Genomic DNA, 144179 nt, shown 5'->3' with positions numbered 1-144179 from the left:
CGTTTTGCCATTTAGGGGAGCTGAAGAAAGAGTGGTTGAAAATCAGCACTATCTAAAAGGTGACTGAGTTTCTTCTGCCACTTCTTTTCAGCACCAGCCTATTTTTTATCCTGAAGTGGTGGTAGGGCAAACTTTATTTGGGACATGTAAGTGCCTGAAACTAAAGGGCCTATGTACTGAATAAACTATTTGATTTGATTAGGTAGGTAGTCCTGTCCTGTCGGCCTGAAGTCCTGGTCAGCATCAGCTGAGCCACTTCCAATTGCATTACCTGTTTTGTTAAGTTCTTATTCAAATTGTAATTTTAAAGCATTAATTAAATGGCTATTATTATTTTGACCGCTTTCGAGCTCACGGATTCTAACAATGCCATTTATTCACAACCGTGACTCGGAAGTTATTGTTTTGAATCCATGTCTGACCACCATCTTGTGACTGAACTGGGACATTTCCTGTATTCCGTTCCAACTGGGGTCATCTACTGAGGAAGCAGGAACAATTGAGGGTGACTACGCACGTACAAACAACAGGTAAGTAGGTGGGTAGGACAACAGTCAGCGACAAATAAGGATACGGCGACGGAATAAGGGTGTTGTCAACTTCTTGGCCACTTTGGGTGTCACGAACTACTTGATGCTGACTGTAGGTGAAATCATAAAATTATAATGAGAAATGTTGAAAGATTGTTTACTTTTGCTTTGTGTCCATGATTTTAGTACCTAGGTATTTTTTGAAAAAACGGTGGCTATTTTGAGGATTTTCTACAAAGTCTGGATCAAAATGACTATAGACACTCAAGTCACTAGTTTAATAGAATAACATTGAATTTAAAGTAGAATAATAGAAATACTGTCTAACACTGCTGAATTCAGAGGAATACTAAAATATAAAAGAACTGATTTCACAAAAATCCGATCCGATCCGATTATCGATATTTATTAAACGACTAAAAATAAAAATATTATTTTTGGAAATCTTGTCTGAAACATTGTCCAGCAGTGGACGTTTTTCGGTTGAAACGAGCGATAGTCGTATTCCTATTGCAATAAAATAAATATTTTACATAATAAACACTCGTCTGCCCTAAAATTATTACCAGAATTTCCGAAAACACTAAAACTTGGAACCAATTTAACAACAAAAATTCACACGACACCAAAATAAAAAAGTTACTTACTCACCCGTTCAAAATCATGATCCAAGTGCACTAAAAGACAGCAAAACGCAACTTGCAAAAATCACTGCGGTCAAAATTCACGGTGCAGTCACAAAACGCGGCGCGGAATTAAAAATTCGATGCTATTTTTAAAATGGCGGCCGCGTGCTACCCGCGCTCCGACCGAATAACGTCTGGATAATAATACATCCTGGGTTTTGGTCTGTATGTAATTTGGGATATGGGAAATATAAAATTACGTGTAGTGTTGGCTCGACGGTCGATACGTCACGCGGGTGCCGGACTGCCGGCCAAAGCCGAAAGTTACAGAGGTCATTGCGATTTGGCGGTAGTTTGACAATTTCACTCGTTTCTACAGTGACGTGGAGCGTCTTTCACCCAATTAANTAATAGAGTTTTTGTAGTAATGAAGAATTTTTACAAATAATATTCCATTTGCTTATTATTTGTGCTAGAAAAAAAACTTACGAACTTACGTGCTATCACGAACTTGTAGCCGTTTACCTTAAACGGTGTAAATCACGTGCTAAATGTGAGTGCTCTTAAAACATTGGCATACACAGAATGTAATTAGTAGGTATACAAAGATTCACGTCCGTATTCACAAACATCTATGAGGTCTCACAGTGCGCGTGGACGCACATAGTGACACCCGAACCAATCACAGAGCTCTATTCAACGCTGTCTGTGCGTTCGATCGTTTGTGAATACGGGAATCAGTATCAAAGCATAGATTTATGGCTTTTGATCGTTAGAATTTCAATATTAGACAAATCATAGGACAAAATCTATGACTGAGATTGTATAGAGTTTTAATAGTTCTTCTGCGACATATCTTCCGCCACTTCTTCTCAGCAACAGCCGATATGTTGTCCCGAAGTGGTTGTAAGGCAAGCATATTATAATCATGTATACCTACCTAGAAAGTGATCTGAAAAGGCTATGAAAAGGACTACATATTTCATAGCCTTTTCAGAGCACTTTCTGGACAGAATCTATGACTAAATCCTTTCAGTGACCTCAGTGGTTCAGCAGTGATAGAATCTGACATGATGGGTCTAACTAATTTTTCATTTAATGCTTGAAACTAAATCAAATTTTGAGCCTTCGTTCTGTAGAAGTTTTAACTTTATCGATGTTTGATCACCCCATCACTAGTGCAACAAACAACTGGACATCACATCACCTGCGGATTCTGCGAACGATTTGTTTATTTTCGCACCACACCGCCGCATCGACTCAGTCCATTGGGAGGTGGTTGACTTATATCTACAATGGGGACAGCAAGGAACCATACTGGGTCTGACGCCTAATCTGTCTGATACTTTTTAAAAATTGACTTAGTCTTCGTAGACTTATATGGTACGTCACTTGAAGGGTACACCTGTATTCACAAACGATGCTTGCTCAAGTGAAGCAGCAACGCTATGCAAATTCGAACGCACAGTGTTGAATAGAGTTCTGTGATTGGTTCGTATATGTCACTCCTCCACTCAAGTATTGTCTATGAATAGGTTTTTGGGATCCTGTTCGTCCGTTCTTCCGTGTGAGACTTCATAGTAATGTGTGTGTGTTTTTTTTTATGTGATAGGAGGCAAACGAGCAGACGGATCACCTGATGGTAAGTGATTACCGTCGCCCATAGACACCCGCAGACCCAGGGGCGTTACAGGTGCGTTGCCGGCTTTTAAGGTAAAGATACGCTCTCCTCTTGAAAGCTTGCAGGTCGTATCCGTCCGGAAACACCGCAGACGACAGTCCATACCACAGTTTGGTTGTACGTGTAAATACGTTGTTGTATACTAAATCCTCATAAAGGTAGCAGGAAAGCGCTAGATACAGGCCGCTACCAACCGTGCGATGTGGAAATCATTGTGGGAGGCCTATGTTCAGCAGTGGACGTCCTGTGGCTGAAATGATGATGATGTTTGCTAAAATATGGCCGTGTGGATCCGGCAGAGTAGAATATGATTACCCCGCTCTTCTGGTGGATGTCGTAAAAGGTGACTAAGGGACAAACATGTGAGCATCAGACCTCCCCAACCCGTCTGGCCAGCGTGGGGAGTGTAGAACGAATCCTCTTATTTCTCTGGTCAATTAGAGACGGTCGTGCTGCAGTGGAGACTGAATGACCTGATGAAGATGATGATAATTACCACCTTATTCTCTACCATTCTCGTGCGTCTTCCTTTTTTTATTTTCAAGCAAGATCTGTAAATCAGTGTTCTGCTCACTTTAGAGCAGTGTCTACACTGAGCTCTCTGCTTTTTGCATCGTTGCGTCACACTTATACCTTAGCGCAGGATTTTCTTTTTTACTTTTTGTAATGTACCTACTATATCTTTCCTGCTACTCCTGTGTTTTTTAATTACTTTTTGCTTCTTGTGTGTCAATGTGTTTTGCAAATAAACCATATATCTATCTATCATATATCATAATAACCGTAAANAACATACGGGTAAAATTGAGAACCTCCTCCTTTTTTGAAGTCGGTTGATAAGTAATTACTTTTTGATTCTTGTGTGTCAATGTGTTTTGCAAATAAACCATATAATCTATCTATCTGCGTAACTGCCTAGCTCGCATAAATATTTATAACTATGAATTTTGAAAACCTGTAAACCTTTGAAAAAGAGGCTGACAATAGTGTCTGAGTTTTTTGCGCTGCTTCTTCTCAGCACTGGCCCATTTATTGTCCTGAAGCAGTGGTAGGGTTAATACTGGGACGTGTAAAAGTGCTTTTTTTAAAGCCTACTTACAGAAATAAATGAGTTTTACTGAGTTTTATATCATAATAACCGTTAANACCGTAAAGATTATTGACACAGATATCTTAGTTAATAATGATGAATTATTATCAATAAATAACATTTTTGTCATAGTAGGTACCGGTTACAATGGCCTTGATGATATCCGTAAATAAGTAGTGCTAAAGATAAGTGAGATATCAAATGATAAGTTCGTTGTCACTGACAAACTTTTCGCAAATCGATTTGAGATTAGACCCAAGGATTAAACAGATTGTAACTAGGCGGGCCCAACAATCATACCTAGAAATTATTTACATCGAAAACGTTTTAGGTCTACCTATTTGCAAAAATGCGATTGTAAATAAGCACCTAAGTAGACACCCGGTGGACCGACGATCTAGTGAAGTTCGCGGGAAACACTTGGATGCTATTCACCCTAGCAAACAAACAAACTCTTCAACTTTACAATATTAGTAAGTAGGTACAGATTTATAAATGGAAAAAATGCAAATCTATCATCGCTGTACAATTGCTACCTCATTGCAATCATTAGTAATAGGCAATGTCAAGACAATTGACATCCGATGCAGCGCAACGATTTGATTGGTCTAAAATTAGCGAGCATAATTTATTTGAAGCATTGAACAAAGTATGCGCCCATAGAAACTGACAAATGTACCATCCTAGAAATCTTCCTACCATCCTAGAAAACCTCAATACTCAATTCTTTATTGCATCCATAATGTTACAGAGGTGGTACATATTTATAAGATACAATTATAGACCCTGTCGGGCACAGCATTTCAACTTAAACCTCCGTAGGAGAATCAGAGTGACTGACATAGCCCGCAGAATCGCTAAAATCAAGTGGCAGTGGGCGGGGCACATAGCTCGTAGAGACGATGGCCGTTGGGGCAGAAAAGTTCTCGAGTGGCGACCACGGGACGTAAGACGTATCGTGGGCAAGCCTCCAACTAGGTGGACTGACGATCGCGGCTGGTGAAGGTCGCGGGAAGAACCTGGATGCGGTCAGCGCAGGACCGGTCGATGGAAATCCTTGGGGGAGGCCTTTGTTCAGCAGTGGACGTTCATAAGCTGAGACGAACTAACGAAAATATTTCCAAAATTAACATTTACTCGTATATTGGCACGAACCAATAAGTATTCGTAGCTTTATTTCTTAGGCATACTGATACAATGTCCCTGAACTTTTTAATCAAGTAATTCGGGGTATTGAAGTAAGATAACTAAGCCTACTTCTGTTATTTCTCTCATCATTCTCAGAAAAACTTCGGCTGATTTATAAAGCTAGTTTTATATTTCGACAAGTTCTGAAATCTAACCCGGTACGATTAAAGTTTCAGTTCGCAACACTATCTAAGTATAAATATAAGCACTTTTCGTATCTTTTACCGGAAAACAAAATCAAGATCGATAATTTATTTACGCGAATATGTAAGACGTACATACAATACATACAGATTATCTAATTATTATCATACGGATTAGTTTGTATGCGCGCGAGTGGAAGCGAGCCGACCAGTTCGTGACGTCAGAGAATACGTGTTCATTGTCGCACGAGAATTCTATCTTACTTCGTTCCTTTATAAAATCATAAAATAAATACATTAATTTTCTGGAAATAGGCTTTTAAAAAGCGCTTTTACATATTCCAGTATTACTTTACGCCTAACACTGCTCTGAAGATTCACTGATAAGGGTGGAAAAATGGGAAGAAATCGTAGCCAATACATCCCCTCCAAACGGGACTATTCCCACCTCTCGTTCCCACCGCTGCAATTCCAATGTAGCCAGGTCCAGGATCTACAGCTTGACCGCCAATAAAGACCCAACCAGGCCATCCTCAAGCCTACCACTGCACTGAAGATATACCTACACTACTGAGAGCCCATTAACAGCTGTTGTCAGTTGACAACATTGTCACCACCTCCAGTACCTACATCACAATTGGGAATTTGGACCGTCCCTTTCAGCCAAATGACGTCCAATTTGGGGATGTGGGGAATTTGATCTGAGCAATCCTAGCGCCATTATTGTATCGTGCGTGTGCACTCATGAATAATTTGGCGTGTACCGATAACACTGAAACATTAGCGGAAGAATGGTGGGGCGCGTCTTCGTGGAACATATTACGTCTTCCGATCGCTGTCGATTACAAAAACTAATCATCACCATCGTCATCATCTCAGCCATAGGACGTCCACTGCTGAACATAGGCCTCCCCCAATGCTTTCCATGTTACCCGGTTGGTAGCGGCCTGCGTCCAGCGCTTTCCTGCTACCTTTAAGATGTTGTCAGTCCACCTTGTGGGTGGACATCCCACGCTGCGTTTTCCGGCACGCGGCCTCCACTCCAGGACCCATCGGCCATCAGTTCTGCGTACCATGTGCCCTGCATATTGCCACTTCAGCTTGCTAATCCATCGGGCTATGTCAGCGACTTTAGTTTGTTTACGGATCTCCTCATACAAAAAGAAATATCACAATGGAAACGCGCACTAACACACACATGTGCCACTGTTTATACACCACTCCAGCCACATAACCTTCTCTATCACAACTAGTTAAGGTTCATTTTCAATCGACACATCCTTTCATAACAGTTATCATTTGTCAAAGCGATCAGTTTTAGCACGTGCGTCTATCGATACGCAGTTGTTGTTACTGCAATATCGCTAATTTTTATATAAAAATCTGTATAATTCATATAAAAATCAGTCGCTTTTTGCCAGTTGGAGGTTGCAGTGAAGTTTGTAGTGGTAAAAAGTTTTTATGTCAGTGTTATAAGTAGACTACTTCATCAATCAAGGTTAGCAATAGGAAAACGGTAAGTCATTTATTTTGTTTACCTACTTCATTTAACGCGCCCGTATTTAAATGGTGATCTAAACTTGACTCAAACTTAGTAGATTCTACCCTGTGATTGGTCTACTAACTTACCTAAATATTGAAATGGCAATGCCAGATTTTGTATGGAAAGTGGCGTCTTTTTTTTTTCGCGCAGCCATCGACCAAACTTTGTTTTTTGATTACAAAATAGAGTAATAAACCAAACTTACTATGGCATGACCTCTAAACTCAGTCTGAAGAACTGAGTTACGAGCATTAGAAGTTTGATGATTTTCATACTAGATTTGCTTTTTGTGTGCAAGTTTTGTAAGAAATTGCAGCAAAATATTGCGCTATTTTTTTATTGCGCTGATTCTGCTCCATACTGATGTCTGGAGCCTTTAATGGATGGTATTGTTTGTTTACACATACAATCTCACTATTTTGTTGCAATTTCTTACAAAACTTTGCGCGAAAAAAGCAAATCTAGTATGAAAATCATCAAACTTCTAATGCTCGTAACTCAGTTCAGACTGAGTTTAGAGGTATACATGCCATAGTAAGTTTGGTTTATTACACTATTTTGTAATCAAAAAACTAAGTTTGGTCGATGGCCGCGCGAAAAAAAAAAGACGCCAATTTCCGGCATTGTCNCACTTGGATATATGCTATTCACCCTAAAGCCTGGTGGTGGACAGGCTTTAGCAAACAAACAAACTCTTCAACTTTACAATATTAGATATTAGTAAGCCTACAGATTTATAAATGGAAAAAATGCAAATCTATCATCGCTTTACAATTGCTACCTCATTGCAATCATTGCTAATAGACAATGTCAAGACAATTGACATCCGATGCAGCGCAACGATTTGATTGGTCTAAAATTACCGAGCATAATTTATTTGAAGCATTGAACAAAGTATGCGCCCATAGAAACTGACAAATGTACCATCCTAGAAAACCTGAATCAGACATGAGGAGATCCGTAGGAGAACCAGAGTGACTGACTTAGTCTGCAGAATCGCTAAAATCAAGTGGCAGTGGGCGAGGCACATAGCTCGTAGAGAAGATTTCCGTTGGGGCAGAAAAGTTCTCGATTGGCGACCACGGGACGGAAGACGTATCGTGGGCAAGCCTCCCACTAGGTGGACCGACGATCGCGGGAAGAACCTGGATACGGGCAGCGCAGGACCGGTCATTATGGAAATCCTTGGGGGAGGCCTTTGTCCAGCAGTGGACGTCATAAGCTGAAACGAACTAATGAAAATATTTCCAAAATTGACATTTACTTGTATATTGGTACGAACCAATAAGTATTCGTAGCTTTATTTCTTAGGCATACTTACTGATACAATGTCCCTGAACTTTTTAATCAAGTAATTCGGGGTATTGAAGTTAGATAAGCCTACTTCCGTTATTTCTAGCGTAAGCCTCTCAGCATTCTCAGAAAAACTTCAGCTGATTTATAAAGATAGTTTTATATTTCGAAAAGTTCCTAAACAGCTTCGCATCGAGTCGCTGGCGAAATGTTATTCCAGCTAAATAATACTCGCTGAAGAAACTCTTTTCTTTTAGTGTAGACACTAAATGTATAAGTCCACTATTGCATGCCGTGGCAACCTATAATTAAGGCAGCACTTAGATTAAGTTAAATACGTTGTAAATATTGATTGTCTTCCAGTGTATGTCTTGTTGGTTGTCCTATTAAATAAATAAAATAAATAAAAGTTCTGAAATCTAACCTGGAACGATTAAAGTTTCAGTTCGCAACACTATCTAAGTATAAATATAAGTCCCAATCATCATAATTCAGCACTTTTCGTATCTTTTACCAGAAAACAAATCAAGATCGATAATTTATTTACGCGAATATGTAAGACGTACATACAAAACATACAGATTATCTAATATTATCATACGGATTAGTTTGTATGCGAGTGGAAGCGAGCCGACCAGTTTGTGACGTCAGAGAATACGTGTTCATTGTCGCACGAGAATTCTATCTTACTTCGTTCCTTTATAAAATATCATAAAATAAATAAATTTATTTTCTGGAAATTGGCTTTTAAAAAGAGCTTTTACATATTCCAGTATTACTTTACTAACACTGCTCTGAAGATTCACTGATAAGGGTGGAAAAATGGGAAGAAATCGTAGCCAATACATCCCCTCCAAACGGGACTATCCCCACCTCTAGTTCCCACCGCTGCAACTCCTGTGTAGCCAGGATCTACAGCTTGACCGCCAATAAAAACCCAACCAGGCCATCCTCAAGCCTACCACGCTGAAGATATACCTACACCATTGATAGCCCCATTGACAGCTCTTGTCAGCTCAGCTGACAACATTGTCACCACCGCCAAAGTCACAAGTCATATTGGGAATATCCCATCGTTCGTCTCGAAGCCAAATGTTTGTCTCGAAGCGCTGGTAGGGCAAAAAAAGAATGAGACATGTATAGGCTCCTTAAGAGCATTTGACGATTTGTAAGTACTAAATTAATTAGTCTAAACAAATAAAGATAATTTTAATTTTGCTCTCTAAACACTCGACATTGGCAAAACCAGTGTGCTTCAAATTCGCACCATTGAAGCCATTAGACAGAATAATAATAATAATTTTGATTTTGTTCCTTTCAGCCAAATGACGTCCAATTTAGGGGGTGCGGGGAGTTTGATCTGAGCAATCCTAGCGCCATTATTGTATCGTGCGTGTGCACTCAAGAATAATTTAGCGTGTACCGATAACGCTCAAACATTAGCGGAAGAATGGTGGGGCGCGTCTTCGTGGAACATACGTCTTCCGATCGCTGTCGATTACAAAAACAAATCATCACCATCGTCATCATCTCAGCCACAGGACGTCCACTGCTGAACATAGGCCTCCCCCAATGCTTTCCATGTTACCCGGTTGGTAGCGGCCTGCGTCCAGCGCTTTCCTGCTACCTTTAAGATGTTGTCAGTCCACCTTGTGGGTGGACATCCCACGCTGCGTTTTCCGGTACGCGGCCTCCACTCCAGAACCCATCGGCCGTCAGTTAAAATAATAAAAAATAAAAATAAAATAAAAACCTTTATTACCAAAGATTACAATATACAGCTTACTAGTAGTCCCCAAACTACGTTCTATGTGCTAGTACTAGTTCTGCGTACTATGTGCCCTGCATATTGCCACTTCAGCTTGCTAATCCATCGGGCTATGTCAGCGACTTTAGTTTGTTTACGGATCTCTTCATACAAAAAGAAATATCACAATGGAAACGGGCACTAACACACACATGTGCCACTGTTTATACATAACTCCAGCCACACAACCTACTCTATCACAACTAGTTAAGGTTCATTTTCAATCGACACATCCTTTCATAACAGTTATCATTTGTCAAAGCGATCAGTTTTAGCACGTGCGTCTATCGATACGTAGTTGTTGTTACTGCAATATCGCTAATTTTTATATAAAAATCTGTATAATTCATATAAAAATCAGTCGCTTTTTGCCAGTTGGAGGTTGCAGTGAAGTTTGTAGTGGTAAAAAGTTTTTATGTCAGTGTTATAAGTTGACTAGTTACTTCATCAATCAAGGTTAGCAATAGGAAAACGGTAAGTCATTTATTTTGTTTACCTACTTCACTTAACGCGCCCATATTTAAATGGTGATCTAAACTTGACTCAAAGGGTTATGCCCACTTAGTATGGGACCTTTGGCCTGAGGTGGACAGACATTACAGCATGTAATTTGTTATTTATTAAATACTCTATACCAGTAAGAAACAGAATATAAATATCATTTTGTATCCAAGTCCTTAAAAAAAATTTTTTTTTNAAATGTTACTTGGGCTATTAGAGCTCCCGAAAAAAATGTGCTGCGATGCCGTTGACCGTTGATTTCTTTTGTGCCTTCGAAAGGTTCCAAATCCGCGACATGGAAGACGAGAACAAGGAGCAATGCCTGGATCTGATGCAGGAGACTTTCTTGAGGGATGAACCGCTCTGCAGGATATTGGGTAAGTTTTTCAATATTTAATAAACCCTGGAGTTGTCTGGAAGAGTTGTCTTCACAACCCCTAACTGTTCCTTAAGCAATGATGAGTAAAGAGAGGCGAGCAAGAAAAAACCGGCCAAGTGCGTGTCGGACTCACGCACAAAGGGTTCCGTACTATTGATTTATGATTTTTTTTTTAAAGTTATTTGTATGAAAGCTTAAGCGGTAATAAGCGGTTTACGATTTACGAGGTATTAAAAAAAACTACTTAGGTACTAGATCTCGTTCAAAACAATTTTCGTTGGTAGTTTTTATAGTAATGTACATCATAATAATATGTTTTTTTTTAGGTTTTTCATTATCATATTTTGCAACTTTTTTCCACTTTGGAAGCGTCTGTAACGCAAAATATTCGGTTTAGAAAAAACATATTTTAGAAACCTCGATATCATTTTTGAAGACCTATCCATAGATACCCCACACTTATGTTTAATGAAAAAAAATTTTTTGAGTTTCAGTTCTAAGTATGGGGAGCCCCCAATATTTATTATTATTATTTTATTTTTGCATCAAAATCTTAATGCGGTTCACAGAATACATCTACCTAACAAGTTTCAACAGTATAGCTCTTATAGTTTCGGAAAAATGGCTGTGACATACGGACCGACAGACGGATAGACAGACATGACGAAGCTATAGGGGTTCCGTTTTTTGCCATTTGGCTACGGAACCCTAAAAAGGTAATTAGAAAATAGATGCCGTGCGAGAGTGAGAAGAAAGACATTTATTCTTCTTTCAAATAGCGAGATTGAGACCAAAGCGATCGAGAGTAGAGAGAGAGCCAGAAAGATAAGTGAATGGTGAGAGAGACAGAGAGAGAGAGAGAGAGAGCGAGTAAAAATAGAGATCCACCTACTCCTTTTGCAAAATGCCAAGTATTTTAACAGACTCAAAAAAAGGTTTTTGACCCGTATGTTTCAGACATCAACTCGGACCCAACATCGATCCAGACCATCAGAGACAACTGGGAGGCGTACCTCTCTCAAGGAGTCAGCCTGGCGTGCTTCACGGAGGAGGACGGGAAGCCTGGCACTCTTGTGGGATTCAATATTGTGCTGGTGAAGAGTAAGGATGACCCTGAAGAGGATATGGAAAACGTAAGTAACGCAGCTTAAAATATCTTTGCCCGTTTGCCCGAGCCCATTTTTTGGAGGGCCGCTCTCGCTACTTCTCTGACCAGCAGAGCTGACAAAGCAGCGGTATAGAGGGGCCATAACCCGCTGCTGCGGACTGGGGGTCCTGTTTTACCCGGGCCACGAAGAGAAAACCTCCATAATAACTACTGGAGGAGGGAATTGGGGGTCCCCTCGAAGCCCGAGTGGCTCGCTCAAGAGCGGGCCATATCCTGAGACGGAGCTTTAACGAATTATAGCCGTTAGGAATAAAGACTCTTGTAGGTAAAAGGAGAAAATGCTAGATGCAGGCCGCTGCCAAACGGGCAATCTGGAAATCATTGGGGGAGGCCTGTATCCAGCGGTGGACTATTAAAGACTGTTGATGATGATGAAGTCATTATAATACTCTTGCAGGTAAAAGGCGAGTCCTGGAAGAAACTGCTCAAGACGTTAGTGGCTGCTGAGGACCTGGTAGACGTGTTTGATCACTACGGCGTGGACAGGTTTCTGACGTCGAGCGGGCTTACGGTTCTGCCGGAGTTTCGAGGGCAGAACATTGGCGGCAAGATATTTGCTGCTAGGTACGAATATTCCTTAACAGTATGAGAGTATGAGATCCAAGACGTTCGATCATCTGGCCCCTAGACAAAGTGACAATGACAGTTTTAATTCCGTGATCGCTTGCTCCGGTATTTTTTGTATGTAGGGACTTCTAAATCAAAACTTTCACGCATGTCACTTTCTCTACGAGTAGAATTATCCTGAAAACTGATGGACTTGCAACTTGTCGGTCTATGAACTTCATGACCTGATGACGCCATATTTACGTTTTTCATCGAGTTGCATTTTAATAACTCCTGAAATGTATTAACTAGGGATTGTCCTTCGCTACCCACTTCTCAGCACTAGCCGATATGTTGTCCCAAAGGGTGGTAGGGCAAGCTGTAGGTATATGGGACGTGGAAAGTGGCCTAAAAAGTCATAACATACTGATAAAGAATCAAACTTGACCTTCACTGGTTGGGTTTTTATTAGCGGTCAAGCTGTAAATACTGGCTACACAGGAGTTGCAGCGGTAGAAATAGTCCCGTAATAAAGGATTTTAATTTGTTTTCCAGAGAGCCTCTCTGCAAAGCCCTCGGCATCAAGGCTACAGCCACAGTCTTCACAGCCATGACCTCCCAAGTTTTGGCAGCCAAGTGTGGATATGAAGTCCTGGCCGAACTGCCCTACTCCGCCATGATGAAGCAGGGTATAGACCTGACCGACTGCGAGTGCAAGACTGCTAAGCTGATGGGCAGGAAGTTCACGTAGTTTTTATTTATACGGATAAAGGGAGAAGCACACTTATCAACCCGAAAACGGATCATAACCTTATCAGCTCGAGGCGGTCAGCATTCCTTGTATGAAACTCCGTACTGCAACTGCACACTTATACGCACTGTAAAGGCGATACGGTGTTGATCCCTTTCGGGTTGGTAAGTGTGCTATGACCTTTAGACACGCTGCAGATTACAGACTTTGATTAGACCGGTAGTTGGGTAAGCTTCCAATTTGTATTAGGAGTCGGCCGATACCAAATCGGTGTAACGGGACTATTCCCACCTCTCGTTCCCACCACTGCAACTCCTGTGTAGCCAGGATCTACAGCTTGACCGCCATAAAAACTCAACCAACAAAGGTCAAGTTTGTCCCGGGGGAAAGATAAACTGTCATTGGACCCGCAACGAAATTAATCAGAAGAACATAGGAGGAGTTCGAAATTAAGGTACGACTTCCCTCCATTGAAAAGCGGATGACAGGTGACAAACAAAGGTTTAAAACCTACCATACCAAATCGGTGTAGTGTGCGCACTTCCATACATGAACATGTTCATACTGATTAAACAGCCCGACCAAACTATCGGCCGACAAAAAGGCTGCAGGCCTTTGTCCAGCAGTGCAGTGGACGTCATTTGGCTGTAACGAACGATGCGGAGTGTCTAAGTCTACTTTGTACAACAATTAGGTACCAAGAGTATATACCAATAATTTAAACGTAAGACTTAAATAAATTAGACGCTTCCACCTTCGGCCTGATCATAACTATCCATCAGGTGAGATGCAGGCCAAGAGCTTACTTGTTGTGAATAAAAATAATAACAACTTGTCTGGATCATTGAGATATAACGTTCTGTAATATTACTTCAATGGTCTGGATGCGGACAGTGCAGGACCGGTTGTTGTGGAAATCCTTGGGGGAGGCCTTTGTCCAGCAGTGGACGTCAATTGGACGTCAAAACGAAGGAACATGTTTCTAAAAAAATTGAGCTTGCCTTATACTGGTACAATTTAACTTTTTGTTCAATCATGAGTAGAAGAAAGAAACCTTTTTGGAACCGTTATGAAATATTGGTAAACTTGTCGAAAATTTTCAAGTGTATTCGCTGAAAGGACAATGACCAAAAGTGGTCCATATGTCCACCACCAATGAGACCTACATTGGCTTATAGTCCATTAAATAGAGATTAACTTTCAGTATGGGACGAAAAAAAAATGGGACAATATTANGTAAAATATTTTTTTTGCTACAGTTTTTTGTCATAAGTATTTCAAAATTATTCAAAAAGTGTAGTTTTTTAAATTATTTAAATCACTACAGTTAATTATTATTTCTAAATATTACGATTTTCCATTAAAGAAGAATAACAGTGATGTTGGAACAATAAACCTTGATTTAAACGATGATCGACCGAGCGTGTATAGAAATACGCGTGTGCTCACAGGCGCGTCGTGGCGTCACGGCGCGTGGCGGTCCTGACTGATTTGCAACTTGAAGTTGTCGCGCGCTGTAGGTAATTATCTCGGCCGGCATAGGCGAGTGACGGAGGCCTGTCTATACTATCGATGTTTAGACAAATCTACACTTAGGTTTTTTGAGTCAATTCGATGGTCAAACAGATTTTATGAGACCTCTTTGTTTCAACCAAGTGCCGTACACAAAATAAAAATATTTTAGTCAAAGACCACTAGTGGCACTTATGAACGTCAAAAAACAGTAAAAGGTAGCCCTTAAGGGGCACTATACATGTCTCCTGGACAAAGTTCCTCCAAGGATATCCAAAACAATCGGTGCCGCTCTGCCCGCATCCAGGTGTTTCCCGCGACCTTTACCAGATCCCTTACTCAGTAGGTACCAAGATTAAGTACAATCAATTAGATAACAATACAAAGTGCGCTCACCAACAGTGATACCTTATCAAAGTATCAATGATTGATTATAACTTTATTTTTAGATCAATATGCCCTGGAAAAGACCAGACAGCGTCCCCAAAGGGCAAGTTTGGAGCACCTTCAAAGGTCGGGATAGGGATGGAAAACCTGGTCTATCGTAAGTATGTTTTAAGTACCCTCTTATTGCGGGAACTTCTATCATCATCATCATCATCATTTAAGGCTTACCACGATTCACGATAATCCGCTTCTTTCATCCAGTCGCTGGTTCTTCGAAAGGGTTTTGGTCAGTTCTATTTCGCACAGCTGCCTCCCCCTTCCCTGGAAACGGTGTTCCTCATACTTCGTCCCTAGATAATACTAAGTGCCTAAACACGAGGGACCCTGCCTAGAAATTCTAATTTGCTGGCACATTTATAAGATGCCCATGATGTAGGTCCATTATAGAACACACACGACAAAAAATTTCTACGTAAGGTACCTATTAGAGCTCCCGAGAAAAATATGCTGCGATGCCGTTGACCGTTGATTTCTTTTTTGCCCTCGAAAGGTTCCAAATCCGCGACATGGAAGACGAGTACAAGGAGCAATGCCTGGATCTGATGCAGGAGACTTTCTTGAGGGATGAACCACTCTGCAGGATTTTGGGTAAGTTTTTCAATATTTAATAAACCCTGGAGTTGTCTGGAAGAGAACGCTTCACAACCCCTAACTGTTCCTTAAACAATGATGAGTAAAGAGAGGCGAGCAAGAAAAAATCGGCCAAGTGCGTGTCGGACTCACGAAGGTTCCGTACCATTGATTTAAGAAATTATTATTTTTTTAAAGTTATTTGTATGAAAGATTAAGCGGTAATAAGCGGTTTACGATTTACGAGGTATTAAAAAAAACTACTTACTAGATCTCGTTCAAAACAATTTTCGTTTGTAGTTTTAATAGTAATGTAGGTACATCATATGTTTTTTTAGAGTTTTCATTATCTTATTTTGGAAATTAGAGGGGGGGGGGACAACTTTTTTCCACTTTGGAAGCGTCTGTAACGCAAAATATTCGGTTTAGAAAAAACATATTTTAGAAACCTCGATATCATTTTTGAAGACCTATCCATAGATACCCCACACTTATGTTTAATGAAAAAAAATTTTTTGAGTTTCAGTTCTAAGTATGGGGAGCCCCCAATATTTATTATTATTTTTTTATTTTTGCATCAAAATCTTAATGCGGTTCACAGAATACATCTACCTAACAAGTTTCAACAGTATAGCTCTTATAGTTTCGGAAAAATGGCTGTGACATACGGACGGACAGACGGACAGACAGACATGACGAATCTATAAGGGTTCCGTTTTTTGCCATTTAGCTACGGAACCCTAAAAAGATAATTAGAAAATAGATGCCATGCGAGAGTGAGAAGAAAGACATTTATTCTTCTTTCAAAATAGCGAGATTGAGACCAAAGCGATCGAGAGTAGAGAGAGAGAGCCAGAAAGACAAGTGAATGGTGAGAGAGACAGAGAGAGAGAGAGAGTGAGTAAAAATAGAGATCCACCTACTCCTTTTGCAAAATGCCAAGTAGGTATTTTAACAGACTCAAAAAAAGGTTTAAAGTTTGACCCGTATGTTTCAGACATCAACTCGGACCCAACATCGATCCAGACTATCAGAGACAACTGGGAGGCGTACCTCTCTCAAGGAGTCAGCCTGGCGTGCTTCACGGAGGAGGACGGGAAGCCTGGCACTCTGGTGGGATTCAATATTGTGCTGGTGAAGAGCAAGGATGACCCTGAAGAGGATATGGAAAACGTAAGTAACGCAGCTTAAAATATCTTTGCCCGTTTGCCCGAGCCCATTTTTTGGAGGGCCGCTCTCGCTACTTCTCTGACCAGCAGAGCTGACAAAGCAGCGGTATAGAGGGGCCATAACCCGCTGCTGCGGACTGGGGGTCCTGTTTTACCCGGGCCACGAAGAGAAAACCTCCATAATAACTACTGGAGGAGGGAATTGGGGGTCCCCTCGAAGCCAGAGTGGCTCGCTCAAGAGCGGGCCATATCCTGAGACGGAGCTTCAACGAATTATAGCCGTTAGGAATAAAGACTCTTGTAGGTAAAAGGAGAAAATGCTAGATGCAGGCCGCTGCCAAACGGTCAATCAGGAAATCATTGGGGGAGGCCTGTATCCAGCGGTGGACTACTTAAGACTGTTGATGATGATGAAGTCATTATAATACTCTTGCAGGTAAAAGGCGAGTCCTGGAAGAAACTGCTCAAGACGTTAGTGGCTGCTGAGGACCTGGTAGACGTGTTTGATCACTACGGCGTGGACAAGTTTCTGACGTCGAGCGGGCTAACGGTACTGCCGGAGTTTAGAGGGCAGAACATTGGCGGCAAGATATTTGCTGCTAGGTAAGAAAGAATTAAGAATATTCCTTAATACTACGAGACCCATGACGTTCGATCATCGCGGCCCCTAGACAAAGTGACAGTTAGTTGTAATTCCGTAATCGCTTCGCATCGCTCAGGCATTTTTTTTATTGAGCGAGCGACTCACTGCGGCCGCCCGTCGCACAGTCGCGACAGCAATATAATTACGTGCGAGCGATAAGGATGGGTAGCTTGGGGTCATTGGACGAAATTCTACGTGCTCGGCGACCGGACTATAGATTAAAACATCACGACACACTTTGTTACTTTCTCTACGAGTAGATTACACAATGGACTTTTAATAATTTTAAAATCTAGGTATAAATATAGACGGTCTATTCCGTTACCGACCTGATGACGTCATAATTCCTTTTCCATCGAGTCGCATTTTAACAGGTCCTGAAAATATGTTGTAACTACCTATATGTTGCCCCGAAGTGGTGGTAGGGCAAGCTGTAGGTATATGGGACGTGGATATTACCCAGAAAAGGTCCTCCTAACATACAGATAAAGAATTATCTTCTGGATAAATTGGACCTTCACTGGTTGGGTTTTTATTGGGAGTCAAGCTGTAGATCCTGGCTACACAGGAGTTGCAGTGCAGCGGTAGTAATAGTCCCGTAATAAAGGATTTTAATTTGTTTTCCAGAGAGCCTCTCTGCAAAGCCCTCGGCATCAAGGCTACAGCCACTGTCTTCACAGCCATAACCTCTCAAGTTTTGGCAGCCAAGTGCGGGTATGAACTCCTGGCCGAACTGCCCTACTCCGCCATGAAGAAGCAGGGTATAGACCTGACCGACTGCGAGTGCAAGTCTGCCAAGCTGATGGGCAGGAAGTTCACGTAGTTATTTATATCAACTCGAGGCGGTCAGTATTCTTTGAATGAAACTCCGTACTGCAACTGCACACTTCGTTCGTTCGTTCGGTTCAGCCAAATGACGTCCACTGCTGGACAAAGGCCTCCTCCAAGGCTTTCCACAATGCACGGTCCTGCGCTGCCCGCATCCAGGCTCTTCCCGAGCTCTGCTCTCTTCTGGCTCTTCTTCTTCTTGACCCCTTTCGGATTGGTAAGTGTGCTATGACCTTTAGAAACCCCGTAGATTACAGACTTTAAGTAGACCGGTAGTTGGGTAGGCTTTCAATTTGTATGAGGAGTCGGCCGATACCAAATCGGTGTAACGGGACTATTCCCACCTCTCGTTCCCACCGCTGCAACTCCTGTGTAGCCAGGATCTACAGCTTGACCGCCAATAACCCAACCAATGAAGGTCAAGTTTGTCCCGGGGGAAAGTTAAGCTGTCATTGGACCCGCAACGAAATTATTCAGAAAAACATAGGAGTTCGAAATTAAGGTTCGACTTCCCTCCATTTCAAAGCGGATGACAGGTGACAAACAAAGGTTTAAAACCTACCATACCAAATCGGTGGTGTGCGCACTTCCATACATGAACATGTTCATACTGATTAACAGCCCGACTAAACTATCGGCCGACAAAAAGGCTGCAGGCCTTTGTCCAGCAGTGGACGTCATTTGGCTGAAACGAACGATGCGGAGTGTCTAAGTCTACTTGTAAAACAATTACCAAGAGTATATACCAATAATTTAAACGTAAGACTTAAATAAATTAGACGCTTCCACCTTCGGCCTGATCATCACTATCTATCAGGTGAGATGCAGGCCAACGCCAAGAGCTTACTCGTTGTGAATTCAAAAAACTTGTCTGGATGTGGACAGCGCAAGACCGGTCGTTATGGAAATCCTTGGGGGAGGCCTTTGTCCAGCAGTGGACGTCAATTGGCTGAAACGAAGGAACATGTTTCTAAAAAAATTGAGCTTGCCTTATTCTCGTACAATTTAACTTTTTGTTCAATCATGAGTAGAAGAAAGAAACCTTTTTGGAACCGTTATGAAAATAATATTGATAAACTTGTCGAAATTTTCAAGTGTATTCGCTGAAATTCAGCATCGTTGTATCAATGCAAGTAACTTCTAACTGTATTAATGTATGGGCAGTAGCGGCGTCCGCCGGTCCGCCCCGGGTGCCAAGCATCAGGGGGTGACACAAGTCGCGCAGATTAGTACTCACTGGCACATCTGCATGGCAAATCTGCGGTCTATGTCATGATACGCGATTTCAATCTTCGAATCGGTAGGTAACCCCAAAGGGTGGTACCAGGGGGTGCCTTAAGACTTATGACGGGGGGGTGATCGCCCCGGGTGCCAACCCATGCTACGCCGCTTTGTATGGGCAGGTCCCTTTCCCACTGGGAAATTTTATTTTTGCTTTGAGAAAAATGCTCAATAAAACCCGGTCGAGTAACTGCGCAGCTGGTAGCAGTGACGTCACATCGACGCTCTGGTATGGACGCGACTTACCCCACCCAAGTGGAAGGGAGAGTCGCATTCCAGCGAAGTGTGCAGTTAGCTCGGGTTGTACCCCCAGTAGGTAAAAGTTGGCTTTGTGTATAGACATGATGTGTACTTTCCTTAACTTAAACTTAATAAATATAAATTAAATATTAAGATAAATAAATATTTTTTGATACATTTATTTATTAATGTCTTTTATACACTTACAAAGTATAAATGCTATAAAATCACGTTTAGTATAAATAATACATTGTTGTAATAAAAAATATATCGACACCAAAAAATGCACCATTTTCTATCTATACAATAAGACTTTAGTAACTTTTCGGTATATTTTCAAGTTTTGAACATTTTATTTGAAACAAGCATTTTTTAAAAGCCTCATTATCGCTTGTAGACAAACTGACATTCGATTTCGATTAGAAATAGTCTAAAAAAGTTATTTTGCGCATTTAATGGTTAAATAGTGAACTGTTTACACAAATATACAATATTAAACTTAAGTATATTTTTAAATAAACTATATTACTGTTTATATTTTACTAAATAAGAAAAAATAAAGTATTTTTGAGTATACTATGTATTTTGACTAACCCTGTGATAAAAAGAGAGACAAAATATTTCACAAAATAAAACCTACGAACGGCAGCAAATCAAGCCAATATTATCTAGTTGTATAGATCTAAAGCCCGGCTTATACAGGGTGTTAGGTAAATGGGTATATGAGCCGACACTAACCCATGTTAACATGGGCATATAAATGGTATGCTGAAGTCAGAAAATTGATATTTTCATTTTAATTAATTTTAATTTTCATAAAAATCGGTTTTTATAAAATTTATTTTGTATGAAAATTAAAAAAAATACAATGATGCTATCAAATTTCTGACTTCACCATACCATTTATATGCCCACGTTAACATGGGCTAGTGTCGGCTCATATACCCATTTACCTAACACCCTGTATATAGATATGCTATACAATTTTGTTTCAAAATAGTACCCATTAAAGATCTAAAATTAGACCTATAATGGGTACTATTTTGAAACAAAAATGTATAGCATGATGTACTGTCACCTTTACTAGCGTTTTTATGACGTTTGAACGCTGCGTTTAAGTCGCACAAAAATCGCAAATCTTAATTTCTTTTTGAAAAATATAGCCTACCTTCTGTCGCAGTCGGGTAAAAAGGGAATGTATTTACTTTGTCTTTTATACAATAAAGGAAATATTTAAAGAATATGATGATTAATTTCAATATAAATAAATGCTTTGGTCTTATAAAATTCAATATAAAACACATATTTAATCTTATACTTCTACTTTTAGTATTTTTTGTCATTTATTTGTTACAGGCAAGATAGAATTTTGTTTGAAGTTTAGTGCTTTTTAGTAATTTTAAATAATCTCATCTTTTAGAATAAATAAATCTCAATAAATAAAGCCACTAAAGTCCGGTCGCCGAGCACGTAGAATTTCGTCCAATGACCCCAAGCTACGCTCGCACACTCACTACGGTCGCCTGTTGCACAGTCGCGACAGCAATATAATTACGCGCGAGCGATAAGTAAGGGTAGCTTGGGGTCATTGGACGAAATTCTACGTGTTCGGCGATCGGACTTTATCTGCATATCTTTTTAGCTTGCTCCGTATAAACGAATATAAATCTTATTGCATGAACATTAAATGCTATTTTCCATAATTAAACTATCTGCATCTCTCTCTAGTTTGCTTTGTGTAAACGAATATAAACCTTATTACAAAGACATTAAAGGTCATCAAATACTTAAGCGACACTAGCGCTACACGCCTCCAGCGGCGGGAACTAGAATTACTTTAGAAAATTGTTATTATTTTTACACTACGCACTTTCACAAACTACGTTGAACACAGCAGTGTCTACAGGGTGTTTATTTTAAAGATGAATGGTTGGCCAAACGTACTAAATAAATATCATTATTTTCTTTCTTTTAAATTAGCAGAAATTGCGGAAAACGTTGAGAAAAGTCTCTAGCATCAATGGAAAAAGTCGTACATATTTGTATTTTTTGCAACTAGGCTTTTATAAAACGCTTTTACGCAATCAGTAGTTTTGTTTTTAAAAGGAATTTAGGTAGAAATTGCATAATATTTCTACTCTTTAGTTAGAAATTTCATAGTTGGCCAACCTCTTATATTTAAATAAACACCCTGTATATTTAATACTTATATAAATATAAATACCAATTATTATAATCTTTCTACATTTAATAGTTAATACATCTGGCAATATATTATTATAAGGAGGACTTACTCCTGTATTTTTGATATTTTCAATTGATAAACTGAGGTAAATAAACTTTGAAATAACCTCTTACTACTTTAACACAATTAATAAGAAAGAAATACTACTTATCAAATTCAAGGTTTCAAGAACTTACCTTGAAGGACTCTGAAAACTGACAATATTTGACATCATCTCAGGCTCTTAAAACACTCAAAACCCGATTTAAAACGTATGTCTCTTGACTTTAGATTCATATTGGAGTGTCATTCTACACAGGCCTAAATTCTTTATAGTTCGCCCAGCGAGAGTTGAGGCATCGATACAAACAAAGATTCGTATCTGTATACGCTTGCCGCGTTGACGTCTTGCGCAGTCTGACTGACAAGTGCTTTCTATCTCACTTGCACACATATAGCATACCTTTTCTTAAAGGTTATTAAACCTTTATTTGTCACCTGTCATCCGCTGTGCAATGGAGGGAAGTAGAATCTTAACTTCGAACTCCTTCTATGTTCTTCAGATTAATTTCGTTGCGATTCCAGTGACAGTTTAACTTTCCCCCGGGACACACTTGACCTTCACTAGTTGGATTTTTGGCGGTCTGCTGTAGATCCTGGCTACACAGGAGTTGCAGCGGTGGGAACGAGAGGTGGGAATAGTCCCGTTGCACATATAGCAATAGCGATGCGATGTAGCTGGTGTATTCGATATTTGAAATTGAAGTATAATGTCTTGAGTGTTCTGCATTAAAATTTTACATCAATGTTTATGTTTGCCTCAACTTTCACCGCGCGATCTACAATATACACGATATCCAGTTAAAGATAGAAGCACCAAACCTATAGCTGTCCTTGTCTACCTCCTAAGCTTCTCGTTCAGCCATTCGGAGGTGAGCTCGTCTATCTCTCTCACCTCCAACAGACGCGGCGCGCCGACGGCCGCTGCTAGCGCCCTTTGCGTTCCTGCGTACATTACCTGTGACCAAAACAGGAACAATGAGGGCTATCGTTTTTATACTTAACAGTTGGCACCCCTGGCGATTGACAGGACCTTACTCTACAGTGGCGCCATCTTGATGAGTGCAAATGCGATAGTCCTCCTACCACTTTAGCGCTCACCAGTTGGCGCCACTGTCTTCGCTACTAGCAAGTGACAGGACCTTACTGTACAGTGGCGCTAACTGGTGAGCGCTAAAACGATAGCCCTCATTGGTTGACATCACACTACTATTTAAAGCCCGGTCTCCGAGCACGTAGAATTTTGTCCAATGACCCCAAGCTACCCATCCTTATCGCTCGCGCGTAATTATATTGCTGTCGCGACTGTGCGATGGGCGCCCGCAGTGAGTCTGTGAGCAACATAATTACGCGCGAGCGATAAAGATGGGTAGCTTGGGGTAATTGGACGAAATTCTACGTGCTCGGCGACCAGACTATAGAAACTACACTCCATCTAACCAAGATTACTTCTACTTCAACTTAATTAGGTACACCAGGCCATCTTGGAAAGCTATAAATACACAATTTCAGACTGTTTTTAGCAGGATTAGCAAGCTGACGCGGGTGCAATGGGCAGGGCACATAGTTTGTCTTGAAGTGCTGGTAGGACAAATAAATAATGAACATGTAAATAGAAAAACTCCTTATTAATTGATGATTTGCAAGTACTAATTTAATTAATACAAACAGATAAAGATATTTTTAATTTTGGCATAGCATTCAGAGCTAATGGCCAATGGGGCAACAAGGTTCTGGAATTAAGGGAATTAATGTACTGGCATACGCACTGCAGTGTGAAACGTCCACCCACAAGGTGGATGGGTCCTATAAAGGTTACAGGAAGCTGGATAGTAATTATACAAACCTGTAACTCCATGTGTGCATCTCGTGGTGTGTAGAAGATGAAACACATGGGGAATGACGTCCTGCCATCGTTGTGTTCCATTTTGTAACTGGAAAACAAGTGTAATATCCATCAATCAATGTTGTTAACATATGAAAGTGATTGAATTTGATGCTAATATTGCATGATCATATTATATTCTAATTTTGAGAGGTAAATATAAGCAAAAAAAAGTTGTAAGTGAAACATTAGTCGAGCAACAGAATTGTTGATTAGAAAAAAGCTTCACGTACGCGATGTCCCATATTATACAGCATTGACATTTCTACATAATCATCACATCATGATTTCAGCTACAGGACGTCCACTGCTGAACATAGGCCTCCGCCAATGACTTCCACATTGCACGGTTGGTAGCATGGTAGCTACTTAGAATAGAACAGAATAATATGACTTTAATTTTACCTGTACACAATGAACCGAGGCTGGTGTGACGGAAGGATATCCTGGAGCTCTTCCAATTCCACATTCTCCAGCTCTTCATCCACTTCCAAAGCTTGCTTCTCTCTGTTCACCTGAAAGTGCATACAAGTTGGTTAGTTAGTTCTCTTTATCCTTCTGATTGGAAAAAAATCTAAATCTTTATCAGTACATAGATTGACCCATGAATTGACTACCCGTTTCATGAACTGACTGCCAATGGGGCAGCAAGGTGGAGGCCACGTACGGGATAGCACAGCGTAGGGCTTCCACCCACAAGATGGACAGACAACCTTATAAAGGTAGCAGGAAGGGGCTGGATGCAGCCCGCTACCAATTGGCCTTTGTGATAACAGAGTTCTGGTGCTGCTTTTTCTAAGCACTGGCATAAATTATTGTCCTGAATAAATAAAAGCACTTAATTAATAGTCCAATTAGATTTTTGATTCATATGAATTTGCCTTAAGTTTTATATAACTTCTTAGGTTAACTAGAAAACGGTATTAATAGTTGAATTTGCGTTATTTGCATGCATTATGCATGAAGCACCTATTAACGGGAGTTATGAAAAGATGCATGGGTGTGTTNTCATCTCTAGTTCACAGTGATATTACTCATGTAATTGTTTGCCCCGATGATGTTCCAATCCATGACGACCAGTTACACGCATCGCTGGCTTTATCAAAATGACTCATGGCTACAATCATAGAAAATTACTAATGAATTACGGAAAAATACCTTCAGTATCAAAGCGGAGTTGGAACTGTGTTTCTGGAAGCGAAACTTCTTCAACACCTCCTTCACGTCGTCGCCTATATCACAGACGTTTACATTTTGTGCTGACATGGTAAAGTTTAATTCAAAATTTAGAAAAATTTACGTAAATAAAAATAAACAACACGTAGCGCCCACAAAATAATCTGGACGAACAGAGCTCTCTGTGGACGAATGTCAAAATTGATAGGGAAGTACCGAAGCAATTATTTTGAAGTCAAGCAATTGAACAATTGAATGATAAATCGACTAGATAAGCGGGTAGGCGATATATGATACGAAACATTACGATTACAATATAATCGTTTTGCACGCAGCAGAATCGAAACGCAGTACAAGTGTCAATCAACTGTCATGTCTCTGCTGTCTGCTGTCAAAATGACGTAAAGGGAAAAGTGATCAAAAGTTTTTTCTTTGCAATAGAAATAGGATTTTTACGCTAAAACATTGTGTAATTAAATTGTTAAACTCATCCCAATAAACCTGGTAGACTCTAGAAAGCCAGCGTGGCTCATATTATGTACAATTTTGTGAATTTTCGCTTAAAACGGGACTAACCTAACCAGTTTGGTTTTTCGTGGACAGTATATTGTTATTTATCGTTTTTGTTGTAATCGTGCGGTGTTAACAAGTGTTTGAGTGGTTTCTATGTAGGTCATTAGCATATAGAGTTCTTTGTACGAGTGGTGAGTATCAGTTTGATTGTGATTGCACGAGTTATTTAATATTTATATTTATAGCTAACTGTTACATTCGTCTCTTTGTTCTATGTGAGAAAAGTTAGTCATAGCATCTATAGGGCTATAAAAAGTTTCTAAATCAACTTAAATGTTATTTTTTAATGAAAAAAATACCTATTTTTAATGTTTTTCGAGTGAAAGTTGCAATATTCTAGAATAAAACCTAGAATTCATGCTCATTGAAGGTAAAACTTACCTCTCACTGTACATACTTATGTTAACCTTGTTTACCTTCAATGTTTCTAATGTTGACAAGTTTAACTCTTACTGTAGACATTCATGATAAGGAATAACTTAATTTTTGCTTTTTGTTGAACATTATTTGCTGCTAAAAATTATTTATTTGAAAGGAACAATAATTGAATCAAAGGTTTGACTTACCAATAACTAAATATTGGTTTTACCTATAGGATAGATAGGTGATAATTAACTTTCTTTCTATTCACATCTTATTATATGAATCATAAATGAATTTAATTATCTATTGTTAAGCTTTTAGCTGGTATAACCTTATTGAAACTCATTGTAATAAAATATTTAAAATATACACTTGTCAGACATACTTACAATACATAACTGTAAGGCTGGGTTGCCCCATCTTACTTCAACTTTAACAAATGTTAAAAGTTTATCAAACTCCATTAAAAAAACACCGGTTAAGGTTATAGTCATGGTATAAAATAAGGTGGTGCAACTCGCCCATCTGGCAGGGAGAGCCTCACATAACCCACTGGTTCCCCTGGGCCAGTGGTGCAATTTCATACATTTCCTGAAAAAGAAGGTGTTGCCACTCAGCCTAATCATGTTTTGAATTATGTTGTTTTTCTTAGCTGTTAAAACTCATAAAAGTCATAAAACTCGTTTATTTTTGCAAATAGGCTTTTAAAAAGCACTTTAACACGTCCCAATATTAACCCTACCACTGCTTCGGGACAATAAATGGGCCAGTGCTGAGAAGAAGCAGCGCAAGGAACTCAGTCACTATTGTCAGCCTTCTTTTCAAGGGTTTACAGTCTTTAAAAATATACAAATTATAGTCATAAGTATTGATGCGAGCTAGGTAGTTAAACATTCCAAACATGTTACCAACTAAATTGACAAAAACACAAAGTGCATTTTCTTTATCCTAATAATAAATCATTTGTATAATAAAGTCTGAGATTATGTTTCTGCTACTACATAAAAGCCAATTAGGTGTAACTATCTGTTGATAACATTGAAATACATTTTATTACATGTTTCACAATCATGTGTTAAAGTGATAATAATTTTGTTACCATGTGTAACAATTGTTTTGAGNATTTTGAGACACCTGCAACTTTATGTGCATGAAGTTCAAGTTCATTACAAAGTATGTCTATTTATAATTTTTTAAAATCCACCATTTTATTGGCTTAAAATTTAAATATTTGAAATGATTAGTCCTTACAACAATTTTTAGTAAGTCTTACAATAATTTTTAGTAAAATTTAGTTTTTATAGATTTGGAAAAATAGGGTCATTGTGCCATCGGTGGTCACCTACATTTTCTGAGTTTAGTCGGTGTATCTCAAAATAAACTAATTAATAGTAATAAATTATCCACATTTATAAAATTTTGGGGGACATAACATTGACAGTGCCAGCTGATAAGAACTTGCGAATCCTGATAAACATGATCTATTTATCTTTCACAGGTCAACGACACGAGAATGACTTGGAGTGAGGCCTGATTGAAAAAATTGATCTTCAGCAAACAACAAGATGGAGTCAGCTAGTGAGTATAGAAATCCTACTAATATATTATTTAGTTTTTTTTTTTTTTTGTTTTATGGTTTAATCATGCGATCAGTCCTCAAAAACTATAAGCAGATGGGGTGGATTCTTTTCGTCATTTAGAGCGCTGCTCCCAGCGGAAACAGGCCTTTATTTTTCTTAATCTCAGGTTTATTTTCGGACTAATTCATTGTCGAAGATATCCCGCCGCTTCTTAAGCCGCCGTATGGTTTCTGGGATAGTGAGCTGCCCAGCCAACCGGTTCGGGTGCTTTGACAGTCTTAGCTTGTAGCTGTTTCCATGGGTGTCTATCTCTTGCTTCACCATAGGCACGTTCAATAACTCGTGCAGCTCTGTTGTTCTTATAAACCATGGTGCATTCGATATTTGTTTCAGGATGTAGTTTTGCACTCTCTGAATTATCATGATGTTAGAGGCACTTGCAGAGCCCCACAACTGGATGCCGTAGGTCCAAATGGGCTTCAGAATCATTTTGTATATGAGCAGCTTGTTATCCAAACATAGTTTTGAATTGCGCCCCAGCAGCCAATAGAGACCCTTGTATTTTAGATATTATTATTTAGTTACAGAAGAAATAGTGTGGGCAGCCCCCCCACTAGGAGGACTGACGATCTGGTTAAAGTAGCGGGAGGTGCCTGGATCCGGCGGCGCAGGACCGGTCGTTGTGAAAATCCTTGGGGGAGGCCTTTGTCCAGCAGTGGACGTCATTTGGCTTGACAAACTAACGAAATAATATTTAAATGTCAAATTGTATGGATGGATGGATGTTTGTGACAGCCTTACCACACACAAAGTCAAGCAGAAAACTTTGTACCCACTGGGATTCGAACCTGGGACCTCTGACAGACGACCACTAGACTACAGAGGCGATAGAATAAATTCAAATTGATTACACTCTTTCAAGTCTTCTTTAGATTCATTTTACAGATAGGGAAAATACAAAAATATTAATTGATTTATTCTTTTCATTACAGATGAAGCCACTGAGATGCTGGAGAAAAAGAAAGAGTAAGTTATTTCACTTCATTTATTTATACTTTACTTACTAACACTACTTTTTCACTTTGACCCACCTGAGAGCTGAACCCAGGATCTTCGGACCGGTACTACTAACGCCATCTATTGACAATCCAAGTGTACCTCTCTTTAGGTATTGACGTCACAGTATCTAACACTAACGATTTTAATCTCAAATCCTGTTGTCATGACTACCAAAAACTTATAGATCATTAACGATAATCCTGCCATTTGATTTTGTGTCGTATTTGTATGGACATAAAGTTCATGACACTTCGCAGTTGTGTCGCCTGATATGCTCAAGAACGAGATAAGTGATCTACGGCGCGTAATCGGTTTAGTGAAGGGACACGTGTCGATAAAATGAGGTTTGTCGATATCGATGTATGTGACAGATAGGGATCTTTTATTATGACTTGCGAAGTCCTTGTTACTAACCAATTATCCTGCATTGGATAGTTAAAATATTGATATCCTCTCTAAATTAATTAGAAAGTCCGTGAGCGTACGGAATTATTTTTCAACCGCTGCAACTTTTGTGTACTTAGCCAGGATCTACACCTACACCTTGACCTCCAATAAAAACCCAACCAGTGAAGGTCAAGTTTGTCCCGGAGGAATGATAAATTGAAAAAAAAAAAAAAATTGGACCCGCAACGAAATAGATCAGAAGGCCAAGAGGAGTTCGAAGTCCCACCAGATAATGGATATCACGAAAGCAATAAGTGAGAAATGCAAAAGAAAAACTTGATATTTCTGAATGGGTTTTTCCATTTTTATAGATTCCTGACTGCGGCGCTGGGGGTGAAGTATTTTTTATTTTGTAAATAGTTTTTATCATTAGTTAGTAATTTTTAAATTTTAGTTTTTAAGTCATTTTAAGTTAATGTATTATTATAAAATTTATTCTCATTAATATAAAAAAAAAATGGTAACAGAAATAATACGGACATTGACATCAATAATATTAACATTCTGTTAATCCATAAAAATACAGAGGAGAGAGGACTGACATGCGAAGGAGTGAATAGATCTTGTCCTTGACACATAAGGAAAAGTAAAGGAAAACTGTCGATATATCGACCTCGATACACCCACGCGCACATCACCACGCCTCAACTGAATGGGCCCTCAGTTCTCGCGCCATTCCGTTCGCGACGCACGCTTTCCAAGCGAAAGTTTGAACGTTCCATTTTCGAATTTGCCAATCGTGTTCGAGATTTTTTTTCTTTTATTTCGTGTTAAAGGAAGTGAAAAAAGGTTACAAACCAGTGTTTGTGTTCGAATTTGAATTTATGAATTTCAAATTCTTTTTTAAAGCAGTTGCGTTTTGTTTGTGATTTTGTTTACTTTTTTTATTTATGTTGTTCTTCAAGGAGGTTGTATGTCCAATAAGGACGTGACTTTACTAATTTAAAGCTATGTTTGTCCCTTTCTCTCACGTGCTGATCTGATGCAGGATGAATGAAACAACAAGATTATTATTGTAGATTAGTCAAGTGGCAGACACATAATATACCTAAATAATAGCATAAACGATGTTCTCAAGCGTGGAGAACTTTCTAAATGCTGTAAGCAAAAATAATACTTCTTTTGAGCTCACGCACATATTATTATTATACTTAATGAATTGTTTGTATTATAAAAACAGATTGTTTTCTGCTAAATAATTTTGTCTATCATAGAAAGACCTATTTATCGAAATCGGTTCAGCATATTCTGTTCTTTGAGTTCGTTTTACAAAGTTGTTCCTATTTTTATGTTTTCTTAATAAACTCGTGTATTGCAGGTTGCACATACCTACATTAAGTTTTATTTGTCGTTGATCGTACATATTTACTTACACAGTGAAAATAATCGCATAATATGTCGAAGCAGTTAAAGACAGATTAATTTGTTATTTACTACAGTTTAATTATTTAATCGTACCTACAAGGTCTGGCTTAGTGGTAGTCGAAATTTCGTACCACCTGTAGAAAGTCAGATATCAAGTAGAAATAATAATTTACTGAAAATAACTTCTTTTATAGTTATGAATTAAAAGTTAGTCTTAGTTATATCAATACTAGCTTTCCGCCCGCGGCTTCGCCCGCGTCGAATTTTGTCTGTCACAGAAAAACTTTATCGCGGCGTCCCTATTTCAAAAACCGGGATAAAAACTATCCTATGTCCTTTCCCGGGACTCAAACTATATCTATGCCAAATTTCATCAAAATCGATTCAGTGGTTTAGGCGTGAAAGCGAGACAGACAGACAGACAGAGTTACTTTCGCATTTATAATAGAAGTATAGATTAGATGGAACTAATCTTATTTCTCGCCGATGCAACTCCTGTGTAGCCAGGATCTACAGTCTACAGCTTGACCGCCAATAAAAAGTAAAAACCCAACCAGTGAAGGCCAAGTTTATCCTTATAATATCAGTAAATAAGATTGATACCTAGTACAGGTCTGATATTTATACATATAAATTGTAGCATCTTTGAAAAACATCTTTAATTCTTTATGCATTGGCCTTGCAACTAGCAATAAAGATAACAAAACTTGTTCTGGACTGGATAGGCCAATGACTTTTCTCTATTGGTTCATAATACGCACTTTAAGATTAAAGTAACAAATGTAAACATACCCAATGTCATGGGCGAACCCGTCTGACTTTGACATATTTTTGCGGGAGAACGAGACATTACGGCAAATACACAAGACGGGAAGAGACAGAATATATTGTCAACTCGACAGTCGTATCGACCTTTTGTATCGCTGCTAGTTGGCCGTACTTTAGTTTCTGTTTGTGGCTCTCAGCATCAGGTCATTTAGTCTCCACTGCAGGAGCATGCCTCTAATTGACCAGAGGCAAGAGGATTTGTCCTACACTCCCCACGCTGGCCAGACGGGTTGGGGAGGCCTGATGCTCGCATGTTCGTCCCTTAGTCGCCTCTTACGACATCCATGCGTTGATTCAATAAACATCAATTTACCTAGATGGTCAGTTATACCTGCTTAATGACCATATTAAGGAAAACCAATTTGTGAACGTACAGGGAAATACCATAAAATAATTGTTAGCATTTGATTCATCTTAACAAAATAAAGTTAATATGGATTTTTGAGTGCTTATAAAAACGTTGTTGTGGAGAAAATAAGTTACGAAAAAATATATTTTTGTTGATACTCGTATTATAATATCTACATTTTGAAAATTTAAGACGAACAGCTATTAAAGATATGTCAAGAAATCATATCATAATTTATCAAAATAGTTTTGATAAGCTTTTAATTAATATTATCTGTCTATTTTTTATTATTTCAAAGAATAACATTTCTAATTTCAATTAAGTATTAATTTCTTATCATAATTAGACGATAAAAACATACTTTTTTATCTACCCGTTGGATTTTTCAAGCTACCGATAAAGTATTAATTAAACCTTTTGTAATAACTGAAGATAGACCAAAGTCTAAAATGTCCTAAACAGTTTTTTTTTTTCAAGTAAAACATCATGTCTTTTTTACACTTGCCATTTCCCTCGGGTTGACCTGCATGAATTTCGGTATATCACAGAAAGATGTAGCCCATATACTCAGTAATTATGTAGCTTTCAACTGGTGAAAGAATTATCAAAATCTGTTCAATAGTTTTAGAGATTTTTGTCTGCAAATAAAATAGAAAACTTCATCATCATCATCATCATATCAGCCACAGGACGTCCAGTGCTGAACATAGGCCTCCCCCAATGATTTCCACATCGCCCGGTTGGTAGCGGCCTGCATCCAGCGCCTTTCTGCTACCTTTATGAGGTCGTCGGAATAGATAACTTACCTATGTATTTATAATTAGTATACTTTCCTAGATTACAAATGCAATCCAATATGTAGTTAACTTTACTGCATCACAATAGGTGTGCAACGAATAATATTTGTACAGCATTTATTATATAGAGTCCTATAACTGGTTATGTATTATGTTGAGTAAATAATGCATTATATCTTTAGCTCGCTTTACACTATGTAAGAGCGCGGTATTTGTACATTTGTCTATTTATTAATTAATGTCAAATTTAACCGACGTGGTCTGTGATAATACCACCTGCCTTAGACTTACGCCCATATTTACAAACGATGCTTGCTTAAGTGAAGCAGCAAATCGAACGCGCAGCGTTGAATAGAGCTCTGTGATTGGTCCGTGTGTCACCCTGTGCGTCCACGCGCACTGTGAGACCTCATAGTAATGTTTGTGAATACGAGCGTTAGATTTCGCGGGTTACATTTCCAGTAGGGGCAAAATTTATTCTATTGACAATATTGGGATCAATTCATCATTATGTCAATTAGTATTTACTGCAGGAGCACTCTACTCTCTAATACTCTGTAATACATATGAAGTCTCTAATATCATCATCCTCAGCCACAGGACGTCCACTGCTGAACATAGGCCTCCCCCAATGATTTCCTTAATGGCCGGTTGGTAGCGGCCTGCATCCAGCGCCTTCCTGCTACCTTTATAAGGTCGAGAAACTCTAATATACCGGAGACAAATGGAGGAGGCTGGACGCAGGCCGCTACCAATCGATCAACGTGGAAAGCATTGGGGGAGGCCTATGTTCAGCAGTGGACGTCATATGGCTGAAATGATGAAATGGAGGATTTGGCTTGCCAGACAATGTTCGCATATGTTAGCAACGAAAGGATTAACGCTGATTTGGCTATCAAATTACACCTGAGGGAGGAACGCGGGGAGTCGTACGGGATAACAAAAATATATTCTGATGAGGCATTCGAACGTTGGCCGCGGGATAGAACGCCGTGAGCCGAGAGCCTTCTAAAGTATCCGTGTGTGTTGTGTACCGATGATTGATGGCTTGATTTGGCAAATTATGGTATTGGTGAATAAGTTGGTTTCAGACTATTTGTATTTAATACCCAATTTGTGAGTGAGTATGTATATGAATCTAACACATATTTATTTTGTTCCTTAGTCGCCTCTTAAGAAAAACATCCACGGAAAGAGTGGGTTGGTCCTATAAGTTTAGCACTTAACTCAATCAGTGCCTGAGGTATGGCAGCGGCACGGGAGGGGTGACATTGACATATTATGACGTGACAGAGCATATAGTTCCAAAATACTGAACTGCCCTATCCATGACATTGACAGCGGGGCGCCACCGTCAATACCGGATCGCTGGTTCCGATTTTTGCCATGTTGGAAACCATATAGTTGAACGATGGTAGCGCACACCTGTCATTCAGTTTGGTGGGACAGTTCAGCGTGGGTCATCTATACAAGTCTCGCTGACGTTTGATGTCTCATAAACCCTCCCATGCCGCTTCCATACATAAGGCACTGAGTTTTTTTTATCCACAACGAGGAAGCTCTTAGCCTTCACCCGGAATCCTCAACCACGGAGGAACTGGCTATCTTACCTCTAACTGCCGGAACACAACAATGCTGTTAACATTGTTGTTATGGCGACAGACTTAGGTAAGATGGTGGTAGCTAGCCTGGCGGACTTAAAACAAGCCCTACCACCAACCAAACGGAACAGAAAATTCTGCCCCCACTGGGAATCGAACCCGGGACCTCTGCGTCTGAAGCAGGTGGTCTTACCACTAGACCACAGAGGCGGTTAAACGCTAGTTTAGCGCTAGCTCTATCGTACAGTGCACGATCTATAAGTAAGAACCCATAGATTACATAACTCCATGGTTATTTACCAGCTATCACCATAGACCTAGGTGTTTACCAAACAACGCACTCAGTTGCTTATCTGACTGATATCCGTTCCCTTATCAGCCAGATAAAGTTACGCTCAGCAAATAAGTGGTGTTTGATTTGATATGTATTTCCCAATAATATGGGTTCCAAAAACTTTGTATTTGATAAGACAGGGTTACATTTTAAGCAGGAGCCAAATTTTTAAGGCAGTTTTAGACATTTCAGCTCATAATGACAACTTCTCAAAAGTCATTTTGGGTGCAGACAACCGGGACGCAAAATGTCCACTTCTCGGAATAGAGCTCTGTGGTTCGTGTTCACCCTGTGCGTCAACGAGCACTGTGAGACCTCATAGTAATGTTTGTGAATACGGGCGTGTACGTCTCATTTCGCACATATACATAGGGTGAGGCACATAGCTCGTAGAGACGATGGCCGTTGGGGCAGAAAAGTTCTCGAGTGGCGACCATGGGCTGGAAGACGTAGCGTGGGCAGGCCTCCTACTAGGTGGACCGACGATCTGATGAAGGTCGCGGGAAGAGCCTGGATGCGGGCAGCGCAGGACCGTTCATTGTGGAAAACCTTGGAGGAGGCCTTTGTCCAGCAGTGGACGTCATTCGGCTGAAACGAACGAACGAACGTCTCTTTTGCAATATGAACGCTATGCATGTTTACCTATACATACCGCTACTGTAGTATACATAAACAAATTAGACTATATTTAGAAACAATTGTGCAGTTAAAATAAACTCTATTGTTCTTATAGTTACAGTTAAATTAAAACAATGTCGTGTGTTCTTTACAATAATAATTGTTCAATAGACTAGTGATTAGAGGATTGGAATCTTAAGATCATGGGTTCGATTCCCCGTGGAGTCACATTTTAGCTTATAAAACCACCTGGCTGAAATAATGTTGTGGACTAATAACTCTTAAAGTCCTAGGTTTGATTCCCAGTGGAGTCAAATTTTTGGTTTGGTGGTAGATTTTAGGACCACCTGGCTGACTACCACCATCTTGCCTAAGTCTGTGGCCATAACCACAATGTTAACAGAATTGTTATTTCAGCAGTTGGAATAGCCAGTTCCTCTGTGGTTGATTCAATACTCAATACTCAATCGTTTATTGCATAACAACATTAGCATTCACATTAGGTCTTACAATTTAGGCAGTTATATGTGTTAGGGCACAGCAACTTTAGGAAGGAGACAGAACGACGATCTTCATAGTTTCAAAAGAAATTAATTCCTGGTGAAGCTCGCTTCCACCTTCAACCTTCACTTTCCATCAGGCGAGATGCAGGCCAAGAGCCTCCCCGTTCATCATCATCATTTCAGCTGTAGGACGTCCACTGCTGAACATAGGCCTCCCACAATGATTTCCACAAAGGCCGGTTGGTGGCGGCCTGCATCCAGCGCCTTCCTGCTACCTTTATGACGTCGTCGGTCCACCTTATGGGTGGACGTCCTACGTTGCGCTTTCCAGTAAGTGGCCTCCACTTCAGAACATTGCTGCCCCATCAGCTGTCAGTACTGCATACTATGTGCCCTGTCCATTGCCACTTCAGCTTGCTAATTCTTTACGAGATCAAATCAGAAATGAAGAGATCCGTAAATGAACTAAAGAGCTCCCCGTTGTGGTTAAATTAACACTATTATCAAGTAGTAACCAGTGCGTTACGTCACACTTTCGCTGCAGTAACCACGTTAGCAATTACCACTAAGTTACGTGCTTTTTAGCAGTGAAGTAATAGCTGATATAATACCAATCAGTTAGTTTGCAATTTCAGTTTTTAATGAAACCTTGTAAATAAAGACCTTTTCTCGCAGCTATGTTGGTAAATGGTGTCTAAAAACCAAATCGCCTTTTAAACCATGTGGCCCTGGCAGTGTAACAATAGGATCACCCCCACTCTTCCCGTGGATGTCGTAAGAGGTGACTAAGGGACAAATACAAACATCAGGCCTCCCCAACCCGTCTGGCCAGCGTGGGGAGTGTAGGACAAATCCTCTTGCCTCTGGTCAATTAGAGGCGTGCTCCTGCAGTGGAGACTAGATGACCTGATGACGATGACCCAATTGACTGCCTACCTATTAGGTATATCATAAGGAACAGCAGCTATAGTTCTAACACTTAACTCAAACAGAGATTTAGGTATGGGACTGGCACGGGAGGGGTGACATTGACATATTATGACGTGACAGAGCTAGAAATGTAAATTGACTGAATCTGACCGGTCACGATGGTCAAATACCATAAATGACCGGTCAAATTCAGTCAATTTGACTCAATATTACTGTACTACCACCGAATAATTTATTTATTAAGGTACCCAATTTATATGCAATTTTAAATGAACGAACGTTAGTTTGTAATAAATTAAGAGAGAATAAGACGTCATCAAAGTTGACGTGCGCAGCGATACGATATTGCCATTCACCTATACTGCATGTGAGCGGGGTGCGGGGCAATGAGGGCTATCGTTTTTATACTTAACAGTTGGCACCCCTGGCGATTGACAGGACCTTACTCTACAGTGGCGCCACCTTGATAAGCGCAAATGCGATAGTCTTCCTACCACTTTCGCGCTCACCAGTCGGCGCCACTGTCTTCGCTACTAGCAAGTGACAGGACCTTACTCTACAGTGGCGCCAACTGGTTAGCGCTAAAAGGATAGCCCTCGTTGCGTATGGAAAGAAAGAGAGCACATAAATAATTACAAAACACTTATTGTTTCAATTTAGAAATTTTAGACTTTTATCAATTACAAAATCTAAGAATAACTATAAAGTTCTAAACTATTACTGAAATTGACCGTTTTTGACAGTTTATGACTTGTTTTTGACCAATTTGACCGTAAATGACGGTCAGTCAAATTCTGCCGCTTTAGTCATTTTCAACACTAGACAGCATACAAATCTGAAGTCTCGCTGACGTTTGACGTGTCAAAAACACCCTCTTATACCTCAGGCATTGAGTGAGTTAAAATATGCGCTAGACCTTAGTATTTACTTCTTGCAAGCGGCACTGCTGCGTTTGCACACGATTCTACAGGGTGTTTGGCGCATCGTGTGCCAAAATGATTTGGCGGATAGAATGGGTCATTTCCTATATTTTCAGCCCCCATAACACGTTCCATGTCAGGCGGCTACTTTTATATTAAGTTTTTTAGTAATTTCACCAAAATACCCAAATCGCATCATTTAATTTCGATTTAAAAAAAAACTACTAAGCGTAGCCTCAAAGTAAATATTTTGTTTTAACGTGCATTGACATAGGGTTGCATCAAATCTAAATTTACTGGCAAATATCATCTAGTTTTTTTTTAATTCAGCTTTGAACTTTTCCGAAAAGTTAAAAATAGACTGAACATTTAAGTTTACATGGCTATAAATTTTTTTTTAAAAGAGATAGCGATCTTCGGATTTTATCAAAACTTCTCTAGTCTATCCCCATTCAAACGGTATACTAATCTTGTTTAAATAATAACAACAACTTCACAAATTCCCTAAANTGGTTTAGACGTGAAAGCGAGACAGACAGACAGACAGAGTTACTTTCGCATTTATAATAGAAGTATAGATTAGATGGAACTAATCTTATTTCTCGCCGATGCAACACCTGTGTAGCCAGGATCTACAGTCTACATCTTGACCGCCAATAAAAAGTAAAAACCCAACCAGTGAAGGCCAAGTTTATCCTTATAATATCAGTAAATAAGATTGATACCTAGTACAGGTCTGATATTTATACATATAAATTGTAGCATCTTTGAAAAACATCTTTAATTCTTTATGCATTGGCCTTGCAACTAGCAATAAAAATAACAAAACTTGTTCTGTACTGGATAGGCCAATGACTTTCCTCTATAGGTTCATAATACGCACTTTAAAGACTAAAGTACGGCCAACGAGAAGCGATACCAAATGTAAACATACCCAATGTCATGGGCGAACCCGTCTGACTTTGACATATTTTTGCGGGAGAACGAGACATTACGGCAAATACACAAGATGGGAAGAGACAGAATATATTGTCAACTCGACAGTCGCATCGACCTTTTGTATCGCTGCTAGTTGGCCGTACTTTAGTTTCTGTTTGTGGCTCTCAGCATCAGGTCTTTTAGTCTCCATTGCAGGAGCACGGCCCTCTCTAATTGACCAGAGGCAAGAGGATTTGTCCTACACTCCCCACGCTGGCCAGACGGGTTGGGGAGGCCTGATGCTCGCATGTTCGTCCCTTAGTCGCCTCTTACGACATCCATACATAATGCGTTGATTCAATAAACATCAATTTACCTAGATGGTCAGTTATACCTGCTTAATGACCATATTAAGGAAAACCAATTTGTGAACGTACAGGGAAATACCATAAAATAATTGTTAGCATTTGATTCATCTTAACAAAATAAAGTTAATATGGATTTTTGAGTACTTATGAAAACGTTTCTTGTGGAGAAAATAAGTAACGAAATTTTGTTTTTGTTTTTTTTTTATCCACAACAAGGAAGCTCTTGGCCTGTATCTCACCTGATGGTAAGTGACGATCAGGCCGAAGGTGGAAGCGAGCTTCACCCGGAATTCTCAACCACGGAGGAACTGGCTATCTTACCTCTAACTGCCGGAACACAACAATGCTGTGAACATTACTGTTATGGCGACAGACTTAGGTAAGATGGTGGTAGCTAGCCAGGCGGAATGATGATGATGATGATGATGATGATTACATTTTGAAAATTCAAAACGAACTGCTATTGAAGATGTTTAGTAACGTAATCTTAACTTAATTTATCGAAATACTTTTGATAATCTTTTAATTAATATTATCTGTCTTATTTTTTATTATTTCAAAGAACGCCCTTTCTAATTTCAATCAAGTATTTATTTCTTATCATTATTAAGTAGATGATAAACAAAAGCTATTTTATCTACTAGTTGTTTTTTTCAAGCTACCGATAAATAATAATTAAACCTAATAACTGAAGATAGACCAAAGTCTAAAATATCCTAAGCAAACCAAATTAGTAGAAGAATAAAAGCAAAAGGTCGTAGGATCATGTCCCATTTGACACAGATCACAGAAAGATGTAGCCTATGTCACTCAGTAATTATGTAGCTTTCAACTGATGGAAGAATTTTCAAAATCTGTTCAGTAGTTCTAGAGATTTTTGTTTACAAAACAGAAAACTTCATCATCATCATCATTTCAGCCACAGGACGTCCACTGCTGAACATAGGCCTTCCCCAATGATTTCCTTAATGGCCGGTTGGTAGCGGCCTGCATCCAGCGCCTTCCTGCTACCTTTATAAGGTCGAGAAACTCTAATATACCGGAGGCAAATGGAGGAGGCTGGATGCAGGCCGCTACCAATCGATCAACGTGGAAAGCATTGGGGGAGGCCTATGTTCAGCAGTGGTCGTCCTGTGGCTGAAATGATGAAATGGAGGATTTGGCTTGCCAGACAATGTTCGCATATGTTAGCAACGAAAGAATTAACGCTGATTTGGCTATCAAATTACAACTGAGGGAGGAACGCAGGGAGTCGTACGGTATAACAAAAATATATTCCGATGAGGCATTCGAACGTTGGCCGCGAGATAGAACGCCGTGAGCCGAGAGCCTTCTAAAGTATCAGTGTGTTGTATACCGATGATTGATGGCTTGATTTGGCAAATTATGGTATTGGTGAATAAGTTGGTTTCAGACTATTTGTATTTATAAAATTATCACTTCACGGGATTTATTGCAACAATATCTATTTTAGCGGTAAATAATATTTACCCTCCCGACGTTTCGGCTGCTGCTCGGTCTGCCCGCGACCATGACTCGTGCAACCGAGCCGAAACGTCGGGAGGGTAAATATTATTTACCGCTAAAATAGATATTGTTGCAATAAATCCCGTGAAGTGATAATTTTATAGTAAAAAATGCAACATAATAGTTTAAAATATTATATTTGTATTTAATACCCAATTTGTGAGTGAGTATGTATATGAATCTAATAACACATATTTATTTTGTTCCTTAGTCGCCTCTTAAGACATCCACGGGAAGAGTGGGTTGCTCCTATAAGTCTAGCACTTAACTCAATCAGTGCCTGAGGTATGGCAGGNTTTATTTTGTTCCTTAGTCGCCTCTTAAGACATCCACGGGAAGAGTGGGTTGCTCCTATAAGTCTAGCACTTAACTCAATCAGTGCCTGAGGTATGGCAGGGGCACGGGAGGGGTGACATTGACATATTATGACGTGACAGAGCATATAGTTCCAAAATACTGAACTGCCCTATCCATGACATTGACAGCGGGGCGCCACCGTCAATACCGGATCGCTGGTTCCGATTTTTGCCATGTTGGAAACCATATAGTTGAACGATGGTAGCGCACACCTGTCATTCAGTTTGGTGGGACAGTTCAGCGTGGGTCATCTATACAAGTCTCGCTGACGTTTGATGTCTCATAAACCCTCCCATGCCGCTTCCATACATAAGGCACTGACTGAGTATTTTTTATCCACAACGAGGAAGCTCTTAGCCTTCACCCGGAATCCTCAACCACGGAGGAACTGGCTATCTTACCTCTAACTGCCGGAACACAACAATGCTGTTAACATTGTTGTTATGGCGACAGACTTAAGTAAGATGGTGGTAGCTAGCCAGGCGGACCTAAAACAAGCCCTCATCATCATCATCATTTCAGCCATAGGACATCCACTGCTGAATATAGGCCTCCCCTAATGCATGCATGCAATGCAAACAAGCCCTACCATCAACCAAACCGAACAGAAAAATCTGCCCCCACTGGGAATCGAACCCGGGACTACTGCGTCTGAAGCAGGTGGTCTTACCACTAGACCACAGAGGCGGTTAAACGCTAGTTTAGCGCTAGTTAAGCGCTAGCTCTATCGTACAGTGCACGATCAATAAGTAAGTACCCATAGATTACATAACTCCATGGTTATTTACCAGCTATCACCATAGACCTAGGTGTTTACCAAACAACGCACTCAGTTGCTTATCTGACTGATATCCGTTCCCTTATCAGCCAGATAAAGTGACGCTCAGCAAATAAGTAGTGTTTGATTTGATATGTATTTCCCAATAATATGGGTTCCAAAAACTTTGTATTTGATAAGACAGGGTTACATTTTAAGCAGGAGCCAAATTTTTAAGGCAGTTTTAGACGTTTCAGCTCATAATGACAACTTCTCAAAAGTCATTTTGGGTGCAGACAACCGGGACGCAAAATGTCCACTTCTCGGAATAGAGCTCTGTGGTTCGTGTTCACCCTGTGCGTCCACGAGCACTGTGAGACCTCATAGTAATGTTTGTGAATACGGGCGTGTACGTCTCATTTCGCACATATACATAGGGTGAGGCACATAGCTCGTAGAGACGATGGCCGTTGGGGCAGAAAAGTTCTCGAGTGGCGACCATGGGCTGGAAGACGTAGCGTGGGCAGGCCTCCTACTAGGTGGACCGACGATCTGATGAAGGTCGCGGGAAGAGCCTGGATGCGGGCAGCGCAGGACCGTTAATTGTGGAAAACCTTGGAGGAGGCCTTTGTCCAGCAGTGGACGTCATTCGGCTGAAACGAACGAACGAACGTCTCTTTTGCAATATGAACGCTATGCATGTTTACCTATACATACCGCTACTGTAGTATACACAAACAAATTAGACTATATTTAGAAACATTGTGCAGTTAAAATAAACTCTATTGTTCTTATAGTTACAGTTATAATAATACAAGAAAAAAACAATGTCGTGTGTTCGTTTGACAATATTGTGAATGTTGTGAACTAGTGTTTAGAGGATTGGACTCTAAGGATCATGGGTTTGATTCCCATTAGAGCCATAATTTTGGTGTGGTGGTTATAGAACCACCTGGCTGGCTATAATGGTGTCGATTAGTAACTCTTAAGGTACTGGATTTGATTCCCAGTGGAGTAAAAATTTTAGTTTGGTGGTAGTATAGAACCACCTGGCTGGTTCTAATGTTGTGGACTAGTGACTCTTAAGATCATGGGTTAGATTCCCAGTAGAGCCCCTGGTGGGCTACCACCATTTCACCAAGTTGGTCGCCATAACAACAATGTTAGCAGCATTGCTGTTTTGGCAATTGGCAAGATAGCCAGTTCCCCTGTGGTTGATTCTGGGAGAAACTCGCTTCCACCTTCAACCTAATCGTCAGTTTCCATCAGGTGAGATGCAGGCAAAGAGTTTCCCCGTTGTGGTTAAATTAACATTGTTATCAAGTGGTTACTAGCGCGTTACGTCACACTTTGGCTGCAGTAACCACGTTAGCAATTACCACTAAGTTACGTGCTTTTTAGCAGTGAAGTAACAGCTGATAAATATAGTACCAATCAGTGAAGTTTGCAATTTCAGTTTTTAATGAAAAGTTGTAAATAACTAACCTTTTCTCGCAACTTTCTTTGCTTTGGAATTATTGGTACCTAATTAATGTCAAAATGGACTACTCCCAGTACTCCCACTCTTCCCGTGGATGTCGTAAGAGGCGACTAAGGGACAAATACAAACAACCGACCTCCCCAACCCGTTTGGCCAGCGTGGGGAGTGTAGGACAAATCCTCTTGCCTCTGGTCAATTAGAGGCGTGCTCCTGCAGTGGAGACTAAATGACCTGATGACGATGACCCAATTGACTGCCTACCTATTAGGTATATCATAAGGAACAGCAGCTATAGTTCTAACACTTAACTCAAACAGAGATTTAGGTATGGGACTGGCACGGGAGGGGTGACATTGACATATTATGACGTGACAAAGCATATAACCGCCTCTGTGGTCTAGTGGTAAGACCACCTGCTTCAGACGCAGAGGTCCCGGGTTCGATTCCCAGTGGGGGCAGATTTTTCTGTTCGGTTTGGTTGGTGGTAGGGCTTGTTCTAAGTCCGCCTGGCTAGCTACCACCATCTTACCTAAGTCTGTCGTCATAACAACAATGTTAACAGCATTATTGTGTTCCGGCAGTTAGAGGTAAGATAGCCAGTTCCTCCGTGGTTGAGGATACCGGGTGAAGCTCGCTTCCACCTTCGGCCTGATCGTCACTTACCATCAGGTGAGATACAGGCCAAGAACTTCCTCGTTGTGGATAAAAAAAATATCAATCTGAAGTCTCGCTGACGTTTGACGTGTCAAAAACACCCTCTTATACCTCAGGCATTGAGTGAGTTAAAATATGCGCTAGACCTTAGTATTTACTTCTTGCAAGCGGCACTGCTGCGTTGCACACGATTCTATATTATTTATGTCAATGAAGTACATATTAAGATAAGGTATATTGTGTGATTAGCAGTGTATATCGGGAAGTGATATGTGTAGTAGAAAGTGAGGAAATAATTAATTTTCATTGTAATTTTGTTGGTTAATGATTACATTACGTGGTTTATAGTTGGGTAATATAAATAGGTATAATACATTGCGGAATCTTATGTAAATAAAAATGAATTGCTGTATTTGTGTTGATAAGTGAGTGCCTAAGTGGAGAAAAACTGGATGAATTTGGCTATTTTCTTGCAAATATTATTTAGTGTGAGAAAAGTTATGAAAAGAAAATCGTATTGTATTTAAACTAAAATAAATCTACTATACAGTGTGAGTCACGTTAAAGTGTACATATGAAAAAAGATGAAACTAGACCTATTTTTATCGACAAAAAAGAGGTCAAAAATTTTTTGAGATTTTTTTTTTATTTTTTATAGATTTTTTTTCTTCCAATTACTTATTGTAAAGAAAACATAATAACTTTTAAACTAAGCGGTATATCTTGATACAATAAAAACAGTAACAATGCTAAATAACAGGCAATACTAAAAAAATACATAAAATACACAAAAAGGCCAACAAATAATAAAGAATCATACTTTTTGAAAAAAATCCGCTTAAAAATTCGTGTTTTTTTGGTTATTTGATAAATTTCTCCAAAAAATGGCCCTATAACCGGTAGTTTTTATTACTTTGTATTATTCTCTATCATATTACCTTCGTAAAACGAAAAATCGCATGTCTCTATCCCTATCACAACGTTTGCAATGATCGTTTGAACTAAGCCTCTCCGGGCTCGCCATTCAACGCTTCGTTAACAACAAAACTGAAAATGGCTCTAGATTTGTAATTTTGATAAAGACAAGTTAGATTTCAAATAAAAACAAAAGATTTCGAAGTAAAATAAGCATTTTAGTTAAAATTAAAATTGTCTCTACCTGTAGCGGAGAATAATGTTGTGGCAGGCCTTTGTTCAAACGATCATAGCAAATGTTGTGATAGGGATAGAGACATGCGATTTTTGGTTTTACAAAGATAATACGATAGAAAATAATACAAAGTAATAAAAACCACCGGTTATAGGGGCATTTTTTGGAGAAATTTATAAAATAACCTTTTTTTTCGATGTACATACCCGTGTGGGGTATCAATGGAAAGGTCTTTTAAAATGATATAAAGTTTTCTAAAAAACATTTTTCTTAAAGTGAACGGTTTTTGAGATATCAGCTCTCAAAGTCGTAAAAAGTATGTCCCCCCCCCTCTATTTTTATAACTACGGGGTATAAAATTCTAAAAAAAATAGAGGTGATGCATGCTAATTAACTCTTTCAACGATTTTTGGTTTGATCAAAGTATCTCTTATAGTTTTTGAGATAGGTTGATTTAACTGTAATTTTGGTTAAGTTATTGTGCTTACACTGAAAACGATGGCTGAACCTTATAAGATAGATCAAAAAATATACTACAGTATTGTACACCTTTTAAAATCCGCGATGATATAAAATCTTTATAATGTAGGTCTATAGCCCTACGCCTATAGCACGGAATATTTATAAATACATATATAAAATTAATATTCATACATAAAAGTACAAGGCAAAATATCGGGAGAGTTTAGGCTCCATTCACCAGGTGTATAAATTGACATAATAAGTTTATTATATTTGCTGCTACGGAACCCTTTGTGCGCGAGCCCGACTCGCACTTGGCCGGTTTTAAAGATAAGTATGTAGTATAGATCATAGCTTTTTGAAATTGATGTTTGCCAATGTGGGTATAAAAATACTAAAAATTATCAGTTACAAATATTGGCGATCATTCAAAGTCCTCTTTTTCTGTATCGTTGAAAATATTTCGTATCTAGGCTGATATTTTATCGTGTATAAGGTTATTAAATTGATAACTTTGTCAGTAATTCAATTAGGCATTCCATTAAAGCTTAAAATATACTTTCATACCCGATCGAGCTAACTAACGTACCTCGCTGAATGCGACTCTCCTTTGCACACATCCACAGGGTCCGTGGCCGAGTCCCCTAGTGTTCGACGCACCCGTGGTCGAAGCCCCCAGTCAGTGAAATTTGATGTAAAGCAATTTTTAATGAAATGTAGAGTCAGGCACAAAAATGTTTATAAACGAATAAATATTAATACTGTTTGGAAAAATAAATGTTTATTATATTTTACCGTAGTGATACCTACAAAAAATATTTTGTATGCAGTTTCAATTTATTAAAAGTCTTAGTTATTTATAATTATTTTTATTTTTGGAATAATAACAAAAATAACAATTAATAGGAATTAAATCACATCTTTTACTCTTAATACAACAACAATTAACATGCAAAATCATTGTTTTTTCATTTGTTTTCGTTGACTGTACTTAGTGCAAAAGCCAAAAAAAAATTATATTAAATTTATTTAAATCGGGGGCGTCGACCACAGGTGCGTCGAACACTGGGAGACTCGGCCACGGACACCATCCACACACCTCCCCGCGTTTGCCCCGTCCGTATTAGGGCTATATTTTACCGGGACACCATGGCGGCGCAACCAGTCGCCGGCTACCAACGAAATGTATACAGCTCTATAGAGAATTACTCACCTGGTGTCCGTTTGGTTGCGCAAAGCTCTATACATTTTGTTGGTAGCGGCGACTGGTTTCGCCGCCATGGTGTCCCGGTGAAATATAGCTCTTAGAGCGTCGAAATGACGTCATAGCTGCCAGGTGTGCAGTTAACTTGTCAAAAATTAAAATTTTTGATTGGGCAAACACAAAATAGTGAAAAACAGTCACTGGTTACAACAATCAAAATCAAATCAAAATCAAAAATATTTATTCAGTTTAGACCCCAAGTGGCACTAATCAGCTTTTATTTGGAAGATAGCGTTATATCTATCAAATAACTATCTGAAACATTATCAAGAATTAATAAAATTATCAGGAATCAGTAAAACGAGACCTATAAAATAACAAAGATACAAAATTATAAACAAAATACAACTGCTCTACAACAAATAACTAAAATTACAGAAAAATCTTTAAAAACATAACCCTCCTTCTGGTGCAGTTGGGTAAAAATGACAATCAAAATGCAGTTACCGCGTTCTACCTCCAGTGACAGTGTCGAGTGGTGAAATGAGACAGATATAGTTCAGTGTGCAGTGAGTGCGAAAGAGACAACATGCTGTCGAGAGGTTTCAAGTACCAGCGGCTGGATGATTTGGAGATTGGGTAAGCAACATTTTTCGTATTGGTTTTACCCGCGAATTTGCCCGCGTAGATTTGTTTCGGTATTCAATAGAGTTATAGTGAAAAATCACCCTAAAAACTGTTTAAATCTTTATTTCTTTGTCACCTGTCATCCGCTTGGTATTGGAAGGAAGTCGATCTTTAACTTCGAACTCCTCGTATGTTCTTCTGATTTTTCGTTGCGGGTCCAATGACAGATTAACTTTCCCCCGGGACAAACTTGACCTTTATGAGGTCTTAAGAGAAATGATTTTGCAACAAAATTGTAAGTTTCATGTTACAGAATATTGTATTAAAATTTGTATCTAATGCTACTTATTACTGTAGATAGATTTTGACAGGTTTTAGTCAGTTCGATACTCGGGTGTGGCAAGCGAATTTCCTTAAATATTTGAATGCAGTTTTCTTTCTATTGAAAAATAAAGGAATGTTTTCTTCGAGTAAAATTTTGCAACTACAGTATTAAGAGTACTTTCCCTTCAGATGGCATTACACAATTCCACCCTGTATAGTACTGCTGATGTGATGTCAATTGTATACCAGACAAAGCACTCTACTAACCATAGATAAGTACAGATGCTTATAGATAAGACTGACAGCTGTTATCAATGCCTAACCTAGATAAACCAAGGTTGGCTTTGTCTGTACGATCTCAGGCGATACGCAAGAAATGTCAATTCGTTTATTTGTCTAAAGCCCGGTCCGTGAGCACGTAGAATTTTGTCCAATGACCCCTAGCTACCCATCCTTATCGCTCGCGCGTAATTATATTGCTGTCGCGACTGAGCGACTGACACCCGCAGTAAGTGTGCGAGCGCGATAGCAACATAATTACGCGCGAGCGATAAGGATGGGTAGCTAGGGGTCATTGGACAAAATTCTACGTGCTCACGGACCAGACTATAGGAGTTCGTTCCTTTCAGCCAAATGACGTCCTCTGCTGGACAAAAGCCTCCTCCAAGGATTTCCATAACAACCGGTCCTGCGCTGCCCGCATCCAGGTTCTTTCCGCGATCTTCACCAGATCGTCGGTCCACCTAGTGGCGGACTGTCCACACTACGTGTGCCCGTAAAGCCTGGTCCGTGAGCACGTAGAATTTTGTCCAATGACTCCAAGCTACCCATCCTTATCGCTCGCGCGTAATTATGTTGCTGTCGCGCTCGCACACTCACTGCGGGCGCCCGTCGCACAGTTGCGACAGCAATATAATTACGCGCGAGCGATAAGGATGGGTATCTTGGGGTCATTGGACAGAATTCTACGTGCTCACGGACCAGGCTTTAGACGCAACTCAAGAACTTTTCTGCCCCACCGGCCATCAGCTCTACGAGTTTGATTTTAGCAATTCTGCGGGCTATGTCGGTCATTTTGGTTTTCCTTCGGATCTCCTCATTTCTGATTCGATCACACAGGAAAGATTCTAATTGTAGTGACAATTTCCAGCGCCCTATAAAGGCGTAACAGTTTAGTTGCTAACTTAGATCATCAAATCATCGAATATAAGATGGCATGATTGAAATGAACGATAGTCGTGCCAGTCAATTGAACTAGATTGTGTAATGACATCTGAGAAAAATGGAGCAGTCCATTAAAATTATAGCAAGCATGCGATATGATATTATTGTAACAATCAAATATGTACAGTAATGAAAACTACTTCTACCAAATCTTTGGGTGAGGCCTTTGTCCAGCAGTGGACTTTATTTGGCTGAAACTAACGAAGGAACGAACTCAATATCGCCATCGATTATATAGCCTAGCCTCCATAGCCTCTATGTTGTTTAATTTGATTTAACCGCCTCTGTGGTCTAGTGGTAAGACCACCTGCGTCCGACGCAGAGGTCCCGGGTTCTATTCCCAGAGGGGGCAGATTTTTCTGTTCGGTTTGATTGATGGTAGGTCTTGTTCTCAGTCCGCCTAGCTAGCTACCACCATCTTACCTAAGTCTGTCGTCATAACAACAATGTTAACAGCATTGCTGTGTTCCGGCAGTTAGAGGTAAGATAGCCAATTTCTCCGTGGTTGAGCATTCCGGGTGAAGCTCGCTTCCACCTTCGACCTGATCATCACTTACCATCAGGTGAGATACAGGCCAAGAGCTTCTTCGTTGTGGATAAAAAAAAAGTTGACATGGTTATTTTCGGGCTCGGATCTTTTGGTAATTCAAAGCCAACTGAAAGAGGTCTGAAATATATTTTTACGTGTAAACAGCTTCTATATTTAGCACCCACCCACGCGTATTTGCGAACCTTGAATAGGGCACAGAGGGATCCTGGAACGACTGTGTGGGTGGATTCCACGCCCACTCGTCTGGGTGTAGGGGTGTCAACCACAAGATTCAAATCAAATCAAAAATTGACAGTTTCTTGCGCTGCTTCTTTTCAGCACTGGCCCATGTGTGAAGCAGTGGCAGGGTTAATACTGGGACGTGTAAGTGCTTTTTAAAAGCCTACTTGCAAAGATAAAATGAGTTTTTTTAAATATTTATTCAATTTTGACCAGTATTTAGGCACTTATGAACGTCAAAAATAATAAAAACAGGTAGCCCTTAAGAAGCACTTTACATGTCTCCTTATCTTTTGGGCCCTACCAGCGCTTTGAGACAAACATATGGCAAGTGTTGAGAAGAAACGCACGGACAAACTCGGTCACTTATTAGGGCCCTCGCCCGCGCGGGCGCTGCTGTAGCGCATTAGAAGCGCGATGGCATCACTTCTGTAGTGCGTTGCAAATGCGACTAACGTGCGTTTTTTTTAATAATCGACCTTTGCGTAGGTGACAACCCTATCCCCAAAGTCAGAAAGGCACGAGAAATATTTAATATCGCTCTCGTGGTGACCTCTATTTCTCTAATAGACTTTTCTACTCGCTTGGAATTAATCAGCAAATTCTTGATCGATTTTCTCACGTAGTTCAACCATTTTGGTTCTTTCCAAGAGACAGTTAATGTGTATTTATTTTGTATGTAGTTTAAATGGCTCTGAGATCGTCATCAACATTCATCATTTCAGCCACCGGACGTCCACTGCTGAACATAGGCCTCCCCCAATGATTCCCATATTGCCCGGTTGGTAGAGACCTGCCTCCAGCGCCTTCCTGCTACCTCTATGGTACTAGCGGCCGCCCGCGACTTCGTACGCGTGGTGGATTCCGTTTTACCTCCTTAGGGGTGGAGTTTCGTAAAATCCCGTCTTAGTGAGCACCTACGTTCTAAAAGGAACCCCCATGCAAAATTTGATACTCCTAGCACTTGTAGTTTCTGAGACTTCGCGATGACAGTCAGTCAGTGACCTTTCGCTTTTATAAATATAATCTTTAGCTTGTACTAAAAATACAACAGAATAGCTAAGCAATTAAATTCTAAATATAGAACTCCAATTAAATAATTACAAAACTCTACGGTTTCCACAAACAAAAGAGCCGCAACAATACCGTTTATAATCTGTGCACAACATGGCGTCATTGTTTTGGCGCGCTTTCCAGATTTGGCGGGATATGTCAACATGTGGAACTTGATTAAAATCTGTAATACCAGGTGTTGCAAAACAATATTGTAGCCACAAGGGGAAGCTCTTGGATTGCATCTCACTTTATCGAAGGAAGGGGACTATTCCCACCTCACGTTCCCACCGCTGCAACTCCTGTGTAGCCAGGATCTACAGCTTGACCGCCGATAAAAACCCAACCAGTGAAGGTCAAGTTTGTCCCGTGAAGACGGCAGTGGTAGGGTTAATACTGGGACGTGTAAAAGGGCTTTTTAAAAGCCTACTTGCAAAAATAAAGCAATAATTTACAGTAAAAATAAAGTGAGTTTTTATGGGGGTTTATAAGTTTGAGAAACCATACTAATCGATCAAGGTATAGCCTCAAGGGACAATGCTTCAGATATTATAACGACGTGTCTGACCTCAAGCCGAGGTTCTGACAAAGAATGTAATAATAGTACTTGTTCTGTGAAATGCTGTGTTTGATTAATAATAATCTAGTTTCTGCTCGGAATATTCAAAGACTGTAAATCCTTGAATAGGAGGCTGACAATAGTGACTGAGTTTCTTGCGCTGCTTCTTCTCAGCACTGGCCCATGTATTGTCTCGAAGCAGTGGTAGGATAGCTTTAAGGACGTGTAAAAGAATTGGGGTGTTTCTACTTCTGCAAGAATCACACTGCATTACAAATTGTGTGAAATTGTCAATTTTGATCCAATTGACATAACCTAACCGGTTGGAACTGGTTCACTGCCCAAACTGAGCCGGGCTGTGGATCAAGGTGGATGCCTTTCTCTTTTCACGGGTATTTGTACAGTGATAGAGCTGTATTGGAGCTATATGGAAGCTTTATTACAATGTTTGTAAGTTTGTTCGAAAAATGTAACGTTCTTGTATTACAAAGTGATGTTCAAAACTTTAGAATTTTGTCGAATACGCAAACGATTCGAAGACGAAAGTTGTTCATGCTAGAGTTATACTGTTATGTGCATAGTTGCCTCTTACGATATTCTACAGGGTGGCCCAGAAGAAAGTTCACTTTTGAAAATGTAAGGAAACGAAAACTGAAAATTTTGGTAGAACTTTAACCATTGTAATTTAAAGGAAATTTCATGCAATTTATTTTTAAATTTTCCTTCTTTTTTAAATTTCATCGTACATGTGATTCCCTTGACGTTTACAACATTCAGTCAACATACATAAAAATTGTGGAAAACTTTCGTAAGAATTACCTTGAAATGGATTCAGGATGGATGAATGCTGCAGAGTTTTTGGATTTTTAGAGTATACTCTGCTCATAATGTAACCCCACAAAAAGAAGTCTGCTGGAATAAGATTAGAGCTTCTTAGTGGCAACAAGATTTCACCCCGGCTTAATTGGTTTGTTGCATCGAAAGGATGATTAATTTTTGAGAGCGCTATACTGGCATGCTGAAAAGCTTTTTGATTTCAAAGTGGCAAGATTCGCAAGGCTATGACAGGAGCACTTGGTTTCATCAAGATTGGGCTACGTGTCAGACTTCAAATGAGAGCATTTAGATGGTAAGAGACATGTTCCCACAAAAAAATAATTTTAGGCAGGGGTGACGTCTCCTGGCCACCAGGAAGCCCTGATCTCACTCCAGAAAACTTCTTTTTGTGGTGTTATCTTAAGAATAGAGTATACTTTTATAATCCAACAACCATGCAGCAACTGAAGCTAAACATTCGGCAAAAAATGGAAAATAGGTTTCGAGGTAATTCTAACGAACGTATTTCAAGATTTTGATGTATGTTGATCGAATGTTGTAAGCGTCAAAGAAATCTCCTGGGCGATGTAATTTAATAAAGGTAAATTTAAAAATAAATTTCATTTAATTTTCTTTGAATTGTAATGTATTCATTACAATTCTACAAAATTACACAGAATTTATTTCCTTGAATTTTCAACAGTGAATTTCTTTCTGGGCCACCCTGTACTAGAGAGCGGGGTGGCCTTAATATTCTACATTGCTGGTACCACACAGCTAATTTATAGCCTCGCCTCGCATATCTACTGGGCGCGATCCCAAAAAGTGTCGCTGCAGCTTTCTTCACTCTCGCTTCATTTACTCCATTTGCGTAATCACACAGAACTGTGATTTCCAGTCATTTGTAAAGTACGGACGTAGGTATAACACAACGTGACATCGTATATACTCGTACGTATCTACGTTGCTGGAATATCTTGTATTTTTTTACGAAAAATGCGCTGTGCCCCAGCAATTTTCGTAGACTCCAGGCTACATTATGATAAATAAGCATTTAAATCTATTATGGTCTTGAAAAATCCCAATTTGGTTTGGTTTGGATACAATTTTATTCCAGACAGGTCTTCAATAGTGTGTGGTCCTGGATTATTTAGTATACGACCATACTTTGATGATCATCATCATCTAACAGCCACAGTCCAATGATTTTCGGATTGATCTGTTGGAAGCGGCCTGCATCCAGCGCCTTATCCCTTATCCTTGTGGGGTGGATGGCCTTTACTTCGTTTGCCTCAATTTCAGAACCTTTCGTTCCACCTGTCAGTTCTGCTATATTCCTTGACTGCTGCCACTTCAGCTTGCTTGGCCTATGTCAGCATACATACTTGGGTGTCATTTCATAATACAAACTATCCATTCCCTAGTGTACTCTCTGTATTATCATTCATAGTCACGTAGCCAGCCTGACATAACTTTTGTTATGCCTATTGTGTCTAGACATTCCAAACAAGCTGCACCACACGTTATTTTGATAATCAACCTCATTATTTAATAAATGTAGAACAAAGTTTAAACAAACACTGGCCGTTTTGTATTTTGCCCGCCATGACAGCCATGATTAGTCATTTCGCGCGCTCGGACGCGATTGGTCGGGGCGCTGTCAGGGGCACAGATTAAAAAGGGCGTGTTTTTTTTTGGAGCAAAGAGGTTTTGTTGTGAGTCGAAGAATATAAAGGTTGGAAACTTTTTTTGGACTTAACAGGTTTTCATGTGAGTTACTAATGTAATTTTGATCATTATTCTCACGCTATTTAGGTGTTACCCACTCTCCCCTACTGGTTAGGTATTCATTTTAAATTCCTTATAGTAGACAATTTTGATTTGTCTATTTAATTACATTAAAAGCGTTATTTTTCCTCCTATTAAACATCTTTCTACTCTGTTTTTGAAGTGATTANAAAAAAAAAAAAAAAAAAAAAAAAAAAAAAAACGGACAAACTCGGTCACTTATTAGGGTCCTCGCCCGCGCGGGCGCTGCTGTAGCGCGTGAAGCGCGATGGCATCACTTCTATAGTGCGTTGCAAATGCGACTAACGTGCGTTTTTTTAATAATCGACCTTTGTGTAGGTGACAACCCTATCCCCAAAGTCAGAAAGGCACGAGAAATATTTAATATCGCTCTCGTGGTGACCTCTATTTCTCTAATAGACTTTTCTACCCGCTTGGAATTAATCAGCAAATTCTTGATCGATTTCTTGCGTAGCCATTTTGGTTCTATCTAAGAGACAGTGAATGTGTATTTCGTATGAAAGGTTTAAATGGCTCTGAGATCGTCATCAATATTCATCATTCCAGCACCAGGACGTCCACTGCTGAACATAGGCCTCCCTCAATGATTCCCATATTGCCCGGTTGGTAGAGACCTGCCTCCAGTGCCTTCCTGCTACCTCTAACATATATTTATTTATTCATGAATAGAACGGTAGTACCAATTACACTATTCAAACAAGACGTAACAAAGTTCAGAATAACATTTAAGTACTTATAAACAATTTAACTTAACTTACACATATGGTACTGGCGGCCGCCCGCGACTTCGTACGCGTGGTGGATTCCGTTTTACCCCTTTAGGGGTGGAGTTTCGTAAAATCCCGTCTTAGTGAGCACCTACGTTCTAAAAGGAACCCCCATGCAAAATTTGCGACTCCTAGCACTTGTAGTTTCTGAGACTTCGCGATGACAGACCTTTCGTTTTTATAAATAACTAGCTGACCCGGCGAACTTTGTTCCACCTTAATGACAATAAATAAGCAGACTTTTTTTAATTTCGAACGGGATAAAAAGTATCCTATGTCCTTCTCCTGGCTCTAAACTACCTCCCTGACAATTTTCAGCTAAATCGGTTCAGCCGTTCTTGAGTTATAAGTGGAGTAACTAACACGACTTTCTTTTATATATATATATAGAGTATAATCTTTTGCTTGTACTAAAAATAGCTGAGCAATTAAATTCTAAAAATAGAACTTCAATTAAATAATTACAAAACTCTACCACGACTCTACGGCTTCCACAAACAAAAGAGCCCGCAACAATACCGTTTATAATCTGTGCACAACATGGCGTCATTGTTTTGGCGCGCTTTCCAGATTTGGCGGGATATGTCAACACGTGGAACTTGATTAAAATCTGTAACTCCGGTGTGTTGCAAAACAATATTGTAGCCACAACGGAGAGAAGCTCTTGGATTGCATCTCACTTTATCGAAGATGTAACGGGACTATTCCCACCTCTCGTTCCCACCGCTGCAACTCCTGTGTAGCCAGGATCTACAGCTTGACCGCCAATAAAAACCCAACCAGTGAAAGTCAAGTTTGTCCCGGGAAAACGGCAGTGGTAGGGTTAGTACTGGGACGTGTAAAAGGGCTTTTAAAAACATACTTGCAAAAATAAGGTGATAATTTATAGTAAAAATTAAGTTAGTTTTTATGGGGTTTATAAGTTTGAGAAACCATACTAATCGATCAAGGTATAGCCTCAAGGGACAATGCTTCAGAGATTATAACGACGTGTCTGACCTCAAGCCGAGGTTCTGACAAAGAATGTAATAATAGTACTTGTTGTACTGTTAAATGCTTTGTTTGATTTATTATAGACTAGTTTCTGCTCGGAATATTTAAAGAAAAGGAGGCTGCAATAGTGACTGAGTTTCTTGCGCTGCTTCTTCTCAGCACTGGCCCATTTATTGTCCCGAAGCAGTGGTAGGGTTAGCAAGCGATTAGCAAGCAACGGATTAGCAAGCTGAAGTGGCAATGGGCAGGGCACATAGTACGCAGAACTGACGGCCGATGGGGCAGAAAGGTTCTGGAATGGAGGCCGCGTACCGGAAAACGCAGCGTGCGACGTCCACCTACAAGGTGGACCGACGACATCGTAAAGGTAGCAGGGAAGCGCTGGACGCAGACCGCTGCCAATCGATCAACATGGAAAGCATTGGGGGAGGCCTATGTTCAGCAGTGGACGTCCTATGGCTGAAATGATGATGATGATGATGAGTGGTAGGGTTAATACTGGGACGTGTAAAAGTGCTTTTTAAAAGCCTATTTGCAAAAATAAATGAGTTTTATGAGTTTTTTTTTTATTGCTGTCTTACAGAATCTACATTTTTTTATCAGCAAAATTAAAATTACTATCAGGTCATTTATGGCGCTTTCAAATTAGACGTTTTGAACGGGATATAAGGCGTGCTTTTGCAAAATCCTGTCAAATTTGTTCCACCAACGCTGTTTTGTCATAACATTTAACTTGTGCGGTCCCGCAAACGGACTACTAACCACCTTGAAATGTCTTTGATGAGATTAGTCCCCACTACAAGGAGCACGACCCTCTCTAATTTACCAGAAGCAAGCGGAGCATTTGTCCTACACTCCCCACGCTGGCCAGACGGGTTGGGGAGGCCAGATGTTCGCGTAGGCTCCCAAATAGCACTTTTACACGTCCTTAAAGCTATCCTACCACTGCTTCGGGACAATAAATGCGCCAGTGCTGAAATGAAGCATTGCAAGAAACTTAGTTACTATTATTTTGTTACTTTTAGTCACCTTTTAGGTCATCCACGGGAAGAATTGGGGTGTTTCTACTTCTGCAAGAATCACACTGCATTACAAATTGTGTGAAATTGACAATTTTGATCCAATTGACATAACCTAACCGGTTGGAACTGGTTCACTGCCCAAACTGAGCCGGGCTGTGGATCAAGGTGGATGCCTTTCTCTTTTCGCGGGTATTTGTACAGTGATAGAGCTATATTGGAGCTATATTGGAGCTATATGGAAGCTTTGTGAAATGTTAGTAAGTTCAAAACTTACACAGTATTCAAAACTTGATCTATGCTTGAAATTGAAACAATTATTAATGAGAATAATCTATACTTCTATACTATCTATACTAAAATTATAAATGCGAAAGTAACTCTGTCTGTCTGTCTCGCTTTCACGTCTAAACCACTGAACCGATATTGATGAAATTTGGCATAGAGATAGGTTGAGTTCCGGGAAAGGACATAGGATAGTTTTTATCCCGGTTTTTGAAACAGGGACGCGCGCGTTAAGGTTTTTCTGTGACAGACAAAATTCCACGCGGGCGAAGCCGCGGGCGGAAAGCTAGTTAATACATCGCATCGCCTCGTATCATCATCGTCATCAGGTCGTTAATCGTCGTCATTCTCCAATGCAGGAGGTGACTCTATTCTACCAGAGGCAAATGGAAGATTTGGCCTGCACTCATATAGGCCAGCTATATTTGGAGCGTGTATAAGTGCCCTGGAAAGGGCCTATGTACCGAAAAATCTATTTCAATTTGAACTCCTCAGGCTAGGGAAGTCTGTACGGCTAGCACGAAAAACTTTCGAGTTCGAATCGTTCGCGTACTCGAATCGCCATCAAAAGATTTAGTACGAAAACTACAACAGCGCCCATGTGAACGAGTCGTAAAGTGAACTTAGTATGAGAAATGGTTGAACGAAACTTAATTCAAGATTCAAATTCATCAAAATTTTCACGATATCGTTTAATTCGAAGGTTGAGTATCGAATTTTGTCGAATCGTTTGCGTATTTGACAAAATTCGATACTCAAACTTCGAATTAAACGATAATGTGACAATTTTGATTCTCAAAATAAGTTTCGTGCAACCATTTCTCATACATCCACACAGCTTATTTATAGCCTCGCCTCGCATTTACTGGATGCGATCCTAAAAAGTGTCGCTACAGCTTTCTTCACTCTCGCTTCATTTACTCCATTTGCGTAATCACACAGAACTGTGATTTCCAGTCATTTGTAAAGTACGGACGTAGGTATAATACGTGATATCGTATTTATCTACGATGTTGGAATATGTTGTAATTTGGATTGAAAAATGCGCTGTGCTACATGATGATAAATAAGCATTTAAATTTATTATGGTCTAGATTCTAGACCATAATAGATTTAAATGCTCTAGATCTAGACTCTAGAACAATCCCAATTTGGTTTGGTTTGGATGCAATTTTATTCCAGACAGGTCTTCAATAGTGTGTGATCCTGGATTCTTTAGTATACGACCATACTTTGATGATCATCATCATCTAACAGCCACAGTCCAATGATTTTCGGATTGATCTGTTGGAAGCGGCCTGCATCCAGCGCCTTATCCCTTATCCTTGTGGGGTGGATGGCCTTTACTTCGTTTGCCTCAATTTCAGAACCTTTCTTTCCACCTGTCAGTTCTGCTATATTCCTTGACTGCTGCCACTTCAGCTTGCTTGGCCTATGTCAGCATACATACTTGGGTGTCATTTCATAATACAAACTATCCATTCCCTAGTGTACTCTCTGTATTATCATTCATAGTCACGTAGCCAGCCTGACATAACTTTTGTTATGCCTATTGTGTCTAGAACATTCCAAACATGCTGCACCACACGTTATTTTGATAATCAACCTCATTATTTAATAAATGTAGAACAAAGTTTAAACAAACACTGGCCGTTTTGTATTTTGCCCGCCATGACAGCCATGATTAGTCATTTCGCGCGCTCGGACGCGATTGGTCGGGGCGCTGTCAGGGGCACAGATTAAAAAGGGCGTGTTTTTTTTTGGAGCAAAGAGGTTTTGTTGTGAGTCGAAGAATATAAAGGTTGGAAACTTTTTTTGGACTTAACAGGTTTTCATGTGAGTTACTAATGTAATTTTGATCATTATTCTCACGCTATTTAGGTGTTACCCACTCTCCCCTACTGGTTAGGTATTCATTTTAAATTCCTTATAGTAGACAATTTTGATTTGTCTATTTAATTACATTAAAAGCGTTATTTTTCCTCCTATTAAACATCTTTCTACTCTGTTTTTGAAGTGATTAAGATTGTTTATTCTACGTTATTAAATAATTGCTTTTTTCCTTATTGTGTATCTTAAAGAAAAGTTTTATTCACTTCAATAGGTAGTAAACACGTTTTCTGTATAATTTTTTGTCAGTTCAATTTGTTTTTTATTCTATTCTGGTTTCTTTTCCTCAATAACGAAGGTCGATATTAAAATACAATGCAAGTTAGAGTAAGACACTTGCCACAACTATGTAGATACTTAATTTATTATGGAGATTTCTCCCAAATAACTTGGAAATAAGTTTTTTTTCAAGCAATTGATCCTATATTTGTTCAACTGACTGACACTTTTATGTGCCCTATCTTGAACTCAAACCCACGACCTCTGACTCAAAAGAGTTCAACAACCACTGGCCTCAGATTTGGAAACAACTTAACACCTTAAACTCTACATAGATTAAATAAAAATCCAGACTTGTCACTTTTTTCCTATTTTGCCTATACTTTTATTTTTTACTCACGATTCTGTCACTCTACGATAGAAAACTCTTATGCCCATGAGATAAAGTTCAAAGTAGACTGAACAATGACTCAGCACACGGTACTAACAACTAAGCAAGCGTGTGCAATGCTTTTGCACGCGGTGCGCGTTACGTTTCCTATGGTGTAACAGTAACAGTCACATTCGAAACATTTGAACGTGGAACGTGTACTTTATTAAAATTTAAAACATTTTGTGCCAGTGTTATATTTTTTGACAGACTTTTTTTAAATGATTTGTTTGAGTTTGTTTTTTCTTTTGAATATTCCAAAGAGTTTTAAATGAAATACAAAAGTTTGAACTTCCACGTTGCCAGGTAAAAAAAAACTTTTTTAAACCACTAAGTGTGAAAATAATTAAGTTATTTTTAATTTCATGTCAGAACGATCCTTAAAGTTATTTGATCCAAAGAAACCTTTCCGTTGATAAATACAAAGCTGACATTCCTTTAACTGCAATTTACCATGTTCTAAACCACAATAGTATGATAGAGACAAGTATAGCTATATCTAGCTAATAACTAGCACCTTGTGCTATTGGAAATAAATGCTAATTTGCGATAGCAAATTATAGTGTTACGTGCACTGTGCGCCAAGTTTCGTATTGTTTCCGAGTTAGATAATAAAGTGCGGTAATATTTTGCTCTAGTAAAGTACCTAGCGGCAGTATTTTAAACGTGTAAAAGTATTTATTTTAAACTAGCTTTCCGCCCGCGGCCTCGCCCCCGTGGAATTTTGTCTGTCACAGAAAAACTATCGCGCGCGTCCCTGTTTCAAAAACCGGGATAAAAACTATCCTATGTCCTTTCCCGCGACTCAAACTGTCTCTATGCCAAATTTCATTAAAATCGGTTCATTGATTCAGGCGTGAAAGAAAAGACAGACAGAGTTACTTTCGCATTTATAAATAATATTAGAATTAGAATACTAGATTGCAAAAAAATCTGTTTATTTTTTCAGAATTCTTCCCCTAAGAGGCAAAAATGGGGTGACAATGTCTGAAAATCAACTTGAGTAGGTATTTGTGTTTATCAGATCGCTAATTACGAAAACAATACTATAGGGCTTGTTCTAAGTCCGCCTGGCTAGCTATCACCATCTTATCTAAGTCTGTCGCCATAACAACAATGTTAACAGCATTGTTGTGTTCCGGCGGTTAGAGGTAAGATAGCCAGTTCCTCCGTGGTTGAGGATTCCGGGTGAAGCTCGCTTCCACCTTCGGCCTGATCGTCACTTACCATCAGGTGAGATACAGGCCAAGAGCTTCCTCGTTGTGGATAAAAAAACGCGATAAAAGCTTTTTGTGATTGCATCAAATTCGCATAATGAATCCATGTGTAAAATGTCCAAGGATATTTATTTATTTATTTGTCTGCCAGGCCAGGTCAGGCCATCTGGCCAGGGTGGGGAGTGTAGGACTAATCCTCTTGCCTCTGGTCAATTAGAGGGTCGTGCTACTGCAGTGGAGACTAGATGACCTGATGATGATGGCCCAATACTTACCCTAATATTAATATTAGACGAAGACAGGTTGTCATGGGTTGTCATGCTTCTGTCATGCGCCTGAAAACGGACTTGCCGTTTTCACCATCAATCCCTAATTTTTAAGTGACCCCTATGGTAACACGCATACGCATGCACGCATATGCACGATAGTACGCAGAACTGACGGCCGATGGGGCAGCAAGGTTCTGGAATGGAGGCCGCGTACCGGAAAACGCACCACAAGGTGGACCGACGACCTGATAAAGGTATCAGGAAGACGCTGGATGCAGGCCGCTACCAACCGTGCGATGTGGAAGTCATTGGGGGAGGCCTATGTTCAGCAGTGGACGTCCTGTGGCTGAAATGATGATGATGGTAACACAACAGGAATTTTGTTTTCATAGGGGTCATTTCAAAATTAGGGATTGATGGTGAAAACGGGCATAAATGACCTCGTATTGATATTATTGTCACATAGTACTGATAAGAAGTACCTTTTTAAACAGCACGATACTTTTACGCGGTCTGGTTTTTAATATTATCTTATCTATGTGCTCGTACGTGAGAAATGTGTGGGGAAGTTTATTTGGCGTTTAATATGAGTAGACAGCAATGCTTTACTGTTACCTAATGCATTATTGGGGTCAAGGACTTTGACCTTACACAGCTTTTGTCCGATGCCCGCGACTCTACTCGCGTTATGACTAAAATTCATTACATTACCAGTGTTTTTCAACCTTTTTCATGACACGACGAAAATATTTTGCGACCCGGGACCGATCGCTTTTTTTTCATGCATTTTATAATGTTACTAGCTTTAGCCAGCGGTTTCATCCGCGTGAAATTTAGTTTGTCACAGATCGTCATAAATTATAGCCTATATGTTATTCCGGGTTGTAAACAATAATACTGTAAAGTTTCATCAAAATCCGTTCAGTAGTTTTTGCGCGAAAGTGTAACAAACATCCAGACATCCAAACTTTCGCATTTATCATATTAGTAGGATTAGTAGGATAATATTAGTAGGACAAAGATGTTGTAGGACATGCACATGATGCTCAGCACTGGCCCATTTATTGTCCCGAAACAGTGGTAGGGTTAATATTGGGACATGAAAAAGTGCTTTTTACAAAAATAAAATGAGATTTACGAGATAATTTTTATGTATTTAAATACAGGATATTTAAAAGACAAAGAAAACCGTGAAAATGTGTAGACAAACAAAGTTAACCCATTAAAACGTATAACACGCGGAAAATGAGAAAACTGTGACCAATCTGTTTGGTTCTGCAGATAAATGGTTAACAACAAATGCATGTTACTTGGTGTTAAGCGCACGATAGTAGACTGGGCAAAGTTGGGGGCGAATTAGTGGTGCAATAGCTGCATTTTAATATACTTACGTTCTTTGTCGATGGAGATCACTCACTGCGCGTGCATAGATCACCGCGACCAATGACAGGACGCGTTGATGTGAAGTCATCGCTACAAATTTATGAATTCTGATCGCCATCGCGCACGCGACCTGCACGCGTTGATTTGGCCAAACCTTTACACAAAACTTGGCCTGTTTTTGACATAGTATCTTAACTTTCCATAATTTTAACAGGATGTAAAAAAATGTTTTGAATAACAAATCAGTCTACATTGTAAAACCATTCTCTTAAGTCTTAAGTCATTAATTAAAAGGTTAATGACTTGGTGACTGATTGATAGATTTCTTTGAAATTATTGATTTCAGACCACAAATACACATTATTTTACTTCTTACAACGGATTTCCGACTACTAACTTGTTTTTGGACTTATTTTTTTTTTAATTTTAATGATAAAATCAAAAATCAATCAAAATCAAAAGTATTTAGTCAGTTTAGACCACAAGTGGCACTTATGAACGTCAAAATATAGTAAATAATAAAAAAAGAAAAGGTAGCCCCTATGGGGCACTTTACATGTCTCCTTATCTTTTGGGCCCTACCAGCGCTTCGAGACAAACATATGGCAAGTGCTGAGAAGAAACGCCGGAACAAACTCAGTCACCACTAATTGCCAGGAATTATCTAACGGTAAGAATAACCAAATTCGAGTACATCAAATATGTGCAGACTGAACTGACCACGCATCCTTGTCATCAATATAGTCTCGAACCTTGTAGTACCCTTTGGACCTTTGGATAAATTGATTAGCACTGTGAAATATTATTATAGTGAGACTATCACAAAATATAGTAATACGTACATATAATAGAGAAATACGGTTCGCAACGCGACATTTTTGTATGAGTTACCTATGTACTCACAGCTTGACGTTTCGGCTGCTATGCATGCTGCAGCCGTGGTCACAAGTAGACTGACTTAAAAAGGAACTCGAAAGTTTAATTTCACAATAAATAAATTTTATAAGATTATCATTAGATCAATAATCTCCACTGCAGGAACACGACTCCAATTTACCAGAGGCAAATGGAGGATTTGTCCTACACTCCCCACGCTGGCCAGACGGTTTGGGGAGGCCTGATGCTCGCATTTTTGTCCCTTAGTCGCCTCTTACGACGTCTATGGGAAAAGTGCGCGTGGTTCTACTTTACCGGAACCAAACGCCGACTGTTCTTATTTCACAACTTGGACTATGTGACATGAAGGCTTTTACAAGGTTGAAAGGCTAATTTATACTTACTAATGCCTATAACCGGAAGTATTATATAATCAATAACTTTCCTACCTATTTCGGAAGTATCAGAGCTCCTTTGAAAATTGGAACTAACAAATGGTCATGTAAGCTGGCAAATAAGTGACTGCTATTCTGTCTAGCATTTCTAGAAGCCATTCGTTCGTTTCAACCTAGTGCCGTCCACTGCTGGGCAAAGGTCTCTCCCAAAGATGTCCCTAATGACCTATCCTAAGGTGTCGTATCCAGGTGCTTCCTGCGACCACTAAGATCGTTGGTCCTCCAAGTGGAAGACCTACTTACACCACGTCTTCCGGCTTATGGTGGCCATTTTAGAACTTGTCTTCCAAGAGCCATCAGTTTTACGAGCTGTACAGATTCTTTACAGATTCATCAACATCATCATCATCTCAGCCATAGGACATCCACTGCTGAACATAGGCCTCCCCTAATGCATTCCATGCTACCCGGTTGATACCGGCCTGCGTCCAGCGCCTTCCTGCTCCCTTTATGATGTCGTCGGTCCACCTTGTGGGTGGACGTCCCACGCTGCGTTTTCCGGTACGCGGCCTCCACTCCAGAACCTTGCTGCCCCATCGGCTTTACAGATTAACCCATGTAAACCTCATTGGGCATGGAATGTCATATCAAGTTATTAATAATATTATTTCTGTTGTCCACAGAGAGCCCAGCCAAGAGCTGGTGGCGGTGCGGGTCCCGATCAATGGCATGACATGCCAGTCGTGCGTGAAGAGCATAGAGGGCTCTGTAAGCGAGCTGCCCGGCGTGCAATACGTTAAGGTACGTTCTACTGCCAATAGACCAACTATTATGGTGTAGAGCAGAACATGGTCTAATCTGGTCCGGTCTACTGTGATCTACTCCGGTCTTCATTGATCTACTCCGGACTAAAGTGGTCTATTCAGTCACAGTGATAGGTCTACTTCTTCGGTCTACTGTAGTCTTCCTAAAGCTTCAGCCAAACCAACGCGTGCAGATCGCGTCAGTGATGGCGATCATTGCGCGTGTATAGGCTAATGACAGGTCGCGCGTCCTGTCATTGGCTTATGATCGCCATCGCCGACGTCATCTGCACGCGTTGGTTTGGCTGAAGCTTGAGTTATTAAGACTTGAGTTTTAGAGACCTTTGTCAGCGAGCTACAGTCCACTCAAGTCTACTGTGGTCTCCTGTGGTCTACAGTTACTCTGATATAATCTTGCACGATGGCTCAGAACGATTCCTGTACTTTACATTCATGTACAGTCGTTCAGAGTTCGTGACTCCCAAAGTGGCCAAAAAGTTTATAACACAACCTTATTCCAATTGTAACAAAGACGTATTGCGAACTTATCGTCTACTTTGGGTATCACGAACTATTTGACGCTGACTGTACTATGGACATTGGAACTGTAACTACCCATTTCCGTTCATGTCTCGTCTTGTCAAAGAATGGCCATTTGATGAGAGCGATCGGAAATGATAGCCGAACGGTGAAGGGGTCGGACTGGCCGACTTGAGATCCGAGGAACGCGGGTTCAAAACCCACCGCCGCTCGACTATTGTGGTGAGCCCACTCGTAACACAAGCTTATTTAGCTTACCACGAGGGGCTAACGGGACTATTAGTAATTTGTGCAATACAAATTGCTAACAATCTTCCCACTGAGAAACTTTCGTTCACCCTCAACCCCAACTGTTTCAGGTGGAGCTATCAGAGCACGCGGGCTACTTCCGGTATGACCCGCGCGAGTGCTCCGCCGCCGCCATCCGCGCGCACATTCACGACATGGGCTTCGACGTGCCGGGNCGTTCTTCTTTCTAAGCCCACTGATCGCCATCGCGCACGCAAGATGCACACGCGTTGGTTTGGCCAAACCTATACACAAAACTTGGCCTGTTTTTGACATGTATCTTAACTTTCCATATTTTTAGCAGGATGTAAAATATTTTTGAATGATCAAACGAACTTACCAAGTGAAGTTCGATCTAAATTATCCTGTTTTCGCCGAAGAGATTTATTTTACCATGTAGTACCCCTGTACGACAACCCAATCCGCACACAATATTCAGCGTAGTAGTATTAAAAAACAAAAGAGCGGGCAACCCCACCCCTACCACGCTGTGGGCTCGGTGTCCGAGCGGTCTCATTATATTTAGAGAAGAGATGACATTGACGTTTACCTCCAGGGAAGAAGATATAGAAATCTTCGGGTTGGGAGGGACCTTAAATCTCTTCGGCGAAAACAGGATAATTTAGATCGAACTTCACTTGGTAAGTTCGTTTGATCATTCAATCGATGACGAGGCCAGGTGAGTCATCATCATCATCATCATCATCATCATCATAAGGTCATTAATAGCTTACGTAGACACGGCAGCCTTTGCAAACTTCTAGGGGGCACCAATGACTACGGATTGGAAAACTTACTGTAGGTAGACCTCCGACTTGGTGGACCGAGGATCTGGTGAAGATCATCTGGATACATGTAGCGCAGGACCCGTCGTTGTGGAGAGGCTTTTGTCCAGCAGTGGACGGCATTAAATTAATGAAACGATAGCATCAATAGGGCTACTTCTGGTATCATCCGCGTGCATATACGACATGGGCTTCGACGTGCCGGGAGGCGATGATGAGGCCAGGTGAGNGTGAGATTATTACTATTATTGTCACATAGTACTGATAAAAAGTACCTTTTAAAAACAGCACGATACTTTTACGCGGTCTGGTTTTTAATATTATCTTATCTATGTGCTCGTACGTGAGAAATGTGTGGGGAATTTTATTTGGCGTTATATGAGTAGACAGTAATGCTTTACTGTTACCTAATGCATTGTTGGGGTCAAGGCCTTTGACCTTATACAGCAGTTTTTCAACCTTTCTCATGACACGAACCCCTAGTATCAAAAAATACTTTGCGACCCCCCGAACGTTCGCTTTTTTTTCATGCATTTTAATAATCTTACAAGAATGTTGTAGGGACCGAATACTTCAATCCATACAACAATTGCTTATTAGATTTCGGATAAATCTGTCTTCAAAACTTAACTGCTTTTACTGGGGTAGTTTTTACGACCTCTCGCGACCCCCCTATAGAGGCTTCGCGACCCCTCATAGAGGCTTCGCGACCTCCCTATAGAGGTTTCGCGACCCCCCAGCGGCCCACAGGTTGAAAAACACTGTTAAACAGCTTCTGTCCGTGGCCCGTGACCTTGTTTGCGTTGTGACTAAAATTAATTACGTTTTTTGAGTCTTGCCCCTTGAGTATCCACGGAAGACCAGGCGTCGTGGTGTCCCTTACGACACCTCGGCATGATGCTGAGTGGATACCATTTCGGTGACACGCACATTACTTACTCTACTTAGTTCTAGTTTTGTTTTCGATTTTGTTTTGGGTCGCTAAATAAAATATTTCATTTTCATTTAAACAAATACCACTATGTGTGTAGTAAGCTTACACCTAGTGACCTACTATATGTGTACATAGCTTCTTCTGAGAACTAGCCCATTTATTGTCCCGAAGCAGTGGGATACTGGGACGTGTAAAAGTGCTCTTTGAAGCCCAGTTGCAAAACAAAATGAGTGATTTGAGTTCGAGAGTTTATGTATTTCCTGTTTAAAAGACAGATAAAGAAAACCGTAAAAATGTGTAGACAAACAAAGTTAACCCATTAAAACGTATAACATGCGGAAAATGAGAAAACTGTGACCAATCTGTTTGGTTCTGGAGATAATGGTTAACAACGAATGCACGTTACTTGGTGTTAAGCGCACGGTAGTAGACTGGGCCAAGTTGGGGGCGAATTAGTGGTGCAATAGCTGCATTTAAATATACTTACGTTCTTTGTCGATGGCGATCACACACTTCGCATGCATAGATCTCTAGATCGCAGCGACCAATGACAGGACGCGTTGATGTGAACTGATCGCTACAAATTTATTAATTCTGAGGGCCTAGTGTGAGTTTACATCAAACGCGCTCACTAGTGAGCGCGTCAAAAAATGGCATTAAAAAAATAAAGGATTGTACAGCGCCCCTAGCGGAAACGTTCAAGAACTAAAAATTTCATACAAAGAAGAACGGTCATCTGTGACCCAGGCCCGACAGAAACGAGACATACCTCAGTTTTTTTGTCATGTCCTAATTAGTTAAATTATATATTTATTATATTCGAAATCAATGTATAACACCAAAATTTTACCTTTTGTTTTTGTTCAGGCGTTATACAAAAACTAATACAAAATGCCTATTTATCACAAAAATTGGTATGTATGAATGTATCTAGGTGACCTGGAGATACAGCCGGATTATACAGGGTGGAAACGAGAAGTTACAAAATCCAAAAAATCAATGTTACCAGCTTCCATAATCTGTAACCTATTATTGGTACCATTTGAAAGAGCTCGTGAAGCACTTTCAGAATCAGTAACTAGTTTTTCGATATCTTGTATAGTTTAGAAATAATCGAGTGAGATCACTTATCGTTCCATATGTATAACCACCCTGTATAATCCGGCTGTATCTCCAGGTCACCTAGATACATTCCATAGCAGCTGTAATAGACATTTAGGTACATACATTTACTGTTGGGTCTAATTCTCGTCACTACACTGCACAACTTAAAATAATTACGTTTTTTGTCGGTAAAAACGTCCTGGTGACGTCACGTAAGCATTTTTCTTATACTGCGTGCGGTCGTTGCGCGTGCGCACAAAGGAATGAGACCGCTCGGACACCGAGCCCACAGCGTGGTAGGGGTGGGGTTGCCCGCTCTTTTGTTTTTTAATACTACTACGCTGAATATTGTGTGCGGATTGGGTTGTCGTACAGGGGTACTACATGGTAAAATAAATCTCGGAGGCGAAAGCAGGATAATGAATAACAAATCAGCCCACAATGTAACCGTTCCCTTGAGTCATTAATTAAAGAGAACAAGGCCAATGTTAATGACTTGGTGACTGATTGATAGATTTCTTTGAAATGATTGATTTCAAACCACAAATACACATTATTTTACTTCTTACAACGGATTTCCGACTACTAACTTGTTTTTGGACTTATTTTAATGCAATTGATAAGCACTCTGAAATATAGTGAGACTATCACAAAATATAGTAACACGTTTAATAGAGAAACACAGGTCTCAACAACTCAACGCGACATTTTTATATGAGTCTTTGTACTCACAGATTGACGTTTCGGCTGCTATGCATGCTGCAGCCGTGGTCACAAGTAGACTGACTTAAAAAGGAACTCGAAAGTTTAATTTCACAATAAATAAATTTTATAAGATCATCATTAGATCAATAATCTCCACTGCAGGAACAGGACCCTCTCTAATTTACCAGAGGCAAGAGGATTTGTCCTACACTCCCCACGCTGGCCACACGGGTTGGGGAGGCCTGATGCTCGCATATTTGTCCCTTAGTCGTCTCTTACAACGCCTATGAGAAGAGTGGGCGTGGTGTTACTTTGCCGGAACCAAACGCCGACTGTTCTTATTTCACAACTTGGATTATGTGACATGAAGGCTTTTACAAGGTTGAAAGGCTAATTTATGCATTAGTAAGCATAGCCGGAAGTATTACTTAATAACTTTTCCTACCTATTTCGGAAGCATCAGAACTCCTCTGAAAATTAGAACTAACAAAATGGTCATTTAAGTTGGCAAATAAGTGACTGCAATTCTGTCTAGCATTTCTAGAAGCCATTCGTTCGTTTCAACCTAGTGCCGTCCACTGCTGGACTAAGGGCTCCCCCAAGGATTGGTCTTACGCTGCCCGCATTCACGTGCTTCCCGCGATCTTTACCAGACCTTGGGTCCACCAAGTGGAAGGTTTGCATACACTACGTCTTCCGGCTCATGGTGGGCATTTTAGAACTTTTCTTCCAAGAGCCATCAGTTTTACGAGCTGTGCTTTACATATTCGTCAACATCATCATAATCTCAGCCATAGGACGTCCACTGCTGAACATAGGCCTCCCCCAATGCTTTCCATGCTACCCGGTTGATAGCGGCTGCGTCCAGCGCCTTCCTGCTACCTTTATGATGTCGTCGGTCCACCTTGTGGGTGGACGTCCCACGCTGCGTTTTCCGGTACGCAGCCTCCACTCCAGAACCTTGCTGCCCCATCGGCTTTACAGATTAACCCATGTAAACCTCATTGGGCATGGAATGTCAAATCAAGTTATTAATAATATTATTTCTGTTGTCCACAGAGAGCCCAGCCAAGAGCTGGTGGCGGTGCGGGTCCCGATCAATGGCATGACATGCCAGTCGTGCGTGAGGAGCATAGAGGGCTCTGTAAGCGAGCTGCCCGGCGTGCAATACGTTAAGGTATGGTCTACTGTGGTCTATACTGGTCTACTATGGTCTTTATTCTACTTCGAGCACTATATTGGTCTACTGCGGTCTACTGAGGTATGCTCTGGTCTTCGTTCGTTCGTTTCAGCCGAAAGACGTCCACTGCTGGACAAAGGCCTCCCCCAAGGACTTCCACAAAGACCGGTCCTGCGCCGCTTGCATCCAGGTACCTCCCGCGACCTTCACCAGATCGTCGGTCCACCTAGTGGGGGGCCTGCCCACGCTACGTCTTCCAGCTCGTGGTCGCCACTCAAGAACTTTCCTGCCCCAGCGGCCATCAGCTCTTCGAGCTATGTGCCCCGCCCACTGCCACTTAATTTTAGCGATTCTGCGGGCTATGTCAGTCACTCTTGTTCTCCTACGGATCTCCTCATTTCTGATTCGATCACGCAGGGAAACTCCGAGACAGTAGAGCCTCTCAACAAGTGGGTCTTAAAATGAACATGGACAAGACAAAAATTATGTCAAATGCCCGTGTTGTACCCACTCCTCTGAAGGTTGGAGACACTACACTCGAAGTTGTTGACAGTTATGTGACCACAGTAGGTTTTTTTTAGTTAACTGTAGTCAAATCTTCGACACATAGAATAGCGTACAATCTTCTCAGAACCTTCCGTTCACCCTCAACCCCAACTGTTTCAGGTGGAGCTATCTGAGCACGCGGGCTACTTCCGGTATGACCCGCGCGCGTGTTCCGCTGCCGCCATCCGCGCGCACATTCACGACATGGGCTTCGACGTGCCGGGCGATGACGAGGCCAGGTGAGTCATCATCATCATCATCATCATCATCATCATAAGGTCATTAATAGCTTACGTAGACACGGCAGCCTTTGCAAACTTCTAGGGGGCACCAATGACTACGGATTGGAAAACTTACTGTAGGTAGACCTCCGACTTGGTGGACCGAGGATCTGGTGAAGATCATCTGGATACATGTAGCGCAGGACCCGTCGTTGTGGAGAGGCTTTTGTCCAGCAGTGGACGGCATTAAATTAATGAAACGATAGCATCAATAGGGCTACTTCTGGTATCATCCGCGCGCACATACACGACATGGGCTTCGACGTGCCGGCCGATGACGAGGCCAGGTGAGTCATCATCATCATCATCATTAGCACGACCCTCTCTAATGTACTAGGTTAGACCTACACTCCACACGCAAACGGAGCTAGCTGCAGAGTGGTCATCAACATCAGGCCATTTAGTCTGCTGCAGCAGCACCATCTTCTGTAGATTACCAGAGGCAGATAGAGAATTTGGCCTAACCTCCCCAATCCTCTCAGGCCAGACAGTGAGCTGTTTCGACATTCATGAGAAAAGTTGTAGTGCCCAAACACCACGCTCCTGAAACCACACCAGGTCTTTGTACACTAGCTAGCGTGACCAGTGGATCAACCGCGCGCGTGCTCCGCTTCTGCTATCCACGCGCACATACAAGATATGGGCTTCGACGTGCCAGGGGGCGATGACGAGGCCAGGTGAGTCATCAGTCCACTCAGTTTTCACTACAGGTTCACGACTTTCTATAGTTTTCCAGAGGCAAATTGTGGAGAGACATCTACGGGAAGAGTAGGGGTGTACATACTCGTATTCTACTTTGCTGGAAACATACCACATACAAGATATGAGCTTCGACGTGCCGGGCGATGACGAGGCCAGGTGAGTCATCAGTCCACTCAGTTTTCACTGCAGGATCACGAAATTCTGTAGTTTCCCAGAGGCAAATTGTGGAGAGACATCTACGGGAAGAGTAGGGGTGTACATACTCGTATTCTACTTTGCTGAAACCATACCACATGCAAGATATGGGCTTCGACGTGCCGGGGGGCGATGACGAGGCCAGGTGAGTCNTGAAACGATAGCATCAATAGGGCTACTTCTGGTATCATCCGCGTGCATATACGACATGGGCTTCGACGTGCCGGGAGGCGATGATGAGGCCAGGTGAGTGATCATCATCATCATCATTAGCACGACCCTCTCTAATGTACTAGGTTAGACCTACACTCCACACGCAAACGGAGCTAGTTGCAGAGTGGTCATCAACATAATCCAGTGAGCTCTTTCGACATTCATGAGAAAAGTTGTAGTGCCCAAACACCACGCTCCTGAAACCACTCCAGGCCTTTGTACACTAGTTAGCGTTACGAGTGGAGCACTATCTGCTATTCGCGCGCACATACAAGACATGGTTTTCGACGTGCCAGGGGGCGATGACGAGGCCAGGTGAGTCACCAGTCCACTCAATTTCCACTGCAGGATCACGACTTTCTGTAGTTTCCCAGAGGCAAATTGTGAAGTGACATCTACGGGAAGAGTAGGGGTGTACGTACATACTCGTATTCTACTTTGCTAGAACCATACCACATGCAAGATATGGGCTTCGACGTGCCGGGGGCCGATGACGAGGCCAGGTGAGTCTTCACTAGGTCATTCAGTCTACTGCAGGAGCACGACCCTACCATATAGGCCAGACGGCTAATGAGGTCTTACGACATACGTCACAACACTTCTGGACACAAGGCATGGGCTTCGACGTGCCAGGGGGTGATGACGAGGCCAGGTGAGATACAGAGTAACCATCATCATAAGGCCATTAAAAGCTTACGTAGACACGGCAGCCTTTGCAGACTAGCACGCATTATCATGAAGGACATAGCCCGCAGAATCGCCAAACTTCTAGGAGCACCAATGACTACGGACTTTAAAACTTACTGTAGGTAGACCTCCGACTTGGTGGACCGAGGATCTGGTGAAGATCATCTGGATACATGTAGCACAGGACCCGTCGTTGTGGAGAGGCTTTTGTCCAGCAGTGGACGGCATTGGACTAATGAAACGATAGCATCAATAGGGCTACTTCTGATATCATCCGCGTGCATATACACGACACGATATGGGCTTCGACGTGCCGGGCGATGACGAGACCAGGTGAGTCATCATCATCATCATCATCATTAGCACGACCGTACCATATAGGCCAGACGGCTAGTGAGCTCTTACGACATACGTCACAACACTTCTGGACACAAGGCATGGGCTTCGACGTGCCGGGCGATGACGAGGCCAGGTGAGATACAGAGTAACCATCATCATCAGTCTTCAGGTCTTTTAGGCTCCACTGCAGGAGCACGACCCTACCATATAGGCCAGACGGCTAATGAGCTCTTACGACATACGTCACAACACTTCTGGACACAAGATATGAGCTTCGACGTGCCGGGCGATGACGAGGCCAGGTGAGTCTTCACTAGGTCATTCAGTCTACTGCAGGAGTACGACCCTACCATATAGGCCAGACGGCTAGTGAGGTCTTACGACATACGTCACAAAACTTGACACAAGGCATGGGCTTCGACGTGCCAGTGCCAGGGGGTGATGACGAGGCCAGGTGAGTCATCATCATGATCATCATCATTAGCACCACCCTCTCTAATGCACTAGATTAGACCTACACTCCACACGCAAACGGGGCTAGTTGCAGAGTAGTCATCAACATAATCCAATGAGCTCTTTCGACATTCATGAGAAAAGTTGTAGTGCCCAAACACCACGCTCCTGAAACCACTCCAGGCCTTTGTACACTAGTTAGCGTTACGAGTGGAGCACTATCTGCTATTCGCGCGCACATACAAGACATGGGCTTCGACGTGCCGGCCGATGACGAGGCCAGGTGAGTCATCAGTCCACTCAGTTTTCACTGCAGGATCACGACTTTCTGTAGTTTCCCAGAGGCAAATTGTGGAGAGACATCTACGGGAAGAGTAGGGGTGTACATACTCGTATTCTACTTTGCTGGAACCATACCACATACAAGATATGAGCTTCGACGTGCCGGGCGGCGATGACGAGGCCAGGTGAGTCATCAGTCCACCCAGTTTCCAATGCAGGAGCACGACCCTACCATATAGGCCAGACGGCTAATGAGGTCTTACGACATACGTCACAACACTTGACACAAGGCATGGGCTTCGACGTGCCAGGGGGGGATGACGAGGCCAGGTGAGATACAGAGTAACCATCATCATCAGTCTTCAGGTCTTTTAGGCTCCACTGCAGGAGCACGACCCTACCATATAGGCCAGACGGCTAGTGAGCTCTTACGACATACGTCACAACACTTGACACAAGGCATGGGCTTCGACGTGCCAGGGGGGGATGACGAGGCCAGGTGAGATACAGAGTAACCATCATCATCAGTCTTCAGGTCTTTTAGGCTCCACTGCAGGAGCACGACCCTACCATATAGGCCAGACGGCTAGTGAGCTCTTACGACATACGTCACAACACTTCTGGATACAAAGCATGGGCTTCGACGTGCCAGTGCCAGGGGATGATGACGAGACCAGGTGAGATACAGAGTAACCATCATCATCGGGTCATAAAAAGCTTACGTAGACACGGCAGCCTTTGTAGACTTGCACGCATTATCATGAAGGACATAGCCCGCAGAATCGCCAAACTTCTAGGGGCACCAATGACTACGGACTGGAAAACTTACTGTAGGTAGACCTCCGACTTGGTGGACCGAGGATCTGGTGAAGATCGCGGGAATCATCTGGATGCAGATAGCGCAGGACCTTTGTCCAGCATTGGACGGCATTGGACTAATGAAACGATAGCATCAATAGGGCTTCTTCTGGTATCATCCGCGTGCATATACGACATGGGCTTCGACGTGCCGGGCGATGACGAGGCCAGGTGAGTCATCATCATCATCATTAGCACGACCCTCTAATGTACTAGGTTAGACCTACACTCCACACGCAGACGGAGCTAGTTGCAGAGTGGTCATCAACATCAGGCCATTTAGTCTGCTGCAGCAGCACCATCTTCTGTAGATTACCAGAGGCAGGTTGAGGACTTGGCCTTACTTCCCCAGTCCTCTCACAGGCCATACAGTGAGCTCTTTCGACATCATGAGAAAAGTTGTAGTGCCCAAACACCACGCTCCTGAAACCACTCCAGGTCTTTGTACACTAGCTAGCGTGNTTTTGATTTTGATTTTTGATTGCGGGAAGCACTTGGATGCAGGTAGCGCAGGAGCCGTTGTTGTGGAGAGGCTTTTGTCCAGCAGTGGACGGCATTAGATTAATGAAACGATAGCATCAATAGGACTACATCTGGTGTCAACCGCGTGCATTTACACGACACGACATGGGCTTCAACGTGCCGGGCGATGACGAGGCCAGGTGAGTCATCATCATCATCATCATCATCATCATCATCATCATCATCATTAGCATGACCCCCTCTAATGTACTAGGTTAGACCTACACTCCACACGCAGACGGAGCTAGTTGCAGAGTAGTCACCATCATCAGGCCATTTAGTCTGCTGCAGGAGCACCATCTTCTGTAGATTATCAGAGACAAATAGAGGATTTGGCCTAACCTCCCCAATCCTCTTACAGGCCATACAGTGAGCTCTTTCGACATCATGAGAAAAGTTATAGTGCCCAAACACCACGCTCCTGAAACCACTCCAGGTTTTTGTACACTAGCTAGCGTGACCAGTGGATCAACCGCGCGCGTGCTCCGCTTCTGCTATCCACGCGCACATACAAGATATGGGCTTCGACGTGCCGGGCGATGACGAGGCCAGGTGAGTCATCAGTCCACTCAGTTTTCACTACAGGATCACGACTTTCTGTAGTTTCCCAGAGGCAAATTGTGGAGAGACATCTACGGGAAGAGTAGGGGTGTACATACTCGTAGTCTACTTTGCTGGAACCATACCACATGCAAGATATGGGCTTCGACGTGCCGGGCGATGACGAGGCCAGATGAGTCTTCACTAGGTCATTCAGTCTACTGCAGGAGCGACCCTACCATATAGGCCACACGGCTAGTGAGCTCTTACGACATACGTCACAACACTTGACACAAGGCATGGGCTTCGACGTGCCAGTGCCAGGGGGTGATGACGAGACCAGGTGAGATACAGAGTAGTCACCATCATCAGGCCATTTAGTCTCCACTCGAAGGAGCAAGAGAGGCAAATGGAAGATTTGGCTTACATTCCTCACGCTAGCAAGATGTCCGCATATTTGTCCCTTAGTCGTCTTCCCAGACCTCCACGCCAAGAGTGGGGGTGGTCAAATTTTACTCAGCTGACGTCGAAATCCATGTCTTGTATAAGGTTACTTATTCAAGACATGGGCTTTGGCGTAACTAGAGGTGATGACGAGGCCAGGTGAGTTTTCATCAGGTCAATTTAGCGTACAATCTCCACACTTGTCAGGCGGAATGGGGAGGCCTGATGGTCGCATATTTGTTTGGTCGTTCTTTGTCGCCTCTTACGATATCAAGAGTGAGATGCTTAAATTCTACTTTGCTTAAAGCACATTGCTCTTTAGCCACAATCCACAATCTACTTGCCCGCCAATGAGCAAAAAAATACACATTTCTTCTACCACTTTGTTGTCCGTCTATTTACATGCAACCTCTTCATCTCTAATACATTCTTTCTCTCCCCACAGAAGTCTCCTACCAAAGCCAATACCCACCGATCTTCTGATAGACATGGGGACATCAAGCGAAGAAAGCGAGGTGGTGCTACACGTCACCGGCATGACTTGCCAGTCGTGCGTCAACACCATCGAAGGTTGGTAAACCCTTAACACGAGGTAGTAAAGTTCAAAATAGTGTATTATTATCCTCAACTGACTTTCTTTCGCCACTTCTTCTCAGCACCAGCCCATATGTTGTCCCGAAGTGGTGGTAGGGCAAGCTATATTTGGGACGTGTATAAGTGGAGAGGGCCTATGTACTGCATAAACTATTTGATTTCATTTAAACGAGGAAGCCCTTGGCCTGCATCTGATCGATCGATGGAAAGTAACGATCAGGTTGACCTGATCGTTACTTTCCATCAAGTGAGATGAAGGTTGAAGCGAGCTTTACCCAGAATCCTCAACCACAGAGGAACTGGCTATCTTACTTCTAAATCAATACAGTTAACATTGTTGTTATGGCGACAGACTTTAGTAAGATGGTGGTAGCTAGCCAGGCGGACTTAGAATAAGCCCTACCATAACTCATAACAAAACCGAGCAGAAAATTTTGCCTTCACTGGGAATCGATGTCGGGAACTCTAGGTCTGGTTTTATTCCTAGACTAGAGCAAAGAGATTAATTTATGCTTTATGGTAATGGTCTCTAAGTTTTTTGGGAAAATTCATTTTATNGAAAACTGACGAACCTTTTCATTCCGTGACTGTACAAGAGAGCTTTACCCAGAATCCTCAACCACAGATGAACTGGCTATCTTACCTCCAAAATAATACTGTTAATATTGTTGATATGGCGACAGACTAGTAAGTTGTGGTAAGATGGTGGTAGCTATCCAGGCGGACTTAGAATAAGCCCTACCATAACCAAACCGAGCAGAAATTTTTGTCTTTACTGGGAATCGACCCTGGAAACCCTTGAGTCTAGTTTTAATTCTAGAGCAAAGAGATTATTTTTTATGATACAGTCAGCGTCAAGTAGTTCGTGACACCCAAAGTAGCCAAAAGTTCGCAACACGTCTTTGTTACAATTGGAATAAGGTTGTATTGTCAACTTTTTGGCCACTTTTGATGTCACCAATTATTTGACGCTGACTCTGNCATTTTATAAATCTTTGACTTATTTTTCGCGACTTTGACAATCGCAATAACAGCCCAACGTTCTTTAGTGAACTGCTCAACTTATACCCGTCTCTCTCATCCTCAGGCACACTGCAAGAGATGCCGGGAGTCGTATCAGCGTCCGTAGACCTACCCTCAGGCATAGCGAGGGTACGCTCGACGCTGGCGGTGACTCCGCAACAGATCGCTGACGCTGTGTATAACTTGGGCTTTGACGTCAGCATCAATGGTGAGTCGTCAGCATCAATGGTCAGTCGTCAGCATCAATGGTCAGTCGTCAGCATCAGTGATGGTCAGTCGTCAGCATCAGTGGTCAGTCGTCAGCATTATTGGTCAGTCTTCAGCCGTCAGCATTAGTGGTCAGTCTTCAGCATCAGTGGTGAGTCGTCATCATCAATGGTCAGTCGTCAGCATCAATGGTCAGTCGTTACCGTCTTCGTCAAAACACGGGACCATTCGCACCTCTCGTTCCCACCGCTGCAACTCCTGTGTAGCCAGGATCTACAGCTTGACCGCCAATAACCCAACCAGAGAAGGTCAAGTTTGTCCCGCTTAAAAGCACGGAAAGTCGTCAGCATCAAAGATGAGTCGTCAGCATCAAAGATGAGTCTTCATCATAATCATCATCAGGTCAATTTGAAGATTACATCATTGGCAATGGTGAGTCATCATTACCATCCTCATCATCATCATCGAGTGAATTTGACGTTAGCATCATTGGCTATGGCATAATCATCATCAACTTCGTCTTCGTCGTATTTTTCGTCATCATCAATATAACGCCCGTATTTTCAAATGCTTGTTTAAGTGAAGCAGCAAGTCGAACGCACATCGTTGAATAGAGCTCTGTGATTGCTTCTTGTGTCACCCTGTGCGTTCACGTGCACTGTGAGACCTCATAGTAATGTTTGTGAATACGGGCGTGAGTGTATCTTGTTGAGTATTGGAAATACTAACATGGCATTTAAAGATTAAAATTGTAATTAAAATTATGTTTTGTTTCAGAAACAAATTCTCAAAACAACTCCCAAGAAGGCTCTGGTGACAGTGCCAAACCACCAACACCTGTTAAAAGCAAAACACACGCAAACGTAAGTCATCATCGTCATCATCATCATCATCTAGCAGAGTCTATACTAATTTTATTGCATTACAATGAGGGTTTTCGCGAATGAAAGATCCGCTAGACGGCGGGACGTGGATGTGGGGTCTGACTGCTGCGTATTTGGTGGATTTTGTCATATCTGTCAATATCATGTCAAAAATAACCAATCATGCAGCATTTGGACCTCGCGTCTACGTATTGCCATCTGGCGGATTTTTCATTCGCGAAAACCCTCATTGCATTCCAAAACGTGGCGTTCGCGTTCCTTGGAAAACATTTGTTTGACTATCTAGGTAATTTTCGTATTTTTCGTATTACGGTACTAATGTTGTTTTTACAAATAGACCGATTTTGATGCGGTTTTGTTCATCATCATCATCAACAGCCCTTTACAGTCCACTGCAGCTGACTTTGAGCCTCCTCCACTATAGTGGAGGGTTTTGCCATAACCCCCACGCTTGGCAGGCGGGTTGGAGATCGCAGTTTAAAAGATTGATGTTTTTCTTCAGAGAGCGTTGCTGCCCGTTCTCTGTTTGATGTGACCCTAATGTTTCCCCTGGCCTTTCCAATGCCCGTTTTCACCATCAATCCCTAATTTTTAAGTGACCCTAAGGTAACACATAAAAATAATTTTGTTTTCACAGTGATCACTTAAAAATTAGGGATTGATGGTGAAAAGGGGCATAAGTCGCCTCTTACGACACCCGCGGGAAGAGTAGGCGTTGGTGACAAATGTATTATCCGGTTTTGTTATAATATTATTATTGTTTCCAGGGCACAGCGTCGCCCATGGCAGACAGACAGACAGAACCAGTTGAACTGTCCTGCTGCACGCTGGAAGTGAAAGGCATGACGTGCGCCTCCTGCGTCGCTGCCATAGAGAAGAGCTGTTCCAAGCTGTATGGTGAGTGTAGCAATATTGGCGTCTTCTTACTAAAACTGACCTAAATTCCGGTCGCCGAGCAGATAAAATTTCGTCCAATGACCCCAAGCTACCCATCCTTATCGCTCGCGCGTAATTATATTGCTGTCGCGACTGTGCGACGGGCGCCCGCAGTGAGTGTACGAGCGCGACAGCAATATAATAATACGCGCGAGCTATAAGGATGGGTAGCTTGGGGTCATTGGACGGGATTCTACGTGCTCACGGACCAGGCTTTAGCAATAATATAGGTCTAGCACTTAACAGAGTCCGTACCTGAGGTATGGGAGCGGCAAGGGAGGGTGTTTTTGTGACAATCGAACGTCAGCGTGACTTCAGATTTGTCTGCTCTGTCACGTCATAATATTTTAATGTTACCCCTCTTATGCCGCTCTGATACCTCAAGCACTGACTCAGGTAAGCGCTTTACTTTAACGTTGGTATTTGTTATTAATTTAAAATGTCTGGATGTTTGTTAATCGTTCACGCAAAAACTACTGCCGTTCAGTAGTTTTTGCGTGAGTATTATTGTTTATAACCCAGAATAACATATAGGCTATAATTTATGACGACGATTATGTTAACGATTTGTGACAAACTACATTTCACGCGGGTGAAGCCGCGGGCAAAAGCTAGTCATAGAATATTAATGAGTATTAAGTAAATACAAATTACTGCAGTATCTATTTCCATTGTTCCCAGGCGTCCACTCAATAGTAATAGCCCTTCTAGCAGCTAAAGCAGAAGTCAAGTACGAGCCGGCAAAGATATCGGCGGCAGACGTGGCTCGGTCCGTCACCGAACTTGGATTCCCGGCTGAAGTGCGAGCGGACTGCGACGGCAGCGGCCAGAAGGAGATGCAGGTTCTGGTGAGTTTCAACTGCGTTTCAGCTGCGTTCCAACTGCGTTTCAAGGCAGAAGTCAAGTACGAGCCCGCAAAGATATCGGCGGCAGACGAAGCCCGGTCGGTCACGGGACTAGGCTTCCCGGCCAAGGTGCGAGCCGACTGCGACGGCAGCGGGTAGAAGGAGATGCAGGGTCTGGTGAATTTCAGCTGCATTTCAGCATCGTTTCAACCACGTTTTAGCTGCGTTTTATTTGCATTTCATATCTGTTTTTTTTATCCCCAACGGGGAAGCTCTTGGCCTGTATCTCACCTGATGGTAAATGATGATCAGGCCGAAGGTGGAAGCGAGCTTCACCCGGTATCCTCAACCACAGAGGAACAGCTATCTTATCTCTAACTGCCGTTTCAACTGCGTTTCATATCTATTTATTCGCCTACCTATCTACGTATTTATCTTTCTTTCACAGATCAAAGGCATGACGTGCGCGTCGTGTGTCAACAAAATAGAGAAGACTGTGCTCAAATTGCCCGGCGTGGTTTCTTGTGCAGTCGCGCTCACAACTTCCAAGTAAGTTCTTATGGATGAGTGAATGAATGAACGCATGGATGAATGGACAAAAGAATTAATTTTATGATAGTGAATGGGAGGGTCAAAATAGAGACATGCTCTAATGGGGATGTTGCCTGGGTCAAAAAGCAAGAGTTTTAATTAGTCAGTCATTTAACTTATCAAAAAATACTCTACACGTATTTTTCACTTTTTCAAACTAATGAAAATTTAAAGAGATAAAGCGCCCCAAAGTTCATAAGAAGAGGCCCGTGACGTCAACGCTTGCTTAAAAATGCCGCACGTCGTGACGTCGTGCGCAACTTCAACGCACCATAACTATGTAATTATTTGTTAGATTGACAAATAAAAATATATGTGTCCAATATTTTTTGATATTAAACATTACGGACTAAAAAAATTTTTTTAGGCAACTAGCCTATTGATGCCTCGACATGATTGATTGTCACTAAGTAAGATGCATTCGTGAGTTAATTAATGATTGAATGAAATACTGTCATACGTGATGAGTGAATGAATTTAGGAACATCTAGACAGTATAAACGACAATTGACGCCCGTATTCACAAACATTACTATGAGGTCTCACAGTGCGCGTAACGCACAGGGTGATACGAACCAATCACAGAGTTCTATTTAACGCTGTGCGTTCTATTTGCTGCTTCACTTAAGCAAGCATCGTTTGTGAATACGGCCGTGAAAATCTGAAGAATTTAACGAAAACTTAAAGTTATTTTTAAGTCGTTGTGTTAATACTGGCAGGAGGCTTTTGTCCATTTGGCAGTGGACATCCTATGGCTGAAATGATGATGACGATGAGAGTATATTAGAGAGAGTCGTGTTCCTGCAGTGGAGACTAAATGATCTGATGATGAACATAATATATTCTTTTTTCCCCCAGGGGCAAAATAAAATATATGGCGGAGCAGATAGGCCCCCGGAGTATATGCGACGCGATCAACTCCCTCGGCTTCGAGGCGTCGGTCGTCGGGCCTAGGGATCGGGGCACCACACACTACTTGGAGCACAAGTAAGTGGCTTACATTTTAGGGGCAAAATACAGTGCATAGTGGGGCACGATACAGTACATAGTGGAGCAAGATAAAGTACTTGGAGCACAAGTAAGTGTCTTTAATACTCAGGGGCAAGATACAAAACAGAGTGGGGCAAGATAAAGTATTTGAAGCACAAATAAGTGATCTTACGCCCCCAGGGGCAAGATACAGTACACAGTGGGGCAAGATTAATACACAGTGGAACAAGATGCAATACACAGTGGGGCAAGATAAAGTAACACAGTGGAGCAGATAGGCCCCCGGAGTATATGCGACGCGATCAACTCCCTCGGCTTCGAGGCTTCGGTCGTCGGGCCTAGGGATAGGGGCACCACACACTACTTGGAGCACAAGTAAGTGATTTGTATTCCTTCTCCTATATTCTTCTGATTAATTTAATTGCGAGTCCAATGTCAGTTTAAATTTCCCCCGGGATAAACTTGGCCTTCACTAATTACTTTATTTATATTAAGGTACAGCACAGATTACGAATTCGTTTGAAAGATAAATGGGACTATTCCCGTTCTTCATAGTATCTATTAACGTACAAAAAGTCTCTCTCTCTTAAACTCTTTAAAAAGTCACCTTCCGTACATCCACGCATTCCAAACCTTATTGTGAGTTCAGATAGCTTGCTGTTTTTTCACTGAATTTGATTTAGCTTACATACAACCTGTGATTACTCTCGCATATAAATAAGTACATGTATTACTGAAACTATTAGGTCAAACTGACTATTACAACTTACCGCATAATGTCATTTGCTTCTAATTAATTTTGAACTTTATTCCTATGACAAAAGGCTTCAAATCAACTGAGCAAATATGCTTAAAGGCCAGTTTAACCGTATCTTAATCATAAAAATTAAAAACTTTCCATCTCTCTCCACAGAGAAGAAATAAAAAGATGGCGGACGGCGTTCCTCATATCTTTGTTATTCGGCGGGCCCTGCATGGTGTCCATGGCTTACTTCATGGCGCACATGGAGCACGGGCACATCGCGGTGCTGCCGGGCCTCAGTCTGGAGAACCTCATCATGTTCCTGCTCGCCACGCCTGTGCAGGTGAGAATAGACTTTAAACCCGAGACATAGGAGCTAGATTGGTATAGCTGGTGCGGGAGGATAAGGGTCAATTTTGCAGTCACTAAAGCGGTTGGAGGACTGTTTATTTGACAAAAGATTGAGTCTTATCACAAGCGTATAAGGCTCAACATCACAAGAAAACGTTTAGTTTCAATTCGTGGAGCAGCTAACTCCATGCGTATTATAGCCTCCTAGTACTTTTTATTTGCATGTCTCTTTTGTGGAGGGAGTTTCTTCTGTATTCCTTGCGTATTATGACGCCCTGGTACTTTTTGTAGGCACTTAGTGAGAATCTAAGAGTTTTATGTATGTTTGTCACATAATATGGTTTCATTAGTCTTACATAGGTTTAGTCTAATTTGTAATATGCCTAGATTTTAGTGTTTTCATACAGTGCAAGTGAGAAGGTGTTTTATGTCAAAGAAATAAGGGTTAGTTTGCTGTTAGTTGTTCTAGAATCTTAGATATTTCGAGTTTTAGATCCGAATTCTTGCTCAGCCATCAATGCTGGTAGCTTAGCTCTTATCCCGTCCGCATAAGGTTCTGTCTCGTACGGTACTTGCGGCCTATATTGCGAGTGAGAATGACTCTTATGTCCAAGCTATAAAGATCTGTTTGCTATAGCTGGTTGGGGGGGATAAGGGTCAATTTTGCGTGACTTACTAAGGACGCTCTAGGAGTTTTTATTTGACAAAAGGTGAGCCTTATCACAAGCGTGTAAGGCTCAACATTGAACACTTTTTTATGAGGCTGTTCTTTTTGAATTCGTGGATCGGCTGACTCCATGCGTATTATAGCCTCCTGGTACTTTTTATTTGCATGTATTCTTTGTGGAGGCAGTTTCTTCTGCACTCCTTGCGTATTATGGCGCCCTGGTACTTTTGTTGGAACTTAGTAAGTATAGAAGGACTAAAAATAGTGGTTTTATGTATGTTTGTTACATAATGTGGTTACATTAGTCTTACATAGGTTTAGTCTAGATTGTAAAATGCCTAGATTTTAGTATTTTCGTACAGTGCAGTTTTGTAAGCATAAAGATGTAGTACGTTTGGCGAATGTCAGATCAGAATAATTGTAGCTCAACCATAGGTGCTAGTAAATTGGCTCTTATGCCGTCTCTATAAGGTTCTGTTTGCTTCGTCTGAACTTACAGAGCGACTTATACCTATAGTTAATAATTGTTGTTACAGTTCGTCGGCGGCTGGCACTTCTACAAGCAAGCGATAAAAGCGCTGCGACACGGCACCACCAATATGGACGTACTTATATCAATGACTACCACTATCAGGTGAGAGGACTATTGTTTTCCTATTGGATAGTGATATACAGTGTGTCCGGGCTTGTAGTGATCAAACTTTAATGGCGTAATCTATATACAATTTTATCGATGAAAATACTTCAAATTTGGGGCTTGACCCATTTGTCGCAAAATAACGAGGATTTAAGTTTTTAATTTTTAGTTTTCACCTCTTCCTTCAAAAACAAGTGAAAACGTGGGTAACTTAACATTAATAAGCGAATATTTGATATCATGCGATAGTCAATAAAATTATCTATTAGTACAAGTAGAAAACGGACACAAGTTTCATACATTTTATGGAAGTAAGAATAGATTGAATTAGAAAAAGACATGATTTTTTTCACTTCTTTTTCAGTTATTTTCCAATACAAGAAAAACCAGGTCGTTAAGGTATGTTTTATTTGCATTGTATTATTAGTATTTGAGCTATTCTACTATACGAATGTAAATTTATCAGTCTACGTCTATTAGTTTTGACGTAATTATTGAACAAAGATACCCCTTCCCAGCCGGTTCCATAACGCGTCGGAATAGGCTGTGTGATTCTTTCAGGCAGTGCATTTTCGCATGTTAGCAGCGCTATGGAACCGGCTGGGAAGGGGTATCTTTGTTCAACAATTACGTCGAAAGTAATAGACATAGACTAATAAATTTACATTTCATGAGAAAAGTTGTAGTGCCCAAACACCACGCTCCTGAAACCACTCCAGGTCTTTGTACACTAGCTAGCGTGACCAGTGGATCAACCGCGCGCGTGCTCCGCTTCTGCTATCCACGCGCACATACAAGATATGGGCTTCGACGTGCCAGGGGGCGATGACGAGGCCAGGTGAGTCATCAGTCCACTCAGTTTTCACTACAGGTTCACGACTTTCTATAGTTTTCCAGAGGCAAATTGTGGAGAGACATCTACGGGAAGAGTAGGGGTGTACATACTCGTATTCTACTTTGCTGGAAACATACCACATACAAGATATGAGCTTCGACGTGCCGGGCGATGACGAGGCCAGGTGAGTCATCAGTCCACTCAGTTTTCACTGCAGGATCACGAAATTCTGTAGTTTCCCAGAGGCAAATTGTGGAGAGACATCTACGGGAAGAGTAGGGGTGTACATACTCGTATTCTACTTTGCTGAAACCATACCACATGCAAGATATGGGCTTCGACGTGCCGGGGGGCGATGACGAGGCCAGGTGAGTCTTCACTAGGTCATTCAGTCTACTGCAGGAGCGACCCTACCATATAGGCCAGACGGCTAATGAGCTCTTACGACATACGTCACAACACATCTGGACACAAGGCATGGGCTTCGACGTGCCGGGCGATGACGAGGCCAGGTGAGATACAGAGTAACCATCATCATCAGGTCATTAAAAGCTTACGTAGACACGGCAGCCTTTGCAGACTAGCACGCATTATCATGAAGGACATAGCCTGCAGAATCGCCAAACTTTTAGGAGCACCAATGACTACGGACTGGAAAACTTACTGTATGTAGACCTCCCACTTGGTGGACCGAGGATCTGGAGAAAATCATCTGGATACATGTAGCGCAGGACCCGTCGTTGTGGAGAGGCTTTTGTCCAGCAGTGGACGGCATTGGACTAATGAAAGAAACGATAGCATCAATAGGGCTACTTCTGATATCATCCGCATGCATATACACGACACGACATGAGCTTCGACGTGCCGGGCGATGACGAGGCCAGGTGAGATACAGAGTAACCATCATCATCAGGTGATTTAGTCTCCACTACAGGAGCACAATCCTAATACGGGTTGGGAAACTTGGGGAGGCCTTTCCTACTTGTCGCTTTTTACGACATCCTCGGGAAGACTGAGAGAGGAGCGTAGTCCTCTCCATACCACATACAAGACACGTGCCTGGGGGTGACGACGAGGCCAAGCAAGTCATTATCAGGCCATTTAGTCTCCACTGCAGGAGCACGACCCTCCTTAATTTACCAGAGGCAAATGGAGGATTTAGCACGGATTCCCCACGCTGCACANTCGAACCGGTTGGCTAAATTGGACCGAAGCTCTGAACTCGTATTTTGTTGATTTGTGCTAAATATACAACAATTGTGTTGATTAATACCTATGAAATAGTAAGTTGAATAATTTCTCTTTATTTATATACCATGAACATTAGCAAAATCAAAAGAAAACTATGTGTAAAATGGGATTGAAAAAAACTGGTCCAAATTACCGGACTCTCCCTTATGGTTTCATTAGTCTTACATAGGTTTAGTCTAGATTGTAAAATGCCTAGATTTTAGTATTTTCGTACAGTGCAGTTTTGTAAGCATAAAGATGTAGTACGTTTGGCGAATGTCAGATCAGAATTGTAGCTCATCCATAGGTGCTAGTAAATTGGCTCTTATGCCGTCTCTATAAGGTTCTGTTTGCTTCGTCTGAACTTACAGAGCGACTTATACCTATAGTTAATAATTGTTGTTACAGTTTGTCGGCGGCTGGCACTTCTACAAGCAAGCGATCAAGGCGCTGCGACACTGCACCACCAATATGGACGTACTTATCTCTATGACTACCACTATCAGGTGAGAGGACTATTGTTTTCCTATTGGATAGTGATACATACAAATAGACACAAATTATTTGAAAACATTTTATCTTAGTCAAAGTAACGCTCCGACGTTTGTTTACGTAGTTAATTCACTCCAAGAAGCGATTTTGAAATTAAAACTGTCACAATTGTACTGTGTCTAGGGAGCCTGATGATGATATGATATTAAAGATGATGATAAAATAGGGTTAAATTACTGTTCAGCAGAGAAAAAAAATAGTCTTCTTTTATGCGCGTTGGCCAAATCCTCCATTGGATACAACCCTGTAGTTAAGACTAAATGATCTGATGATGATAATGTTGGTGTCTTCGTAACAGGACTATTCCCACCTCTCGTTCCCACCGCTGCAACTCCTGTGTAGCCAGGATCTACAGCTTGACCGCCAATAACACAACCAGTGAAGGCCAAGTTAGTTCCGAAGGAAAGTTGAACTGTGATGATATCAGTCCAGCTTTGCCGATTCCCTGGTGATGGCCTGATGATGATGATGATTAATAATGATGATGATTGTCTGCAGCTACGCCTACTCGCTGGCGGTGGTCATAGCAGCAATGGCGATGCAGCAAGACACGAGTCCTATGACATTCTTCGACACGCCTCCGATGTTACTCGTGTTTGTATCGCTGGGCCGGTGGCTAGAGCATATAGCCAAGGTAAGGCATGAGAAAGTTTATTCCACTTTGTTCACCTGGGTGAAAAAAGTGGAATTTAGTGTCCTCATTTCACCTCGGAACCGTTTCACCTCGGAACCATTTCACCCAGGTGATATCACCCACGTGAATTGATTCGACTAAAGCGGTTGTCTTTGTTCACCTAGGAATTAATTCACCCAGATCTTCGCATCTGTTCACCAGGTGATATCACCCAGGTGAACAAAGTCGACTCAAATTCAAAGCGTTTCAATGTTTTTTAAACCACCTAACTGCACTTTTAAACGCAAAAAACAACAGATTTGTACACATAAGTTTAAATAATAAATCAAAACCATTAAAATAGATCGACCCTTGGTTTCGTTCAATGTCCCTCTTAGATACGTTTTCACTTTTAGCCTTTGTCAATTGTTAAAATGTATAAGAAAATCCAGTTATCTAGTTTGAAATATCTTCATTTTCTTGTACTTACTATGCATCTAAATTTTATTAATGTAAGGGCTCTTTTACATTGCATCTTTTTGCAGCGATACAAACGCGATTCAGTCACGATGCAGCATCGATACAGTCGACAACATCTAACTTTACACACACGCGTTACCAAAAAGATCGCGCGACTGACAAACGCTCGTGTGTATCGCTGCAAAAAGTGACAATGTGTAAGTTCCAGACACAGACACCGGTCTTGACGTTTTCGGTGAAGGCCTCCCTAAATTTATGTCAAAACTCAAGCCTGTATTCGGAACGACTTAGGCACCGAACAAAATGAACAATTACTAAATCCTTTATATTGTTCGGTGCTTAAACTCTAGACTCTATTCAATAGAGATGTTTCCTGGGTCAAAAAGCAAGAGTTTTAATTAGTCCGTCAGTTAACTTATCAAAAAATACTCTACACGTATTTTTCACTTTTTCAAACTAATGAAAATTTAAATAGTTAAAGCGCGCCAAAGTTCATAAGAAGAGGCCCGTGACGTCAATGCTTGCATAAAAGTGCCGCACGTTGTGACGTCGTGCGGAACTTCAACGCACCATAACTATGTAATTATTTGTTAGATTGACAAATAAAAATATATGTGTCCAATATTTTTTGATATTAAACATGACGGACTAAAAAATTTTTTAGGAAATTAGCCTATTAATTTTTTTGTTTTTACTAGTGTATAATTACCCTAACATTGCAAAAAGAAATGCTGTGTATACCTGTAATTGAGGTCATATACGTATCATGTGTTAAACCATGTTAAAATGTATGAACTGTATTATGTATGTGACTTTGTTGGTGTACCTAATAAATAAATAAATAAATAAGTTCCCTAACCTCAAACATCATTGAAAGCAAACCATCTCCCACAGGGTAAAACCTCCGAGGCTCTCTCCAAGCTTCTCTCGCTGAAGGCCACAGAGGCGGTGCTGGTGACGTTAGACGATGACGAGAATGTGGTCTCTGAGAAGAGCATCCCTATTGACCTGGTGGAAAGGGGGGATGTGCTGAAGGTATGTAAATTGCTAGGGTCTTTGCAGGCAAGCTGGCCCATTTACTGTCCCGAAGCAGTGTTAGCAGGCCTGTTCATCTTCGCGAGTTTACATCGAAAACAAAACACGCACGATGGCCCACCTACAGGATAAGAAAATGGTGTACTAAATACTGTGCAGTTTTTAACTGCCTAAATAATAATAAAAACACAGAATGTACTTTTTTAAGCTGCCTCAAAACACTGAGAGGTAAATAAGTAGTTAATATTATTCATGATAATTCATGCTAAATCATGTATTTCCTCCGCCATTTTCCGCAGTTTGGCACCTCACGTCACATCATTTTACCGAAGTCAGCCCTATAGCTTCGGCGCAGTGCCGATCACTGACGTTTGTTAACAAAATGGTGCTTGACTCTTGAGACAGGTTAAATTACACCATAATATTGTTAATGACATTGAGCTTACATTTTTTAAATACCTTCGCGAAGTAAAACTTCTGTACGTAGTACTTAAATTATTATAGTGTTAGGTTTTAAGTAATACTGGGACGTATAAAACCGCCTTTTAACAGCCTGTTTGCTAAATATAAATGAGTTTTATTAGGGATTTTTGGCCAGAGATGATACGATAAACCTATTTGTACTACTATTATATTTATTTTATTTGGGTTAACAAAAAATACTACTTTTTGAACGGCGTACCTACTTTTAGTGCTCTGTGTGCGTTATTTAATACAGCGAGGTCACTCCGAAAACGTTATCAGAAGTTTCGAATGTTGCCATCTCTTTCATGCAAAGGGACATGCTAGCATTAGCAGAGGGGCAGATAGACCGAAACTACGTAAACAGCAGTTTGGAGTAGCCCTGCAGCTTATAATGGATCTATATTATATGATGGGCATAGAAGTACCTTCGTCTAAGCAGGCCTTTAGGGTTTTAGTCGTTCGAAAAAAAAAAACAGTATATTTTTATTTATTTTTTTTTTATTTATTTAAACTTCAGCACACAAACTAACAATGCACTGTGGCGGACTTAATGCCGGATGACATTCTCTGGATATTTTGAGAATGCACATTTAAAATTCTCCTATGTTCATTTAGATTAATTTTGATGCGGGTCCAACGACAGTTTAACGTGCCCCAGAGACATTTTTTTGTGTTAAGTTTGTGAATTTTAACAGAAAATCTTTACCTTTTAACAGGTGGTCCCTGGAGCCAAAATACCCGTGGATGGCAAGGTGATATCCGGCCACAGCACGTGCGACGAATCCCTCATCACGGGCGAGTCTATGCCAGTTCAGAAAACTAAAGGTCAGTGATATCATAACTCAGTCATCATCAATTCATTTGATTTGTACACCGCAAAGGTACGACATGTTGATACCATTTTAAATGCTATTATTATTATTGGTTTTTGGGCCTTTATTTGCGCCAANTAAATAAATAAGTTCCCTAACCTCAAACATCATTGAAAGCAAACCATCTCCCACAGGGTAAAACCTCCGAGGCTCTATCCAAGCTGCTCTCGCTGAAGGCTACGGAGGCTGTGCTGGTGACGTTAGACGATGATGAGAACGTAGTCTCTGAGAAAAGCATCCCTATTGACCTGGTGGAAAGGGGGGATGTGCTCAAGGTATGTAGATTGCTTGGGTCTTTGCAGGCAAGCAGGCCCATTTACTGTCCCGAAGAAGTGTTAGGTTTTAAGTAATAAACATGAACGTAATGCTTAATTCAATACAACATACATCTGTTTCCGCAATTTATTACACCGATCTTGTCGCGACAAGGAAAAATTTCCGTGCTTTTAAGCGATTTTGTGAAAAATATTATTGGCAGGTAGTTGCTAATTGCTCATAAGATAGGCCCCCTTAATTTAATTTATTGTCCGTGGTGCATAATCTTTTTCTTAAAGGTTTTAAACCTTTGTTTGTCACCTGTCATCCGCTTTGCAATGGAGGGAAGTCGAACCTTAATTTCGAACTCCTCCTATGTTCTTCTGATTAATTTCGTTGCGGGTCCAATGACAGTTTAACTTTCCCCCGGGACAAACTTGACCTTCATTGGTTGGGTTTTTGTGGCGGTCAAGCTGTAGATCCTGGCTACACAGGAGTTGCAGTGGTGGGAACGAGAGGTGGGAATAGAATGTATGAACTGTATTATGTATGTGACTTTGTTGGTGTACCTAATAAATAAATAAGTTCCCTAACCTCAAACATCATTGAAAGCAAACCATCTCCCACAGGGTAAAACCTCCGAGGCTCTATCCAAGCTGCTCTCGCTGAAGGCTACGGAGGCTGTGCTGGTGACGTTAGACGATGATGAGAACGTAGTCTCTGAGAAAAGCATCCCTATTGACCTGGTGGAAAGGGGGGATGTGCTCAAGGTATGTAGATTGCTTGGGTCTTTGCAGGCAAGCAGGCCCATTTACTGTCCCGAAGAAGTGTTAGGTTTTAAGTAATAAACATGAATATAATGCTTAATTCAATACAACATACATCTGTTTCCGCAATTTATTACACCGATCTTGTCGCGACAAGGAAAAATTTCCGTGCTTTTAAGCGATTTTGTGAAAAATATTATTGGCAGGTAGTTGCTAATTGCTCATAAGATAGGCCCCCTTAATTTAATTTGTTGTCCGTGGTGCATAATCTTTTTCCTAAAGGTTTTAAACCTTTGTTTGTCACCTGTCATCCGCTTTGCAATGGAGGGAAGTCGAACCTTAATTTCGAACTCCTCCTATGTTCTTCTGATTAATTTCGTTGCGGGTCCAATGACAGTTTAACTTTCCCCCGGGACAAACTTGACCTTCATTGGTTGGGTTATTGGCGGTCAAGCTGTAGATCCTGGCTACACAGGAGTTGCAGCGGTGGGAACGAGAGGTGGGAATAGTCCCGTAGGTTTTAAGTAATACTGGGACGTATAAAACCGCCCTTTAACAGCCTGTTTGCTAAATATAAATGAGTTAGATTAGGGACTAGCGGCCCCCCGCGACTTCGTACGCGTGGATCCCGTTTTACCCCCTTAGGGGTGGAGTTTTGTAAAATCCTTTCTTAGCGGATGCCTACGTCATAACATCTACCTGCATGCCTTTCAGCCCGATCCGTCCAGTGGTTTGGGCTGTGAGTTAATAGATCACTATGTCAGTCACCTTTGAGTTATATGTATAAATTTAGATGATGAACATAGAAGTACCTTCGTCTGAGCAGGCCTTTAGGGTCTTTAGTCGTTCGAAAAAAAAAGAAAACAGTTTATTTTGAGAATGCACATTTTTAGTAAAATCCTATGTTCTTGTAATTGATTTTATAATTGCGGGTCCAATGAAAGTTTAACTTGCCCCAGAGACATTTTTTTGTGTTAAGTTTGTGAATTTTAACAGAAAATCTTTACCTTTTAACAGGTGGTCCCTGGAGCCAAAATACCCGTGGATGGCAAGGTGATATCTGGTCACAGCACGTGCGACGAATCTCTCATCACGGGCGAGTCTATGCCAGTTCAGAAAACTAAAGGTCAGTGATATCATAACTCAGTCATCATCAATTCATTTGATTTGTACACCGCAAAGGTACGACATGTTGATACCATTTTAAATGCTGACTTAACACCTTATGTACACATGTTTGAACAAATAAATGTATCTTTATCTTTATCATCATCATCATTTCAGTGTAAGGCCTTCCCCAAGGATTTCCACGACCGGTCCTGAGCTGCCCGCATCCAGGTACTTCCCGCGACTTTCACTAGATCGTCGGTCCACCCACATTACGTTTTCCGACCCGTGGTTGCCACTCGAGAAATTTTTAAGAGATGAATAAACCTAATAACTTTAAAAAAAAACCGACTTCAAATGCTCGAACACAAATAATACATATTCAACAAAAAAATAATCGTTCAAATTGGTTCATAATCGGCGGAGATATCTATATATATAAAAGAAAGTCGTGTTAGTTACTCCACTTATAACTCAAGAACGGCTGAACCGATTTAGCTGAAAATTGTCAGGGAGGTAGTTTAGAGCCAGGAGAAGGACATAGGATACTTTTTATCCCGTTCGAAATTAAAAAAAAGTCTGCTTATTTATTGCCATTAATGCGGAACAAAGTTCGCCGGGTCAGCTAGTTGCGTATAAAAAAGTTCATCCCCAATCTTCCACACTTGGGGTTGTTTTTTTTATTATTAAATTTAAATGGGACCACCCTTGAGGTATTACCTATACCTACGCCGNAAAAGATATATATTTTTTTTAATAATACACTTTTTTTTCCACAGATTCCCTAGTAATAGGCGGCAGTATAAACCAGAACGGTGCTTTGTTAATGCGAGCGACTCACACGGGCGAAGCTAGTACCTTAGCACAGATAGTGCGACTGGTAGAAGAAGCGCAGAGCAGTAAGGCCCCCGTGCAGCGGCTGGCCGATAATATCGCTGGGTGAGTTTAGTTTAAACTCAAAAATAACTGTTCGTTTCGTTTCAGCCAAATGACGTCCACTGCTGGACAAAGGCCTCCTCCCCAAGGTTTTCCATAATGAACGGTCCTGCGCTGCCCGCATTCAGGCTCTTCCCGCGACCTTTACCAGATCGTCGGTCCACCTAGCAGGAGGCCTGCCCACGCAACGTCTTCTAGCCCGTGGTCAATTTTTTTTTATACACAACGAGGAAGCTCTTGGTCTGTATCTCACCTGATGGTAGGTGATGATCAGACCGAAGGTGGAAGCGAGCTTCACCCGGAATCCTCAACCACGGAGGAACTGGCTATCTTACCTCTAACTGCCGGAACACAACAATGCTGTTAACATTGTTGTTATGGTGACAGACTTAGGTAAGATGGTGGTAGCTAGCCAGGCGGACTTAGAACAAGCCCTACCACCAACCAAACCGACCAGAAAAATCTGCCCCCACTGGGAATCGAACCCGGGAAATCGAACTCTGCGTCTGAAGCAGGTGGTCTTACCACTAGACCACAGAGGCGGTTAGATAACTGTATTTGTTCGTTAATATAGATCTAAGTGCATATCGCTGTCAATGCCTAAGGAATGGGTGCAACACGGGAGGGGTGACACGTAATAACATTATGACGTGAGAGAAGCATACAAGTCTGAAACACATCTGAAGTCTTGCTGACGTTTGATGTCTCAAAAACACCCTCCCGTTCCGCTCCCATACCTCAGGCACTGACTCAGTAATGCCAGGCCTGTTCATCTCCGCGAGTTTACATCGAAAACAAAACACGCACGATGGCCCACCTACAGGATACTATTCGACAAGGCCTCACATACGAAGCGAACATTGACTCACGCACGNAGCATTAATTATGATAGGACGGATCTTTAGTTAACAAAGATCTTCGGTCATCGAATGTGATTTGCGATTTTTGATTGTTTTCTCGTGCGGTTTTGAGTAGTTAGTGTGTGAACGTGTGATAGTGAGTGTGGTAATAGTGAGTGAGTGTTAGGAATATGCCTAACCATACGTACAGTGCTCGTGAGTAGATACGTAAACATGGTTTACTGTTACGGAAGGCACGTGGAAACGCATCTGAAGTCGCATCGGTAAGTACCTAGCTCTAAACTTAAAGGAGATTCCTTTTTAATGTAGGAAGTGAATAATCTGGTAATTTTGTGTAGAAAATACTCCCGCCGTCGCGGTAGGTAGTGGCGGAAAGCGCTCCAATACACTCACACACAAATAGGAAACAGCAAACTAATTTAAAACGAACTTTAACTTTAGTTAGTCAAAGAAAAATACCTATTTACACTACCTACTTTACGTGGCTTCCTTCGGTAGACTATCCAACATGATAAGCGACCGATCCGCGTAGCTCGATGGGTGCCACAATGTAAACGTATTGCATTATTGCAAGCCATAGTACAGTTGATGTTGCACGGAAAATATTCGCTAAAAATTCCACTTTCGTTTGTAATTATTTTTTTGGTGGATAATGCGTTTATGTAAGTCATAATATATCACCTAAATAAAAATGGCGAGTATTGAAATCAACACCCTGTATACATTTAATAATATTTAAGAAATATTAATAATTATTATTCAAAAGCTGGAAATATTACAATAAATTATATAAACAGGAAGTTCGAATACATTATAACTAATAATATTAAAACGGATCCGGAAGTTGGAACTTCTCATTTTACAATATTTATTTTTGATTGAATATTAGCCAGTTGGTTTATTAATTTATTAATTCAATTATATTTAAGAAACATTAATAACCACTATTCAGAAGCCGGAAATCTTACAATAAATTCTTATTTGCAAACGGAAGTCTTAATTTTATCTGGCAGTTAATATGGCGGCTGTTTGATACTTGGTGTGTGTGATGTTATAGAAAGTTAACTTATAGTGTAGTTACTAATATTATTTATAGGTCACATTGAAATATTAATATCAATCAGGTATGTACATAATATAATTAATCTAACACGGCCATACTGACATGTACTTCGCTCTCGAAGTACCTATTTATCAATCAAATTATTTTTCTAATGTTGACATTCACCCATTTAATAGTTAATATTAAATAATTACAGTCTTACATTAAATAATTACAGTCTCAATAAACAGTTCAATTCTTAACTTAATTATTATATTATTTTAAAATCATTACAATTTAACCATCAACAGTATCGGTCCCATCATCAACAACAGTATAATGACCATCATCGGTCTCATCAACAACAGTATAATGACCATCATCGGTCTCATCAACTACAGTAATGACCATCATCGGTCCAATTTCTCACATAATTCCAGCAGCTTGTCGTTTCTGAATTTCAAGATAAACAAGAAATATATTTCATTTGCCAAAATCCTATATAGAAATATAGTGAGTTCCCCTGGCTGCAACCAGTCTTATAACACTTAATTTTATTACAATATAGTCTTAAGTCTGACCTAACATAGTTAGTTTATCCACCGCGTCAACCTCGGCACGCCCCTGCCGCGACGATCTAGCTGACCAGTGACACCAACAAGGATTGATAAAATAACCGTCCAGGGGCAGAAAGTCAGAGCCTGAAGTCCAGTAGGTAGGATCGCTACAAACCTTTGTTCAGGAAAGTCTTAGTCACAGTTCAAATTAAAGTCTTGTATAATTTTAAAGAAACAAAAGAAAAGAAACGACAAACTACTGGATAAACATTTAGGCTTAGGCAAACCAATGCTTAAATTTCTTATAATACATTATTTCAATTTCACATAAATACAAATCATAAAATACCCCATCTTTCGGACATCCATACATCCGTCCTTGAGCCAATAATGCCAATTTTGCCAAACAACTACAATTTCCACTCCTTTCAGAGCAAAAAAATGCCCGGAAGCATGAACAACCCGCAATATTGTTTCCAGAATCAAAACAAATTATGGTCCTCCAATAGTCTTGGGGACACGTAATAATATAAACCATCTACTAATGCAATGTTAGAATATGTCTCGACATGCCATGTAAGGGAACTGAAACTATTTCATACATATACATAATAATATCTTACATACAATAATAATATCTTAAAATTACTATAATCTTACTGAAACTTTTACAGAATTTAGCAATCTGTAAGCAGAGTTATTTAAAAGCTTAGAAAATGCGAGGTTAAGTTATAAACAATTTATAACAAAAAGCCCGATTTTAATTTGAACCAATTTTATTTCCTGTTTTTCATGTTTGTTCATGGGCATTTCCTTAGTAGAATCGAGTTTAAATTTAACAATTTACGAAATTATATTATAATTCTACTTGGTTTTAACTGTTAACACAATTTCTTGTGTAGGTACATAAAAATATCCTTGGACCTTTTCCGTGGACATTTACACCAAGTTTCTAGTCGCAAACTAAGCAACGTTTGTACTATGGATACTAGGATATAAACAAAATATAACGAAAAATAAAAAAAACGGATATAAAAAGGGTCGAACAAAGATAAGGGAAACCAGAGAAGAAAAATTAGAGAGAAGGAAAAAAATAGTTTCCTTGGATACCAAAGATTAATGACCATATAACTTGTCTTTTTTTTGCTTAGTCCAATAGGACACTAAATTATTTAAAAAAAAAAGTATCAATGAAATTAGGCAGAATTGAGAAGTTTTGACGAAATACCTTCATTCCTATTCTAGCTACTTACAAGAAGAAAATAAGAAGATAAAAATAGAAGAAAGAGAAAAAAAACATGGTACAAGAACTTAAATAAATAAACATAATAATACGGAACGCAATAACACCAGCCGTCATTAACAGCGTTAGTGAACAGACAAAATTATATCATTAGTTATTAATCACCATAAAGTTTGGACTGTTTATTACGATTACTTAATTGGGAAAAAAATATATATGTGCAAAACACACACACTATGACACTCCACCATACACTACACACTTGTAATATACCGACCATGCTACAGTGCTTGTTTAATTTAGTTTAATTTATAATATCTCATTTCATATTTATAAACTTTATAGATTTTAATACACAATTATTATTTGATTGGCGACTTGAAATTTAATAACGTATTCACATGTAATTTGCTTACTTAGTTTTTGAATTGTTTTAGTGTTCATTTATCTACCCACTTTAACTTATTTTAAAATGTTTTAGCGGTAGAATGTGTTTCTTTAACTGGCTTATGTTCAAGTTGTATCTTCCTCCACATTTACGTACCATTAAATGCTATTGAAACATTGTTAAACAAAATAAAATATAATAAAATTGCATAAAGCTGAATTCAAGGACTTATTTAATCATGTATTTGAAGAGTTGTTGTTTTTATTTCTCAAAATTTGATTAAAAAATGTATTTTACAAATAGATGTCTAAAGCTGAACTAGAGATTCATTTATAAACAAAGAAAATTGAAATACTTAATATTACCCTAAATGATTTATTTTGCCATATTTTATAAGTATTATATAGAAACAGTATCCGTAATAATATTAATCAACTAAATTTACGAATTATTGTCAATTTCTTAAATTTTAGTACATTTTAGTTGTACAACGACTAGTGCTAAGATAGGTAGGTTGTTTTCAATACAATGTTTCACATTTGTTTTATAGTGGGAATGAACTTGGTTTGAAATAATGTGTAATTTAAGAGAACGTAAGTGATTATAGTGTGATTGTGTGTAAAAGAGATTGTATAAGACGCTATCGGTAGAATCCAAATGATTAGAAATGAATCAAGGTATACAATATTATCAAGGACCTAGGTACCATTAAACAGTGATTAAATACATGGTATATTTGTTTTCACTGCTTTTTAGCACACGAGGCTGTAAAAAGACCCGTAGACTTTGGAATCGTTCGGCCAATCTGACATTTAAATACAAATTATTATGCGTTGAGCATATCAGAGACAGCATAAATTTTACATTCCACTGAATGGATGTACCGGTAGTAATCATGTATCTAATGAAGCAAGTGTTTTTAATAGTGTAAGTATACTAAATTTAGAAAAACCATCAATCAAGATTAGGATATGTACATAGCCTACAGTGGATTACATGAGTCGGAATGGCATGAAGGGGTAAAGCAGCAGACTACAGAAAAATGCCACGAGACTAGAAGAAAGACTTATCGAATATAATACATCCAAAAGAAGGAAATAACTAGACACGGTGTTAAATCATCCGGGCGGTGAGATAAAGAAGAGAAGAAGAGAAAAAAAAAAGACGTAGTGAATATATACGATTTTTTTTAAATTATTTTTGAAATTCATTAATTTTACTCGTCAATTTGACCAGACATATTTTCAAATATAATATTGTAGTTTAAATCTGACAAATTTTAGTTGTATTTGGTATCTAACTATGCGATTTTTTAATATGAAAACTATTTTTTTAATATTTTCCTACACAATGTATTTTGATTTTTGGAATAAATTTCATGCTTTGTTTTATTTTTTTTTTAATCTGACAAAGTCCCCCTATTTTCGACCATAAGTTAAACAACACTGCCATACGAGGACTATTTACTACCAGTACAATTCTGCTCTGAGGGATGTTTCTTAGATTTGATATTATACTAGAGCACAGCATTATCAGTTCAGATGGGTGTTACAATTTCACAACTTAATAAATACTAAAGCAAAGCCCCTAAGGGCCTTACCGGCCTTTGCGACGTCACCAAGCTGCTCCATCCAAACTCTTTCGATCTTTCTTCGAAGTATTTGCACCACCCTTCTGCACCGCTGCCGCCGGCCGCTGGCTCGAAGACTCGCAGCACCACATCTTCATCAGGTCTTCGATTCGAGAAAGCAGCATCCCATACGGTTTTCAGGTCTGAGCCAGAGAACAGGTTCCATTCTGAAACTTAGACAAGGACGTATTAGCAAAAGTGCTCGAATCCCACTTCTGATGTTAGATTTTTGGGCATTAGTCATTTGTAAATTAGGAATGTATTAAAGCAGATTCTTTAATTAATAAAGTTACCACAAAAAGAAGAATAATAGTAAGCAAAATCTAGCATAAATACTTTATGCTATATTCCTATCATAACGTATTATACCATGGAAATACGTAGGACTATAATACTGTAATTTAATAAGTTCCAAATTAAAAATCCAATTTCAAATTCAAATAGTTTATTCAGTATAAATCCCTTTTCCAGGGCATTTATACACGTCCCAAATATAGCTTGCCCTACCACCACTTCGGGACATCATGGGCTGGTGCTGAGAAGAAGTGGCGGAAGAAACTCAGTCACCTTTGTCAGCCTCTTTTCCAACCAGATACAACAATTTATAACTTACATAAAAATGAATAATCTAGCAGTAATTAAGTCTTATTTATTATTAACATTTTGACGGTATTTTGTATAACCAGTATTTATAATCAAACACACAGAACACAAGTTCTAAGTTAGGTTACGTTAAGACTTAGGTTTTGGTTAGGTCAAGAGTTAGATTTAGGTTAGGTTAAGACTTAGGTTTTGTACCATAACATAACCAGCAACTATTAGCATTGTCCTTCTTTATACTGGTCAACAAACTACCGACCCGACCCCGTGGCATGTCACCATCAATTGGCCAGGTGTCAAAATAATAGCCCTGGCGCAGCCACATAGCCAGGTGTTAATACAATATCACATATCACAATAATACAATACAATAACACAACAAGCACAATAATAGTACCAATAAACAGTGTACACTTAACTTTGGTCAGCATCACCTCAAAGATCCATCGAGACTGCCTTTCAACGAGGAATTCCATATATTTATACCCATCTCCTACCTTTCCTCTACTCAACTCTGATTGGTCACTTAAGACGACCAATCAGAAAACAGGAAGTTAGATAAAATATAATTAACATTTAAACGGACCCGGAAGTTGGAATTTCTCATTTTACAATATTTTTTTTGATCAAAGGATAGTAAGGCTTATTAATTATACATTTAATAATATTTAAGAAATATTAATAATTATTATCCAAAAGCTGGAGATCTTACAACAAATTCTATAAACAGGAAGTTCGAATATATTATAACTAATAATATTAAAATGGACCCGGAAGTTGGAACTTCTCATTTTACAATATTTATTTTTTGATTGAATATTAGCCAGTTGGCTTATTAATTTATCAATTAAAATATATTTAAGAAACATTAATAACCACTATTCAGAAGCCGGAAATCTTACAATAAATTCTTATTTGCAAACGGAAGTCCTAATTTTATCTGACAGTTAATATGGCGGCTGTTTGATACTTGGTGTGTGTGATGTTATAGAAAGTTAATTAATAGTGTAGTTACTAATATTAATTATAGGTCACATGAAATATTAATATCAATCAGGTATGTACATAATATAATTAATCTAACACACGCGTATTCTTGTGTATGATGGAAGAAAATAAAGAAAATGGTGTACTAAATACTGTGCAGTATTTAACTGCCTAAATAATAATAAAAACACAGAATGTACTTTTTTAAGTTGACACTGAGAGGTAAATAAGTAGTTAATATTATTCATGATAATTCATGCTAAATCATGTATTTCCTCCGCCATTTTCCGCAGTTTGGCACCTCACGTCACATCATTTTACCGAAGTCAGCCCTATAGCTTCGGCGCAGTGCCGATCACTGACGTTTGTCAACAAAATGGTGCTTGACTCTTGAGACAGGCTAAATTACACCATATTGTTAATGACATTGAGCATGCATTTTTTTAAATACCTTCGCGAAGTAAAACTTCTGTACGTAGTACTTATTATTATTCTGTGGTAATGCGCTATATTTACGTTAAAAAGAAAGGTCTAAAAAAGTTAACAGGGCCATGTTTCACCTGTACCCTGGTACTGGCATTTGTACCCTAGTAAAGAGATCTGGGGTACAATTGCACCCAAAGTTGTGGATGTAAACTAAGAATGTCTTTAATCCAGGAGGAGGAGTGGTCCCTTTTAATCGCCTGTATGTATTACTTGACGCTATTATTGTTGGTATTGCGCATCATTTCCTATATTCTTCTGATTGAATTCTTTGTTGGTAAACCCTTCTGGATAACTCAATCTTCACTAGTTAGATTTCAAAAGCCAAATTGTAGATTTGTCTATACGGGAGATGCATTTGTGGGAAAGAGAGGTGAGATCAGTATTTCTTTCTAACATTGATATTCTTCAACAGCTACTTCGTCCCGCTGGTGATGTTCCTGTCGCTGCTGACGCTCGTCTGCTGGATCATCAGCGGCGCCATCAACATTCAGAACATCAAGAATATCACGCCGGTATGTATTCATTAATTTGTTCGTTCGTTTCAGCCAAATGACGTCCTCTGCTGGACAAAGGCCTGCCACAAGGATTTTCATAACGACCGGTTCTACGCGACAGGCAGGCACCTCCCTCGACTTTCACCAGATCGTCGGTCCACCTAGTGGGAGGCCTCCACACTACGTCTGGTCGCCACTCGAGAACTTTTCTGCCCCAGCAGCTATTAGCTCTACGAGCTATGTGCCACGCCCTCATATTTTAAAGACTGAAAAAGAGGCTGACAATAGTGACTTGAGTTTCTTGCGCTGCTTCTTCTCAGCACTGGCCCATTTATGGTCCCGAAGCAGTGGTAGGGTCCATACTGGGACGTGTAAAAGTACTTTTTAAAAGCCTACTAAAGCCTGGTCCGTGAGCACGTAGAATTTTGTCCAATGACCCCTAGCTACCCATCCTTATCGCTCGCGCGTAATTATTTTGCGACTGTGCGACGGGTGCCCGCAGTGAGTGTGCGAGCGCGACAGCAACATAATTACGCGCGAGCGATAAAGATAGGTAGCTTGGGGTCATTGGACAAAATTCTACGTGCTCACGGACCAGGCTTTAGCATAAATTAATGAGTTTTATAACTTTTTTAGTTTCACACCTTGTTTTTCCCCAGGATATGTACCTAAACAAGTTCACCCGCTGGGAGTTGATTGTCCAAACGGCGTTCCTTGCTTAAATTAATGAGTTGAGGGTTTTCGCGATTGAAAAATTCGCCAGATCGCAATACGTGGACGCGAGGTCCAATGCTGCATGATTGGTTATTTTTGACATGACATTGACAGATTGTTTATTGTTTATTAGACACGCGGGATTATTCGTCAATGTTAGAAAAATCCACTCACCTATGTTCTTATCAATTCTCGGCACCTGATTATGACATTTTTAATTATTTTAACCACAATTTTATAATTTCTACTCAATTTAATCACAATTTTATAAAAGTTAAGTTAATTGTAATTAGTAGGTATGTATTGCTAAAACCGATTGATAATTTTTGTTACGTGGCTGGTGGACGTGGCAAATGTCAAATCAACTTGATGACAAATGATACTTTTTTTTTATGTATTTTTTTTTTCTCTTCTGTCTCTGCCTCGACTTTTATGGTTTTTGTTTTGACATGTCTATGTATGAATTTTATTAATATTGTTATGTTTTTAATTTAATTATAAAAGATAAAAATTTTTTTTTAAATAATATACTTTTTTTTCCACAGATTCCCTAGTAATAGGCGGCAGTATAAACCAGAACGGAGCTTTGTTAATGCGAGCGACTCACACGGGCGAAGCTAGTACCTTAGCACAGATAGTGCGACTGGTAGAAGAAGCGCAGAGCAGTAAGGCCCCCGTGCAGAGGTTGGCCGATAACATTGCTGGGTAAGTTTATCTTTCTCTAGGACTACAAAAAATTAAGTGTTTTACCGTTTCACATTTATTAAGAACATTTTTAATAAACCAGGGTGCATTTGTACCCTGGTAAACAGTAGGGGTACAACTGCACTCAAAAATAATAAACGTCATATAGTTTAGGAATGTCTCATCGCAAACATTCCTTAACTTTTTTTATTTTATTAGCTTGTATTACCAATTGTGTGCCAGTTGTTTTTATCTATCATAGAAGAAAGTTTTTTGTTTTGTTTAATTTATTGTAAGTTGGTACCTGGTAAACCTTTATTTCTAACATCATTTATATTTTGAACACCTGAATTGTTCTGATTAAGTTCGTTACGGGTTCCAAGATATTAAAATCTCCAGTGACTAAAATTATTTAGGGCCGTACAATTTCCCAAAGGGACGGGACCCTCCCCTGCCTAAGTACTAAGTACGCCTCTAGAGCAAATATTCTGGCTATACAGGAGTTCCAGCCGTGGAAAACGGGACTATTCCCACCTGTCGTTCTCACCGCTGCAACTCCTGTGTAGCCAGGATCTGCAGCTTGACCGCCATTACAAACCCAACTAGTGAAAGTCAAGTTTGTCCCGGGGAAAGTCAAACTGTCATTGGACCCGCAACGAAATTAATCAGGAGAACATAGGAGGAGTTCGAAATTAAGGTTCGACTTCCCTCTATTGCAAAGCGGATGACAGATCATTGGTCCAGCGAGGGTAAAGAGAGGTAAGATTAGTATAGTTCCAAAATACTAAACTGTCCTATCCATGACATTGACAGTGGGGCGCCACCGTCTATACCGGATCGCTGGTTCCGATTTTTGCCATGTTGGAAACCATATAGTTGAACGATGGTAGCGCCCCCCTGTCATTGAGTTTGGTGGGACAGTTCAGCGTGGGTCATCTATATTTCTTTCTAACATTGATATTCTTCAACAGCTACTTCGTCCCGCTGGTGATGTTTCTGTCGTTGCTGACGCTCGTCTGCTGGATCATAAGCGGCGCCATCAACATACAGAACATCAAGAATATCACGCCGGTATGTATTCATTAATTTGTTCGTTCGTTTCAGCCAAATGACGTCCTCTGCTGGACAAAGGCGCCAAGGATTTCCATAACGACCGGTCCTGCACGACAGGCAGGCACCTCCCGTGATCTTCACCAGATCGTCGGTCCACCTAGTGGGAGGCCTATCCACACTACGTCTGGTCGCCACTCGAGAACTTTTCTGCCCCAGCAGCTATTAGCTCTACGAGCTATGTGTCACGCCCTCATATTTTAAAGACTAAACCATTGAAAAATAGGCTGACAATAGTGACTGAGTTTCTTGCGCTGCTTGTTTTCAGCACTGGCCCATTTATGGTCCCGAAGCAGTGGTAGGGTTAATATTGGGACGTGTAAAAGTACTTTTTAAAAGCCTACTAAAGCCTGGTCCGTGAGCACGTAGAATTTTGTCCAATGACCCCAAGCTACCCATCCTTATCGCTCGCACACTCATTGCGGGCGCCCGTCGCACAGTCGCGACAGCAATATAATTACGCGCGAGCGATAAGGATGGGTAGCTTGGGGTCATTGGACAAAATTCTACGTGCTCACGGACCAGGCTTTAGCATAAATTAATGAGTTTTTAGTTTCACACCTTGTTTTTTTCCCCCAGGATATGTACCTAAACAAGTTCACCCGCTGGGAGTTAATCATCCAAACGGCGTTCCTTGCTTAAATTAATGAGTTGAGGGTTTTCGCGATTGAAAAATCCGCCAGATGGCAATACGTGGACGCGAGGTCCAAATGCTGCATGATTGGTTATTTTTGACATGACATTGACAGATATGTCGAAATCCACCAATCACACAGCAGTCAGACCCTACATCCACGTCCCGCCATCTGGAGGATTTTTAAATCGCGAAAACTCAAGTTTTTTAATTTGAATTTGAATGTGACATCTTATTTTCAACCGACTTCAAAAAAAAGGAGGAGGTTCTCAATTCGACCCGTATGTTTTTTTTTTCTATGTTTGTTACGCGATAACTCNATGGAGTCACTAAGTCACTGTCGCGTCGCTGCGGAGTCACTGTCGTGTCACTATAGAATCACTGTCGCGTCACTATGGAGTCACTGTCGCGTCGCTGCGGAGTCACTGTCGCGTCGCTATGGAGTCACTGTCGCGTCACTATAGAGTCACTAAGTCACTGTCGCGTCGCTGTGGAGTCACTGTCGCGTCACTAAGTCACTGTCGGCGCTCGCCATCGCGTGTCCGTGCGCGCTGGGGCTGGCCACGCCCAAGGGCGCCAAGCCGCTGGAGAACGCGCACAAGGTGGGGCGTGACGAGCGAGGTGGGTCATGACGCACAACGTGGGTCATGACGCGCGAGGTGGGTCATGACGCACAACGTGGGTCACTATGGAGTCACTGTCGCGTCGCTGTGGAGTAACTAAGTCACTGTCGCATCGCTGTGCAGTCACTGGGTGGTTCATGACGCGCGAGGTAGGTCATGACGCACAAGGTGGGTCACAATGAAGTCACTCAGGGTGCGGCGTGGGTGCCGAGCCGCTGAAGAACGCACACAAGGTGGGTCACGACACTCAATGTACGAGATGGCGAGCCCAGTACGGCTAGCACGAAAAACTTTCGAGTTCGAATCGCCATAAAAAGATTTAGTACGAAAACTACAACAGCGCCCTTGTGAACGTGTCGTAAAGTGAACTTAGTATGAGAAATGCTTGCACGAAACTTATTTTGAGAATGAAAATTGTCACTTTATCGTTTAATTCCGCGCGAGGCGGGTCACTATGGAGTCACTGTCGCGTCGCTGCGGAGTCACTGTCGCGTCACTATGGAGTCACTGTCGCGTCACTAAGTCACTGTCGGCGCTCGCCATCGCGTGTCCCTGCGCGCTGGGGCTGGCCACGCCCACCGCCGTCATGGTGGGCGCCGGCGTGGGCGCCGCCCAGGGGCTGCTGCTCAAGGGCGCCGAGCCGCTGGAGAACGCGCACAAGGTGGGGCGTGACGCGCGAGGCGGGTCACGGTCATGACGCTCGATTCGGGTCACGGTCATGGCGCGCAAGGCGGGTCACGGTCATGACGCTCGAGGCGGGTCACGGTCATGGCGCGCAAGGCGGGTCACGGTCATGACGCGCGAGGCGGGTCACTATAGTGTCACTGTCGCGTCACTAAGTCACTGTCGCGTCACTAAGTCACTGTCGGCGCTCGCCATCGCGTGTCCTTGCGCGCTGGGGCTGGCCACGCCCAAGGGCGCCAAGCCGCTGGAGAACGCGCACAAGGTGGGGCGTGACGAGCGAGGTGGGTCATGACGCACAACGTGGGTCATGACGCGCGAGGTGGGTCATGACGCACAACGTGGGTCACTATGGAGTCACTGTCGCGTCGCTGTGGAGTAACTAAGTCACTGTCGCATCGCTGTGCAGTCACTGGGTGGTTCATGACGCGCGAGGTAGGTCATGACGCACAAGGTGGGTCACAATGAAGTCACTCAGGGTGCGGCGTGGGTGCCGAGCCGCTGAAGAACGCACACAAGGTGGGTCACGACACTCAATGTACGAGATGGCGAGCCCAGTACGGCTAGCACGAAAAACTTTCGAGTTCGAATCGCCATAAAAAGATTTAGTACGAAAACTACAACAGCGCCCTTGTGAACGTGTCGTAAAGTGAACTTAGTATGAGAAATGCTTGCACGAAACTTATTTTGAGAATGAAAATTGTCACTTTATCGTTTAATTCAAAGGATGAGTACTTGAGTATCGAATTTTGTCGAATACGCAAACGATTTGAAGACGAAAGTTGTTCATGCTAGAGGTACAGATCACAAGGTGGAGTCAGAGAGCGTCACGCCGGTGTCACGGAGCGTCACTATGTCACTGTCGCGTCACTGCCACGTCTCGTTCACTGCCACGTCTCTGTCACTGCGATATTACATTTACAGCTGATCATGTGAGATAAGATACAGAAATTGAATCGCAGTGCTGTCGCAGCAAATTTCAAGAGTAATATATTTCTTTTCATGTTTTTTGTGTCTTTACTATACAATTTTAATTGAATGCAACAGCGTTTAAACCTATATTTTTACCTCTTACCCCAAATATCTAAAAGACTGGCTTTAAAATGCTCTGTTTACAGGCATTTATATTCACTCAATAATTCATTGTAATAGTCTGGCTTTTATAATGCCCTTTGTACATACATTTAAATTCACCCATATTTATTAATTTCAGGTGAAAACAGTGATATTCGACAAGACCGGCACTATAACACGCGGCAGTATGGCAGTGGCCCACGTGTCGCTTCTAACCGGATCAGCCAACACATTACCGGACGTGGTCGCTTGTCTACTGGCTGCTGAGACAAACTCTGAGCATCCGGTCGCTGCAGGTAAAAAATATAACATGTAGTTGCCAAAACCGCATCCAAATCGATTCACACGTTTGAGAGCTGACCACAGACAGACATGTAACACCCCTCTTTTTGCGTTGGGAGTTAAATAACAAAAATAACCAAGATATTTGAAACGTTGGATAACTGTTACTTGAAGCATAAAATTATTGTTGGTTGAATAAATAAATTAATAAAAACTACTTTTAGACATAATTCCTACACAGATCTCTCTCTATCTCTATGCCAAATAATACTGAAAATTAAAATAGAAAAGTTAGTTGTGTGTATAGAAAGAATAAAACTTTCTTATACGAAAACACATAATATGTCAAACATGTTATATCACAAGTTTTGCTTAATTTGCGACTAAAGGTAGTGTAAAATATTTTTTTTTTGTAAAACAACTGATGCCTAAACTAAGTCTGACAAGATTAACTTATCAATCAAACATTATTTCCCAACAGCAATAGTGAAATGGTGCACATCAGTACTAGGCGAGAGCACTCCTCTAAAATGCGTGGGGTTCGTCGCAGCACCAGGCTGTGGACTCCGCGCTAGATTGAGGACGAAAAGGGACCAGAGTGTGGATATACCTTCGTTGAAAAACGTGCTGAATCAAGCCAAGTAAGTGTGAAAAAGTTTGAGTGCATTTGTACCCTAGTGAGGTGTGGTGGAGTGCAGTTGTACCCTTCGCAGTGAAGTCGCATAATAGACACAGCTGTTTTAACACGCGTCTAAAGTGCGTGGGTTTCGTCGCAGCACCAGGCTGTAGATTACGCGCTAGATTGAGGACGAAAAGAGACCAGAGTGTGGATGTACCTTCGTTGAAAAACCTTCTCAATCAGGCCAAGTAAGTGAGTGAGGTGTGGTAGGGTGCGATTGTACCCTGGGTGCATTTGTACCCCAGTGAGGTGTAGTTAATCACTAAACAGCAACGCACGACATTTTAACTAGATTACATCATCAATACTAACTTGGGGTACAATATTGTACTCCACTAAAATATTATTTTATTTTTGTAATGGCAAGTCATAGTTATAAAATGGCCAACAAAGTTTTTCAGCCGCATTACTAACCCTCTAGATGTAAAATCTAATCTTATTTTAGTAAAATCATTGTTGCCATCACCATCTGTGTCATGTCATATCTATGTCTGGCGAATAAATGATTTCATTTCATCACTAGCTTTCCTTCCGCGCGTGGAATTTTTTATGTGATAGAAAAATGTTATCGCGCGCGTCCCTGTTTCAAAAACAGGGATAAAAACTATCCTATGTCCTTTCCCGGGACTCAAACTATCTCTATGCCTTTCATCGGTTCAGTGGTTTAGGCGTAAAAGCGACACAGCCAGACAGACAGAGTTACTTTCGTATTGATAATTAGTATAGATGATATATTTTTATCTGCATCAGGGTGGGCAATTCCTTCGAGCTACACGGCGTATGCGTTCAAGTGTTGGCCAGCGACGGCGACGCTGCCTTAAGTTCAGCGCAGGCCGCTGCCAGGCTGCACACGCTGATCAAGACTGACAATGAGGGAGAGGTGAGTCTTTATGCCTATACAGGGTGTTTGGTAAATGGGTATATGAGCCGACACTAGCCCATGTTAACACATGCATATAAATGGTATGGTGAAGTCAGAAAATTGATATCATAATTTTAATTATTTTAATTTTCATACAAATCTGATTTTATAAAATTTATTTTGTATGAAAATTAAAAAATTGAAATGATGATATCAAATTTCTGACTTCACCATACCATTTATATGACCATGTTAACATGGGCTAGTGTCGGCTCATATACCCATTTACCTAACACCCTGTAGAACGTGTGGCTTATGTCTTTTACTTCTAGTACCCTTTGTACTACAAAGTTCGAGACTATATTGATGACAAGGATGCGTGGTCAGTTCAGTCTGCACATATTTGATGTACTTAAATTTGGTTATTCTTACCGTTAGATAACTCCTGGCAATAAGTGGTGACTGAGTTTGTTCCGGCGTTTCTTCTCAGCACTTGCCATATGTTTGTCTCGAAGCGCTGGTAGGGCCCAAAAGATAAGGAGACATGTAAATGTAAAGTGCCCAATAAGGGCTACCTTTTCTTTTTTATTATTTACTATTGACGTTCATAAGTGCCACTTGTGGTCTAAACTGAGTAAATATTTTTGATTTTGATTTTTAGAAAAGAGCTTTATTGATCGGTAAAAATTATTCGTTTCAGCCAAATATTGTCCACTGCTGGACAAAGGCCTTCCCCAAAGACTTCCACAACGATCGTCACCATTCGTCTGTCCACCTAGCGGAAGGCCTGCCCACAATACGTCTTCCGGCTCAAGGTTGCCACTTATGACCTCTACTGCTCTAACGGCCTATGCTGGCCTGATTATTAGTTAAGCTCGTCGAACTAATCAATCAATTCAAATCAAAAATATTTTATTCTTTAACCAATTTTTTTTTGGCACTTATGATGTTGTACAGTGTGATATTATACGAGCTAATTTAATCAGATCGTAACTAAATACTTTTCCAAATGCTCAATTAGTATAAAAAGTTTGTGTAACAACTTTTATTTTTTTCGTAAACAAATCACAAATATCCCTGTTACTCCTCCAATTAAGTAAGCTACATATTCTTGATTCAGGAGCGGGTATACATTGAACTAGTGGTATACAGAATGTAAACGTATATATTTATTCTCACAGGAAGTGGAGCAGGTGGTGTTGATAGGCAACCGGAAGTGGATGAACAGGAACGGGGTTCCCGTTCCGCGATCAGTCCTGGAGGCTCTCTTGAGGGATGAGGAGTTAGGACGGACAGCAGTACTGGCTGCTATTAACGGTGAGACAAACTTATCATCATCATCAGATCATTTAGTCTCCAGGCTAGTTTCCTAAAAAAAATTTTTTAGTCCGTCATGTTTAATATCAAAAAATATTGGACATGTATATTTTTATTTGTCAATCTAACAAATAATTACATAGTTATGGTGCGTTGAAGTTCCGCGCGACGTCACACAGTGCGGCACTTTTAAACACTCATTGACGTCACGGGCCTCTTGTCTTGAACTTTGGCGCGCTTTATCTCTTTAAATTTTCATTAGTTTGAAAAAGTGAAAAATACCTACGTGTAGAGTATTTTTTAATAAGTTAACTAAAGGAATAGTTAAAACTCCTGCTTTTGACCCAGGAAACATCACTCCCCACGATGGCCATTTATCCCTTAATCGCCATTAAACGCTCGCGGTCAAATACCTGCCTTGTCAAGCATAAAAAAAAAACTTATTAATCCCAGTCAATTCTTGTTTCTTCTTATCACCAGCCAGTGCTGCTCATAGCAGCGTCACTCAGATACTTTAGAGAATGACTGGTAGATAATGCCATTTGGCATTAAGTCCGCCACTGTGCATTGTTTTTATGTGCAAAAAGTTTAAATAAATAAACAAAAACAAAGTACTCGTGAAATAAAAGTGTAAAAGTGAATTGAAAGATATCAGAAAGGGACTAAAGTCTGGACTAATAAATGTTTAATAAAAATAATGAACTAAATTTTATATTGTGTCAATGTTTTGCTTACTTATAGCAATAATTTTCTATCCATTTCAGACCAGCTAGTGTGCACAATAGGCATTTCAGACGAGGTGAAGCCCGAAGCCCATTTAGCGGTGTACTGCCTCAAGAAAATGGGCTTGGAAGTGTGTCTGCTTACGGGAGACAATCGCAAGACTGCCGTGGCTATAGCGCGACAAGTAAGTCCTTCACACCCTGTATCACAGTCATATATAGTACTTATTACACCCTGTGTCATGACCCTGTGTAGTACTTAACCCTATATCATGGCCTTGTGTAGTACTTACACCCTATATGTCATAGCCCTGTGTAATACTGCACAGTCCTGTATAAAACGCAGACCTGTATCATAGCCCTGTATAGTACGTAGCTTTTTATCTGTATTTAGTACTGTGCGTAGTCATGTATAGCAGCTTTGTATATCACATAACCCTGTTTTGTATGTAGCCCTGTGTAGAACCTACACCCTGTATCATATTTCCTGATGACCGGAGACATACGAGACTGTAATACTACGCAGCCCTGTATAATACTATGTAGTCTTGTATAATACTATGTAGTCCTGTATAACACTATTTATTTTTTCTCAGGTCGGCATAAACAAGGTATACGCAGAGGTGCTGCCCTCACATAAAGTGGCGAAAATACAGAAACTGCAAGAACAGGGACAAAAAGTTGCTATGGTAAGCTACTTCGTTTAGAAATAGAAATAAAACAAAGCTGAGTTAGTATTACTCTAGAACGGCTGGACACATTTTGATGGTATTTGGTATTGAGGTAGTGGGCAAAAGATGATAACACAGCCTTATTCCAATAAAATTGTAACAAAGACGTGTTGCGAACTTATTGCCTATTTTAGATTTTACAATCTATTTGATGCTGACAAGGCAATGCAAGCTGCGCCCTGGAAAGGACTTATGTATTGAGTAAATTACTTGATTTGATTTGGCTACCTGTATAAAGAAGAGCCTGGATGCGGGCAGCGCAGGACCGTTAATTGTGGAAAACCTTGGGGGAGGCCTTTGTCCAGCAGTGGACGTCATTTGGCTGAAACGAACGAATCTGTATATAGTTCCAAAATACTGAACTGTCCTATCAATGACATTGACAGCGGGGCGCCACCGTCAATACCGGATCGCTGGTTCAGATTTTAGCCATGTTGGAAACCATATAGTTGAACGATGGTAGCGCCCCCCTGTCATTGAGTTTGGTGGGACAGTTCAGCGTGGGTCATCTATACCGCCATGTATTTGTGTTTGACAGGTTGGTGACGGCGTGAACGATTCGCCAGCGCTCGCTCAGGCCGACGTCGGAATTGCCATCGCCAGTGGAACCGACGTCGCCGTAGAGGCCGCTGATCTCGTACTCATGAGGGTAAGTAATTATTATCAAGTCATTCATCTGGAAAATCTCCATTTGCCAGACTGAATTACATTGTGGAATTCAGAGAGATTGAGAAAGTGTAATAATACTTTGTAGAAAATTAATGACATTTAGTAGTATGTTAATGAAATTTTGAGAAAGTGACCATATTTTGACGCATTTGACGTTTGCGTCAAAATTGTGTAATCATCTATAGTCCAACGATTCTGAACCGTCAAGTGACTAAAATTGGAATTAATTGCCCAGTATTGATAGAAGCGCGCTTCTTTAAATGACATAATTAAGTATGTGGGACTCTTCAGGGTTGTCCAACGTGACAAAAATCGGAATTAATTACCCAGTATTTATAGTAGCGCCCCCTGTCAATGTCAAAGCTTGACGGTTCAGTGTTAGACAACTTTAAGGCTGATTGCACCACCTAACTTTGACCGTAACTTCAACGGTGTTTTTTGTATGGAGTTTGACAGATTTTTGACATTATTCAAAGTTAAAGTAAGATGGTGCAACCCAGCTTAAGTATTTATTGTATTGGTCTCAAGTTCAAATATTTGCGATGACGAAAGATAAGCTTGTTTACGTAATTCCTTATTTATTATTATTATTTCAGAACGATTTACTAGACGTAGTGGCGTGTCTCACTCTCTCTCGAGCGACAGTGCGGCGCATCCGACTCAACTTCATCTTCGCCTCAGTGTATAATCTGCTGGGAATCCCGCTGGCAAGCGGCGCCTTCGCTGCCTATGGGCTACAGCTGCAGGTAAGGTTCCAAGATCGATTCCAAAAGGGAGCATGCTTTCCTTGCCTTGGTAGGGCTTGTCCTAAGTCCGCCTGGCTAGCCACCACGATAGATAGATAGCTAGACTGGCATGAGCGTGAGGGGAGGCAATCTAACGGGGAGGAGGGGATATTCTGGCTCTAATAGGGGACAGTGTGACTCAAGGAGGGGACAGTCTGGCTCAAATAGTGGACAGTCTGGCTCAAGAAGGGGACAGACTGGCTCAAGGAAAGTATACTGGCTCAATGAGGGGACAGTTTGGCTCAATGAAGGGACTATTTGGCTCAAAGAAAGGATAGTTTGCCTCAAGGGAGGGGGGGGGGGCGACTTGTCATATAGTATGAATGACCTGCTAGACGTGGTGGCGTGTCTCACTCTCTCCCGAGCGACAGTGAGGCGCATCCGACTCAACTTCATCTTCGCTTCAGTATACAACCTGCTGGGAATTCCGTTGGCCAGCGGCGCCTTCGCTGCCTATGGGCTACAGCTGCAGGTAAGACTGGGAGTAGGGGACAGTCTGGCTCAAGCAGGGGACAGTCTGGCTCAAAGAGGTGACCGTATGGCTCAAAGGAGGGACAGTCTGGCTCAAGTATTGGACAATCAGACTCAACGAGGGGACATTGGCTCATAGGAGGCCAGTCTGACTCAAGGAGAGGACAGTTTGGCTCAGGGAGGAAATGACTGGCTCAATGAAGGGACTGTCTGGCTCAAGGAGGGGATTGACTGGCTTAATCAGGGGACATCTGGATCAAAGGTGGGGGGAGGGCGACTAGTCCTATAGTAAGAATGACCTGCTAGACGTGGTAGCGTCACTCTCTCCCGAGCGACAGTGCGGCGCATCCGGCTCAACTTCATCTTCGCCTCAGTATACAATCTGCTGGGAATCCCGCTGGCTAGTGGCGCCTTCGCTGCCTATGGGCTACAGCTGCAGGTAATACTGGGAGTAGGGGACAGTCTGGCTCAAGCAGGGAACAGTTTGGCTCATGGAGGGGACACTCTGGCTCCAAGGAGGGACAGTCTGGCTCAAGCAGGGGACAGTCTGGCTCAACGAGGGGACATTGGCTCATAGGAGGCCAGTCTGACTCAAGAAGGGGACAGTCTGGCTCAAGAGATGGGCATCCTGGATAAAGGGAGAGGGGGGGGGGCAACTAGTTTTAGTATGGTAGCGTGTCTCACTCTTTCCAAAGCGACAGTGAGGCGCATCCGACTCAACTTCATCTTCGCCTCAGTATACAATCTACTGGGCATCCCGCTGGCTAGTGGCGCCTTCGCTGCCTATGGGCTACAGCTGCAGGTAACTAAAGAAAGAAAGAAGGAAAAACATTTATTTACACTACACACACATTGGAGCTGGATCGGACCTGAGTTAGATTTCCAGAGTGGAGCATTTTATAAGGATTCCGAGCGAAATGCAGTCAGATAGTTTCTGGGTAAGAAGGGGGCAGTCTGATCCAAAGGGTGGACAGTCTGACACAGGGGGGTAATATCAAACAGGGGCCGTCAGACCTGGAGGAGGGTAATCTGACATAGAAGGGGGTACAGTTTGAAACAGAGGAGGGGCACTCTGACATTGAGAGGTAGTCTGACCCAGTGGGTTCAAATAGGGAGACTGTCTGACTTAGGGTGTGGGCTCAATGTGATGTATTCAGGCTATAGCTATACCTACGCATTTATGTTGTATCGAGTGTCGACGCGCTGTGTTTCTTTTCTAAATAAACCAGTCAGTCGCGGACCACCGTGTTGTCAATTTGCTCCCGTAGTTAGTACCTATATCGATATACAGAAACTACAATAAAGAGGGACAGTCTGACCCCAGGGAAGCTTGTAAAAAGAACTACACGGAAAGAATTAACTTTTGCTTGAATGGAATAATACCTTGTTGTATTGTATGTCCACAGCCGTGGATGGCATCAGCAGCTATGGCGATGAGTTCAGTATCCGTCGTCTGCTCAAGTTTATTGCTCAAGACGTAAGTAAAACCCTATATTTTTACCTATATTTGGAGAAATATACTCTCTTCTGAATACTGGCCCATTTATTGTCCCGAAGTAGTAGTAGGGTTAAAGTAATACTAGGACCCGCGTCCCAGTAGGCTTCTAAAAAGCTCTTTACACGTGCAGAAGTGTAAAGAGCTTTTTAGAAGCCTACTTGCAAAAGAAACGAGTTTGACTTGATAAATACTTTGTCGGCCTTTTGGTGTAGTGGTTCGAAACGGACTACTATTCCGGAGGTAGCGGGTTCGATTCCCGCACAGTACAAACATTTGTGTGCATGAACATATTTGTTTGTATTGGACTGGGTGTTTTCTATGTATAATAAGTATGTATTTACAAAAAAAAAAGTATTTAAGTATGTTTATATCCGTTGTCTAGTACCCATAGTACAAGCTTTGCTTAGTTTGGGACTAGAAGCGTAGTGTAAAATGTCCAAGGATATTTATTTATTTATATCTTGTAACTCCTCCTATGTTCTTCTGATTAATTGCGTTCCGGGTCCAATGACAGTTTAACTTTCCCCCGGGACAAACTTGACCTTCACTGGTTGGGTTATTGGCGGTCAAGCTGTAGATCCTGGCTACACAGGAGTTGCAGTGGGAATGAGAGGTGGGAATAGTCCCGTTGATAATTTGTTTGTATGTAATTTGGAACTCAAATGTTTCAAAGGATTTTTTGTTTCTTTCAATAATTAATAACCAACCGGTGTTTCCAGCTTCAAACAAATATCATCGACGTTTGTTGAATAACTTTACCTATCTTTCGTTCGTTATAGTTTTAAAATAAGCCTTTAAAAACTGTATTGCTCATAAGTTGTGTGTTTTACAAAATCGCCTGTATTCACATACATTACTATGAGGTCTCACAGTGCGCGTGGACACACAAACGAATCGCAGAGCTCTATTCAACGCTGTGCGTTCGATTTGCTGCTTCACTTAAGCAAGCATCGTTTGTGAATACGGGCGAATGTTAACTTAATAATAAATCGGTTTCCAGCTTCAAGAAAGCGACAGCAGAGGAACTGACTACCCCAGAATACCTGCAGTCGATACACTTAGAGGAACTGGACTCGGTGTCTGTGCACCGAGGGTTAGATGATAGATTGGATCCATCCGGCAGGGCAGCTTCGCCTCTTGCCAAGTTAGTATAATATCTATAAGGTCACTGACTGACTCACTCATCATCATTTTCAGCCACAGGACGTCCACTGCTGAACATAGGCCTCCCCCAATGCTTTCCATGTTGTCCGGTTGGTAGCGGCCTGCGTCCAGCGCTGTCCTGCTACCTTTATGATGTCATCGGTCCACCTTGTGGGTGGACACTGACTCACTCACTCATCACGAAATCTCAGAAACTACAAGTGTCTCAAATTTTGCATGGGGTTCCTTTTAAAGCGTAGGTGCTCAAATTTTACATGGGGGTTCCTTTTAAAGCGTAGGTGCTCACTAAGACGAAAGAGGTAAAACGGGATCAACGCGTACGAAGTCGCGGGCGGCTGCTAGTATATTATAACCACCACACTTACAACACCACACTGTAACCACCCACATAATAAAATGCACCTATATGTGTGATTCTTACATTCTGTTCTGATGCGTCATTATGACACAACATGTCAGACAAGTATAAATCCGCCTTTAATCATAGGCTGAGTTGCACCATCTAACTTTAACCGTAACTATAACGATAACCGATGTTTTTTTGTATGGAATTTGACAGATTTTTGACGCTTGTCAAAGTTAAAGTAAGATGGTGCAACTCATCCTTAGTATATTTTTTTCTACTAACGTACAGTAGTTGTATCTCACTCACACGCTGTTTTCTCTGTCGCACCAGCAAAGGGGCGGAGTCGTGGAAGACTGCACTGTTAAAGGTTTAGTTGTGCATCGGTGTGTAGTATTTGAGTTTTATTTGCGTTTCTGTTTGTCCGTCCTTTGGCGGTGGAGGTAATAGTATAAAGCCCGGTCTGCGAACACGTAGCATTTTGTCTAATGACCCCATGCTACACATCCTTATCGCTCGCGCGTAATTATATTGCTGTCGCGACTGTGCGACGGGCGCCCGCAGTTAGTGTGCGAGCGCGACAGCAACATAATTACGCGCGAGCGATAAGGATGGGTAGCTTGGGGTCATTGGACAAAATTCTACGTGCTCGCAGACCAGACTATAGCAGTTTTAATGGCATATAACGCCCGTATTCACAAACATTACAATGAGGTCACACAGTGCGTGTGGATGCACAGAGTGAACCAATCACAGAGCTCTATTCAACGCTGTGCGTTCGATTTGCTTCTTCACTTAAGCAAGCATCGTTTGTGAATTCGGGCGTAAGAAACGCTTAAGTCAGTCAGTGCCTGAGGTGTGGGAGCGGCTAGAGTGATTTTGTGACGGTCAAACGTCAGCGAGACATCAGATTTCTATGATACGTCACGTCATATGTCAATGTCACCCCTCCCGTGCCGCTCCTATACCTCAAGCACTAAGTTAAACGCTAGAGCTATAGTTTAAAATATGCCATTAAAATTGCTAGAATACTGTTATATTTTGTGTTTGGAAGGTGTTGGTTTTTGATTTGATTTGATTTTTGTCCAGGCTCACATATTATACATTTTGTCATTTTTCTTTCAAGCATGTTTTTTTTTGTTTGCTACCATAAGAAAAAAATTAAGAAAGCATCTTGAAATTATTTGTATACAATCTATAAATCAGTGACATGGCTTGACGTACTCCTGCAGTCAAGACCAAATGACCTGTGTGATGATGATGATGATGATAGAAGCCTAGCTATGCCACTGATTTTAGAATAATATGCCTTTTCGCGTATGATTTTACTTGTATTTATGTATTTGTTACAATATTTCACGCAATCTTTTTTGACATATTTTGACATTTCCCATTATGTATTTTAATCAATACACAATGTCAACTTAATGACGTCATATCCATACTAATGTTATGATTCATACGAAAAGAAATGTAACTCGACATTTTGTCATCATATAAATTGTACCATCTTCGATTGTACTACAATCGATTGTGAATGTTATTTGGGGGATAATCATTTTAAAAACTTCTCGATTAATAATCGATTACGATTTACAGATTATTCCATCGAAGCAAATCGAATGAGGGCTGCCTTCTACAAGAGGACGATGACCTGATGACCGTCTCTTTTATACCAAAGCGGCCGACGCGAGAGCAACCGAGCTTGAACGGGTAGACGTAATTTTGAACTGTATTATTATAGGAAATTGGGTCGAATTTAGCCTGAAGATTTTCACGGGAAATGATAGACTTTGCTGAATGTATAATCGATCGTAAATCCATCGAATAAAGTGCTATTTTGATTGCCACAGCGTGATTCTCTCTTGGTTGGGATATTTGTCAACTTTTATTTCAAATGTGACGTATAAATGTTTCTTCTCTGTCATAAAAACTTAAATTTTAATTGTAATATTTATTTTTAAATGTAACTACATAGTTAAAGACTTTTATAGGCTTAATATTTTTAATAAAATAATTATGTCCTCTTCATTATTTCAAATTATCGCTCAAACTGAAATTTTGTACTATCATCACAAATTAATTTAGAAAAGTATTTCTTTAAGGTACAATAAAAATTGGCTAACAAATTGGTCTATTTGCAATTGATGGAAGATTTAATATACAGGTTCTCCCAAAATTATAGATGACCTACACTGAACTGTCTCTGCTATAACATTGACAGGAGTGCGCTATTGTCAATACTGGGTTGTTTATAGTTTTTGATTTTTTTCACTTGACGTTTCAAAATTGTTGAACTATAGCACGTCCAATGTCAGTGTGACATGCTAATTTTGGGACATCCTGTAGAAAAAAATGACGTCATAAGTTGGTAATTATAAAATCCTACTACCTGCAAGGTATATCTATAAATCCTACTACAAGACGACGAATTTCTCCAATGGATTTTAAATTGTATGTCTTTACTGTAAGGTTGAAATTCAAGTGAGAAGATGTGATTGTATGTTATGACAGCTGTAATGAGCCAGTTGCACTGCAAAAGTCGATCTTATTTCGTGTGCAGTAAGGGTTATATTACAGTCTACATGGGGTTTTGGTGTGCCTGACTTGTATGCTTTATTTGTGGTCCCTTTCCCTCTTGTGTTATTTCTAATACGATAGAAGAGGCTAGGAAATTGTATGTCGACTGATGGTCTTACTTATTTATGACTTGGTGTAAGAAAAATGGCGGGAATAGATGAATAAATTGTACGATAGCACTCAAACTTAACTTTAACACCTTATGTATAGGTCTAAAGCAGTCTTTCCCAAAGTGGGCGATAACGCCCCCTTGTGGGCGCTGCAGGCTTAAAGGGGGGCGGTAAGAGACCCAGAAAAAAAATCGGGACGTTGCAACGCGTTGTGTAGAGGCTTGGGAGGCGTCATCTACTAAGAGGACTCTTAGACACCGACTGAGCTCGACTCTTAACTACAAAAATGGGGGGCGCTAAAAAATAATTTATTCTCAAAGTGGGCAGTAGACTAAATAATTTTGGGAACCACTGGTCTAAAGCTTAACTCAATCAGTGTCTGGGGTATGGAAGCGGCTAGGGTGTTTTTGTGGATGTCAAACGTCTGCGAGATTTTAGATTTGTATCCTCTGTCACGTCATAATATTATGTCAATACTACCCCTCCCGTGCCGTTCCCATACCACAGGCATTGTCTCAATGAGGGCTATCGTTTTTATACTTAACTAGCTGACCCGGCGAACTTTATTCCGCCTTAATGGCAATAAATAGGCAGCCTTTTTATTTATTCCGAACGGGATAAAAAGTATCCTATGTCCTTCTCCTGGCTCTAAACTACCTCCCTGACAATTTTCAGCTAAATCAGTTCAGCCGTTCTTGAGTTATCTAACACGACTTTCTTTTATATATATAAGATAGACTAGCTGACCCGGCGAACTTTATTCCGCCTTAATGGCAATAAATAGGCAGCCTTTTTATTTATTCCGAACGGGATAAAAAGTATCCTATGTCTTTCTCCTGGCTCTAAACTACCTCCCTGACAATTTTCAGCTAAATCAGTTCAGCCGTTCTTGAGTTATAAGTGGAGTAACTAACACGACTTTCTTTTATATATATAGAAGACAGTTGGCACCCCTGGCGATTGACAGGACCTTACTCTACAGTGGCGCCATCTTGATGAGTGCAAATGCGATAGTCCTCCTACCACTTTAGCGCTCACCAGTTGGCGCCACTGTCTTCGCTACTAGCAAGTGACAGGACCTTACTTTACAGTGGCGCTAACTGGTGAGCGCTAAAACGATAGCCCTCATTAAGCACTAGACCTAGTAAGGGTTATCGTTTTGGCACCATGGTGGCGCCACTGTAGAGGTCATGTCAATCGCCAGTGTTGCTAACTGTTAGTATAAAATCGATGGCTCTCATTGTAAGATGCTTATTTGTAACGAAAATGAACTTTATTGTGCTATCGACTGAATATAAACTTTTATTGGCCATAGATTTCGCTTCGCTCCAAAAAACCGCGCGCAAAAAGATCTATGAAGCACTTTTATTCCACAGATTATGTATGGCTTGTATATAGATGTTTATTACTGTTTTATTGTATAGTTACCGATATATACCTGTGTTGATGTTGATATAATTTTGTACAAATGATTTATTAGTTAACATGGTATCTCAGTAATCATAGATACAGTGACGTATATAGTTTAATATTATAATGCCTTCCGTAAAATAAATATTCTTTACTTTTAAATATTACGTGCCTTTTTATTTTAATAAAAAAATACATATCTTGCCTTATCTACCTTATGCTGTCACCATGGTTGGCTGGAAGATATGCGTCCCGTCACAACACGTCATAAAGATATATTATATCTTTAGAGAGAACTAAATGAATTGATGGGGTGTGAAAGGCAAAGCCAAATCATTTTCTTGTCGTCAGTCCGAATTTATTTGTCTGACGTGTGGTGACGTGACGCATCAGAACAGAATTGGTTTCATTCGCTAGTGTTATATCGTGTCGTGATGACTGACGTGTCGCTTAATGTTCTATTCCGTTCTGATGTGTCAAGAGTGACACAAAACCTTATACAAATATAAATTCCGGCATTAAGCGATTGGCGCAAGTACACTATGAGGAAAATTGTCCAAGTCGAAGCGCTAGCCAGCACACCGAAGAATGGCCGACGCACGGGCGGGGAAAGGATTAAGTAACCGAGATGGTGTTAACACTATTGCGTCTTGGAGACAATATCCCGCATAATGGGACTATTCCCACCTCTCGTTCCCACCACTGCAACTCCTGTGTAGCCAGGATCTACAGCTTGACCGCCAATAACCCAACCAATGAAGGTCAAATTTGTCCCGGGGGAAAGTTAAACTGTCATTGGACCCGCAACGAAATTAATCAGAAGAACATAGGAGGAGTTCTAAATTAAGGTTCGACTTCCCTCCATTGCAAAGCGGATGACAGGTGACAAAGGTTTAAAAGCACGGAAATTTTTCCTTGTCGCGACAAGATCGGTGTAATAAATTGCAGAAACAGATAGCAATATCCCGCAAAGTGTACACTGTACTTGCGNTTTGCGTTTGTGTTTGTCCGTCCTTTGGCGGTGGAGGTAATATTACAGCTGTTTTAACCTTTTCAGCGCCACGTCAAATACAAAAGCCATCACTCTAACGCCACGCTTGATAAATTATGATATCAATATAATCACTGTATTCATTATTATTCAGCTTACATAATACTCAATTAGCCTATTACTACTGAGATCATTTTTAAGGCTGATTAAGAGTAGGCGCACACCGTTGATTTTTAGTTGGCCGATAGTTATGCCCGATTTTAAATTGTATGAAGAATCGGCCAAATCGAATCGGCGTAGTGTGCGCACTCCCATACATGCCCATACTGATCAACTGCCCGACTAAACTACCGGCCGACGAAAAATCAACGGTGTGCGCCTACTCTAATCGTCGTTAGCGGTCAACCTGATGTACGCAAGTATCCGTCATTGGCGTTGAAAAGGTTAATGGAATACAACGCCCGTATTGACAAACATTACCATGTGCGCGTGGACGCACAGGGTGACACACGAACCAATCACACAGCTCTATTTAACCCTGTGCGTTCGATTTGCTGCTTCACTTAAGCAAGCATCGTTTGTGAATATGGGCGTAAGAAACTATCGATCTAGCGCTTAAGTCAATCAGTGCATGAGGTGTGGGAGCGGCTAGAGTGATTTTGTGACGGTCAAACGTCAGCGAGACATCAGATTTATATGATCTGTCACGTCATATGTCAATGTCACCCCTCCCGTGCCAGGCACTGAGTTAAGCGAGAGACCTATAGTTTAAAATATGCCATTAAAATTTCTAGAGTACTATTATATTTTGTGTTTGGAAGGTGTTGGTTTTTGATTTGATTTGATTTTTGTGCAGGCTCACATATACAGGGTGTCATTTTCTTTTAAGCATGTTGTTTTTTGTTTGCTACCATAAGAAAAAAATTAAGAAAGCATCTTGAAATTATTTGTATACAATCTATAAATCAGTGACATGGCTTGACGTACTCCTGCAGTCAAGACCAAATGACCTGTATGATGATGATGATGACGATGATAATAGCCTAGCTATGCCACTGATTTTAGAACATGCATTTTTGCGTTTGGTTTTTCTTGTATTTATGTATGTGGTTCAATATTTCACGTAATCTTTTTTGACATATTTTGACATTTCCCATTATGTATTTTAATCAATACACAAGATAAACTTAATGACGTCATATCCATACTAATGTTATGATTCATACGAAAATAAATGTAACTCGACATTTTATTTGTCATCATATAAATTGTAGGTACCATCTTCGATTGTACTACAATCGATTGTGAATGTTATTCGGGGCTAATCATTTTAAAAACTTCTCGATTAATAATCGATTATGATTACAGATTATTCCATCGAAGCAAATCGAATGAGGGCTGCCTTCTACAAGAGGACGATGACCTGATGACCGTCTCTTTTATACCAAAGCGGCCGACGCGAGAGCAACCGAGCTTGAACGGGTAGACGTAATTTTGAACCGTATTATTATAGGCAATTGGGTCGAATTTAGCCTGAAGTTTTTCACGGGACATGCTAGACTTTGCTGAGTGTATAATCAATCGTAAATGCATCTAATAACGTGCTATTTTGATTGCAGCAGTGTGATTCTCTCTTGGTTGGGATATTTGACAACTTTTATTTCAAATATGACGTATAAATGTTTCTTCTCTGTCATAAAAACTTAAATTTTAATTGTAATATTTATTTTTAAATGTAACTACATAGTTGAAGACTTTGATAGGCTTAATATTTTTAATAAAATAATTATGTCTTCTTCATTATTTCAAATTATCGCTCAAACTAAAATTTAGTACTATCATCACAAATTAATTTAGAAAAGTACTTCTTTAAGGCTACAATAAAAATTGGCTAACAAATTGGTCTATTTGCAATTGATGGAAGATTTAATCAAATCAAATCAAATCAAATCAAATCACTTTATTTGTAAAAATGTGGGTAAAAATGATGACAATTAATATGGAAAAAAGTACAACACATTTACCATTACTGGCATACAAATATTTTATGGTATCGAATTAATATTAAAATGTCAAATTATAATATAAGTCAATACAATACAATTCAAATTAAATACAATAAGATACATAAAAATTCACATTCCAATTAATGTACAGGTTGTTCCAAAATTATAGATGTCCTACACTGAACTGTCCCAGCTATGACATTGAAGTTCACTATTGTCAATACTGGGTTGTGTCACAGAATAAGTAATAGTACAGGTACAGAAGGATTACTCCGCACGACGATTTAAATAAATGCGAGTCTTGCTGCGACGCGATACAGTGGAATTCAGCTCGCACAGCACTACGTACCTACAATTTTATTCACCTACAAGTTTTGTCTCTTTCTATCGCGTGCCTCTGAACTCTTCTTACGCTGTTAGGGTTGCTGTCTAGTGAAAAAATAATTAATCTACTTATTTGTAATGAGGTACGTATGTAGGTAAGTAAAAATAACATTTCAAATATACCTAATTAGGATTAAAAAAACTTGTTCTATTACAATGTCTTCATTCATACCTATTTTAACATAAGACAGATAAATTAAACATACTATTACAGAAAAAAAAAGAATCCTATACTATCCTAAGAATTTTATTATTGATTACCTACATGGCCAACATACCTTTCAGCATCTTTGGGAAGCGAAAAAAAAAGATAAATCCGGTAATTTCTTTTCGAATTTAAACACCCGAACGCCGCACAATATTTCTTTCTCTTTATGTCCATTTTTAAATAATACTTCGATCATAGAATTATAATCATACTAAAACGCACGCCAGCGTCCTGACGGGCGAGCGCGTGACACTCGACTGATATAATACCCGCCGGCGGGGCGCTTCGCTGTAGGTAATTATCGGATGTACCGCGCGGAGTGAGCCAGGCCTGGTTGTGTATAGTTTTTGATTTTTGTCACTTGACGTTTCAAAATTGTTGAACTATAGCACCTAGAATGTCAGTGTGACATGCTAATTTTGGGACATCCTGTAGAAAAAAAATGACGTCATATGTTGGTAATTATAAAATCCTACTACCTACAAGGTATATCTATAAATCCTACTACAAGACGACGAATTTCTCCAATGGATTTTAAATTGTATGTCTTTACTGTTAGGTTGAAATTCAAGTGAGAAGATGTGATTGTATTTTATGACAGCTGTATTGAGCCAGTTGCACTGCAAAAGTCGATCTTATTTCGTGTGCAGTAAGGGTTATATTACAGTCTACTACATGGGGTTTTGGTGTGCCTGACTTGTATGCTTTATTTGTGGTCCCTTTCCCTCTTGTGTTATTTCTAATACGATAGAAGAGGCTAGGAAATTGTATGTCGACTGATGGTCTTACTTATTTATGACTTGGTGTAAGAAAAATGGCGGGAATAGATGAATAAATTGTACGATAGCACTCAAACTTAACTTTAACACCTTATGTATAGGTCTAAAGCAGTCTTTCCCAAAGTGGGCGATAACGCCCCCTTGTGGACGCTGCAAGCTTAAAGGGGGGCGGTAAGAGACCCAGAAAAAAAATCGGGACGTTGCGTAGAGGCTTGGGAGGCGTCATCTACTAGGAGGACTCTTAGACACCGACTGAGCTCGACTCTTGACTACAAAAATGGGGGGCGCTAAAAAATAATTTATTCTCAAAGTGGGCAGTAGACTAAATAATTTTGGGAACCACTGGTCTAAGGCTTAACTCAATCAGTGTCTGGGGTATGGAAGCGGCTAGGGTGTTTTTGTGGATGTCAAACGTCTGCGAGATTTTAGATTTGTATTCTCTGTCACGTCATAATATTATGTCAATGCTACTCCTCCCATGCCGTTCCCATACCTCAGGCATTGTCCAATGAGGGCTATCGTTTTTATACTTAACTAGCTGACCCGGCGAACTTTATTCCGCCTTAATGGCAATAAATAGGCAGCCTTTTTATTTATTCCGAACGGGATAAAAAGTATCCTATGTCCTTCTCCTGGCTCTAAACTACCTCCCTGACAATTTTCAGCTAAATCAGTTCAGCCGTTCTTGAGTTATAAGTGGAGTAACTAACACGACTTTCTTTTATATATATAGAAGACAGTTGGCACCCCTGGCGATTGACAGGACCTTACTCTACAGTGGCGCCATCTTGATGAGTGCAAATACGATAGTCCTCCTACCACTTTCGCGCTCACCAGTTGGTGCCACTGTCTTCGCTACTAGCAAGTGACAGGACCTTACTCTACAGTGGCACCAACTGGTGAGCGCTAAAACGATAGCCCTCATTAAGCACTAGACCTATAGTAAGGGTTATCGTTTTGGCACCATGGTGGCGCCACTGTAGAGGTCATGTCAATCGCCAGTGTTGCTAACTGTTAGTATAAAATCGATAGGTCTCATTGTAAGATGCTTATTTGTAACGAAAATGTATTTTGTTGTGCTATCGACTGAACATAGACTTTTATTGGCCATAGATTTCGCATCGCTCCAAAAAACCGCGCGCAAAATGATCTATGAAGCACTTATTCCGCAGATTATGTATCGCCTTGTCTATGGCTTGTATATAGATGTTTTTTTACTGTTTTATTGTATAGTTACCGATATATACCTGTGTTGATGTTGATATAATTTTGTACAAATGATTTATTAGTTAACATGGTATCTCAGTAATCATAGATACAGTGACGTATATAGTTTAATATTAATGCCTTCCGTAAAATAAATATTCTTTACTTTTAAATATTACGTGCCTTTTTATTTTGATTGAATAAAAAAATACTTATTTTGTTCTTTACCTACCTTATTGTCACCATGGTTGACTGGAAGATATCTGTTTAGAGAGATAAGCACAAGTTGGCTGAGTTACACTTGCACCACCTTACTTTTACCGTAACTAGGTTTAGGTATCGTTTCATCCAGGAAGACGCGCCCCACCACTTTTTGATCGAGGAAAGCGCGAAAAGCAAAGCCGAAACATTTTCCTCTGGTAAATTCAAAAGTAAATCGGGCTTTAGTCGAACGACCTAGATAGCCTATAGCCGGATTTATTTGTCTGACGTGTTGTGACGTGACGCATCAGAACAGTGTCGGTTACATTCACGAAATGACGTGTCGCGCATATGTATAAAACCGATTCTGATCTGATGCGTCACGAGACAACACATTAGACAAAATAAATATAAATCCCGGATTAAAACGATATGGTGCAAGTACACTGTGCGGAAAATTGACCATTTGTCCAAGTCGAAGCGCTAACCCGCACACCGAAGTGTGAATGACGCACGGGTGGAAGGAGAAAGTAACCGAGATGGTGTTCACACTATTGCGTCTTGGCCAATTTCAGTGTACACTGTACTTGCCCCGATATGGAAATGAAACCAATTGTCTCCCAGTATAGAGGTTTATTCCAAGTCACTTCTTCGTCATGGCGTCCTTGAAGGCGCTGGCGCCCGCTTGCAGCGCGCTCAGCAGTTTGGGCCCCTGCTCCGCCAGTGTCTTCGTGAAGTCTTCTACATTCTTTTTCTGGAAATACCGACTTTTATGAGTGATTTTTAAAACCACGTAAATAATAATTTGTCTCAAAATATAGGCAGTCAGTCCGATGTCGACACCCTTAGTGAGAAGCGAAGCTACGATTGCCGAACGGTGAAGGGGTCGGACTGGCCGACTCGTGATCCGGAGAACGCGGGTTCGATCCCCGCCGCTGCTCGACTATTGTGGTGAGCTCACTCGTGATACAAGCATATTTAGCTTAGTACGAGGGGCTAACTGGAGTTATTAAACAAATTACTAATAATCTTTAAAAAAAAACCACACAGTGCGGTGCGGTGAAGACTTGATTAGAGTGTCAGGCAGTGCTACAGAGAAATATGCGAAAATCAGGCCTCCTGAACCTAGCGTGGGGAGTGTAGGCCAATCCTTCCTTTTGCCTCTGGTAACTATTAGCAAAGTTCGTCATTCTACAATGGAGACCTCAGATCATAGAAGGGAAATGGAGACTAAGGTATTTGACCTGTTCTCCTGTAGTGGAGGGAGACTACATGAGCTGATGATTATGCAATATCTTACTTGTTCATCAGCTATTTTCCCAACAGCCTCCTTAAACTTGTCCAGCTCGACCGCTTGTTTGTTCGCGCAGTCCGTGAACAGTGCGCGTGCCTTCTCCTCTGCTGCTTTCGCGTCTTCAATGATCTTCGCTAAAAGCATTGCTAGGTTATGGTTAGAATTTGTTATGTTTAGTGGCCAAGAGATGGCGCTGCTTTTAAATTAGATTGCGGTGGTGTAAAGTGGTGGATAAGTGTTGCAAAAGTTTGTAAAGAAAAACAAATTTTTAATGAAATAACTAAGTTATTTAGAGTTAGAAATTATTTGCCTCCCTAACTCGTATGCCAGCGTGAAGAGTGTAGATTTCCATTTGCTGCCTCTATTGGCCCCCCACCTACGTGGCTAGCGCGGCAGCGAGGAGAGTGTGGACCACCATTTGTTTCTAGTAAATTGGAGACGTGAGACGTATGCTGATGAGATATGATGATGATGGGGTTATTTCAAAAGTGCTTACAGTCCTTCAACCATTTTATGAGACTCTCAACGTCAGTTTTTCCTTCTTTCTTTAGTTTTTCGAATGCCTCATCCATTGTGTTTTAATTTTACCAAAAACTTGTTTAATTTGTTTTATTTACATAAAAATGTCAATAGACATGACAAAAGGCCAAAGTGATTACGTGATTTTTTTAATAATATCTTTTTAATCTGTTTCTTTTAAGAAGGAGGTTGCAACAGTCACAAACTGTGCAACATAACAACAAACGCCTGACAATGAAACGAGCAAAAATATTTTTACTCAACATTGCTATGGCAATATGTTCAGGCGCTACAAAGTATTCTTGGAGATATTTTTATTTTCAAACCCTATATTGAAGTTTTAAAAGTTTCATGGCCAGCAACGGCGCGCGGCGGGCCGATTCAATGATTCCACGCACCCTGGGACACCTACTTTATGGCGGACAGCCTTTATTTAACGCGACACCTGACACCACATGTGGTGACGATTATTAGATGACAGGACTTATTCCACGATAGATAGTTTATAAAACTAGACTTATAATCTTCTCGAGTTTTAATAAAATAAAACAAAGTCAAAATTTCAATCAATCTAAAGTTTATTTCTTCAAAGCCTCCATGAAAGCGTCCGCGCCTGCCTTCAGCTTGTTGAGCATCTGGGGCCCCTGCTCCGCCAGTGTCTTAACCAGATCTTCCACGCTCTTTCTCTGAAAACCAAATTAAGTTTGAATTCGTAAAGCTTTAACAAAGTTGCAACAGTAAAGGCACGAAAATTAGGTTGCAGTATACTGGAAAACGAAACGTAATGTACCGTGTGTCGGCCCTAAGGACGTGAGAAACGTCTAAGTAGACGCGGCGCGGACAGCTCAGGACTAAGTAGTTGCTATGGAAATCCTTGGAAGAAGCCTTTGTCCAGTGGACGTCCACTAGCTGGAACGACCGAACGAGTCCCTATGGGCATTGAAACCGCATACCTGCTGCACAGCCAGCTTTTCCAAAGCCTGCTTGAACTTGGACAGCTCCACGCTTTGCTTGTTGGCGGCGTCGTCGAACAGGCGCCGCGCCTTCTCCTCCGCTTCCTTCGTGTTGTCTATGATCTTCGCTGAAAACCCAAAGACTTGTAGTAATAGTAAGTAGGTAGGTAGTTTCATGCTTTTGCTTTCAAGCGCAGCGTGGAACGTCCACCCACAAGGTGGACAGACCTCCTAAAGGTAGCAGGAAAGCGCTCTGGAAGTCATTAAGGGACCTGACCAGCCGGTGGCTGAAGCGACGAAGTATGAGAGCTGAGAATGATGTATGGGGCTAAAGTAGAGGCCTACTTATAAATACAGGGGGCAGCTTTACCACTCCTCGGTACCGCCCACGTATTCGATAACAAACTTACAATCTTTCATCCATTGAACCAGATGTTCGACATCGTTTTTGCCCTGTTTTTTCAGCTTTTCAAATTCCTCTTCCATGTTGATTTTTTTAAATTTTAGCCTGAGATTTTAGCAATCCTTTTTCATCTCACATTGCAAATTTTAGTTTTTTGACGCTGGTTTGACGTATTCTATCACGTGAAAGAGGTTTTCAGTCTTTGAGGTCGAAAAATAAATTTTCGAAGAACCGCGGTCATTGTGGAAATCTTTCATGATCACTCATCACCCACTGTGCATAGGAAACGAAACGTAACCGAATACAACGATTTCAATGAACGTGGAGAAAACTGGTACTACAAAATTAAGGCTTGAATTTGACAGATTTGCGTGGAAGTGGCGCCCCCAGCAAGGTAGTTGCTGAGCCCGACCGACCGTGGTCGACGATGGCGTCGTCAGTCTACGTCTGACGGCCAATTTGGTGTTCATTTTGAGGTTAAATTTTGTAATTTTTATAATCAAAATGGTTAGTGAAATAGACGAACGACGTGTGGTTAAAGAACTAATTGAATTGTATCGTAATCTACCATGCTTGTGGGACATGAGGTCTGAGGATTACAGATTTGTCAAGAAAAAAAACTTGGCATGGGGAATGTTACTTGAAAAACTTAAGGAAATTGATCCTGATGCCAATATTTATTCAGTTAAACGCAAGATTGACAATTTGAGAAATGGTTACAAAAGGGAGCTGAAGAAGGTAAAGTTTTTTTTAAGTTTTTTATTGTCCTAGAAAAACGAATTCGATATCGTATGTCTCACTCATTAGCATGGGAAGTGAAAAGGATAGGCGTAGATGACAGGTCATGTCTTCAGCTTGAATAGATGTCATGAGGTGGCCCCCAAGGTCAAATCAAGAATATGACCTTTGAAAACTTAACCTCCAAAGTCCAATATTTTTGGCGGGAATTTACGAAAATTCAACCCGACCATTTGACGATTGTTAATTAATAACGTGATTGTTAAATTATGATTATGTGAAATTATGAACACTTGTTGTTAATTATACTTATTTCTGTTGTATTTTGCTTACAATGTTCAGTTGGAAGCTAATGTAAGTAACAGAGTTAATTTTATTTAAAAACTGAATTAAAGTTTTATTATTTTCATAACAAGCAAAATTAGTTTATAACATTGTAAGTATTTATCTAAAAAACTGTCTAAAATATTGTTAGGACAAAATAATATTTTGGTTAGTAAAAATTACTAACTTCTATTTTTAGAACACAAGTGTGTCATTGGTTAATGTTGGCCATCCACTATTTTAATCATTCCATAAACTTTTTACTTAATATTATTATTCAATTACATGTTTTTGTATCAAAACCACGATTTAAATGCTATTTACTACTTTTCCGTTATTTCCAGGTAAGAAAATCACTTCAACAGAGCAAATCGGAAGAGGATGTTCACGAACCAAGCCTCTGGTATTTCAAGCTGCTGGATTTCCTGAGCGATAGAAAATATGAGATCTCTGAAGACTCCCAGTCGGACGATGTGTACATGGTGATCGTTGATGATGTGAGTATAATACCTATGACATTTTAAAACGCCCCACAGACCATAGACTTTTAAGTACCTATGACATTTTAAAATGCCCCACAGACTTTTAGTCGGCTGATAGTTGGGTCGGGCTGTTAATCAGTATGAATGAACATGTAATAATTTGGTTTCGACCGACTCCTCATACAAATTGAAAGCTGACGAAACTATAGGCCGACTAAAAACCTGTACTCACGCTTAGGCAATCATTTTTCTCTTCGAAACCATACGGGAAACTTATGGTTTAGGAATTTAAAAGCAAGTATAAAATGATTTTTCACACATAATTTTTCGTAACATATTATTAGACACCATTTAATTTTAATGTTTATTTTTTCAGAAATACCAGTCTTCCTCTCAAGTGAAGCACTCACAAGAAAACGAATTGGAAAAGCAGAAACAGTATTACACAGAGGAATTGAAACGATCGCTGCAAAAGGGTGACCTAACGATCAGAGAGACCCGTAGTCTGGACACAAACCCATTCGCAGTATACGTTGGAAAGCAGTTAGATGAAATGACCCCGTTCCAAAGGAAGGTAGCGGAGAAAGTGATATCAGAGGTGCTGTTCTTAGGCAAAACTGAGAGTCTTAACTTCGATTCCAAGGTGGTGACTCCTACAGAAACACCTAGACCGGAACCATGGGTCTCACCGAACAAAACTAGTGAAATAAAACAAAATCCACCAATATCTAAATTAGACATACTAAATTCAGCTACTAAAAGGAAAATATCAAGGGAACCAATTGTAAAAAAGAAGGCCAAAAGAAAAATTTCAACGGAAACTAAAAAAGGCAAACCTGAAACAGCTTTCATAGATATCCAGCTGAGTCCGGAGAGCTCACAGTGCTCATCGCAAAAGACATTAGTAAATCCGTTANATCCGTTGTCAACGGATGGCTCCTCGGAAGAATCTGATCAAGAGGAAGCGTTTGAAGTTGATGATGAAGAAACTAGTAAATATGATGATGATGATTCGAATGATGATTCGATTTTGAAAACACTGTTGAAATCTAAATGACAACTAATGAAAAAGGGGAAAACTCCAAAAAAGCACTACCTTCTACGAAAAGAAGTAAGATTGTTAACAAAAAATCGAATAAATCGATGGTTTTGAGAAAAACAAAATTGCATTCGTGAAAATTCGTGATACTTATTTTAATGTGTCTTTGTCTAAGTACTACACACTGTTTATTCATATAACAGTCAATGATACTCTCAATAGTCGTGTATCAATTTTAATTCGTTAAATCGATAAATTCACTCATCGTGTCGATTATTACATTTTTCGTTTGACTTTGGTAAGTCACGATGAGGTATTAATTAAAACCCTCCATATAATAGACTAATCATGTGGAGTATTGTGGAGACTTACTACTCAGTGGCGGATTTTAGCCTCTAAGTACGTCATTTTACTATTTCACGTGCAACAACGTAGGACGTCCACCCACAAGGTGGACCGACGACCTCATAAAGGTAGCAGGAAGGCGCTGGATGCAGGCCGCCACCAATCGGCCATTGTGGAAATCATTAGAGGAGGCCTATGTTCAGCAGTGGACGTCCTATGGCTGAAATGATGATGATGATGATGACGTGCAACAAAGATTCAATAAATGAGCCTGGTAAATGTATCAGGGATAGAAATTGTGATAATGTAAGGTATTTTTTTGTCATTTGATGGTGGATAGGTACTTATGTATAAACTTTTTATAAGCCAAAAAGGTATTTTATTAGGGTAATAAATAAGCTTTAATTTAATCGTAATTATAATTTAAGTCTTGATAGGACATCGTGACAAATAAAGCTATTTTGCTTGTACCTATTTGGTTTTATTTATCAGTTTTCGGAAATAAAAGTTTGTCTAACGATACGATTTTTCCCAAAGTCCACCAGTGGGGGACAACGGGAATACACTTATTATCCGTTATGTTGTCAGACTTATGTAAGAATGGTGCAAAAAGATATCTTTATTTAGTGGAAGTAGAAGGAAAAGGGGACCTCTAATTATTAGAAATGATAAGAAAATTATTTACAATGATTATTTTATATTTATTTACACCTTGACTAGAGGAATTATACAAAAATAATACTTAAAACTAGTTGTCTAAAACTAAAAAACAATGCGAAAAATTGGTATTATAATACTGACGAGTGATTCACAAAAATATAAGTGCAAAATTCTACTATGTACCTATTTACAGACTTTTTGCTAAATATTGTTCATAAATCCAAAAGAACTTGATTCAATATTATTATGAGGAATTTATAGCCTTAAGGTACTTTTAAGTGAATCTTTTTAGAGAATTTTAAGTAGTTATTTCGGCGACAATTTTTCAAACAGCTCTTGTAAGGCGAGTGCTTTCGCTAACCTCCTTCTGAAGTCCTAGAACAAAACAAAAATTACATTGATAAAAATGTTCCCATTCAAAAATAAAATATTTTGGCGGTAGGGCGGCCCCTGGGAAATTTTAGTATGTCCCCCACTAAATTATTGCAACTTTTTTGCAGTGGGGTCAAAAATGCCTGGATCTACCTTAGTCCTAGATAGTTTCTGTCAGCGTAGGACCGGTTTTGGTAATTTTCAAATGAAACCTTTAACCTATAGCCACGATAGCCCAACGGTGAAGTGGTCGGACTGGCCGACTCGAGATCCGAGGAACGCGGGTTCGAATCCCACCGCTGCGCGCTCGGCTGTTGTGGTGAGTACTAGTAACATAAGCTTATTTAGCTTAACACGAAGAGCTAACGGGACTAGTATTTACTAGAATTAGTAATTTGTGTAATACAAATTGTTACCTAATAATCTTTAAAAAAAAAACCTATGAACTTCTTAGAAATCTTCTGTTTAACCCGAAGGTTAACTGGTAAAAATGCCTTATAAAATTAACTGAGATGTCTATAAGTTTATAATATTCGATTTTCTGCCTTACCTGATGCAACATGTGTCCTCCATCGGGCACTCTGCTCGCAAACATGTCTTTGCTCATCAAACAGAGCGCCTTCCCGTTCATCGGGAACCGTTCCGGGAGACCACCGCGCCGGGACACCCAGCGGCCCACTTCTGCTCGGCCCCATGAGCGGGGATCTGGAAGAAAAGACATGGAACCGTTAATGAGGACTTAGGGAAATGTGGCTGGTAAACGCCGGAATTGCATGGAATGTTACTGTGCTAGTTTTGTCACTCAATAATTAACTAACCCCATCGCGCTGGCCACACAGGTTGGGGGCTTATTCCACTATTCCCCGTTGACAATCCCCGTCAACGGGGATTAGTGAACAAAAAGTTCATTAATCTCCGTTATAATAGGATTTTATTTTGATTTTATAAGGTCCAATTGGCGTTAACGGGGAATAGTGAACAAAAAGTTCACTAATCCCCGTTTGTCAATGGGGAATAGTGGAATAAGCCAGGTTGGGGAGGTTCACATAATTATTTTGTCCCTTTAGTCTGCCGCGGAAGTCTAAGGGTAAGTATGGCCAGATATTCGCGACACGGTGTTTCTATGACGAAGCAGCGTCCTCAGGGCGCCGGGAGTCTCACACACCACCCTGCCTCCAGGCAGGTTAATACGCGTATAATAATGAAAAAATAGTCAAATGATGTAGACTATGTATGTAGATAATATATTTACCTAAAGGTAGGTCATCTTCCTGCAACACCCGCAAGTCTAGCGCGTCCCATTTGCCCCCATCGGCGGGCGGCACGCGGTCACAGCGCGCTTGCGTTGGCATTGTGTAGGTCTGTAACAAAACCATCATTTGAAACCAACAATCAATAAAAATGTGTGTTTGATTTTATTATTGTCACAAAATCAATCGAAACAATCTTCTAACGACAAGGACAGCGCCATCTATTGTGTCTTTATCACATTAATAACATTAGGAAGTGTATTCATCCACATGGGATATCCGCCGCCATTGAGCGAACACAAAGCGCGGGAAACCGATCATTTGACGAAATCCGCCATTTTGTGTCCAACCGGAAACGGATGTGGGCCACGACGTCTATTACCACAGATTAATGGATATGGACGTTATGTAATTGATTTGGAATCACGTAAATACTTGCTGTATAATAGATGAATTTTGCAGATTTATAATAACAAACATTAACTGTATCCATCTCCTGTACCACATTTATAGCAAATAAATGATGATTCTGATTCTGATTCTGAAAACAACGTGACAGACAGTCTTGAGTTCGAATAACGGTTGGTTTAATTCAGAAATTAGTTCTACTTTATCGGAAACCTACAACAATACGTTACTAGCGGCCGCCCTCGACTTCGTACGCGTGGATCCCAGATCCCAGGAGTTTCGTAAAATCCGTTCTTAGTGAGCGCCTACGTTCTAAAAGGACCCCCATGCAAAATTTGAGACTCCTAGCACTTGTAGTTTAACTGAGATTTCGTGATGAGTGAGTCAGTCAATCAGTGACCTTTCGCTTTTATAGCTTAGATTTAATTTGTGTTTTAATTTAGGCTTGTATCGGAGGGGGTTTACCACTGAGGTCATCGGGGATCGAACCCGCGACCTCGCGCAAATCGACCTAATCGTTGAGCTCTTTGCTTCCCACAGGCGTCTGGGTTTTCTGAGATGCAGTATAGATGATGATGAATCTGAGTACAAAATCGGTTCGATTCTTACCTGAGTCAATTTAGAAATATTTTAAGTCTAAGTGTGATGCGAACATAGGTATTAATTTTTTCTCTCTCTCCTTGTTTCAGCCATATGACGTCCACTGCTGGACAAACGCTTCCCAAGGGTTTCCACAACGAGCGGTCCTCGCTGCCCGCATCCAGCCACTTTCCGCAACCTTCGCCAGACCCTCGTTTAGATTATTTTTATGTAAAGTTAACTTCGTTGTTATTGTGTAAACGCTTACTTACTCATTCAAGTGTAATTTAAAAAACCATCGCACCATTACATAATGCGTCCGCTTATAATTTCTTGTATAAAAACCTTTTTTACCACTTTTCCGCTCAGCAGTCACTGGCAACTGTTTATTTTTTTTCAGCGTCATCAAAAACTATGGTTCAGCCGGCCGGAAGCGCGCGCGCCTTCCCGGACGTACCATATTTGAAATCGACACTACCGGCCGGTTTGAAAAAGGAACTGGCGGTTTTTATTACTTTCGTGACGCGTGCGTAATGTGTTATACTTTTTTTGTAATGTGGGTGTTTACAAATTGAGTTTAAATGATTAGATTCTGATAAGATGCACTGGATATGAAGATCGATAGACGAAGATTATAATAGCTAGAGAATAAGTAAGTTTCCGTTTCAGGTGCTATTTGAAGCACATTGGNAAGCTATATTGGATAGACTATAGCGGCCGCCCGCGACTTCGTACGCGTGGATTCCAGTTTACTCCCTTAGCGGTGGAGTTTCGTAAAATTCGTTCTTAGTGAGCACCTACGTTCTAAAAGGAACCCCCATGCAAAATTTGAGACTCCTTGTAGTTTCTGAGATTTAGTGAGTCAGTCAATCAAGACCTTTCGCTTTTATAGATGTAGATTTAATTTGTGTTTTAATTTAGGCTTTTATCAGAGGGGGTTCATCATAAGGGGGGTTCAGCGGTCATCGGGATCGAACCCGCGACCTCGCGTAATTCGACCTTAATCGTTGAGCTCTCTCTGCTTCCCAGGCGTCTGGGTTTGCTGAGATTCAGTATAGATGATGAATCGCAGTGCAAAATCGGTTCGATTCTTACCTGAGTCAATTTAGAACATATTTTAAGTCTAAAAGTGTGATGCGAACATAGGTTTATGTATTTCTCTCTCTCCTTGTTTCAGCCATATGACGTCCACAGCTGGACAAACGCTTCCCAAGGGTTTCCACAACGAGCGGTCATCGCTGCCCGCATCCACCTACTTCCCGCGACCTTCACCAGACCTTCGTATAGATTTTTAATGCAAAGTTCATTTCGTAGTTATTGTGTAAACGCTTATTCATTCAATAATTTAAAAAACCATCGCGCCAATAATGAGTCCGCTTATAATTTCTTGTATAAAAACCTTTTTTACCACTTTTCCGCTCAGCAGTCACTGGCAACTGTTTATTTTTTTTCAGCGTCATCAAAAACTATGGTTCAGCCGGCCGGAAGCGCGCGCGCCTTCCCGGACGTACCATATTTGAAATCGACACTACCGGCCGATTTGAAAAAGGAACTGGCGGTTTTTATTACTTTCGTGACGCGTGCGTAATGTGTTATACTTTTTTTGTAATGTGGGTGTTTACAAATTGAGTTCAGATGATTAGATAAGATACACTGGATATGAAGATCGACAGACCAACAATAAAAAAGCTAGAGAATAAGTAAGTTTCCTAATTAGTTTTTGGGGCCCGTATTTGGTACACTACCAAAAGTGAACTTGTAGTTTTTACCCGACTGCGCCAGAAGGAAGGTTATGTTTATTTTCACTTACTTTAACACCGTGTTGGGCGCCCAAGTATTTAGCTTCTAACTCGTGTGTGCTCGTGTCACGGTGTTTATAATAAAACTCTCCCTAAGTTATAGTTGCTAATCGTTTAATTGTGACACAAAACTTACGCCTACGCCTATGTATTTAGATTTTGTCAATTACTCAACTCACGAAATAGCCGCCAAGGACCAAGCCTTAAATTAGGCTTTTTGTCTATGGTTTTAGAGATTCACGTAGAAAGCAATGTTATGATGAGTGTTGAGAGCTTTGAGCTGTCCCTAATCTGTTTATAATAGAGTGTAAGCAATAATGTTCGTCTTGTCGTTTTTACCCTAAAAATGTTCGTGGGATTCCTTATTTCCAAATAAATAACTTTTATCCTATTTTTGACTCGTTACAAAACACCAAGTCAAGTGGTTGCAGTCTCCACAGACTCTTGCACGCAACAGTTTCCCGCCATTGTCTGCGCCATGTTGGTACCGGAAGTGCGGAGCGCGGGAAAGGAGCTGCCAAACGTTAGATAGGGATGGGGTGAGATTCGATTGTTGTTGTCGATTTTAGAGTCAAATTTTTGATTTGTTCTTAATAAAATTGAATTCTTGAAAGTGCAGCAGCATTATAAATGTAATTATGATTAACTTCCAATCAGTAAAGCAATTTAGATTCTACCTTCCATGTTTCCATGCATTGCAGAAAATTAGTAATTTTGGCGACTTGGAGTTGACATCTACAATAACTTTTTGATATTGAGCTGTGACTATGAGGTCTCACAGTGCCAATGCCACATGAACCAATCACAGAACTCTAGTCAACACTGTGCGTTCGATTTTCTGCTTCACTTAAGCAAGCATCGTTTGTGAATAGATACGGGCGTTAATGTCGTTGAGCTATCAACTCAAATAGCAAATCCGCAAGATATTTGCATAACAATTAGAATTTAGATACATTTACCTACAACGTCACTTAGTCTTGACGCTGAATTACCAACACATTTTTCAATTTGCAGGTTTAGTACCGTCGAACCACATCGGATTAAGAGAACTCTGTCTTCCATTAGTACTAGACCATAAATTAAACACGTAACGAGTAGCTAGTATTTATTCTGTGGTGGAAGTAAGATTTTTGTCGACATCGATGTTATCCCAGCCCTAGGCGGCAACAACAATGGGGCGATTACCGCAAATCGTGAGATGGTGAGACGAACTTTCCTTTTGTTTTTGTCGGGCTTAGGAAGTCGGCAATTGGAGAGATGGGAATGAAAGTCGTGTTTTGTTGTCCGCTGCGGGTTTTTAGCATCCCGCTGCTAAACGAGGTTAAATTATTGTCACAGAATAGCTAAGTAATTCTAGCGGTATTGCTATGCTTTATTTGCTATGGTGTTACTTTCTTTTACTCCCTTGTGAATAACGGTGCGAATTTTACCATAAACTTTTCTTAGTTAAAGAAATATTCTCATAGATTCTGTTCTATGAGTGGTCAAAATATTTTAGATCAATCTTTCCTTGAAATTTTATTACGGATCTAAATGACGCGGACGTTCACGAGAAATCGGAGATGAAATTAAAAGCGTAGATATTAAGGTTGATTGATTGAAGCTTGTGTAACTAATTAATTAATTGAAAACCCGTTGCAATCAACCGATCTATACGTAACGCTTTCGATTTCCTTTCGCTAAAATTTCATTTAGTCATGACTAACTGTTCAACGAGCGTGTAAGTTTTATTAGTAAGGAGTATGTCTTTATTATGAAACAATACTCAAGTATGAATCTTTGCTCAATAAATTTTTTTAAGCTCAAATTCGAATTGAGCAACATGGAGCAATAAAGAACGAGAATTTGAATGACTTCAAATGTACTTCAGATTTTTATGCTCTGTCACATTATAATATGTCAATGTTATCCCTCCCGTGCCGCTCCCATACCTCAGATACGAAACAGAACATGACCTTTAGAACCATGGTTCTAAAGGTTCGTTTTACAGAACTGTGAGGTATTCTTTCGATAGTTGGATTAGTCTAAATCGATTATACGACTACGATTGGGTCACTTATTGGGTACCTTAGTTGGTTATTCAGCAGTAGTAAGTAGGTAGTATCTATCCGATCGCTTTCAGTTAGATACAAATTGCATAATTCCATTGCTGCGTGATAGAAATCGTTTTAATTCTATGATTCCATTATTGATAGGTAGGTAGGTATGTCATTTTGAGATCCCTTATTAAATGCATCAGTAGATCCTTATGCTTTTTACCTCTCAGCAGCAGACTATAATTTGGAACACAAATTGTATCTAAATTCGGTTACTTTAAAAGTTTAAATCATCATCCCCATCACCATTAGGGCATTTAATTTTACTCTGTAGCTTTTAAATGTGTTCTCCGTTTTCTAAATATTGAGGGTCGAGCGCGAGCTCTTGACGCTCTTGTTGGATTCAAATCCGAATTTTCAGCTAAGCGCACAGGCGCTTCATACCTAATTAATTTAGACGGGAACCCCTGCCGTGTTCAGCTAACCGGATATTTTTTAAATTTTCACCTTCACATCATTTAAAAAATTCAGACAACATTAACTGTAAAAACATTGACACATAATTCCTTATAAAATTGACTCAGTACCTTCAGAAATCCATTTTTGGTCATAACAGAAATAAATCGCTTCCTGCTGATAGATTTTTGAATAATTTTCTCAAAAGATAAAATCACAATAAAATAAAATTACGCGGGTAAAATTAATCCTTACCATAAATAATAAACAAGCGAAGAAAATCCGGGTTTTTCTTGTTCTTCAATTCCACACACAAACCACAAGAGTTCAATAAACACACAAAATAATCACTGATTAAACTTTAAAATATCGATATCGGTAAAAACGTAGTCAAAACAGCACGTGCGCTCTCGACGGTGAGCGAACGACGAATGAAAGAATTTTCGATTCTATTCCGAACTTGAATGAATGCAGATGTCTTCCTTTACAACTCATTTAAAAAGTAACTCAATTGACTTTTCAGCACACTGCAACTTCAACTGTATTAGTAAGAGAAACAAAGTCCAAAGTTGCTTGAGTTTGTAATCGGAGTTATGTTGTTGTTCAACCTCAAAAGGATTTGCAAGCATGCGCCGTCTGTGGCCGGATGCGGGCTGTAACGACTATCCCTTTCGCTCATATGTGTTTACCACAAGTGTGAGTAGGACGGAGAATTGTTTTTGAATCGATAATGTATTCTCGCATCCTGCCTGTCAACGTGCGGTTTGAAACTAATCGTTTCCGTATCAAATTTGAACTTTTGAATGACGTATGTTCGTTTTTTGCGAGTTGAAATTGTGTTCTACGTGCGTGTTACAAGGTTTATTTTTCTTTAGCTGTTCTGAGAAAGATTTTACAGAATTAATTAGTGTGTATGTTTCCGCCGGAGTCTCAATTTCCCGCGCAAATGTATTTTCGTGATGGCGTCACGTCGAGCCATGTTTTCGGGACCTTTTTTGCTGTAGGTCGTTAATTTTAAAATAGACGTCAATTAATCTGATTTATCTCTTGTAGATACAGTTTATGGGCTGATTAGGTCGTTTTGTAATAGTTTTTTTTCACACCACACGGCTTTAGAGAAGATTTTTTATTGGATGTGGGATGTAGGTCATGCAATTTATTTGAAATAGGTAGCCTATTTTTTTATACCCTATCATGAAAGTGATAAACTTTAAATACAGGATTCTTAGAAAAATAAATTAGTAGGTACACTTATGATGAGTGGTACTACTATAAATATAATGTTAACAATATTTGCATGCCAGCTTCTGGTGGACTGTGCGGACTTTTTAATATTGTAAGAACTTGTAGACCACTTTTCACGCAAATAAACTGATTTGATTTGATTTGATTTGATTTGATTACTTACCGATCCATAGGTACTTAGTCAGATGTGCTACTTCCTCCTGAACATAGCCTCACATTTTTTTGGAACACAAGAAACTTATGATTATCTGAGACCTTAGATTAATAAAGCTTTATTAATCTAAGTCTGAGACATTGAATTCGTGACCCTAATTTTTACAATCGACACAGAAAATGGAAAAGTGAAACCTTGGAAAGCACTGTATCCTATCAGTTGTGTTTTTAAAATTAGGAAGAATTGTATTGATACAAACTAACAATGTTTTTAATTACCTTTACACCTACCCGTAGACAGTGGCCATTCAACATCCAAAGAGTCCCGATCCCGAAGGAAGCGACCTCCGTAGGAAGTTATAAAAACACTTTTAAAAACCTTTCATTCGTGTTTACAACTGACTTCCGTTTCCGGGCGGATGGAATTGGTTTTATTTAAATTGTGAAGGTCCACCCCAGAGGTCCATTTATTGTTTGTTATACAATAGATCTTGGGACCGACATTTATGTTCCTTTATTAATATTTTCTGTCAACTCTTTAGGATTTGACGATTCATTTAAGAATTGTTTTCTCAATAGTAAGTCGCGCCTTCGTTTTTGTTTCTTGGGTTGTAAGGTGTCAGACATAAGCCTCCAAGCCGCAATAAGCGTCTGATTTGAGATTAAGGGACAAACTTAACGTAAATAGCTACCTACCCGCCGCTCTAACTTAGGGAATCAATTTATTTTCCAGCGATCATCGATTTTAAAACTAAATACAGAAGTTCTTGTGTTCTACGTAATATAATTTATTTCTTACAATAAACTAGTAGTTACATATTTAAAAGTATGTAAATAGTGTTTAATACGTCACATAATCCGCGATTTATACCGTACTTCCGGTACCATAAAAAAATAATTAGCGAGACTTACCAACCTATGCACACGCGTGCACCAAAAAAAGTTTGAAAAAAAAAAAAAACAATTGTCAAACGAGAAAAGGCGGGAAGACGGCAACAGACAAAAAATAGAATAATGGATGCCCTATTGGATCTTATTTTCGGCTGACGTTTGCGTAAAGCCGGATCTGTCGTAAACAGCTTATTTTGGGGTGAAAAATAGAAATTAGCTACATCCGTTTTAAGGCGGCTGTCAAAATGTGATACGTTTTGGCATTGGCAAAAAATGCAGGGGATGAGAACANCCATGTTAACATGGTCATATAAATGGTATGGTGAAGTCAGAAAATTGATATCTTCATTTTAATTATTTTATTTTTCATACAAATCGTATTTTATAAAATTTATTTTGTATGAAAATTAAAAAAAATAAAATGATGATATCAAATTTCTGACTTCACCATACCATTTATATGCCCATGTTAACATATTATGGGCTAGTGTCGGCTCATATACCCATTTACCTAACACCCTGTATAATAAAAACTGGTTAATATTATGTATTATTCGTATTTCTTATTCGTGTCCCGGTATCTCTGTTGTATTTCGTTGATTATTTCGTTCTTAACGGTTTTGAAACGATCCAAAAAACTGTCCACTTCACGCTTCGTCTCTCTCGCTAAGATACCTGAAAACAATTCGTTTCGTTTGCTCAAATCTTTAATGAAATGTAGTTACTTTGTTTAAAACATCATTGCAATAATGTAGAACATTTTGAAAGATTTCGTGATAGCTTCGTAACGTCCTTTAGATTGATTAAATAATGCAATAAAATGAAGAAGCCAAAGCTCAGAAATTCTATTTTGTGATGGCTTCATGTACAAAACTGACATTTTCAGACACATAACGAAGCGACAACAATCAATCACAATTTCTTTGTCTACCCACACAATCCCCACCCCCTTAAGCAGAGTTGCACCATCACAGACTACACAAGGGTCTGTGTGTGCACCATCTTGTCAAGCTCCATACAAAAAGCNTTTGGGGTGAAAAATAGAAATTAGCTACATCCGTTTTAAGGCGGCTGTCAAAATGTGATACGTTTTGGCATTGGCAAAAAATGCAGGGGATGAGAACACTTTTCTGGTGAAATAACAGATTTTTAGATAGCACTTCTTATCTGGGTTTTTGTGATCATCTTTACATCTGATGTAAAAATTTATTTAACACTTAATTAATTTTCGATTAAGTGTAAGTAATTAATTGATCAATACAAGTAGCAAACTTTTATTTTCTTATAAATTAATTCTACCAAAAAGAAAGTCTGTGAAAGTGTCTAAGGGCTGACTTTTCAATCGTCAGATTTCTTTTAACTGAAGAATAACTTGTCATTTTGACATATTTCCCATACTAAAACTGTCAAACTTTTTCTTCAGTTTCTTCTGTGTGCCAAACTTATTCTTCAGTTATAAGTTATCCAATGATTGATAAATCAGCCCTAAATCAAATTTTATTTCATGAATTTGAAAATTTTCGTGTAATTTATTTTTCACAAATAATAAACCAGTATGTCAATTGATTATAGCCGCCGACTACCAAAGATTACCAACCCCTGCCTTTTTTTTTCAATCCAAATCTTACGGCATGCACCGCCTTCCGGCGACTGCACGTGGCGAC

The 144179-nt window shown here is 40.5% G+C and overlaps 7 protein-coding genes and 1 long non-coding RNA gene across 11 annotated transcripts; 4 read left to right on the top strand and 4 right to left on the bottom strand.

Annotated features, from left to right (window-relative positions):
- The first annotated feature begins 6599 nt into the window (after positions 1-6599).
- On the top strand, positions 6600-18801 carry AgmNAT (Agmatine N-acetyltransferase). 2 transcript variants are annotated; one of them, XM_028323776.1, is made up of 6 exons: positions 6600-6774; positions 15208-15302; positions 15696-15793; positions 16773-16948; positions 17381-17547; positions 18215-18801. In XM_028323776.1, the coding sequence occupies exons 2-6, from the start codon at positions 15214-15216 to the stop codon at positions 18408-18410; spliced, it is 726 nt and encodes a 241-aa protein (XP_028179577.1). In that variant the 5' UTR covers positions 6600-6774; positions 15208-15213; the 3' UTR covers positions 18411-18801. The 2 variants fall into 2 exon arrangements, with proteins under 2 accessions (XP_028179577.1, XP_028179578.1); XM_028323777.1 differs by lacking the exon at positions 6600-6774 and adding an exon at positions 10166-10375.
- LOC114349555 (uncharacterized) lies at positions 10644-13246 on the top strand. The gene is made up of 4 exons (XM_028299968.1): positions 10644-10779; positions 11739-11914; positions 12347-12513; positions 13051-13246. The coding sequence occupies exons 1-4, from the start codon at positions 10644-10646 to the stop codon at positions 13244-13246; spliced, it is 675 nt and encodes a 224-aa protein (XP_028155769.1).
- A 3452-nt stretch (positions 18802-22253) lies between the features above and the next one.
- On the bottom strand, positions 22254-25448 carry GMF (Glia maturation factor). Its single transcript, XM_028300061.1, has 4 exons — positions 25264-25448; positions 24511-24620; positions 24067-24154; positions 22254-23178 (listed from the first exon to the last, which is right to left on the bottom strand). The coding sequence occupies exons 1-4, from the start codon at positions 25369-25371 to the stop codon at positions 23059-23061; spliced, it is 426 nt and encodes a 141-aa protein (XP_028155862.1). The 5' UTR covers positions 25372-25448; the 3' UTR covers positions 22254-23058.
- Positions 25449-29971: 4523 nt separating this feature from the next.
- Positions 29972-119593, top strand: ATP7 (copper-transporting ATPase 1). The gene is made up of 31 exons (XM_028299954.1): positions 29972-30092; positions 46864-47064; positions 64033-64150; positions 70355-70473; positions 76196-76320; positions 77432-77575; positions 78352-78437; positions 79226-79355; positions 80076-80242; positions 80688-80788; positions 81689-81817; positions 82734-82905; positions 84117-84214; positions 87333-87468; positions 88822-88962; positions 90144-90252; positions 93208-93367; positions 101570-101669; positions 102311-102367; positions 105940-106077; positions 107311-107467; positions 107935-108094; positions 108883-109012; positions 110176-110311; positions 111076-111218; positions 111630-111722; positions 112303-112413; positions 113030-113179; positions 115096-115166; positions 116188-116331; positions 118294-119593. The coding sequence occupies exons 2-31, from the start codon at positions 47015-47017 to the stop codon at positions 118409-118411; spliced, it is 3693 nt and encodes a 1230-aa protein (XP_028155755.1). The 5' UTR covers positions 29972-30092; positions 46864-47014; the 3' UTR covers positions 118412-119593.
- On the bottom strand, positions 95074-114874 carry LOC114349547 (uncharacterized). The gene is made up of 3 exons (XR_003655645.1): positions 114864-114874; positions 111504-111506; positions 95074-96716 (listed from the first exon to the last, which is right to left on the bottom strand). It is a non-coding gene; the product is annotated as an uncharacterized LOC114349547 (long non-coding RNA).
- A 7599-nt stretch (positions 119594-127192) lies between the features above and the next one.
- On the bottom strand, positions 127193-129904 carry LOC114349545 (uncharacterized). 3 transcript variants are annotated; one of them, XM_028299952.1, is made up of 3 exons: positions 129746-129904; positions 129336-129463; positions 127193-127323 (listed from the first exon to the last, which is right to left on the bottom strand). In XM_028299952.1, the coding sequence occupies exons 1-3, from the start codon at positions 129819-129821 to the stop codon at positions 127213-127215; spliced, it is 315 nt and encodes a 104-aa protein (XP_028155753.1). In that variant the 5' UTR covers positions 129822-129904; the 3' UTR covers positions 127193-127212. The 3 variants fall into 3 exon arrangements, with proteins under 3 accessions (XP_028155753.1, XP_028155751.1, XP_028155752.1); XM_028299950.1 differs by lacking the exons at positions 129336-129463; positions 129746-129904 and adding exons at positions 127870-128009; positions 128360-128462; XM_028299951.1 differs by lacking the exons at positions 129336-129463; positions 129746-129904 and adding exons at positions 127870-127997; positions 128360-128462.
- Positions 129905-130153: 249 nt separating this feature from the next.
- On the top strand, positions 130154-132339 carry LOC114349554 (uncharacterized). Its single transcript, XM_028299967.1, has 3 exons — positions 130154-130476; positions 131145-131297; positions 131659-132339. Exons 1-3 carry the CDS (start codon positions 130243-130245, stop codon positions 132337-132339), a joined length of 1068 nt encoding a protein of 355 aa, XP_028155768.1. The 5' UTR covers positions 130154-130242.
- A 1171-nt stretch (positions 132340-133510) lies between these two features.
- On the bottom strand, positions 133511-140672 carry edl (ETS-domain lacking). The gene is made up of 4 exons (XM_028299949.1): positions 140482-140672; positions 134951-135059; positions 134249-134403; positions 133511-133701 (listed from the first exon to the last, which is right to left on the bottom strand). Exons 1-4 carry the CDS (start codon positions 140482-140484, stop codon positions 133633-133635), a joined length of 336 nt encoding a protein of 111 aa, XP_028155750.1. The 5' UTR covers positions 140485-140672; the 3' UTR covers positions 133511-133632.
- Between the last annotated feature and the right edge of the window lie 3507 nt (positions 140673-144179).

This window comes from Ostrinia furnacalis, unplaced genomic scaffold (genome assembly GCF_004193835.3).
Source record: "Ostrinia furnacalis isolate ACB-3 unplaced genomic scaffold, ASM419383v2 OfSCF0694, whole genome shotgun sequence".
Taxonomy (NCBI): Eukaryota; Metazoa; Arthropoda; class Insecta; order Lepidoptera; family Crambidae; genus Ostrinia; species Ostrinia furnacalis.
Note: the sequence above shows the minus strand (reverse complement) of the source record. Positions and strands in the feature narration are given on the sequence as shown.

What these genes read in the sequence shown, in the direction of transcription:
- LOC114349545 (XM_028299950.1), bottom strand. Translation starts at nt 128,435, where the DNA reads ATGGATGAGGCATTCGAAAAACTAAAGAAAGAAGGAAAAACTGACGTT. An exon ending in CATAAAATGGTTGAAGGACT is followed by an intron (nt 128,010 to 128,359) that starts GTAAGCACTTTT and finishes ACCATAACCTAG; the next exon opens with CAATGCTTTTAGCGAAGATC. An exon ending in GGAAAATAGCTGATGAACAA is followed by an intron (nt 127,324 to 127,869) that starts GTAAGATATTGC and finishes CGGTATTTCCAG; the next exon opens with AAAAAGAATGTAGAAGACTT.
- AgmNAT (XM_028323776.1), top strand. Translation starts at nt 15,214, where the DNA reads ATGCCCTGGAAAAGACCAGACAGCGTCCCCAAAGGGCAAGTTTGGAGC. An exon ending in CTGAAGAGGATATGGAAAAC is followed by an intron (nt 16,949 to 17,380) that starts GTAAGTAACGCA and finishes ATACTCTTGCAG; the next exon opens with GTAAAAGGCGAGTCCTGGAA. An exon ending in GGCAAGATATTTGCTGCTAG is followed by an intron (nt 17,548 to 18,214) that starts GTAAGAAAGAAT and finishes TTTGTTTTCCAG; the next exon opens with AGAGCCTCTCTGCAAAGCCC.
- LOC114349555 (XM_028299968.1), top strand. Translation starts at nt 10,644, where the DNA reads ATGCCGTTGACCGTTGATTTCTTTTGTGCCTTCGAAAGGTTCCAAATC. An exon ending in ACCGCTCTGCAGGATATTGG is followed by an intron (nt 10,780 to 11,738) that starts GTAAGTTTTTCA and finishes CGTATGTTTCAG; the next exon opens with ACATCAACTCGGACCCAACA. An exon ending in GGCAAGATATTTGCTGCTAG is followed by an intron (nt 12,514 to 13,050) that starts GTACGAATATTC and finishes TTTGTTTTCCAG; the next exon opens with AGAGCCTCTCTGCAAAGCCC.
- GMF (XM_028300061.1), bottom strand. Translation starts at nt 25,371, where the DNA reads ATGTCAGCACAAAATGTAAACGTCTGTGATATAGGCGACGACGTGAAG. An exon ending in CCTCGGTTCATTGTGTACAG is followed by an intron (nt 24,155 to 24,510) that starts GTAAAATTAAAG and finishes CTTGTTTTCCAG; the next exon opens with TTACAAAATGGAACACAACG. An exon ending in ATGCACACATGGAGTTACAG is followed by an intron (nt 23,179 to 24,066) that starts GTTTGTATAATT and finishes TTTTGGTCACAG; the next exon opens with GTAATGTACGCAGGAACGCA.
- edl (XM_028299949.1), bottom strand. An exon ending in GGAAGATGACCTACCTTTAG is followed by an intron (nt 134,404 to 134,950) that starts GTAAATATATTA and finishes CTTTTCTTCCAG; the next exon opens with ATCCCCGCTCATGGGGCCGA. An exon ending in GAGGACACATGTTGCATCAG is followed by an intron (nt 133,702 to 134,248) that starts GTAAGGCAGAAA and finishes GTTTTGTTCTAG; the next exon opens with GACTTCAGAAGGAGGTTAGC.
- ATP7 (XM_028299954.1), top strand. Translation starts at nt 47,015, where the DNA reads ATGCTGTCGAGAGGTTTCAAGTACCAGCGGCTGGATGATTTGGAGATT. An exon ending in AGAAGGAGATGCAGGTTCTG is followed by an intron (nt 80,243 to 80,687) that starts GTGAGTTTCAAC and finishes TTTCTTTCACAG; the next exon opens with ATCAAAGGCATGACGTGCGC. An exon ending in ACACACTACTTGGAGCACAA is followed by an intron (nt 81,818 to 82,733) that starts GTAAGTGGCTTA and finishes CTCTCTCCACAG; the next exon opens with AGAAGAAATAAAAAGATGGC.